Raw genomic sequence first — 121896 nt, 5'->3', positions numbered from 1 at the left:
AGCCATTGGCCATTATCTTTGAAAATTCGTGGTGATCGGGGGAGGTCCTGGATGATTGGAAAAAGGTGTATATATAGTGCCATTTTAAAAAAGGGAGGAAAGAGAACCCCGGGAACTAAAGCCTCACTTCAGTCCCCGGCAAAATCATGGAGCAGGACCTCAAGGAATCCATTTTGAAGCACTTGGAGGAGAGGAAGGTGATCAGGAACAGTCAACACGGATTCACCAAGGGCAAGTCATGCCTGACCAACCTGATTGCCTTCTATGATGAGATAATTGTCTCTGTGGATATGGGGATATATCTTGACTTTAGCAAAGCTTTCGATACGGTCTCCCACAGTATTCTTGCCCGCAAGTTAAAGAAGTATGGATTGGATGAATGGACTATAAGGTGGATAGAAAGCTGGCTAGATCGTTGGACTTAACGGGTAGTGATCAACAGCTCCATGTCTAGTGGCAGCCGGTATCAAGCAGACTGCCCCAGAGGTTGGTCCTGGGACTGGTTTTGTTCAACATCGTTATCAATTATCTGGATGATGGGATTAATTGCACCCTCAGCAAGTTCATGGATAACACTAAGCTGGGGGGAGAGGTAGATATGCTGGAGGGTAGGGATAGGGTCCAGAGTGATCTAGACAAATTGGAGGGTTGGGCCAAAAGAAATCTGATGAGGTTCAACAAGGACAAGTGCAGAGTCTTGCACTTAGGAAGGAAGAATCCCATGCACTGCTACAGGCTGGGGACCGACTGGCTAAGCAGCAGTTCTGCACAAAAAGGACCTGGGGATTAAGTGGAGGAGAAGCTGGATATGAGTCAGCAGTGTGCCCTTGTTGCCAAGAAGGCTAACAGCATATTGGGCTGTATTAGTAGGAGCGTTGCCAGCAGATCAAGGAAAGTGATTATTCCCCTCTATTCGGCACTGGTGAGGCCACACCTGGAGAACTGCGTCCAGTTTTGGTCCCCACACTACAGGAGGATGTGGACAAATTGGAGAGAGTCCAGCGGAGGCACATGACTAATGAGGAGAGGCTGAGGGAACTGGGGTTATTTAGTCTGCAGAAGAGAAGAGTGAGGGGGGATTTGAGAGCAGCTTTCAACTACCTGAAGGGGGGGGTTCCAAAGAGGGTGGAGCTCGGCTGTTCTCCATGATGGCAGATGACAGAACGAGGAGTAATGGTCTCAAGTTGCAGTGGGGGAGGTCTAGGTTGGATATTAGGAAACACTATTTCACTAGGAGGGTGGTGAAGCACTGGAATGGGTTACCTAGGGAGGTGGTGGAATCTCCATCCTTAGAGGTTTTTAAGGCCTGGCTTGACAAAGCCCTGGCTGGGATGATTTAGTTGGGGACTGATCCTGCATTGAGCAGGGGATTGGACTAGATGACCTCCTGAGGTCTCTTCCAACCCTAATATTCTATGATTTTATGATTCCAGGTTGGATGGGTCAGGTCCAGGGGGTGGTTTTCTGGCTGGATATGTTGGCTCCAGGGGGCGGGAAGGGGGTGGGTACCAGGTTTGATGGGTCAACTCTGGGGGGCAGGTACCGGGCTGGATGGGTCAGCTCGAGGGGGCGGGTACTAGTCTGGATGGATCGGCTCTGGGGGGCAGGAACGGGGTGCGTATTGGGTTGGATTGGTCGGCTCTGTGAGGGCAGGGAGTGGCGGGTACTAGGCTGGATGGAGCAGGGAGGGGGGCGGGTACCGGGTTCGATGGGTCGACTCTGGGGGGCAGGGAGAGGGCAAGTATTGGGCTGAATGGGTCGGCTCTGGGGGGCAGAAAGGGGTGGGTTCCAGGCTGGATGGGTTGGCTCTGTGGGGTGGGTGGTACCAGGCTGGATGGGTTAGATCAGTGGGGCAGGGAGGGGGCAGGTAGCGGTCAGATCTAGGGGGCCCGTCAGGCTGGTTCCCCAATAAAAGTCTCACGGCATCTTTCCATATGTTTTATTAAATATAAATTATTTCGGTGCTGCGCAATTGCAACAGGAGATTGACAGGTCGGTAGCGGGGTGGGGTTCACTCTGAGAACTCTCATCCCCCCTGGCGGGGACCCCAGTGCCTGGGCATGGCCGGGAAATGGGGTGTTTTTAATGGCGGGAAAAACCCAGGCCCCACCTGGATCGATTTGGCCCAGGCAGAGGCTGTCTATAACATCAACATCTCACCCCTGTGACCTGGCAATGGGGAATTAGAGCTGGTGCCCCTTGGAGGTGAGAGGTCCTGTGCCTCATTCCCTCCCCGCCAAGCCAGCCAGGCAGCTACCCTGGGACATGCCTGAGGTTGCATGCTCTGAGAGGGGGAAGCTGCCCTTAGCATCCCCATGGGCTCTTAGTTCCCAGCCCTACAGCTCTGTGGGGCCCTTACCAGCCCCACCCCAGCAGAGGGTGGGTGTGGGGTAATGTTCCCTCTAATTTTTGACAGGCTGTGTGCGCAAAAAATTTCTTCTGTGCAAATTTTTGTGCTTCTGGGCAAATTTTTGTGAGCGCGGTGTTTCGCTGTGTGCGTGGGGTTTCGGATCTGTGCATGCGTGCACATGCGCACAGCTTAGAGGGAACAGTGGTGTGGGGCAGAGGGCAGCAGACCCAGCTCCCGCATTGGTGGTGTGTGGGAGGGTGCTGCCAGCGGGTGGATTCACGCATACATCCACTTCCCCCCATGAGCCCCATTATCGGGCCCCACAGGAAAGCTGAGAGCTACCATTTTTACTGGGCCTGCAAAACCAGCAGGCAGGGCCTAGCACCAGCCGCCATCTTGGCCCGGTGGTCACCATCTTGCGTCCAGGCCTGGCTGATCCAGGGCCAGCGGCAGTGGGGGAAGCCACTCAGAAATCCAACATCCACTGGCTCCTCCCTCCACTAGTCTCTGTAGGAAGCTGATTGGGCCATCAGCCATTTTGAGCCTCTTTTAGTGGCCATTTTGTATCCATCTTGGCAGCCCCGGGCTAAGAAAACCGGCTGATTTCACCAAGTGAATGGGATCATCAGCCATTCTGAACCCACCTCAACATCCCAGGGATAAGCCTGACTTCCTCCCCAGCCAATGGGATTCATCGTCAGGCCCAGCCAAAGAAGTAAGCTGGGCCATCGGCCATCTTGAACCCAACTCAATGGCCATTTTGAACCCATTTTTGATAGCCGTTAGTGTATCCAACATCGTGACTTCTCCCCTATCCAGTGCGAATCCATCCTCAGGTCCAATGGAGGAAGTCAACAGGGCCATCAACTGTTTTGAACCCCCCTCGTCAGCCATTCTGAACCCATGCCCTGATTCCTAACCCCAGCCAATAGCCACTCATCCTTGCCGCTAGGAGCAAAAGTCAATTGGGGAGACAGCTATTTTGAACCCAGTTTGTTAGCCATCTTGAACCCCCTTCCCCTAGCCGATGGCCACTCATCTTCACCTCCAGCAGCACAAGTCAGCTGGCCTATTGGCCATTTTGAGACAGTTGGCTAAGCCGGACCAATCCCCTCCCACAACAGGGATGGCCCTAGGCGTCTGTCCCCCAATGGCTTGATGTGTGTTGGGGAGGAAGAGTCACACGTGTGTCTGCATGCGCTGCTGGGCAGGCCGCCCGTAGTCCGACTGTTGCGAGAGGGAGGTATAGGAGAAGCGGGAGCCGCCCGACACCTTGCTGGCCTGGTCTGACTGTTCATAGCCACTCTCTGCCTTCTCGTAGGTGCTGGGCTTGACGTAGCTGGTGAAGGCCCGGGTGTAGGGGGCTGTGAGGTAGCCCCCCCCGTACACCCCATCCTGCGGGTAGTGGGGCTCGTAGGCTGTGCGGGAGCCGGGTGCCCCCAGAGTATAGCGGTGGCTGTAGGGCTGCCCTGAGGGGGGGAACATGGTGGCGTGGGACCCGGTGTAGAGGGCGCGCGGGGCTGGGGCATACTCCGAGAAACTGCCAGACAGGTGGGGCTCCTCGTGAGCACGGACCTTGTAGTAACCGTTGGTAGGGTCCTGGGGGGGGGGGGGGGGGGGGGGGGAGTAGGAGAGAGACATCAGTGAGCCAGAGGGGGGAGGGGAGAGTGGGGGGCTGCCCCTCAGAGTGGGGGAACTGCCCCAACTCCGACCAACACAGTGACGCTGCCTGAGTCTGCAGCGAGCCTGTGCCCCTTGCTGTTGGGGAGAGAGGTGCTGCTGTGTGCATCCCAATGAGGTGTGAATTCCCAGCCCGCCTAGCCAGGGGGGACCCCCAGCCCCATGCTAGCAGGGCACTCTGTGTGGGGCAGGAGAGGGCCAGGGAAAGTGCAGGAGGGCCACTGTGCCTTTAAGAGAGGGGGAGGAGATACCATAGCATTGCCTCTTGGGGGAAAAGGGGCATGGCCTGGGTCAGGGGCAGGGCTGCCCACCTTAATGTCCTGGCTGTCCTCTTCCTCCTCCAGGATCTCGCTGTGCTCTGTGTGCGACGTGGCCGGGGACTCGCTGCTCGTGGCCTGTGGGGGTGGGGGGAGGAGGGGGAGGGGCTGAGTCTCGGGGTAGGGGTGTCCAGCCTTATCACTCCCACCCCCGCAGCCAGATCCCAGGGCTTCCTCCTGACACAAACCAACTGAATCTGGATGCATTGCCCAGCGTGGCATTGTGGGGCACCAGGCTGCAGGGAGCAGAGTGAAGGGCTCTGTAGGGGACGCTGTGCCATGCGGAGCAGGAGGTTCGTCAGGGGGCCATGCCACGGGGCAGGGGCACAGTAGAGGGCGCAGTACTGTGGGGACCATGGGGCTCCGTACGGGGCACCATGCTGTGGAGACCGGGGGTCTCAGTAGGGGCGCCGTGCTGCGGGGGCTCAGTAGCGGGCGCAGTGCCGTGATGAGGGGGCTCAGTACAGGACACCATGCCATGCTCACCATGGGCTCCTTGACGTCCTCCTCTGTATCGCTGGGCCGGCTGGGGCTACTGTCACTCGTGGTGATCTGCACCAGGACATCTGTCTTGGACAGCTTGGTGCCTCGTTTGGCTGCTGGACACAGACAGACCCAGGGGTGTGAACCTCTCCTGGGTCCCCAGCTCCCCTATGGGCCCCACCCACCACTGGCTCGAGGGGGGGAATTTGTGTGCCCCATTGGTGTGGTCCCCCATCCCACCTCTGGGGCAGGGCAGCCGGGGAACAGCTGTATATAACACCGCACAGGGATGACTCCCCTGGTGCTAAGATGCAGCCACCTCTGGGGCGGGGCAGCTGGGGAACACCCCCATGTAATGCTGCATGGGAACAGCTTGCCCAGCACTGAGATGCAGAAACTGCCACTGGAACTGAAGGAGTCACTCCATCGGTGGGTAGCAGTAGAGGGCTGTTATCCTGCACCAGCCACAGGAGGGAGAGGCTACACTTGGCCAGCGAGCTGTCCAGATCCAGTCACACACATATGTTAAAAGAGACATGCACCGGGGTTACCACATCAGTGCAGACGTGTCTGAGACACGTCATGGCTCCAGGTGCCCATGGGAATGACTCGTATGTTCATGTATTGGGGGCCTTGGCACATGTTAAAGGGGCTGCCCACGTATGTGAGGTTATGTTTGTGTGACCTTTACATGGGACACGTGTTTCATGCCTGTACAGATGTTCTCGGGAGCATCAAGCCTGTCCATGTCACCACAAGACTGCTAACACCAACTCGCGTGGGTGCTTGTATCTAAACCAGCATGTCCATGTGTGTCCTCATGTGTCCCTATGCACAGAAGCACAGGTCTGTGTGGTACCATGTCGAGGGGTGTGTGGATCCACGAATTAGCCCAGGCCTGTTAACATCTGTTAGAAGTGTGTCTGCATGTGAAGGAGGAAAGGCCCATGTCAGCCTTTTGGGTGATCACGTCTGTAAATGGGGGAGGGGCGGAGCTAGCCAGTAACCTCACCTTTCCCGGGGCACCAGCGCAGGCAGCAGACAGACACGCCAACGGCCAAGACCAGCAGCAGGGTGGCAGCGGCTGCGGCTGAGGCCCCGATTATCATGATGGGCAGGACCTCTGTGGGGGAAAGAGCAGGTGAGAGCAGGCCCCTGCTGCTAAAGCACAAGGACAGCTCACCCAGCACTGAGATGCAGCCACCTCTGGGGAGTGGGGTTAACAGGAGAAAAACTGCACATAACACCTCACAGGGATGACTCACCTAGCACTGAAATGCAGCCACCTCTGGGGCTGGGGAGCCAAGGAGCAGCAGCACATAATACCTCACGGGGACAGTTCATCCAGTGATGCAGCCACCTCTGGAGTGGGGCATCTGGGTAAATTGTAGCCGGTTTGGTCTGGGAGGGTGGAGCAATTGGGTCAGGGGTTGGAACGCATGGGACCCACCCTGTCAGCATGGGGCTAAGTGGTGCCAGTCTGTGCAGCTGTTGCAGGGTTGCGTGTGGGCAGGGCCGGCAGGGCTATGGGCCAGGGGGCGGGGCTTACCCTGCCGGTGCAGTGTGACGGCCGCCGAGCGGGCCCCAAAGCGGTTCCAGGCCGTGCAGTTGTAGGGCAAGGCAAAGTCCTCCGTGTGCGTGGGCTGGATAAGCAGGGCCGAGAGCACCCCCCGCTCCGTAAGCGCCGTGTCCACTGTGAAGCGCTCCTCTGAGCCGCTGTCCAGCACCCGCTCGCCCCACGCCCACACCTGCCGCGAGACCGAGACACAGGCCCTGTCAGCAGGGGGCAAGCTGGGGAGGGATCAGTGGGGGATGGGCGGGGGACCGCAGCACTCACAATGCGATTTGCGGCAGGTTGGGGAGTTCAGGGGGTCAGTCAGGGGGCAGATGGGGGGCAGTACTAATGATACGGTCGGGGCAGATTGGAGGGCCTGGGGCCATCAGCACTCAGAATGCATTTGGGGGCAGGTTGGGGAGCTGGGGGTGAGTTGGGGGGCAGGCAGAGGGCAGCACTGAATGCAGTCGAGGGCAGGTTGGTGGGCTGGGGGGGTCAGCACTCATGATGCAGTCGGGGGCAGGTTGGGGGTCTGGGGGGTCAGTGAGGGCAGGGGACAGTACTCACGATGCGATCAGGGGGGGGGCGTGCTCCTCACTAGACACTCCAACCGTGCCTTGTCCCCCAGCGCCGTCTGTGGCCCAGACTCAGTGGTGATGATGGGGGGCCCTGCAATGGGGAAAGGTAGAATTAGGGGGAGCAGCACCTACTCATACCCCTCCCCCAGCACAGAGACCCCCCCTCCCCAGACGCCTTCCCCACACCCTACGAGAAACCCCATGGGGATGGGCCACCTGAGGCTCCACCCATGGAATGCCCAACCCCCAAGGTAATGTTCCGCTCAGGCAATGCCCCACCCCCAGGCAATGCCCCCTAGGATGCCCCGCCCCCAGGGAATGCCCAGTTCCCAGGCAAATCCCCCTAGGATGCCCCGCCCCCAGGGAATGCCCTCCCCCCAAGCAATGCCCACCCCCAGGCAATACCCTCTAGGATGCCCCACCCCCAGGCAATGCCCCACCCCTGCCCTCACCGTTGACCGCCAGTGTCACCTCCTTGTCAGCCACGCCGATGCGTGGCACGATGGCCTTGCAAATGTACGTGCCAGCGTCCTCCTGTGTCACAGCCTTTAGGTGCAGGGTGTTGCCATTGCTCAGCACCTGCAGCCACATGGCAGGGGTTAGAGCCGGGGGCCAGGATGCCTGGGTTCCAGCCCTGGCTGTGGGAGGGGAGTGGGTTCTAGTGGTTAGAGCAGTGGAGCTCGGAGCCAGGACTTCTGGGTTCAATCCCTGGCTCTGGAAGTGGAGGAGGTCTGGTGGTTAGAGCAGTGGGGCTGGGAGCCAGGACTCCTGGGTTCGATTCCTGGCCCTGGGAGGGGAGTGGGTTCTAGCAGTTGGAGGCGGGAGCCAGGACTGCACCAGGCAGGTCACTCACCACGCTGGATCCCTTCTTGGTCCAGGCCAGGGTGAGGGGCGGGTTCCCGGCCCAGGTGCAGGTGAAGGAGGCGTCAGCCCCGACATCCACGGTGAGGGGCTTGGGCTGGGAGACCAGGCGGGGCCCAACTGCAGGGGGAGGATCCAGTCAGTGTAGGGGTGGGGCTCGGGGGAGCTGGGGCATCTTCCCAACACTGCCAGCCCCACCCCCTATGGCTCCCTGCCAATACTGTACCCCTCTCCCGTACATGCCCCCCTTCTATTGTCCTCCCACCGCCCAGTGCCCAGCCCCTGAAGCAACCACAGCCCGGCTCCCCGAGTGTGCCCTTCCCCCCATCCCCAGCCTGCTCCTCTCCTCTCCCCCACCCCCTGCACGGACAGCACCCAACACCCTTCCCCCCACACCCAACCCAAATCCTGTCCCCCAGCACCTATCCGCCACCTCCCCTGCAACCCCCCAGCGCCCATCCCCCCAAGTCACAGTCCCACCCCCCACTTGCAGTGCACATCCCCCCACTCCCACTCACAGCGCCCCTCCACCCCCTCACAGCGCCCCCCCCAACTCACAGTGCACATCCACCAGGGTGCTGACGTTGGTGCTGCCCACGGCGTTGGCCACCTCGCAGGACACGGGCTGGGTGAAGAAGGAGTGATCCACCCTGGCCTCATAGCTGTCCCCGTTGGCCTCGGCGATGGCCACGCCGCCCTTTGCCCACCTGCCCAACAGCCGGTGTGTGGTCGGGGGGAGACGCAGAATTAGGGGGAGCCATCAGCTGGGGGCAGTACCGCCTGTTCCCACCAGGGGGCCCAGATTCCCCTCTGCTCCCGGCAGGTAAGGCAGCAAGAGCCGGTGGGGGGGGCCTGCATGTCCCCACTGCAGCCACCAGAGGGCAGTGCAGCCCCACCCCTACCCCTGGCTGGGCCCCCGGGGCCGCCCAGGGCGCCCGGTCGCCGGGGTCCGCCAGCGGCTCTTACCGGTAGCCGGTCACCTCGGGGTTGGCAGTGGCGGTGCAGAGGAAGCTGACCTTGGCCCCCTCCGCGACGGTCTGCGGCTGGACGGAGAGGATCACCGTGGGGGGGTCTGGAGGGGGGAAGGGGAAGACAGTCAGAGACATGCAACCAGCTCTGGGGTGGGGCTCACCTGCCCCCCGCCAAGTCCCCTCCCTGCCCCTCACAGCACAGTGCACCCTGCTTGGCCCCCACCCCCGACAGCATGGTGCCCCCCACCAGACCCTCGCCTGCTCCCCACAGCACAGTGCCCCCGTTGAGCCCCCTGCCAGCCCCCCGCAGCACAGTACCCCACACTGAGCCCCTTGCCTGGCCCCCCACAACATGGTGTCCCTGCCAGCCCCCCCGCAGCACGGTGCCCCATGCCAAGACCTGGCCCTGCCCCCCCACAGCGCAACACCCCCTCCCCCCAGGTCAGGACTCACACAGCACGTCGAGGGTGATGGAGGTCTGCTTGCCGGCAGGCGCGGCCGCGTTGGTGACGTGGCAGGTGTAGGCACTGCCCATGTCTTGGGTGCTGGGTGTGAGGAGCAGGGTGCTGAGGGCTGTCGCCCGCTTCCCATCCTCCATCAGGGCCTGGGGGGGCAGAGGTCAGGCCTCAGCTTGGGGCCCACTAGGCCCATCTCCCAATGGGTCCAGGGGCTGGAGGGAGAATCACCCACCCCCCACTGGGCTGTCCTTTCATGCCATATCCCACCTCCCCTTTAATATCCTTCCCCCTGCCCCCCGGCTGCCCCTTTAATAGCCTGTGTCCCACCGCACACCTGGACTGCCCCTTTAATTCCTTGCACCCCACACACCTTAGCCCCTTTACTACCCTGCCCCCGCACCCCAAGCTGCCCCTTTAATAACTTGCCCCGCACACATACCCTGTGTCTTCCCTTTAATGCCCTGCCCCTTGGCCCCTCACCTTGGCATAGAGGGCAGAGCCTTGCAGCTGCCCATCGCGGTACCAGCTGATCTCAGGGGCAGGCTTGGCGCCAGACACTTGGCAGGTCAGATTGTAGGGCACGCTGGCCTGGACCCGGACGATAGGGCCGTTCTGGATCACGGGGTCATTGGGCGGTACTGGGGGGGCAGATGGGAGACAGGGGGTCAGTGATGGGGTGGGAGTCCCCAGGGCGGTGCCCCAGCTGTGGGGAGAGAGGGCTCCAGTATTGTGAGCTTCCCCAGGGCAGTGGCCCAGCTTGACAGGAGGGGACACTCACGGAGCACCGTGAGCTGGGCACGCTGGGAACGCAGTGCCGCCTGCGTAGCTTGGCACTCGTACATGGCGTCATCGCCCAGCTCAGTGGACTCGATCCTCAGGTTGTGCTGCCCGGCTGCCAGATCCCCGACGATGGAGTACCGGGCCCAGCCTGCGGGAGAGAGGGACAGACTGCAGGGATTGGCACAGCGCCCCCCGGGGGCCCCTTGTCTCCCCCCCTGCAGCACCATGTCCCCAGGAATCCCCAGTCCCCCTCACAGCACAGCACCCCGCAGGGGACCGGGTCCCCCACTGCAGCACAGCACCCCTCTAGGAACCCCCAGTCCCGCCTCACAACACAGCTCCCCCTGGGCACCCCCAGTCCCCTCTCCTGCAGCACGGCGCTCCCCAGGGAGCCCCAGTCCCTCCCCCCCCATCATGGCACCCAATGGGGGTCTCTTGGTCCCTCCCCCCCTGCAGAACAGTGCCCCCTGGGGACCACCAGTCTGCTCCCCTGCAGCACGGTGCTCTCTGGGGACCTCTAGTCTCCACCTCTGCAGCACGGCACCCTGTGGGGTCCCCTGGTCCCTCCCAGCACAACGCCCCCTGCTGACCCTCCCCCTGCAGCCATGTACGTACCAGGCAGGTCTCGCTCTCCACCCAGTGCCAGGCCATCCTTGGTCCACTGCACCATACCCTGGTAGCCCACAACCACGCAGGCCAGCGTCACCGATTGCCCCGCCACGATCACCTGGTCCATGGGCTGCTGAAAGAAATACGCCCCCCAGCCTGGTGGGAGGGGGAGGCATTAACCACCCAGGTCACCAGATGGGGGCCCAGGGATTATGGGGGGGCCTGGGAGCCAGGACTCCTGGGTTCAATCTCAGCTTGGGGAGAGGAGTGGAGGGGAGTTCATGAGGGAAGGCTCCCAACAGGAGCATAAGGTGGGGGCAGATTGGATGGGGAAGAGGGGCAACATGGGGAGCGCAGGCTGGGGGGGATGGGAGATCCTGTCAGCAGGGGAGGCGTGGGTAGCACAGTTTGGGGGGATGGGAGATCCTGTCAGTGGGTGGGGTGGGGGTGGGTAGCACAGTTTGGGGGGGTGGGGGATTCCGGCAGTGGGGGAGGGGGGCATGGGGACTGCAGGCTGGGGGGGATGGGAGATCCTGTCAGTGGCGGGGCGGGGACGTGGGGAATGGAGGCTGGGGGGGATGGAGGATCCAGGCAGCAGGGCAGGGAGCGTGGGGAATGGAGACGGGGGGGATAGGGGATCCTGGCAGCAGGTGACGGGGGGCACGGGAAGTGCATGATGGAGGTGGGTGGAGGATCCCAGCAGCAGGGGAGGGGGGCATGAGTAGCACAGTTGGGGGGGATGGGGGATCCTGTCAGGAGGGGAGGGGGGCATGGGGAACGGAGGCTGGGGGTGATGGGGGATCCCATCAGCAGGGGAGGGGGTCGTGTGGAGCGCAGGATGGGGGGATGGGGGATCCTGTCAGCAGGGGAGGGGGGCGTGGGGGATCCAAGCAGTGGGGGAGGAGGGAGCTGGGGGAGGGATAGCTCAGTGAATGGGGTGAGGCAGGGAGACAGAAGGGGCAGGCAGAGAGGGGTGCATGGAAGGGCAAGAGCTGTGGCTGCCGGCGGGGCAGGAAATGGGGTCTGGAACCTTTCCCCTGTAGTGGGTGCCAGCTGTGATCTGGACCCAGGGCGGGGGCCTGGCTGGCTGCAGGGGGGGCTGGTTCACCTGGACTGCCCCCCCCAGAGAAGTCCATAGGGGAGGGAGGGGGTTATGGGGTCTCTGCCAACCTCCCTGCCCTGGGCACCTTAAGCAGGGTTGTAAGGGCATTGTGGTACCGATCCCCACGGAGTTGGCCCAGCCTTTCTGTAGGGCTGGCAGGCTGGTTGGGGGGGACGTAGGTGCTAGGGCCCAAATGATGCTAGGGCTGGGAACAGGAGTCAGAGACCCCCGCAATGTACTCAGGGCTATCTGCCCCCCACAAGGTTGGAGGAGATTGGATGGTGAAGTGTCCCCCTCCCCTGGTCCCCCAGCTCCACCCCCCACAGACACACTCTCCCCCAAGGTCCCCCCAGCCCTTCCCTAGGGACTGTTCCCTAGCCCAACCCCACAGATACCCACTCCCCCAGCAACCCCGAACTGTCCACCCCATCCCACTATAGATACCAGGGTTGTCCTTAGGATTGATGGGGCCCTATGCAGTATTATTAAATTGGTGCCCCTGTGCCCGACTTGGGGCACAGCCACCACCCCCGCTCACGGACCCCCAGAAGAAACGCCTCCCCCAACAATTGCTGACACACACCGAGCTTCCTACACAGCTGTGGCAGCCTGGGCCCATCTCAGGGCAGTGGAGAGTCACAGTTCCCTGCCCTCATGCAGCATGCGCCGCGCTGGTGCATTCGGCTCTGTGAATATGGCCCCTGCCTAAGGAGACTGCAGCACGTGCTGGGTGTGCGGGAGCCAACCTGCTCTTAACTGCTGTCCAGGTGATGCCCCAAATTTTCAGGTGCCCTATGCAGCCGCATATGCCTAAGGACAGCCCTGATAGATACACTTTCCCCCCACCCAATTCTGCCCCCCAGTTGCCCTGCAGACTCTTTCCCACTGCCCCATTCCCCATAGGCCTTGCCCGAGACACCCCCACCAGCCTTCTGTGCCCCAGCTCCGGTACCCCTGGGACAGGAACTGCTCCATTTCTTCGGGAAAGGAGCCCAGAGGCTGAAGGGTGAAAGATCCTTTCTGCGCCGCTGAGATTCCTTGGCTCTGATCTCCTGGCTAAACCCTTCTTAATTCCAATCCAATAACACCGCCCTTTGTCCCGATTGTTTCCAAGTTTACCCAATAAACCAGGATCTGAATAAGGGGATAATCCTCTGAGGAGGGTCAGGAGGGGCTGGGGGTGGGATGGCAGAGCTGGAGGGAGCGAGAGAACAAAGCAGAGGGAGATGCACATATGCCAGGCTTTCTGTAGCACAGAGGATCCAGGAGTCCCAGCTCTGTGGCCCATTACACCCCACTGCCCGGGCCAGAACCCAGAAGTCCTGGCTCTCAGCCCCCGCTGCTCTAACCCACTAGACACCACTCCCTCCCGCAGAGCCAGGGATGGAACCCAGGTGTCCGGGCGCACAGCTGGTTTCCAGGAGCAGGCAGGGAAGAGCGATGGGTGGGAAGCAGGTCATGACCCTCCACAGAATTAGGAGGGGGGATGATGTCCTGGTTAATTTCCAGCCCCCCCTCTTAATTTCACCCCTTGACTGGTTTTGGCTTCACTGATACTGAATCCTCTCCGCCCCCCCCACTAATTAGATTGTGGCTCTGAAATTTCAGGGAGAGTTAATGGGATTTCTGGGGTGGGGGGGGAGATGCATGAGGGATTCCCCCCATGCACAGTGTCAGGTGACGGACACCAGCCAGGGAGCAGGGACAGATGGGCACTACATTCTCACCCACTCGCAATGCCCAGCGGGTTGGGGGGCTGGGCTGGTAGTGCGCTGGTCATCGGGGGACGACAGAGGGGGTTATGTACGCACACACACAGATGTCACACACACACACATGGAGACGCACACACACAGCTGTGACAGATACATGCACACACACAGGGCTCTGACACACACACAGAGCTGAGACAGACACACAGATGTGACACACAGAGCTGCACACACAGGGCTCTCTCCCTCTCTCTCTCACACACACACACACACACACAGGGCTCTGATACCCATACACACACTGCTCACTGACACACACCTAGCTTTGGCTTGATACACAAACACATCTCTCTCCTCTGTAGCCAGTGACACTGACCCCCTCCCCATCACACGCTGACTGAGACACGCTCCGTGACATTGCCAGATTTACAGATACACAAGGGATCACGCACACCCTGACCCAGATTCACCCCTCCTGACACCCCCACACAGGCTCACCCCTCCCCCCGCACGGCATGGACACAGCCACGCACAGACTCACACTGGTGCTGGGGTCACACACACACGCTCTAGGGATGACCCGGACTCACCCCCAGGCTCCCGAGAACATTCACACCCTGTGACGCAGACCCACGGCAACAGCCACAGCGCTTCAGGCTGATGCCCACAGCCTGGCACACCCGCCCACCTGCGCTCAGCTCACTGGGCTAGCCCCGTGCCCCCACTCCCGGCCTGTGAAGAGCAGATACATCATGGCATTTCATGGAGCCCCCCATGGGGGGGAAGACCCCTGCTACAGCACCCCGCTCTTCTACCAGAGCTGGGGAGAGAACCCAGGAGTCCTGGCTCCCAGCCCCCCCGCTCTAACCACCAGACCCCACTCCCCTCCCAGAGACAGGGATAGAACCCAGGAGTCCTCGCTAGAACCCACTCTTGACCCACAGCTGAAAATAGGGGGAATGATTCCCAGGAGTTAGAGCAAGAGGGGGGCTGGGAGTCAGGACACCTGGGTTCTGTCCTGGCTTGCGGACGGGAGGATGTCTAGTGCTTAGAGCCAGGGGGGAAGGGGAGGGCTGAGAGTCAGGATGCCTGGGTTCTCTCGCCATCCCTCCTTCCCCACTTGTCAGTTCTCCCACCCCCTGCACTCAGAGATACTCAGCTGCATTTCCACACTCAGCAGCAAATCCCATTGGAAGCTGCACAGAGGCCTCAGATTCCTGCCCCCTAACAGGCGTGAAATCTGGGCCCATTGTGTGCCTGGCTCTGGGGAGGCCGCGCAGTTCCAGCAAATAGCTCTGTGCAGAATGTGGGACCCTGCTGATCCCAGCCTGGCCGGGCCCCCTGCCCCCCAGTAACCCCCACCCTACACAGAAGGGGGGGACAGAATGGGGGAAAGGGCCAGCAGAAAGCGTTGAGCCTCCCAGGATGGAAATAGCCAGAGGCAGCGTGGGTGAGCGGTTAGAGCACGGGACAGCGAGTCAGGAATCACAGACGCCACCACGTGAGCTCAGGGGGCTGGGAGCCAGGACTCCTGGGTTCTCTCCCTGGCTCTGCCCCATACTGCTGCCCAGGTGATCTTGGACGAGTCCTGTTGCTTCTCCATGCCTCAGTTTCCCCCATCTACATAAAGGGGATAATGAGAGTGACAGGCAGAGGGCGCAGCCCCAGGAGGCTGTCCAATTCCCCACCCACCTGAGCCACCCATTAGCTCCAGGGCCAGTATCTTTTCTGTCGTGGGGCAGAGAGGGGTGGATGAGGTGTGCAAGGGCAGTGGAGGGCCAGGCAAACCAAGGCCAGGCTGTGGGGGCCCGTTGGGTCAATGCAGGGCCCACACAAAGCCAGTGTTGTTGTGCTGGGAGTGGCAGTGGGAGGGTGCGGGGCGGGGAGGAACGCAGGGGGCCCCACCCTGGGGCAGGCAGCTTATGAGAGCGGGAGCTGCCAGGACCCACAATAGACCCTTTTGTGCCAGGGCTCATTCAGCGCCCATCCCCCCTCCTCCATGCAGCCACCCCAATGCCTGCTGTCTTGGCAGCCCAGAGCAGGGCTGGCCACTCCCCCTCTTGCCAGCCTGGCCCTCTGGCCCCACAGCCTGCGCCCCCTCTCCACCGGCCTGCATCCCCCACCTCCGCCAGCCTGGCCCCCACCGCCTGTGACCCCCCCAGTCCCCCAGCCAGCACCCCTCCACCTATGCTGGCCTGGCCCCCCCATGGTCTGCACCTCCCCCACCTCCGCCAGCCTGACCCCTCAACCCCCCAGCCTGCGCCCCCCCTACATCTACTGGCCTGGCTCCCCATGGCCTGGACCCCTGCCCCACCTCTGCTGACCTGGCCCCCGCCTCCATCCTCACTGCCCAAAACACAGCCCAGCATTGCCACCACCACAGCACAGCACAGCCCACTGGCTAAAGGGGGGCAGCAGGAGAGAGAGAGAAAGTGGGGGGGGGGCAGAGGGCGGGATATAGGGATAGATAAATGGATGGGTGTTCGTGTGTATGCAGATGGATGGATAGACAAACAAACCCTGCACCTTCTCTCTCCACTGCCTCTCCCCCTTTCACTGGGGGGCGGGGGGGAGTCTTGCAGCTGCACAGGGCCACCCCACTGCCATGAGAAAACCCTGCCGGGCGCCCCATGGCAGCGGGTGGGGGGCACATGCCCCACCTGCCCCCCAGCCAGCCTGGCAATGAGCAGAACACCCCCGGCAGGTTTGCCAGCACCGGCTGGCACCAGCTCGGCCCCCAGAAATTAGGTCACTTCCAAACAGCCAACAGATGTTAATTTTGTGTGTGTGTCTGCAAAGCCGGCCCCTCCCCCATGCCCAGAGGAAAGGCAACCCCCCCAGACAGGGATTAGAACCCAGGAGTCCTGGCTCCCAGCCACCCCACCCCTCCCCTCCTAGAGCTGGGGAAAGAACCCAGGAGTCCTGGCTCCCAGCCCCACTGCTGTAACCTACTAGACCGACTTCTCCGGGGATTGAACCCAGGCATCCTGATCCTTACAGGAAGTATCACCAGAGAGTGGGTTAGTTACTGAGCCCGCCAGGCCAGACCATCAGAGCCCCTGGGTTTGACATCCTGGGCAGCAGGGAAGCAGGGAGCAGCAGGTACCAGGGTCCGTGGGTCTGATCTGGGGCAGGGGGAGATATGGGGCTGGACGGGCCATGGAGAGCTGCTACAGAACAGTTACAGTCCCCTCTCCTGACCCCTCCCACCAACCCATCTCAAGCAGCCCTGGAAACCCCCCCACAAGCACCCTCCCGATTTCCCCCACAAGCACCTAGGGCCCTATCCCTCCCCCGTCAGACCCTGATCCCCCCATCCCCATAACCGCCCCAATTTCCCCCACAAGCACCCGCACACCCATCCCTCCTCTGTCAGACCCCAACGCCCTCCAGCCCCATAACCCCCCTGATTTCCCCCACTAGAACCTGTGCCCCCATCCCTCCCCATCAGACCCTGATCCCCCCATCCCTGTAATCCCCTGATTTCCCCCACAAGCATCTGAGCCCCCATCCCTCCCCTGTCAGACCCTGATGCCCCCCAGCCCCATAACCCCCTGATTTCCCCACAAGCACCTGTGCCCCCATCCCTCCCTGTCAGACCCCAATACTCCCCAGCCCCATAATCCCCCAATATCCCCCACAAGCACCTGTGCCCCATCTCTCAGACCCCAATGCCCCCCGATTCCCATAACCCCCCCCGATTTCCCCCACAAGCACCTGGGCCCCCATCCCTCCCCTGTCAGACCCCAAACCCACTCCTCTAGGCCCCCACCCAGCCCCTCTGAGCAGAGTGGATGGAAAACGGTGCCCTAAGGCAAAGACACTCCCTACTCCATCCACCCCCCCGCACACACACACCCCGACACCCTGCTCCGAACCTCTCAGGATTCATTAGTGTTTCTGTAAAGGGAATTCATAGCTGGGGGGCCCAGCGGCCCGACCAGGCGTGTAAGTGTGAGCTCAGCTCAGCTCCCCTGACACCTCCAGAACCCCCCCCCCCCGCCACACAGACACACCTTGGGGGAGACTGGCACCCAGCTGTGCCTGGGCACCCCCGCACCTGCCCCAGGACAGGTCTGCTCCTTTCTCTGTCAGCGCAGGAGGAAAGGAACTGACAGACACATTGGGACAGGCGGGGGCGGGGGGAAATGGAGTTGAGATTTTGCTCTCCCCCGTCCCTCTCTGTATCCCTGCCAGAGCGTAGGATGACTCACAATGCTCTGGGCCTCCAGAAGGGGAAATTGAGGCAGATTTAGTAATGGAACCCAGGAGTCCTGGCTCCCAGCCCTTCCCCTCCAACCACTGGTCCCTACTGCCCTCCCAGAGCTAGGACAGAACCCAGAAATCACCTCCCCAGGAAGTCTGTAGGGGATGATGCCGGAAATTGCAGACTCGCAGGACTCATCTAGTTCTTTCCCTGGAGCGCCCCATGGGATGGAGGAGAGGCTGGGGGACAGTTCCCCACTGCCTGCTCCCCTTCTCCCCCCAATGGGGGCTATATCACAGCACCCCACTATGGGTGCTCATTGGGGCTCCTTCCCAGTAAGATCCTGAAGGGGCTTAATGCATTTACTTAGTGCACTCCCCCCCACACACACACACTCACATACCCAGACACATACGTATCCCTCCCAACACACAGCTTGGCACCATCATCCTGAATGGCAAAGGCCAGAGGAGTTTGTTCAAGGTCAGGATGCCAGTAGCAGAGGTGAGGAGAGAACCCAGGAGTCCTGGCTCCCATCCCCCCGACACCCCCCGCTATAACCCACTGCATCCCACTCCCCTCCCAGAGCCAGGGAAAGAACTCAGGAGTCCTGGCTCCCAGCCCCCCACTGTAGCCAGTGGTGTGTGTGCAGAGTCCTGGGAAGGGAGGCTAAGAAGACCCCTCCAAAACCAGCCATTGCTCAGCCCACTTCGGGGATAGTGGGGGATATGGCCCAGGAGGACTCAACTGATCCCCACCCCACAAGCCCAGGTCCCCACCCCCCAGCTCCTACCTATGTGAGCGAGGCAGCTCAGGGCCAGGATGCAGGGGAGCAGGGCTGACATCTCCATGCTGGGTTGGGGAGCCCCTTGGGGATCCAGCTCCAGGTTCCGGTCCGCTGCTGGCACTGGGACAGAGATCGATTAATCCACACTGCAGCTCTGCTCTGGATTCCTCTACACGCACGAGGGGAGGGTGGTGGTCAGGACTCCTGAGTTCTATCCCAACTCAGGGAGGTCTAGTGGTTAGAGTGTGCAGAGGTTGGGAGCCAGGACTCCTGGGTTCTATCTCGAGCTCTGGGAGGGGACGGGGGTCTAGTCGTTGGGGGAGCTGGGAGCCAGGACTCCTGGGTTCTATTCCCAGCTCTGGGAGGGGAGGGGATTGGGGTCCAGTGGTTAGAGCGGGGGCTGGGAGTCAGGACTCCTGGGTTCTATCCCTTGCTCTGGGAGGGGGGACTAGTAGTTGGGGGGGCTGGGAGCTAGGACTCCTGGGTTCTCTCTCGATCCCGAGGACCCACTCTGCACAGCCAGGCTGATGATGCTCTGGAGTCCTTCAGCTCTGGGGATAGCGACTCATTGAGGCCAGCAGCCGGCAGGCCCCGCCCAGGGTGGGCGCTGATTGGTGGAGCAGGCGCTCTCATTAATAAAAAAGATCACACACACACAGAGCCTGGGTCATCTGCAGCTGGGTGGCGGGGTGGGGTGAGCCCCTCATCCCAGACAGAGGGTGCTCCCCGCGGCATGAGAAGGGCATTAGGGGATATGGGGTGTGTGTGTGTAGGTAGGTAGGTAGGTAGGTAGGTAGGTGTGTTACACAACACAATGCACACATGCATGGATCAAGCCCCCTCACAAGAACAGTAAAGGGGAAAGTGGGCACACAACACGTGCACCTCCACAACCCCAGCAGGGGTGTGACCCTGTGTGTGTGCAGTGAGGGTTGTGTTTGTGCAACAGTGTTGCTGTGCATAGCGGGATGTGTGTGAGTTGCAGATTCATTATGTGTGCACATGCTGGGTGTCGTTTGTGTTTCTCTGCGCTGTGCCCATGTGTTGCAGTAGGTGTGTGCACTGTGTGCTGTTTTTGTGTGCAGTGTGAGCACAACTGGAGCTGGTTGCTCCCCCACCCCTGGCAGGGAGGCCTAAGATTAGGAACTGGGAATCCCCGGGGGACAGCCACTGCACAACAACCTGACGCAACCCCCGGCTTCCTGCCAGCTCCTCACCAGGCACAGCCTGCTTGGCTGGCTCCTCAGCCCCAGCCCCCAAATGCCCGGCCCAGCTGGCTCCCTCTCCCTGGCCTGCTCCCCCTCCTTGGTTGCACCCTCTTTCTCTGGTTGCCCCTTCTTTCTTGGTCTTTCCCAGCTGCCTACCCTCATGCCACCTCTCTCTGCCTGGTAGCACCCACTGACAGAGCACATCCCCCACTCTGTAACCCTGCCCCCTGGGAAGTCCTGCTCCTACAGGAGTGGAAATGCCATGGGGCTGGGAATTCCACCCCCATCTGTTCCCAATTATCTCTTGGGAGTTTGTGCAACAGGGGAAATGGGGGAAGCTGAGACCTCAGGGAGTTGACTCACCCCACACAGGGGGATAGAATCCAGACATCCTACGTTCCAGCCCCCCGCCTCTAACTACTAGACCCCAGAACTCCTGACTGCCCCCTCCCAGAGCCGGAGATAGGACGCAGGCGTCTTGGCTCCCAGCTCTAACCCACTAGCCCCCCACTCCACTCCCAGAGCTGGGGATAGAACCCAGGAGTTCGGGCTCCCAGACCCCCCTGCTCTCTGTGGTAGGCCATGCCGCAGGCACATGCCTTCCCTGCCAGTCCCTTGGGTGATGTGGGTGAATGGGAAGCAGATTGTGCTGGGGTGTGTGTGGAGGGGGGAAGATTTAAGGGGATTTCTGCTGGTTTGTGTCTTCTTTGCTAGATAGATTTAAGGCCCCACCTCTGTTTCGGCGTGTTTGTGCAGTGCGTATAGTTCTGTCTGTTCATGTGTTTCGGTGTGTGTGCAATGTGTGTAGCTCTGCATGTACCACGCCCTAGTGTGTGCGTTGGTGTTGCTATATCTCTGGGGTCAGTGAGCAGGACTGTGTCTGGCTCTGGGTGTGTCCAGAGGACTGTGGCGGAGTGCTCTGAGTGGGGGTGTAGCTTGATGTACCCAGTGAGCCGCCGTTGGAATCCGTCCCAAGAGGATTTGGAAAGAATATTCTGAAGATTTGGGGATTAAACAGAAAAAAAATTGGCATCTGTATGGAGTGGGGGAGGGGAAATCACTGGGGCTGGGGGCAGGGCCCAGCCACACCAGAGCTCCCAGGGCACTGGGAGGCAGGACTCCAACATACAATTCCCAGGTCCCTTGAGTCTAACCACTGCACCCCACTTCCCTCCCAGAGCTAGAGAGACAAGCTAGGCGTCCCAGCTCCCAGCTCTCCCTCTCCCCACTCCAGCCCTCCCCGAGCTGGGGATGGAACCCAGGAGTCCTGGCAACACAAACTCTTCCTAAGAGACCACCATAGGTCCCAATCCTTCACTGATGCCATCGGCTCACAGTGCAGGGATGGGGGGGAAAGACTGTCCCCCAAACACCTGCCCCCCATCCCCCCAAATCTGAATAGTGAGCGGCCCATCAATTGCCGCGGGCGTCAGGAAAAGCTGTCGGGCTTCCCAGGCCCAGCAGGGCCCGTCGCCCCGGTAACGGGGCCTTGTGGGAATGGAGCCTGCTGCAGTCCTATTGAGGGCAGGCGATGGAGGAGGGGGACAAAGTCCCCAAAGGAGGAGTGTGAAAAGGCCAAGGGACCCCCTCCCCCCAGCCCCAGCAACATGTGGCTGCGCTCCCACCCAGATCCACGCCCCGCAGCTGCCCGGCAGTCCTGCCAATCACCAGCCCCTGCCCAGAGCAGGGGGCTGGGAGCCAGGACTCCTGGGTTCTCTCCCTAGCTCTGGGAAAGGAGTGTGGTCCAGTGGGTTAGAGCAGAGGGGCTGGGAACCAGGACACATGGGTTCACTCTCTAGCTTTGGGAGGGAGATGGGATGCAGGTGTTAGAGTAAGAGGACTGGGGGCTAGGATGCCTGGGTTCTCTTTCTATTTCGGGACGGGCATGGGGTCTACTGGGTTAGAGCAGGGGAGACTGGGAGCCAGGACTCCTGGGTTCTCTGGGAGAGAAGTGGGGACCAGTAGGTTAGAGCAGCGGGGCTGGGAGCCAGGATTCCTGGGTTCTCACTCCAGGTCTGGGAGGGGAGCATGGTCTGGTGGGTTAGAACAGGAGGGCTGGGAGCAAGGACTCCTGGGTTCTATCTATGCCTTGATGTGTTTTGATTCTTAGGTGACGGTTCTTCCCAGCACTTGGGAGGCTTCCTGTTTGTTGTGAGGCCCTGTAATGAGTCAGTGAGTTCTCACACCCCAGTTTGATTCATGACAAGGGCCCAGCTGATACTAAGCTGGGCCCCTGAGCAGGAAGGTAAGGGCTGAATGGAATAAGGGGGGAAAGATCCTTCCCCACCCCAGAAGGTTTCCCTCGCCTTTGACCCTCCCTTGCCCAGCACTGAGATACTGCCACTTCTGGAGTGGGGCAGCTGGGGAACAACCGCACAGTGAGGGTTTGGGGCAGGAAGTGAAGGGCAATCCCATGCCTAAGCACAACCCCAGTGCGTGCGTGTGTGTGTGAGTAGTGGGGGGGGGGGGGGGCATCAGCCTGGAGATTGGGGTTAACAGGCCACAGCATCATATCTCTTGGGAACTTTTTTCCGAGCGCACGCCCGGGGGACCTGCGGGGTGAGATCATGGAAGAAAGTGGGGCAGAGCGCGGAGGGTAATTACCTCCAGTGGGAGGCCGGCTTCATGCCACGCATGGAGCCGAGGCTGTGGCCAGGGCACTGGGGTCCAGGGGGAGCACAACCTGTGGAAAATAAACAGCGCCTGGCGATGGGGCTAATTAAAGCACCTTCCGTGAGTCGTCTGGGGACAGCATGCCAGGGCTTCTCTGCACTGACTGTGGGTTGGATGGGAGACCCTTGGGGTGGCGGGGTGGGGGTGGTTAGTGGGTGGAGTGCAGGGAACAAGGGGGGCATTTGTATGCCTGGGGGGGGGGGGCTGGTGTCACAGCTTGTGGTTGATAGGAGATTGACCCCTAGCTGGAACCTGAGTGAACCCCTGTATACCCTGCCTCCCACTGCACCTCCACTATATCCTTCTTCCCCCTTCTACCCTCCACTGTGCCCCAATATAGACAGCCCCATTATATCCCCATGTACCCTGCCCCTCAATATACACAGCCCCATTATATCTCCATATACCTTGCCCCAAGTGTACCCCAATTCAATATACACAGCCCAATTATATCTCCCATGTACCTTGCTCCCACTCCCCCCCAATATACAGAGCCCCATATATCTCCATATAACCTGCCCCCACTGTGCTCCCCCCCACTGCAGCCCCAAGACTCCCTGCTCCCCCAGACTCACTGGGTACCCTGCCCCTCATCTCCTCCCTCCGCTCCCCCCCCGCCCCCGCACCTCGGCTTGACCTGCCTGTGGCGCCCTGTTGCCATTCAGGGGCTGACAGTCGGTGATGGACGGTGTGGCGGCCATCTGCTTCCCGTGTGGGGACGGGCTGGGAGTTGTCTGCCCTCGCCGTGGGCTGCGGAGGCCTCCAGCTGGGACTAGGCCTCGGCGGCCATCATGGGCCTCCTGTCCGCAACAGGGACTGAACCTGCCCTGATTGTGGGGAGTCCTAACGTTTGCCCCACAGCGGGGCAACATGGATGCTGATGTGATCCCCACAGCCTCCTTCAACTCACAGGGGAAACTTGGTATCAGAGAAGGGATCCCAGGAGTCCTGGCTGTCAGCCTCCCCTTGCTCTAACCACCAGACCCCACTTCCTTCCCACAGCCAGGGGGGCAGAACCCAGGGGTCCTGGCTCCGAGCTCCCATAGGCAGATTGATGAGGGGCACATCCTGGGTGTCAGGGGGAGGAGGCCAGGGTGCTGGGCTTTGCAGCAGGCTTCCCCTCTGTTCTCCATGCCAGGCCCTGTCCCCTAACCCACCATTCCTCCTTCAGGAGCTATCTCATGAGCTGCCCATTTCAGTTACGGTCCAATGTACCAGCCGCAGACAGTGGGCCGAGTGGGTTAGAGCAGGGAGGTCTGCGAATCAGGACTCCTGGGTTCTATCCCCAGCTCTGGGAGGGGACTGAGGTCTAGTGATTAGAATAGAGGAGCTGGGAGCCAGGACTCCTGAGGTCTGTTCTCAGCTGTAACCTTGTAGAACCCACTGCCTACGCTGTGCCTTAGTTTCCCCATCTGTGAATTTGTCACAGTCACCCAGAGCAGGATGGGGAATTTCAGCCTTGAGCAGAGGCTGGACAGCAGCTGTGAGCACGACACTGAGCTCCCTCTGCCATTAACCAAGCACCTATTGTGTTGGAGTGGGGGGAGGGCAGACTGTGATCAGCCCCAATCCCTTGGCACGTAGGCTGGGCTGCTGGGACTTTAACTTCTCACAAGCACTTCGCAGGGCTCCAGAGCCCTCAGGGCTGCCCATCCCCACCTGGATATCTGCGCCTGGGACGGGGAGCAGGGAACTGCCCCTCACCCAACTAGCTATAGATGTGCTCCCTGTGTGGGGACAGGCTGGGAGTTGTCTGTCCTCGCTGTGGGCCGCGGAGGCCTCCAGATGGGACTAGGCCTCGGCGGCCATCATGGGCCTCGTGTCCATAACGGGGACTGAACCTGCCCTGATTGTGGGGAGTCCTACCCGTTGCCTACACATCCCCAGGCAGATCTATCTATTTCCAGACACCCCCTCTATCTATCTATCTATCTATCTATCTATCCTGGCAGTTGGTTTACTGTATAACCAAGTGCCGGCCCCTCCTCCCCCTTTTGTCCCTGTGAGGCAAGGCGGGCGGGGGGGTGGGGCCGCTCTCACCATGACGACCTCTGGCCCCCTCCGTGGGGTCGGGGACCCCGATTGTACTGCCACGTTGTGCTTCATTAAATCTTGATCGGAGTTCATTAAAAGTGTGGTTTGGACATTCCTGCATAGTTTATTAATCCTGGCCCCCCGCCCCCACCCCTTCCCCCTCCGCTCCCAGCCCGCAGCACCATTATCCCCAGCAAGGGTCACAAAAGTACCATCTGTTTCTGCCGCGTTCATTCCTTCCTGACATGTTGGCAGTATGGGAGGGAGGGGATGGGGGGCTGCGTAGCTGGGCCTGCCTGCCTTCCTCTGGGCATTTTCCTGTGGCCTCCTTCCCTCGCTGGGGTGAAGACCCCGGGGACTGGCGAGCTATGGATCTAGCTAACACCAGACACCCCGTCTGTCTATCCCCAGACACCCCGCCCCCATCTATCTACCTATCTATCTATCCGCCCTGTCTGTTTGGGGTGCAGGCACGTCGGTCTCCATGGCCCACTCTAATAGGCTGCTTCTCTATAGAATGTGGCACCTGTTAAAGGCCGCAGCAAAATGTAGTTCACCCAAAATCTTCATAGACGGTGGAGACAGGAATGGCTTTCACTCCTCTCCCTGCCCTGGGGCCGGATTACAGCCAGTGCCCCCATAGAAGAAAGGGCCTGTGTACCATTCACCACCCCCTGAGTCAGCCAATGCCCCCACCCCAGGGCCAGAATACAGCCATCGCCCCTGGAGGAGGAAGGCCCCATCTCCCATTCCCCACCCACTTTGACGGGTAGGTCTTACAGTCGCGTGGGGCTGTGTGTGGTGGGAGACACAGAAACAGGCTCACCCCACAGGGGACCCCTTCATTCCCAACAGCGGCATCATTGTCCATGCTCAGCTCGCTGGGAAGTATTTAATTTGGATTTTCAGGAAGCTCTCTAATCCCTTCAAATGGATGGAAGATGAAGACCAATACCCCAGCCAGGGTCATGGTGCCCAGCAGGGCAGGCCTATTGCAGGGCTGGGGGGAAATACCCCAGGGGTGGCTTCATCACACCAGCAGGCCTCATTTGAGTGATGGGGCCAGGGCTAAGCTACAGGACGGGGTGGAGGGGGTGAAGAGGGGTAAGATGGGGTGGGAGGACCCCATTTTCCTCATGGGGGGATCTTTCAAAATTTTGGGATGACCTGTAATTTGTTTGGATTCCACCAACCACCCAGAGATCCCGGCATGGGGAGCTAAAGGTGGATGGTGGATTCCTTATGGCCCCTGCCCCACAACATCCCTCACCCTGGCGTCTGGGCACATGTCCAATTTCATGCCCACCGTCCAAGCGGCTGGTGTGTTTGGGGTTGGGGGGAGGGGCAGGTGGCCCCTCACTAATCCTGTAATCTTGTTAAGAGAAGCTGATTAATTGCCAACAATCCTTACAATTAATTAGAAAAGGGGACAGGGAGAGGAGAGGCTGGTGAGGGGCGAGGGTGGGTTGGCTGGCAGTGCCAGGTCACCAGACTGTCATTGTTCATGTGGGGCGGGGGCAGGTATTCGGGGGGGCTGTGGTGAGAGGTGGCACCAGCTGGAAACAAGGCGGGAGGGGCTGAGGGGGACGATCCTGCCCGTTGATCCGTATTTCCTAGCTGTGGATTTTCGCACAGTCGGTCGGTTTAAAGCACGCAGCCTTAAACCCCTCGCTCTGCTGGTGGATTAAGCCCTCAGCCCATTTGCACAGGGCATATGTCGTGCCATTATGTTTACTTGCGTGCGCGCAGGCACACACACACACACACACACCTCCCCAAACCTGTTGGCATTTTGCTGCCACCTGATGGCCAAGTAGGGCGATGCCGGGTGACTCCCACCTGCTGGGCCTGTCTCACAGCAAATTCTTTACATGCTTAAATAATTAATGGCTGGAGGGAGGCTGTGGCAAGGGGCCATGAAAGCCGGGCATCCCCCAGAGGTCCAGGCGGACGAATTCTTCACCCCTTCAGAACACCCTGGGAAAACGCTGGGCAGGCAAGGGAATGAAATTCCTGCCCACAGCCCCAGTAACTCCAGAGCTCTGTGGAAAAGAAGGAGAATGTCTGGGACGGGAAGGCAGAGTATCTGGCATAGCACTGGGCACGCAGCTGGGCCAGTCACAAGAATCCCCCCTCCGAACAGCTCCCTGAGAGGGAAAAGTTTAAGGGCTCTGCAATGCGCAGGCCAGGAGAGGCAGGGATAGCAGAACCTTGGTCCTGGCCTACCTTCCCAGGCCTTGGGGAGAGCAAGGCGGCCTGCACTGTCCTTCACATGCTCCTACATTGGCAGCTCGGCTGTCATATCATTGGTTCTGAGCCTGTAGTGGTCAGGAAGAGTTTTGCGCCACCCCCCCCCCCCCAAATGCACAACTGGCCAGATGGCTTCTGTTCTCTCCCCCGCTCCCCCCGACCGGCCTTCCTCTGCAGCCTCAGGGATCAGCCACAGCTGGGGACAGGACATTGGGCAGGGTTACCCACTACTAGGGAGCTCTTTCTGGCTGCCTGGCTGGTGGGTCTTGCGCACGTGCTCAGGGAAGGCTGATCATCAGACTCGGGATGGGGCAGGGATGACCCCCCAGGTCAGATTGGTAGGAACCTTGGGGTAGGGGTTTGGGGTTTTTTATACCTGTCTCCGCAGCATGGGGCGTGGCTCTCCCAGGCAGCTCTCACCTAGCCAATTCCCCACCGTGGCAGGGGGTTGGGCATCAGGGCACCTCAGTCCCTCCTGTTCTCTGCCTTGGCACTCAGCAGCTGAGTTTCCTGAGGCCTGAAATGCTCCAACCTAAGGTTACGGGGCTCATTATCCAGGGTTCTGTGGTGGCCCCAGCCTGGGCTCTCCTGGTGCTCTGACTAGACGGTCGGGCATTGAACTCCATGGCACTGTGAATCGCGGATACACGGGAGGTGGCGAGGCACGGAGGACGGGGGGAGGTGCCTGCACATACAGCCACCAAGCTCTGGCTTTCTGTCCCCACCCCCAAATCCCAGGACAACCCACCCCTGGCCAGAGCCTGCAGCTCCTGTCTATGTCAGGACCGGCAGTGGACATAAGGGGGGACACCCAGGGCCTGGTGCCACCCAAAGCATGGCGATGCCGTGGATGCTGACGACTGTAATGCTAGACTGGGCGCCAGGATCCCATCACCTGGGGAACGGGCCCTGCTCTGTGTGTGCGTGTGTGCGCGCGCGGGCAGGGGCATATGCCCCTGCTGAATGGAACTAGCCCTGCTCTGTGTGTCATACCCCTTGTACTGCTCCTGGCTCCAGGGGATTCTCCTGCAGCTGATCCCTGAGCAGTGGGGCGGGTGGGGACAAGTGCTGAGCTCTTGCCCTGAGGAGCTCTGGGCTCAGCCAGCCCCTCGCTGGCCTCTGCCTCATCCTGTAATAAACTGAGCTGCCCCCAGGAACTCCAGCCGCATCCCTGGGCTAAGTTCACAGGACAGCGGGGGCAGTGCTGGGAGATGTCCCAGCTGGTGCCAGCTGGCGGGAGGGACGGGGGGAGGGCAGGGGGCGTCACCCAGGGCTGGAAGCTTGTCCCTTCCCCTCACTCTGCAAGCAGCCGGAGGCTGGGCACACACGGGCTGGTGTAGCCCCACGGGGACTCTTCTGCCCAGAGCTGGGGACACTTGTGGGCCTGGGCACTGGGTAAGTGGGGGAATATGGGGTGGCGCAGGCCCATAGGTCTGATGGTGGGGTGGTGATACAGGATGGGATGGGCCCATGGGTCTGATCAGGCGGGGATGGGGGAGGATATATGGCTGGACGGGCCCATGGGTCTGATTGGGGGTGTATGTGGAGGATATGGGGTGGGATGGGCCCATAGATCTGATCATAGAGGAAATACGGGGCAGGACGGGCCTATTGGTCTGATGGGAGGGGAGGATACGGGCCATGGGTCTGATCAGGGGTGGGAGGGAGAACACGGGGCGGGATGGGCCCATGGAACTGGTCAGGGGTGGGCAGGGAAGCAGGTTACATCCCCAGCATCTCCCCCCTGGCAGCAGGACTGGCCTCCAGGCAGGGGAGATGGGGCAGAGCCAGAGGGATAAAGGACAGCGCCCCCTAGCGCCAGATGGGGATATGGGGCAAGGCCGGGGGGAGGCGATGAAGGTCAGAGCCCCTTGATGCCAGGTTGTGGAGATGAGGCACAGCCAGGGTGATAAAGGGCACAGCCCCATAGCACCAGACTGGGGACAGGGGCATGGCGAAGGGAATCAAGGGCAGAGCCCCCTAGCATCAGGCTCAGGAAATGTTGCATGGCCAAGGGGATGAATAGCAGTGCGCCCTGTCACCAGACGGAGGAGATAAAGGGCAGCATCCCCTAGTGCCAGGCTGCAGAGATGGGTCATGGCCAGAGGGGTGAAGGGCAGTGTGCCCTAGGGCCAGGCTGGGGAGATGGGGCATGGCCGGGGGGATGAAGGGCATTGCCCCTAGTGCCAGGCGGGGATATGGGGCACAGACAGAGGGGTGAAGGGTAGTACCTACTAGCATCAGGCTGCAGAGATGGGGTATGGCCAGGGGGGGATGAAGGGCAGCGCCCCCTAGTGTCCGGCGGGGATATGGGGCACAGCCAGGGGGATGACAGGCAGCACTACATTGTGCCAGGCTGGGGAGATGAGGCATGTTCAGGGGGATGAAGGGCACTTCCCCCTAACACAATGCTGGGGAGATGGGACACGGCCTGGGGGAAGAAGGGCAGCGCCCCATAGCACCAGGCTGAGGAGATGGCTCACTGCCAGGGCAATGAAGGGCATTGCCCCCTAGCACCAGGCAGGGATATGGGGCACACCCAGGTGGATGAAGGGCACCGCCCCCTCATGCCATGTGGGGATATGAGGCACAGCTAGGGGAATGAAGGGCAGTGCCCCCTAGCGCCAGGCTGGGGACAGGGGCATGGCTAGAGGGATGAAGGACAGTGCCCCCTAATGCCAGGCTGGGGACAGGGGCATGGGCAGGGGGAAGAAGGGCAGTGCCCCTTGCACCATGCTGGGGAGATGAGGTAGGTCCAGGGTGTCATGGAGTGTGTGGGAGTCAGGGCCCTGCACCCCCAACTTCCTGCGATTCACCATGACTCTCAGCCAGCCAGTAAAACAGAAGGTTTGTTAGACAACAGGATCACAGTCCAAAACAGAGCTTGTAGGTACAGAAAACAGGACCCCTGAGTCAGGTCCATCTTGGGGGGTAGGAAGCCCAGACCCCGGTGCTGGGCCTCCCTCTGTTTCCCCTGCCAGCTCCAAACTGAAACCCCTTCCAGCAGTCTCCCTGCAGCCATACCCCCCGGCTCCTCCTCCAGCCTTTGTTCAGTTTCCTGGGCAGAAGGTGTCACCTGGCCCCAGCTCCCTCCTGGGCTCAGGTTACGTATCATCCATCATGTGAGGTCACACCCTGATATCCCACCACCATCCAGCACCAAAGCAATGTTACCAGGTCAATACTCCCCACTCCCTACTCCGTCACACAGGGGGATGAAGGACAGCGCCCCGTAGTGTCAGGTGGGGGAAGTGGAGCATGGCCTGGGGGGGATGAAAGGCAGCGCCCCCTAGTGCCAGGTGGGGAGATGGGGCATGGCAATGGGGAGGAAGGGCAGGGTCCCCAACACCAGGCAGGGATATGGGGCACAACCACGGGAGTGAAGGGTACTGTCTCCTAGTGCCAGGAGGGGGAGATGGTGTAATGCCAGAGGGAAGAAGGACAGAGCCCCCTATCGATAGAGTGGGGAGTTGGGGCATGGCCAGGGGGATGAAGGGCAACCCCCCTAGGCCAGACTGCGGAGATGAGTCATCGCTGGGGTAAGAAGGACAGAGTTCATTAGTGCAAGGCTGGGGAGAATGGGCACAGCGATGGGGATGAAGAGCAAAGCCCTCTTGCGCCATGGGGGAGATGGGGCTTGGCCAGGGGATGAAGAGCATAGGCCCTTAGCACCAGGCTGGTGAGATTGGGGACAGCCAGGGTGAAGTGTAGCACCCCCTAGTGCCAGGCTGGGAAGATGGGACACAGTTGTATTTCAAAAAGAAAAGGAGTACTTGTGGCACCTTAGAGACTAACCAATTTATTTGAGCATAAGCTTTCGTGAGCTATTTCAGTATATCTCCAATTGTATTTCAGATTTGCAACCATCCACCGTGGTCCCAGTTTATCCTCTCTGCCTGTCCCAGCAGCATTGGTGGGAATGGTGTCCAAGGGACCTGTCACCATGTTCCTCTGTCTTCTCCTTGGTGCCTTCACAAGAGGTGAGAGTTCTCTGCAGACAATAATCTCCAAGTAGTGACAAGAGCCAGACATGGACCGACTTTCCCCTGCCACCCAGCCACCCGTTCCCCATTGTTCACAACTCTCCCAAACAAAATCCTGCCAGGCTGAAGTTTTCCATGATGGGTCTCGCTCCAGAGGGCACCATTTTTTGGAAGTTTTGTTCAAATCTGTCTGAGCTTTTCTGAGTTACAACCAGAGGATCCCAAGCCCCAAAAGTCATCAGTGTTAGGTTTTTTTGCCCAGCTGTCATGCCAAAACACTTGTACCAATTTCCTTCAAACTTGGCTTGTTTTGGAGCTCTCACTGGCATCTAAACAACAAGCCAAGCAGGATGAGAAATGTAATAAAGGGATTTAAAGTTATGGATATTTCCATCTCTATTTCCACCAATGATCCCATCAGAAATTTTGCATTTAAGTCAAATGAGAAAAGCTGGGCCAATTTCCTTCAATCTTGGCTCGCTTTGGAGTTCACAGGAACATCTAAACAACAGGCCAAGTTGGATGAAAATGGAACAAGGGATTTAAAGTGACATGGTGCTTCAGTATATTGTATCTTTCTGAGCTTGGGCGAGAAGGTGGGCCAGAGTAGGGGATTCTGGTGTGTGGTTTTCTGGAATAATTAATGAATACTCAATTTTGACATGAAATCTTTAAAAATTAGAGGTTAATTAAGTCCCCCCTGTGTTTCCTCTCCCAGGGGCCAGCCCCCAGCAGGCTTTCAGAGTGGAGCCAGATAACATCACAGTCCTGGAAGGGGCTGTGGCTGTCTTGCAGTGCGTGGTGGACAATCCCTCAGGCGTGGTCCAGTGGGTGAAGGATGGGTTGCTGCTAGGACCGGACACAAACATCCCCGGATTCCCCCGCTACAGTATGACGGGAGACCCCAGCAAAGGCGAGTGGGTTTCTCTGACCTCCAGACAGCCAGATGGGGCTGAGTTCCTCTATCCCTCCCACCCCCAGTTTAGCCATTGTGGCTGTGAACCAGCTCTGGGGACACCTATGTGTGTGAGAGCCCTGGCTGGCCCAGTTCTAGGAAGCTGGGTTCTATCCCCAGCTCTGGGAGGGGAGTGGGGTCTAGTGGCTAGAACGGGCCTGCGAGCCAGGAGCAGAGCTGGGTACAGAACCCAGGTGTCCGGGCCATATAGATTCACCATTCCCTCTGTGTCCTGCCCAGCAGGGGAGCACCGCCTGCGGATCGTGGGCAGCCGGCTGGCAGACGACGGGGGCTACGAGTGCCAGGCGGGGCGCTCCAAGGATAGCCCGGGCATTGTGTCGCGCACGGCACTGCTCAGTGTGCTGGGTGAGCTGCCAGGCTGGGGGTGGGAGGGTAACCTTGGCTCTGGGGAGCTGGGGGAGGGGTGACTCTTCAGAACCATTTCTCCTTTCCCCTCCCCCACAGTGCCCCCCAAGACACCCATCTTCAAGGAGTACGAGGTCAACAGCACCGTGACCTGGGTGGCCGGTGTGGAGTACAGGGTGACCTGCAGCTCCGGGGACGCCAAGCCGGCTGCAGAGATCTTCTTCAGCAAGGGTGAGTGCCCCCCGTGGGTCTGATCGGGGGGGCTGGGCTGGAGGGGCCCGTGGGTCTGATCTAGGGGGTGGGGGCTGGGCTATTATATGAGGCCAGCACTCACTGTATTGGACCATGTGAGAGGGTCTTTCTTTTTCCATATACACCCCTCTATCTAATCCAGCCCATCTCCCTGGTATCTGGGCACATGTCCCCCAGGGTGCATGGCCATGGGATGTCTCTCAGTGACCCCAGTCCACCCCCAGGTAGCTAAGCACTCTCCTTGGGACACATGGCTGTGGGGTTTCTCTCAGTGACCTGCAGCCCATCCCCCTGGTATCTGGGCATCTCTCCTCGGAGTGCGCGGCCATGGGGTGTCTCTCAGTCACCCCAACCCATCCCCCTGGTATCTGGGAATCTCTTCCCCAGGACACACGGCTGTGGGATGTCTCTCAATGACCCCAGCCCATCCACTGGTATCTGGGCATCTCTTCCCGGGGCGCGCGGCAATGGGGGTGCCCTCAGCGATGCTGTGATATATTGGCTGGGGTGGGAGTGCTGGGAACCCCCTGCCCTTCATGGTCCCTCCCGCCCCCAGGTGGCAGCCCCCTCTCCGATGTGTCACACCAGGTGCACTCTGGGTCCAGCGAGAAGCTCTCCAGCACCGAGGCCGTGCTCAGGTGAGAGGGTCTAGGGGACACTCCCCCGCTCCAGGTCCCTTTCCCCGTTGGAGCAGGGGGGCCCTGACTTAGCCCAGGGAGTAGCCAGCCAGGTGCCCCCAGTGCCCCTTTGAGACACCAGCGCAGTGCCCCCCTCCCTCCCCAGCCTCAGCTAGGAGATCTGCGTTCTCTACAGCTCTGCCAGCTCAGCCCTGGGCTTCCCCCTCCCTGCCAGCTCTGCTGGTGCCCCTTGATCCCGACCTGCAGCCCCCTGCCAGCCCAGCCCTGGGCTCCCCAACCCCCAGCTCTGCTGGTGCCGCTCACTCCCAATCTGCAGCCCCTTGTAGGCGCTAGTTGGTATAGCCCCGTTCCCCTTCTGTCTCCAGGGTCACCCCACAGAGCTTGGACAACAGGAAGCGTCTGGTCTGTGCAGCCACAAATGAGGCTGTCTCGGCCCCTGTGGTAGCTGGCTTCACCATGAACATCCTGTGTGAGTAATGCCCACCATGCCCTGGTCGTCCCTCCAATCTCTCTGGGGACACCAGTGAAAGGGTTAAAAAGATCCCCACAGTCATATTCTCCTCCATATACATCAACTCCACTTATCAGCTGACCCTCAATGGCTCCTCACCTAAAATATAAGCCTCACCCTCTTCTCTCCTGGGTGTCTTCTGTTCCATAGCCTGCACCCAGTTGTAGTGTTTGCCTCTGGCTCTTCCTATTTGCAGGCTTTCTGGTTTACCACAATTAACTCATCAAGGAGACTCATGTATATAAATCGACACCTCAACCATTAACCCTTAGGAAAATGAGAAGTCAAAGATCAGGAGGTGACATGTATATAAGTGAATCCTCAATGGCTCACCCTTAAAACAATGAGGTCCTGGAGACTCCTGTTGGCTCATGTACATAAGTCGATCCCTCAAAGTTTAACCCTTCGGACAATGAGGCTACAAAGACCTGTGTATATAAGTTGGCCCTTCAATGTTTAACTGTTAGAACAATGGGGATTGGAAGACAAGGAACCACCACTGAAGGAGAAGGGGAAGATGAGTTGGGTCTACAGTATTTCAGTTGGCCCCTCAGCCATAGCTCGTGGCACCCTGAGGAAGTGACTCACTGGTAATCCCTAGAGCAATGATTTTCTGAAGAGCTGAGGTTGGCCCATGGATGTACTTTGAGCCCTCAGAACAAGATGTGGGATCTCTTCACTCTATAAGCTGACCCTTTCCGTGATCAACTCTCAGGAGAATGAGGGGTCAGCTGTAGTGTATATAAATTGGCCCCTCACCTCTTAACCCCTACAGCCCCAGGGAGCTGAGGCCTGTGTCTCAGTCAACCACTCCTCAGTTACTCCTTAAAACAATGGAGAGTCAAAGCTGAGGATGTGACCATCACCCCACCACCATTAACTTCACTCCCTATATAAGTCGACCCCCTTAACCATCAAACTTTAGAAGACTGAGGTTCTGAAGGGGAAGAGTTGACCCTTATATAAGTTGACCCTTATATAAGTTGACCCTTCAATAAGTAATGCTGAGAGCACCAAGGAGCTGTATCTGAGTATATAAGTCGACCCCTCAACCGTTAACCCTATGAGTGCTGAAGAGATGAATTGGGTATAGAAGGCCAAACCGTAACCATTAACCCATACAGCACCAAGGAGCCAGAGATGCTAGGAGGGTCTGTCTCTAGCTGGCTCCGGGAACATGGGATACATTGGTGTGGGGATGGAGGGGGTGGGGAATTCTCCCTGCTCCAACCCCACTCTGGGGACACCCAGAGGCATAGGGCTCTGCCCCCCAGTTGGCGAAAGGGGTGGGGGACATTATTTGATGGGGGGGTGATTTCACGTCCCCTAGTCTCCCAGCATGAGAGTCATTAGTCAGCTCGTTAATTACCCTAATTACGCACCCAGTACTCTGGGCTGTTCCCCTCCCCAAGCACCCTGATGAGTGAGCAGCTGTAGGGGGCCCCAGGCCATGGAGGGGGCCCTGCAGTGGGGAGAGGACTGTGTGTGTTTCACACATCCTGCCCATCCCCTTGTCTGTCTGTCCAGGTCCACCCCCTTCTCTGTCTCCCCCCACCACCCTCCTTCTGTTCCGATGCCCCAAGTCAGCTCCCAACCCATACTGCCCCCCCCCCATACACAGCTACAAGATCTGACTGCCCCCAAAGGGGGGTGGGGGGCAGCATGTTTCAGCTCCAATTGACTGGGCCCATCTACGCCTGCCTCCCCAGCCCCCAAGATGGCCCCACTGACTCCCCACCCCAGTGGCAGGACATGACACTGTCATGCCACAAGGGGGTGCCCCTGAGCACAGGCTGTGCCTGGGTTCCCCCACCACCCGTCGTTGTCTCTCCCCCCTCCCAGTCCCACCTCAGCCACCCACCATTGAAGGGTACAAACGCCCCGAAATCAAAGCTGGAGAGACCCTGAAACTCACCTGCATCTCGCTGAGCGGGAACCCACTGGCCACGCTGCAATGGCTAAAGGTAACAAGGAGAACAGACAGCAGGGGCTGTGGGTTGGGAGTGAGGGGCACTGGCAGAGCTCGGGGGAGCCCAGGGCTAGGGTAGCAAGGGGCTGCAGGTCAGGAGTGAGGGGCACCTGGGGGAGCCCAGGGCTGGGCTAGCAGGGGCTGCAGGTCGGGAGTGAGGGGCATTGGTAGAGCTGGGGGTGGGGGGAGCCCAGGGCTGGGCTAGCAGAGGGCTGCGTGCCAGGAGTGAGGGGCACCGGCAGAGCTGGTGGGGGTAGGGCTTGGCTAGCTGGGGGCTGCGGGTCGGGAGTGAGGGGCACCAGCAGAGCCATGGGGGACGCTAGCCCATGTCCCCACAGAACGGGAAAGTGGTTTCCACCAGCTGGGAGACAGAGGATGCCAGGGACGCCTCCCGCAGCCTCCTGACCCTCAGCATCAAACCCGAGGACAACGGGGCTCAGCTGCGCTGCGAAGCCATGAACCAGGTGTCACCCCTGCCCCTGATGGCCAGTGTCACCCTGCGCGTGGTCTGTGAGTGCTGCACCCCCACCACCCAGTAACCCACCCAGCGCCTCCAGACTGACCCCAGCCTTAACCCCCCAGCCACCTGCTCCCCTTAGCACCCCCTGCTGGCCAGTGTCTCCCTGCGTGTGGTCTGTGAGTTCTCCGCCCCGCAGCACCCCCACCTCTCTGCTCCCCCCAGCGCCCCCTGCTGGCCAGTGACTCCCTGTGCGTGGTCTGTGACTGCCCCCTACAGCACCTCAGGCTGGGTCAGGCTGGAGTAGCCAGGAGCTGGGAGCTCCCGCCAACTGGTGCCCCTGTGCCTCCCCCCACAGTGCCCCCTCCTGGCAGTGGCTGGGGGGTCTGAGATCTCTTCCCCTCCCCAGTTCTCCCCACAGAGGTTTCCATCCTGGGCTCCAGCAGCACCCCGGAGAACAAGCAGATCTCGCTCTCCTGCTCCACCACCCCCAGCAACCCCCCGGTGCAGCTGCGCTGGTGGCTGGGCTGGCGGGAGCTCACCACCACCGAGGTCACCGTCACCGAGGTCAGTCCCCAGCCATGGACCCCCGGAGATGCCCCGCCTGCTGCCCCCACGGCCACCACAGGGGGAAACATTGAGCCAGGGGAAACTGGGAGGGGCCGGGAGCCAGGACTCCTGGGTTCTCTCTCTGAATCCTTTGTGAATTTCATTGATCTCCTCCCATTATGGGTACCTCAGTTTCCCTCTCTGCATAACACTAGTGAATATCCTATTCACTGTCCCCCTGAGCCAGCCAGGCCCCGCCCTGGGACAGATCAGGGCCGGCGCCCCCTGGAAACAACAGGCTCCGGGCCCTATTCCCTGGCCCCCTGAGCCAGCCAGCCCCCATCTTGGGACAGATCAGGGCTGGCGCCACCTGGAGAGAACAGGCCCCGGGCCCCATTCCCTGCCCCCCAGCCTGCCAGGCCCCAGGAGCAGGGGCTGGGTACCGGGTTCTCTCCCGCAGGCAGCACACGGCGGAACAGTGACCGTCTCCAATCTGACACACATGGCCCGGCGCGAGGAGAACGGGCTGCCCGTCACCTGCGAGGCCTTCAACGAGGTTGTGCTCTTCACCCGTAGTGCCAGCCTGCCCCTCAGCGTGCAGTGTGAGCCCCCACCCGGGGCAGGGGGGTGCCAATGGGTGGTGAGGCTGGGCAGGCTGCGGGGGCGGGGAGGAGGGCTGGAGGAGGGGGAGGGGGCAGGGAGGGATAAGGGGGCAGTGGGGGAGGGGGAAGAATGGGAATGGGGCTGGAGTGAGACCAGAGGAGGTTGGGGGCAGAGGAAGTGGACGACTGGGGGTGGGGAAACGCCCCCTGTTCTGCCCCACAGCCCCCTGTGGAGACTTGAGACCCCCCTCAAGCCCCCACCTCTGTGGAAGCCCCATCTCACCCCAGCCTGGGGCTCATGGCCAGACCTATGGGTGGAGAGGGGCCCTGGGGAAAGGGGGGGAGCTGCACTCCCTGTGGTGCTGTTGGAGGGGGGGCTGATACAGGTTGTCATGGCAACACAGGAGTTGATTGACATTAACTCTCCTTTTGTTCCCCATCCCCCTAGACCCACCCCAGAAGGTGTGGATCGAGGCCCCACCCCCTGACAGCCGATTCCGGGCCGGCACCAAGGTCAGGCTGACCTGCTTCGCCAGTGGGGGGAACCCGGCCCCCCGCCTCATCTGGATCAAGGTCATGGGGTCGGGAACTCAACAGGGGGCACCGGGCCATGAGGGCCTCAGCAGGGGGTGCTGTGTTGTGAGGAGTGGGGCAGAGAGCTCAGCGGGGGCGCTGTGCTGTGGGGAGTGGGGTGGGGAGCTCAGCAGGGGCACCATGCTGTGGGGAGCAGGGTAGGGGGCTCAGTGAGGAGACTGTGCTGCAGGCAGTGGGGCAGGGAGCTCAGCGGGGGTACCGTGCTGTGGGCAGTGGGGCAGGGGTCTCAGTGGGGGGCAGTGTCCCTTTGGAATGAGACCCACCCTAGCCCAGAGGTGACTGCATCTCTGTGATGGGTGAGCCCTACCCATGGGGCGTTATATGCGACTGTTTCCTAGCTGCCACGCCCCAGAGGTGGCTGCATCTCTGGGTTGCTCACTGGGCTTTGGGCTTTCTCCCGACAGGACACCAAGTCCCTCAAGGAGGGGACCCAGGTGGCCTCGGGCAAGATTGTCTCCAAAGAGCTGATCCTGACCACCAGCCCCAGCGACAACCTGGCCATCTACCGCTGCAATGTTTCCAACGGCGGCAAAAGTCCGGCACTCACGGCCCAGACCCGCCTCTTCGTCCAGTGTGCGTCCTCGGCCCTCAGCGGGGGGTGGGATGGAGGGAGGGGTGGTCTGTACACAAGGCGGAGCCAAGTAACCCCGCCCCTTAAGGGCACAGTGCCCCCATTGGGTGGTGGCAACAACGCACCAGTCTCAGTTCTGCCCCTTTGCTCCCCACCCCACACCCAGTCCCTCCCATAGACGTGAAGATCACAACCATGGCCAAGGAGGTGCGACGTGGCCAGACACTGACCCTGACCTGCATCACTGGCAGCAGCAACCCCTTCGCCACCCTGGCCTGGTTCAAGGACACAGAGAAGTAAGAGAGGGTGCCCTTCACTCCCGACCCACAGCGCCCTGCTGTCCCATCCCTGGGATCCCCCAACCCAGCTCTGCCGGTGCCCTTCACTCCCGACCCACAGCTCCCTGCTGTCCCATCCCTGGGTTCCCCCAACCCGGCTCTGCCAGTGCCCTTCACTCCCGACCCGCAGCTCCCTGCTGTCCCAGCCCTGGGCTCCCCCCACCCGGCTCTGCCGGTGTCCCTCACTCCCGACCCGCAGCTCCCTGCTGTCCCAGCCCTGGGCTCCCCCCACCCGCCTCTGCCGGTGTCCCTCACTCCCGACCCGCAGCTCCCTGCTGTCCCAGCCCTGGGCTCCCCCGACCCGGCTCTGCTGGTGCCCCTCACTCCTGACCCGCAGCTCCCTGCTGTCCCAGCCCTGGGCTCCCCCCACCCGCCTCTGCCGGTGCCCCTCACTCCTGACCCACAGTCCCCTGCTGTTCCATCTTGTGCTGCTCTTTCAGGCTGAAGGGTGTGGATCTGGGGCAGAAGCCGGCAGAGTTCGGGGGTCTCTCCACCTCAGGGAAGGTGACCCTGGTAGCGTCGTCCTCTGACAACGGGCAGCGGGTAACGTGCCAAGCTTACAGCTCCGTCCTGGCTGAGACTGTCAACACCTTCTACAAGCTCAACATCCTTTGTGAGAGCTTCCCCTGCCTGGGGATAGGGGGCGCCATGCTGCAGGAAGCAGGCGGGGGCTCAGCCGGGGGCACTGGGCTGCGGGAAGCAGGCGGGGGCTCATCCGGGGGCACCGTGCTGCAGGGGTTGGGGGCTCAGCTGGGGGCGCTGTGTTGCGGGGAGCAGCGCGGGGGCTCAGCAGGGGGCACTGTGCTGCAGGGGTTGGGGGCTCAGCAGGGGGCGCTGTGCTGCAGGGATTGGGAGGGGTCTCAGCAGGGGGTGCTGTGCTGCAGGAAGGGGGGTTCAGGAGCGGGTGCTGTGCTTCAGGGAGCAGGCGGGGGCTCAGCAGGGGGCACCATGCTGCAGGGGGTGGGGGCTCAGCAGGGGGCGCTGTGCTGCAGGGATTGGGAGGGGTCTCAGCCGGGGATGCTGTGCTGTGGGAAGGGGGGCTCAGCAGGGGGCGCTGTGCTGCAGGGGTTGGGGGCTCAGCAGAGGTTCTGTGGACTGCAGGGAGCAGTGGGGGGCTCAGCAGGGGGCACTGAGCAGGGCAGGGTCTCAGCTGCTGCTGCCCCCTCTGTGGGCCCCAGATCCACCTGAGTTCTCGTCGGAGCAGCCGTCCATGGTCCAGGGTGTGGAACACGGAGCTGTGGAGCTCCCCCTGCATGTCTCCGCCAACCCCCGCGAACTGAGCTGCAGCTGGAGCTTCCGTGGGAAGGTGCTGAAACCAGGTGTGTGTGGGGGGGAGGCGCTGAGACCAGGTGTGTGTCGGGGGGAGGCGCTGAGACCAGGTGTGTGGGGGGGAGGAACTGAAACCAGGTGTGTGGTGGGGGAAGGCTCTGAGACCAGGTGTGTGGGGGGGTGCTGAAACCAGGTGTGTGGGGGGGGGGAGAGGCGCTAAGACCGGCTGTGGGGGAGTCTCTGGGGGGGCGCTGTCCCTGCCCAAGATGGGCATAGGGTCCCCGTATGACTCCTCTCTCTGTCTCTCTCACAGAGGGGTCCCCCCGGCACCACCTGCAGGCAGGGGGCAGCCTGGCCATCTGGAATGTGAGCCGGGCTGACGTGGGTCAGTACTGGGCACGGTGCCAGAACGCTGAGGGGCAGAACGAGACCCACCTCCACCTGGACGTGCACTGTGAGTGCCACCCCCCCGTCCCGCTGCCCCCTGATCTCAGTGCCCCCCCCGCCTCTCACCCTTTCTCTGCCCCCCAGATGCCCCCTCCATTCGCAGCCTGGGAGACCCTGTCTACGTGGATCTGGGTGCCACGGCTGAGCTCGTATGCATAGCCGACGCCAACCCCACCCCTGCGGGCATGTTCCAGTGGACGTGGCTGGTAAGGGGGGGCGGCTCTGGCCGCTTCTTTCAGAGGGGCACAAGCCACCTGTGACCTTTGCCACCTGGCCTCCCCATCTGACTTTTGCCATCTCCTGTCTGACCTCTGACCCTTGACATCTCTTATGTGACCTTTGCCCCCTCTGATCTTTTGATTTAGCTTATGATCTTTGACTTTTGGCCCTCGTGTACACAGATCTGCCCTTTGCCCTCCAACTTGTGACCTTTGCACCTTCCCATCCCTGAACTGTGCCCTCTGACCCCTCTCTCCAAACTTTAAGGTTTGCTGTCGTCTGTCTGGCTGTTGACCTCCACAAGGTGGCTTTTGACCCATGCAATTATCTGGGCGACCTTTGCCCCGGTGGCAACCTTTATCTCCACTCTGACCTTTGCCCTCTCCTATTTGACCTCTGCACTGAACTCTGACCCTTGATGTGTCTTATGTGACCTTTGTCCCTCCCCGGCCTTTTTAATTTATTTTGTCACCTTTGACCCTCATCCTCATTTACCTGGTTCTACCCTTTACCCCCATGACCTTTGCACCTTCCCCTCCCTGACCCGTGGCCTTCGACCCCCTGCTGACCTTTCATTTTTCTCTAACCTTTAACATTTGCTCTTGCCCATCCAACTGCTGACCTCCCCAATGTGTCCTTTGAGCCATGCAAATGTCAGGGTGACCTTTGCCCCGCTCTGACCTTTGTCATCTCTGTGGTAACCTTTGCCCCTCTGACCTTTGCCCTACCTGGTGTGTCCCCCTGCCTTTGCCCACTGACCCTGCCCTTCCTGCAGGGGGCGGAGGAACGCAGCCTGGAGGAGCTGGAGCTGGAGCCAGAGGCCTCGGGGGCCGTGGGGCGGCTGCGGATCCAGGAAGCACGGCGGGCACAAGCTGGACTCTATGAGTGCCGCGTGGACAACGGGCTGCCCCCCCCAGCCCGGGGCAGCGCCCGCCTCATTGTGCGCTGTGGGTGCCCTATGCAGACTCCCCCCCACCCCAGGGACCCCCCCAGAAATCCCCACTCCCAGGGCCTCCCATTCACTGGCCTCCCCACCTCAGAGATCTCCCCTCTCTCTGCCCCTCCCCCACTCTGAGGATCCACCCCATGCACTGCTTCTCCATCCTGGGGACCCCCTCAGCCCCCCCACCTTGGAACCCCCTCTCCAGGGACCCACCTCCCGAGAACAACCCAGAACCCAGCACCCCTTGATGTGACTTTTGCCCGTCCCCTCTGATCTCTTCCCTCCCTCCCCCAAACCCCCTTCCTTGGGGAACCCCTTGAGGCCTGGGGGAGCCCCACAGAACATCTCCCTTCCCAGGGACTTCCTTGACCCTCCAAGGCCCTCCCAACTCTTTCCCCCACCCCACCCCACCCCGATTCCCAGACTGCCCTTCACTCTCTCTCTCCCTGCAGTCAAGCCAGAGATTGAGAAGGGCATGGGGCTGGGGAAGGTGGCCATGCCTGGGGACAGGAGCTCGCCCGCCGTCCTGCAGTGCCACGCCCAGGGGGTCCCCAGCGTGCAGTTCAGCTGGGCCAAGAACGGAGCAGCCTTGGACCCTGACAATCCCAGGTAGGTGGTGGCCCAGCACGTGTGAGGAGGGGCGGGGACATGAAACCCCTCAGATTCGTGCACCCCCGCCAGTATGGGCAGAGACTCCCTGGGGCCCTGGCCAAGCTGGGCGGGGTTGATTAGTCCCAGCACACAGGCATCAGGAAGGCCTGAGCCTGGCATAGAGAAGCAAAGTCAGAGACCCAGGCCAACCCTGCACGGCCCCCGCCTGGCTCTGTCCTTTTCCAGCTGTGCCTCATTGGCAGCACCAGGGCACAGCTGGGCATCGCTCCAAAAGCTGGCCCTTATCCTAGGCATCTCCTGCAGACCCCAGGACCCACTTAGGGTGACCAGACAGCAAGCATGAAAAATCAGGACCCTTTTTTTCGGGGGGGGATAGTTGCGTTTATAAGAAAAAGCCCCTAGTACTGGGACGTCTGGTCACCCAAGACCCATGCATGTCCTCTGCCAGCCGGAGCTCACTGGGGACCCTGTCAATTGGCTCCATTACAAAAACTCCCCCTCCTGAGCGGCTGGAATTTAGGCCTGCCTGCCAGTGGAGAGGGCTGGAAGGATCCGACTTTCATCCCTAAATGCTGATCACCACCGATTTCACCGCCCATGCCCCAGCCAAGGGCAAGATCTTTGCAGCAGTATGCCCAGGGATTTACGAATGATGCTGGCTGCGACCTTGGGAGAAGTTGCTTTTCAGCAAGTTGTTCGGCATATTTTGGCAGGTGACCTTGGCAATTTGTGTTTTCACAGTTAATCAAGCTTTCACTTTTGGAATCTTACTGGCTGCTGGCATTCAATCATGGTTCCTCCCCTCCCCCCTCATTTCCCACAACTGTGAAAACGTCAGCTGATAAAAATAGGAAAAAATGCTTTAAAATAAACATTGTGATTGTCTGGCAAAAGTACCAAAACTACAAATCTGCCTGGCCAGGAGAGAAAAAGATTCTTTGTTGAGAATTGTTGCTCCCAGCCAGGGCACCCTGATTTCACCACTGGGGTCTCTTGAAGATAATCGGCTTCTGGGGACCCGGGTTGGTTCCAGCCAGTCCTTTAACCCACCCCAGCCAACTTCTTGACAGACGTGCCCCATGGCTCTGACGCTGCCCCAGGAGCAGCATGTTAGCCTTTTTGCACCCCATGGAGAGCAACATGAAGCAGAGAGGGAAACTGAGGCAGGCAGTAGCTTCATAAAAATGTCACAGAAAATTCCTGCTTTGTCACAGTAATGGCTGGCGGGGGCAGACCCCCATTCTAATGTGCCCCTCGTTGCCTGGACACAGGGCACCCCAGTAATCCCCAAACACTGAGACCCAACCCTGGAGAGTGCCCCCCCACAACCCCTCCCCCTTAGAATACCAGTGGGGTCCCTGACCTACCCCCACCCCTTGAGTTTGCTGCTTCCATCCTGCTTCTAATCTGGTTCCTGGTTCTCATCCAGTCTCCATCCTGATCAAATCCTTGTTCTAGTCCAGTCCCGGTTCTGATTCAGTGCCTGGGTCGGGGCTGGTCCCTGGTTCTGATTCAGCGCCTGGTTCTGGGTCAGTCCCTGGTTCTGATTCAGTCCCTGGGTCTGGGCCAGTCCTGGTTCTGACCTGACCCCAGTTCCACCCCCCACCCTCCCAGGTACACGGAGCACACATGGCATGAGGGCGCCTGGCACAGCAGCACCCTGACCATCGCCAATGTCAGCGCTGCGCACGACTACGCCACCTTCACCTGCCTTGCCAGCAACGCACTGGGCACAGACAGACTGGACATCCAGCTCCTCAGCACCAGTACGGCCCGGGGGGCCTGCGGGTCAGGAGTGAGGGGCTGATGGGGGTTTGGGGGAGTCCAGGGCTGGGCTTGCAGAGGCTACAGGTTGGGAATGAGGGGCAGCGGCAGAACAGGGTGATCTCTCTCTCTCTCTTTCCCCCACCTCTGCAGGCTCCCCTGACCCCCCCACGGGGTTAAAGGTCGTGAGCATCACCCACAATTCAGCCACCCTGGAGTGGATCCCTGGGTTCGATGGGGGGCTGCCCCAGAGATTCCGCATCAGGTGGGGAGCAGTGATGTGGGGTGGAGGAGGCAGGGAGGGGATTGGAGGGGACTCTGGATGGGCAGTAGGAGGCTGAAGAGGGTGTTGTTGGCTGGGAACAGTGAGGCTCAGAGCTGGGGGGCTGGCGTGGGGGGGGGAGGAGGCTGGGGGGTGGGGACTGGGATTCAGAGTTGGGGGGCTGGCATGGGTAGGGGAGGAGGAGGAGGAGGCTGGGGGGTGGGGACAGTGAGGTTCAGAGCTGGGAGGCCGGTGTGGGTCGGGGGAGGAGGAGGATGGGGCTGGGGGGCAGGGATAGTGGTGCTCAGAGCTGGGGGGCTCGCGTGGGTGGAAGCCATTGGGTGGGGATGGATGAGGTGGGGCCCCCCCATGGTCTGGGGTCCCTCACCCTCTATGCCCACAGGTACCGCTGGCCGGGCGCCCCCAGTGCCCTGTACATGGACGTGTTCCCCGCCCAGACCCCCGCGTTCACCCTGACGGGGCTGAGCCCGGACACCCCCTACAGTATTGGCGTCAGCGCCCACAATGCCCTGGGGGAGAGCGCCCAGGGCCCCAGCGTCACCGTCACCACCGCAGGTAGGGGGCACTGTGCTGGGGGGTTGGGGGGCTCGGTGCCAGGCTAGAGGAATGGGGGTCTCAGGAGGGGGCAGCGTACGGTGGCAGGGGCTGTAGTGGGGACCCTGTGCTGGGATGGCGGGGGCCATGCTGCACAGAGGCAAGGGCTCAGTGGTGTGTGTGGGGGGTCTGTGGGGTTCACCCCTGATGGAGCTGATGTCGTTTCAGAGCTGCCCTTAGAGGAGCCGCCAGTTGTGGACCCTGAAGTGCCCCGAACAGGTGGGTACTGGAAGGGGGCGGAAAGCCCAGCCTCCTGGGTTCTGTCCCAGCTCTGGGAGGGGAGTGGGGTCTGGTGGTCAGAGCGGGGGACGGGCTGGCTCAGGGGGTGGTGAATGGGACCCCACGTGTTTCCCCTCTGGCAGATGCTGGCTCCTGGCCGGTCTCTAACACTCTCCTTTGCTTTCCCAGAAGCCCCGGTGTTGCCCCCGGCCCTCGTTGGGGGGCTGAGCGCCCTGGGAGCCCTGCTACTGCTCTCCAACGCCACGCTCCTTGCCTGCCTGTTCAGACGGCGCCAGGCCCAGGCAGGTAATCCCCCACAGACAGGGGCTCTGCCCTGAGGAAACTCACAGCACCAAACAGCCTGCCCCCAGTGAGGCCCTACCCCTGTCCCAGCCCAGGCTGATCCTTGCTGTTTTCTGGTTCTGACTGCAGGTGTCCGGGAGGAGGCCAAGAAGAGGTGAGTGTGGAGGGCAGGCAGTTCTGTGCATTCTGTCGCACTACGACACCCTAACACAGACACACGGCCCCCCCAGCTCCAACCACTAGACCCCACTCCCCTCCCAGAGCTGAGGAGAGAACCCAGGAGTCCTGGCTCCTGCCACCCCCCCCGCTCTAACCACTAGACCCCACTCCCTTCCCAGAGCTGGGGAGAGAACCCAGGAGTCCTGGCTCCCAGCCCCCACTTCCTGCTCTAACCACTGGACCCCACTCCCCTCTCAGAGCTGGGGAGAGAACCCAGGAGTCCTGGTCCCAGCGCCCACTACTCCAACCACTAGACCCCCCTCCCCTTCCAGAGCTTGGGAGAGAACCCAGGAGTCCTGGCTCCCACCCTTTGCCTTTCAGGAGGAAGCCCAGTGCTGGGAATGACTACAGCTTGGGGGAAGCAGTAAATCCAGCGGCATGGCAGACGCTCCTGGACAGTTACTCAGAGAGGAGTGCGTCCTCTGGGGTGAGAGGATGAGGGAGTGGGGGGCTCAGCAGCGGGCTGCAGGGAGCAGGGCGGGGGGCTCAGTAGGGGGCACTGTGCTGCGGGGGCAAGTCGAGGGACTCAGCAGGGGGTGGAGGGCTCAGTATGGGGTGCTGTGCTGGAGGGGGCTCAGCAGGGATGAGGTGCTGCAGGGACCAGGGTGGGGGCTCAGTAGGGGGCACTGTGCCATGGGAGCAGGGTGAGGGCTCAGCAGGGGGCTCACTAGGGGGCACTGTGCCACAGGGAGCCAGGTGGGGGCTCACTAGGGGCCGCTGTGCTGCGGGAAGCAGGGTGAGGGTTCAGCAGGGGGTACTGTGGGGCAGGGGGGCTCAGTTGACATGTGGGGGTTGTATCTGGCCTGGCAGGGAGGGAAAGAAACAGGGTTGGGGCATGTACACTGGCAAAAAGGGAGCAGGGTCAGGCCGTCACAGTGCGGGATGTGGGATCCAGGACTCCTGGGTTCTATTTTGAGGGGGCTATTTTTAAGTGTTCCCTTAGCTTGTGACAGGGTCTCTCTTTGGCTCCCCTGTAGGGCAGTTCCATGGGCACCTGGCCAGGGTACATGCCCGGCCGTGAGTATCGACCCCGGCTGCCCCCCCACCCCGAGAGAGCTGAGGGGGAGACGGACACCAGCACCACAGGTGGGTGTGAGGGGTAAGAGCTGGTGCCCCTAGAGGTGACAGGCTCCCTGCCCCATTCCCTGCCCCACAAATCAGCCCGTCCCCACCCTGGGGCCTGATGGGAGCTAGTGCCCCCTAGAGGGGACAGGCCCCCAGCCCCCTTCCTCACTCCCCTATGCTAGCTAGTCCCCACGCTGGGGCTGGATGGGAGCCAGCACCCCCTAGAGGGGAAAGGCTCCATAGTCCTTTGCTGTGACCCGGCACCACAGGTCCCGCTGCAGTTCCAGACTCTGGGTTCCCTGCACGCTGGCTCGGCCTCTTGGCCCCCCACGAATACGAGGACGTGATGGAGCCTGGGGTCTATGAGGAACTGGGGGCCCTGCACCTGCAAGCTCCTGCCCCACTCTGCCCAGGGGCGCTACCCTGCCAGGACTATACGGTGAGTGGCCATCTGCCCAGCTTCAACAGGACTCCTGGGTTCTGTCCCTGGCTCAGGGAGGGGAGTGGTGTGTAGTGGTCAGAGCAGAGAGGGGCTGGGAGTCAGGACTCCTGGGTTCTCTGCCTGGCTCAGTGCAGGGTTGGGGTGACAGACTTTCTCTCTTCCCAGGGTGCCTATCCATGGAGGGGTCAGTCCCTGGCTGGCTCTGAGGACCCGCTGAGGATCTACGACCAGGTGGCAGACATGCTCCCCCCCGGGGCAGATGAGGGGCTGCCCTTTGAGCTAAAGGGGGAGCTGGTGTGAGGGGGGCTAGGCCAGGGGCCTGGTGTCTGTCTGACCATAGAATAAATGCCTTGAACCCCACCCTGCCTGGACCTGACCGCTGTTGTGTGGGGAACCATGGGGAGCAATGTGAGGGGCTCAGTGGGGGGCATTATCTATCTGTCCTCTCAGCCCCACTTGGCACCTGCCCTTCTCAATGACTGCAAGCCAGGTAGAAGGATGTCAATAGCCATTTATTATTTGTCTGGCTCCCCCCCACCTAACACAAAGCAACAGGCACCTGCCCAGGTGCACCCCACCCCCAGGCTGGCTTGTGGGAGATGTAACCCCCCAGACCAAAGTTTGCTCCCTGCTCCCAAGGGTGGGGCTAGGATCTCTGCCCCCGTGGGGTTGTTGCTGGCTAGCTGGGGGCTACTAAGGGCACTGGGAACAGGAGTCACCATGGGGAGGGAAGCTGCTGGGTTAAGGGGAGCAGCTCTAATGTTTATCCCCAGAAAGGTGAAAAGGGGTCTTGGATAGGGGACACCCTCCCCCAACAGGTAGGGCTGGCCCCAGTGCCCCAGCATTATGCTGCCTAGAGCCAGAACAGCCCTGGCTGTCACTGGGAAGGAGGTGGGGGGAGGAAAAGGGGTTTAGCTAGGAGGGCCCATTGATTCCCCCTGGCTCTGGACAAGCAGTTGTCTTAGTTCCCTCGTGGCAACTGGCAGGAGTTCTAGTCACAGTCCCGGCCCACATGGTGCCAAGGGCTGTACAAACACAGAACAAAAATACAGTCCTGCCCCTCAAGGAGCTTACAGTCTGCCCTTCCCCACCTTGGATAGTCGGAGCTCAGGGGACTTGCACGGAAATGCAGCCACCTCTGGGGTGGGGCAGCCAGGGAACAGCTGCATATAAACAGTGTGCCCAGTGCTGAGATGCAGCCACTGCTAGGGCAGGGCTACTAGGCCCAGCTATAAGTTGAACCAGGGTATCTGGCCTACAGGTTTCCGGTAACACAGATGCTGTGCGGGAAGTTTGAACAGGCGAGAAGCACTAAACCTTATTTCTCAATGAAACGTCTCATGTTCCAACAAGGGAACAAACTTGGGACCCCCCTTTGTGGGAGGGGGTAATAATAGCAGCGCTGGACCCCAGCCCGCTGCCTCCCAAGGACAATGGCCCTCGGCCATACAGGGGCTATGAAACACAGGCAGCAGTTCTGCTTGCTGCCTGAAGGGGGCACCGCCGTGCCATCACCCTTATCACAGTCACTCAAGCCTGTCTGGGGATGCGGCACTGTGATAATGTGGAGGGTAGGGGCAGACACAGGGTGTGGGTCAAAGGCCAGTCGGACACCTGGGTACGCCCCACACCCTGCCTCACTCTCCCTCCCCCTCTATGTGAACCACTGTGGTTCATAAAAGTTCATTTCACAGAAATGATATGACTGAAGAGGGGGGGTAGTTCCCCCCTCCCTCCCTCGGTGGGGCCGGACACCTGGGTTCAATGCCCAACCAAGACATGATTTCATAGAAATCAGGGGGTCTCCCCCAGCCATCCCTGGGGCTGAAATTAAACACAGGACCCTCTGCTGCACCCCCCCCAGCAATATGGGGGGGGGGACACCACAAGAGGGGGTGTGGGGCTGCCCCCAGATAGAAATTTGGGCTGAGTCAATGCTCAGCAGAGGAAAGGTTAATGGGTCCAACCAACCTCCCTCCCCGTGGGGTTGGGTGGGAAGGAGGCTGCTGCAACCAGGACGCCTGGGTTCTACCCCCAGCTCTGGGTGAGGAGTGGGGTCTAGGGGTTTAGAGCTGGGGCTGCCCCTGGCCTTCCCCTCAGCTGCCACCCACTGCATCAGCACAAGCACATGCAGCCCACGCATCAGTCCAGTAGGGGGCAGTTACACACCCAGCCCCAAGAGGGGGAAGGCAAGGGGCTCGGCCCCCCCAAGTGTTGCAGCCCCATATGGCAGGCAGCAGTGGACCCAGGCATCTGGTTGGCCATACTGCGTGCTGCTGAGAGACCCAGTGGGGGTCCAAGCAACAAGGGAGCAGGGGACTTGGAGAACCCAGGCGTCCGGAGGGCCCTCATACAATAAGTTAGTTAAATACAGAAAATATTACAGACAATTTTCCAGAGAAATGCCAAATCCTCTCCCCCCACCCTGCTTCACGGAGCGGCACCAGACGAGTCCCCCACCGCCCACTTCCTTTGGCAGCCATGGGTCTAGGGGGGCTGGGTGGGACGGCGGGCAGCACCAGGGGGCGGGCGCCGGCTCTTCAACAAGAGGCGCAGCTGGCGGGGGAAGAAGAGGAGAGGTTGAGTTAGGGGGACCCTGGAAAACCCCCAACCACACACTGTGTCCCCCCTGCAGGCTGGGGTGCACCTGCTTCCGTTGGGGGCCCAGCCCCCAGGGCTGGGGGCAAAGTTTTGGGGTCACAGGGGCTGGGGAGGCTTCACTCCAGGTGTCCAGGGGGGGTGGGCGGTGTCAGAGGCACGGTGGGTTTCCTGGGGGTCTCACCTGGTCTCCCCCGGGCCCGGGGGGCAGCAGATGGGCTGGCTGTTCATTCTCCAGGTTGCGGGCGCTGGGGTCAGCCCCCCGGCTCAGCAGCAGCCGCACGAGGCTCTCCTGGCAGGGTGGGCCCGGCAGGGCTGCGGCCATGTGCAGGGCCGTGTTCCCGTGGGCCTGGGGGGGAGGGGAGGGACAGAGGGTCACACACAGCCCTGCCCCCCACCAGAACAGCACCCCCTCCCCAGCAGACCTGGCTGAGCCCACCCTACCCCTTGCAGCCCAGCTTCCCCTGCCTAAACACCCCTCATCATGTCCCACCCCATCCCCCTTCAGAATGGCCTCTCCCTCATCCAATCCCACCCCCAAGCAAGGAGACCCCGTGCCTTCCTCACCTTCATGTTGACGAATTGCCTTGGCCCAGGCAGCTGCAGGAAGAACTGAACCAGCGACAGGTTCCCATCCTGCACGGCCAGGTGCAGAACCGTCTTACTGCTCTTTATGTCCTGGGAGGGCAGGGATGGGAGGGTGGTGAGCGTAGGATGGGGGCGGAGGGGGACCAGATCCTGCTCTCCAAATCCCTGGGCAGCCTGCCCCCCCCCCCGACCCCCACTCAAGAGGGAAGACTGACACAGCCCTGGGAAGGCCAAGACAGCTGGTGCTATGCAGGGGGGCGGGGGGGTAGGAAGACAAGAAATTCCCGGCTCTGCCCCCATGATATCAGCAAGGTCAACTGCATGGTGGGGAGACAGGGGGGCAGAACGGAATGGGGACATCTTGGGTAGCTAGGAGGCAGATCTGCCCTCCTGGCAAATTCCCCACCCATCCTCCCCCGCCCTGCACCGAGCACAGGTCAAGGCTTACAGGCCCTGGGGGGCAGGCACAGAACCCCCCTTCCCCCCCCACCCCGGTCACCTACCTGGCTGGTGTAATCTGCCCCCATGTGCAGCAGGGCCTGGATGCAGGCCAGCATGTCCTGCAACCGCTCCGGGGTCGGGGTCCCGACACCCAGTGCCCGCAAGGCCTTGTTGTGGGAGATCACAGCACAGTGCAGAGGGGTCTGCCCTGGGGGCACCAAGAGGAGGGGTGAGAGCAGCCCCCCCCACAGCCAGCACTCCTCTTCCCACAGCACTCCCTGCTGGGGGAGATCAGCAAAACCTGCTGGGAGAGGCCAGCAGATACCCGCCCCCAGCACACTCCCTCTCTCCCCACGTCCCCCCAGCTGGATGTGTCCTACCTTCAAAGTTCCTGGCCTCCACGTTGACAGGGACCCCAGACGCCATCACGGCCTGGCGGAGAGAAACTGGGTTCAGTTAAATCAGGGGGGGGAGGGGGAGTAAATTGACACCGATTTCAGACATTGTATTTGGATAGAAGGAGTGGTGTCTAGTGGTTAAAGGGGTGAGGGGAAGGGGCTGGGAGCCAGGACTTCTGGGTTTGATCCCCAGCTCTGAGAAGTGAGGGCGGGAGGCCTGTGATCCCGTATACCCGGGTTCCCTCTCGGCTACACACTCACCATGAGGACGTTGGGGAACCCATAGGTGGCCGCTAAGTGCAGCAGCGTCTGGCCCTTGTGGTCAGCGGCATTGGCATCGGCTCCCAGCACCAGCAGGTCCCGCACGAGCTCGGCCTGGTTGGCCGTGGCAGCCACCAGCAGTGGGGTCTGGGGAGGCCGGGAGACCCCAGCGTTAGAAGGCAGAAAAGGGGCCCACGGCATGACCCTAGAGCAGAGGTGGGCAAACTACGGCCCGCGGGACCGTCCTGCCCGACTCCTGAGCTCCTGGCCCAGGAGGCTGGCCCCGGCCCCTCCCCTGTTGTTCCCCCTCCCCTGCAGCCAAGCCGCCGCACGGGCAGTGGGGCTGCGAGCTCCTGCCGCTCTGAGTGGCGCACACACCTGGCGGTGGGGGGATTGGATAGGGGGTTCCAGGGGGCAGTCAGGACAGGGAGCAGGTTAGGGGCAGGGGGTCCTGGGGAGCAGTCAGGGGACAGTTGGATGGGGCAGAGTTTCTGGGGCAGTCAGGGTTCAGGGAACAGGCGGGGTTGGGTAGGGCATGGGAGTCCAGGGGGGCCTGTCGGGGGGGGGGTCCCCAGGAGGGGGCAGTCAGGGGACAAGGAGCGGGGGCGGGGGGTTGTATGGGTCAGGGGTTCCGAGGGGGGACAGTCAGGGGGCGGGAAGTAGGCAAATAGGGGGTAGGGGCCAGGCTGTTTGGGAGGCACAGCCTTCCCTACCCGGCCCTCCATACACAGTTTCACACCCCATTGCGGCCCTCAGGCCAAAAAAAAAAAAAGTTTTCCCACCCCGACCTAGATCCCCAGTAATGGCCTTATCCTGACCACCCAGTGACCCTTGACCCCTACCTTGGCGTGATCCTTGAGCCCATTGGCACGGTTGGCCAACTCCTCTGCATGACCCTTACCATCCACCTGCAGCACTGCGACCTTTGACCCACAGTAGCTCCATTCTCCTGCCCTGAGCTGGGGGCCCAGCCCAGCCCCCCGCCCCCGGAACCCCCCTGGCTCACCTTGCCCTTGTGTTCCTTGATCTCCAGCTGCCCGCACTCCTTGAAGGCCTCGGCAGCTGCCTGGGCAAAGTGACGCAGCCCCCGGGCAGCCAGCAGGTGTAGGATCCTGCCGGGGGTGGGAGGGAGGGGGAAAGATGTCAGTGACCCCCCTTGCACCCCCTAAACCAGTGGTGAGCTGCCAAAAGCTGAAGAACCGGTTCCTTCAGTCACTCTGGGTCTTCGGCGGCGGGTCCTTCAGGGCCGCCAAAGACCCGGAGCGCCGCTGGGTGAGTAAAAATTAAAAAGGGATTCTCAGGGGAGTCTCCCCAGCCAAGAGCTCAGGCAGGCCGGACACGACAGTCCCACGGGCCGAAGTTTGCCCACCCCTTTAACAACGGGTTCTAAACCAACTTCAAAATTTAACAACCAGTTCCGAACCGGCTCCAGCTCACCACTGCCCCAAACCCCTGCAGATCCCCCACCCAGTGCCACCCACCCCTGCACCTCCACAGCTCTTCACACCTGCCCGTGCACCGCCCCACCCAGTCTCACACACTTCTGCACCCCTGCAGATCCCCCACCTGCCTCCTGCACCCCCCAGTGCCACCTGCTTTCTGTCCCTCCCTAAAGCCCAGGAGATCTCCCACCCCCTCTGTGCCACCCTCCCCGCTGCTTGCACTGCCCCTGCCCCATTCCCACCCAGGCTTCCACTAACATTACCCAACCCCCACCCCCCTCCAGACAGACCATCCCATCCCACCCCCCACTATATGCCCCCCCCAGTCCTATTTCCGCCCCCCGCCAGCTCTATCCATTATCCTCCCTGGACACAGCAGCTCAGCCCCCGCACACCCCATCTGAGGCGGGGGGCTGAGGAGTGCCATTCCCTCCACTCCCAGGAGTGGGGGGCTAGGGTGAGTTTTGGGGTCCTCCCAGATACTCACGTGTCCCCATCTTCATCCTGATGCAGCAGCCGCACCGGGTCCATGCTCCGGATCTCGGCTCGGGCCCTGGCCAGCTCCCCGGGATCCAGCACCCCAACCGGGTCCCCAAAGCTGCCCAGCTCTAGGGGGTCAGAATAGGGGGTGCTCCGGGTGGGCTGCATCCAGGGGGCAGAGGATGCCTGCGGAGTTGGGAACAGGCCCAGTGAGGGGGGTGGTACAGGGACCTGGTTAGGGGAGAGAGCGGGGGGGTTACAGCCCTCACTCCCGACCCACTGCGCCCTGCCAGCCCAGCCCCACAGCTCTGCTGGTGCCCCTCACTCCCAACCCACAGCCATCTGCTAGCGCAGCCCTACAGCTCTGCCGGTGCCCTCTCCTGACCCGCTGCCCCTTTTTAGCCCAGCCCCACAGCTCTGCCGGTGCCCCTGCCTCCCAACCCACTGCCCCTGCTAGCCCAGCCCCACAGATCTGCCACTGCCCCTCACTCCTGATCCGCAGCCCCCATCTCACCTCCAAGTCCCCCGTGGCTGCCATCATGGTGCTGTAGGGATCACCTGCTCCAAACACCCCGGTCCCCACAGAGGCGTAGGAGTCTGTTGCCTCGTACATGGGTCCTGGGGGCTGGTAACTGCTGGCCGCGGCCGAGCAGTGATAGTGGCAGTCGGGGAAGGCCGCATGGCATGAGGGGTCGACTTGCCAGGGTGGGTAGGGAGCCAGGGGGGGCCCAGGAGCAGATTCCCCCCCAGATCCCCTTCCCAGCCCCATGGGCTCCGGGCAATCATCTGGATGAGAGAGAGACATGGATGGTGGGTGCAAAGCATGCGGGGGGATGAGAGGGGGTCCCAGAGCTGGGGGGGGGGGAAGACATGTCCGGGGGGGGACAACTGAGAGACAGCATGGGTGTCCCAGGGGGAGAGGATGGCACTCCTGAGGGATCAGAGGATCTGGGGTTGTCATACCACAGGCAGGGAGTGGGGACCCCAGGGGAATCAAAGGGTATCTAGGGCTGGGGGAAAACTGCAATGGGGGGCGTCCATTTTTCACTCACCTGTCTGAGAAGAGTCAATGACATCTGTTGGGACCTACAGAGAGGAAAAAAAACAAACAAACCAGAAATTGCTGATGAGCCACAGGATGGCTCGTCTGGAGCTGAGATGCAGCCACCTCTGGGGTAGAACAGCCAGGTAACAACTGCACATAACACCGTGTGAGTGGCCAGGAAATAAAGGAGACGCCTGTACTGCAGCATGTGCCTTGGGGGGCAGAATGGAAATGACAGGAAGAGATTTGGCCCACACACCAGGAGTCACACCTGAGGTCCAGGGCTAGAGAAGTCTCAGCTGTGACCAAGACACCCAGGGAAATGGGGCGGGGGGAGGCAGGGCAGAGGGGCTCACCTGAGAGCTGGCTGCATAGCCCAGTGCTGTCTGCTGCCGTCTCTTCTGCTCCAGAAGCTTCTTCACTGTCTGGGGTGGGACTGCGCTTCTGTCTCCTCTACCGCCTGGCAAGGGGAAGGGAGACCAAGCACTCAGCCTAGGACTCCTGGGTTCCATCCCCTGGCTGTGACAGGGGAGTGCGGTCTAGTGGTTAGAGCTGGGGGGGTCAGGACTCCTGGGTTCTCTCTCTGGCTCTTGGAAGGGAGGGGGAGGGCTAGTTGGTTAGAGGCAGGGAGCCAGGACGCCTGGGTTCTCTCTCTGGCTCTGGGAAGGAAGGGGGGGGGGTCTAATTGGTTAGAGGCAGGGAGCCAGGACTCCTGGGTTGTCTCCTCAGCTTTGGGGTCTAGTGGTAGGTAGGACACTAATGGGATGTCTCAGGCGCTCTCCGACCGCCCCTCCCCGCACCCATGGAGCAATCGTTTCCACCCAGGCCGGTGCCTACACAGCGGATTTTTCCTTTCCAAGCCGCCCCAGGAGGAAAACGTGTCATGGACCGTCTGAGACACGGAGACACGAAGGCCCCTGCTGCTGGCTGCGGCTGCCGCCGCCCGCCCCGTGCCCCCGGCAGGGCTGCCCCTGCCACCCGGCGGCGTGTTCCTTCCATGCTGGAAAGCAACAGCTCACTCGCCCCCACACCGCCCGCCGGGGAAGTGACGTGACCCAGCGACAGGTGGGGGCGGGGCTGGGAGTCAGGGTGCCTGGGTTCTCTGCCCAGCTCTCACCCTGTACCTGGAGCTGGGGAGAGAACCCGGGAGTCCTGGCTCCCAGCCCCCTCCGGCTATTAGACCCCACTTCCCTCAGAACCCAGGCGTCCTGGCCCTCCCTCCTCCAACCACAAGACCTCTCCGCCAGAGCTGGGGCTGACACACCCAGGACTGGGGGGGAGGGGTAGTCAGTTTCTGGGGTGGTTTAGCCCAGGGTGGCGGCGGGGGCGGGGGGGGAAACGGAGTCCCCATTCCTGAGGGGGGGAGAGGGGGCAGCCCCCTGACAAGAGCCTAGTGCCCCCCCAGCCCTGTGAGCCACCCCACTCCCCATCTGCTACCCAAGAGCCTTCTCCACTGCTGCTCCCAACCCACTCCTGTGTGGGGGGTGGTCCCCATCTGACCAGTCAGAGGTCCCAGCCAGTGCTCCTCTTCTGGGTGGGGGGGCACCTCACCCCCTGCCTGCCCTTCCGCTCTGGAGCTGCCCCCTTTCCCTGCCCCCTCCCCACTTCTCATCCACTCCTTGGCCTCAGTCCTGCCCTCCTCCTTCTCCCAGAATACCCCACACCCCCACCCCAAAGCTCCCCCAGTCCTAGCTCGCCCCCCAACCCCAGTGGATTTCATTTCCGCCTCCCCCGCCCCCACATTCAAACCGAGACTGAATTTGAGACACTCGCACCCCGATGACACCGACCCACTGGGCAATGAGACAGTGTGTCCTGGAAACGGGTGTGGGACGGTAAAGCGCGGGGGGCGGGTGTCAGGACTCCTGGGTTCTATCCCTGGCTCTGGACCAGGGGGCGGGGGGGGAGGCTGAGAGTCAGGGCTCCTGCGACAGGATTCCTCTACCAAAAGCAGGGATAGCGCAGGGACCGTCCGTCCCTCTCTGCTCCGGGGAGACCCTCAGCGGGGGCTGGGAAGGGTTGAGGGTTCCCCAGACCCTCCGCTCCTCCTCGGGCTCGAGGCCTGTCATTGGCTGTCCGCCGGAGAGGCTGTTTCCTCCCCACCTTCAGGGTTCAGTGCCGGCAGGGGTTTCCCGGTGACGCAGAGCTACTGCTCGGGGATTCCGCTCCACGCACCATTGCCCTGCGACGGTCAGGCCCACAGGGGGGAGGGGACAGCCCAGACACCCCCCCCCCCCCAGCGTCACAGGAGATCCCTTTACCACTCCACCCATTAGACCCCACTCCCGTCCCAGAGCCAGGGAGAGAACCCAGGAGTCCTGGCTCCCAGCGCCCCTGCTTCTGACTCACTAGACCCCACTCCCCTCCCAGAGCTAGGGTAGAACGCAGGAGTCCTGGCTCCCAGCCTCTCCTGCTGTATCCACTAGACCCCACTCCCCTCCTGGGGGGGAGGGGGGGCGCAGAACCCAGGAAGTCCAGGCAGCCCTTAACCACCTACCCCCCTGTTGCCTATACCACTGCAGTGTGGGCACCAGCTGCCCTAACAACTGGTCATAGCCAGTCCTTATTACAGCACCAGTCTATAGAGACCATGCAGCCCTAGGAACTCCTCCCACCCCACGTATTATAGCCTTGTTTCAGCTCTGATGGTCTGCACTGAGACCAGTCTAATATAGTTTCCCCTCCCCCGCTCAATGCAGACTAGTCTATATGGCTGTAACTCAGGTGTCAGCTACCCTGTTCTGTATAGGGACTGCTCCAATATAGAAGGCCCCTACACCCGGTGTATTATAGCTATGTCCCAGGCCCACCGATACCGGTCCAATATAGAGCCCCTCCTACACAATATAGTCCAGTCTATGACAGCAGTGTCCCAGGCACCGCGAGACTGGTCCATTCATAGCCCCTATGCACAGTAATACCGGTCCAATACAGCCCCCCCGAGCAATACAGCCCACTCTACCATAGCTGCATCTCAGGCAGAGAGATACTGAGCCAATACTGCCCGGTCTAGAATAGCTGTATATCTCATGGGACAGCTAAGCAAGTCTGTATACCGACTGGTCCCATATAGACACCCCTCCTTAAAGTCACAGCACCCCGCTTTTATTCAGAGGCTGGTAACAGGAGCAAAGAAGAAACGATGTATCTCCCTAAAGCAGCCACGCCCCTCTCTTAAAGGGCCAGTGCCCCCCACTCACCTTTCTGAGAGCGCATGCCCCCCGGCCGCCGTTCCCCGCGAGCTCACTGCCCCACTGAGCCCAGCGGCTGCGCGTCCCGGCTTATAGGGGGCAAGCACCGCTCCGCCCCTTGAAGAGGAAACACCACCTGTTTTCCGAGGCTGGCCAGCGTGACATCTCCCCACCCCCTCAGCAGGGCGGGGCTAAAACTAAATAACAGTCTGGTTGTCCCCAGATCACTGGGAGCCCGGATTCCTGGGTTCCGGAGGGTGGCGCTAGTGGGTTAGAGCAGGGGGCTGGGAGTCAGGACTCCTGGGTTCTCTCCCCAGCTCTGGGAGGGGAGTGGGGTCTAGCGGTCAGAAGTGGGGCGGGGCTGGGAGCCAGGACTCCTGGGTTCTCTTCCTGGCTCTGGGGGGCTCCAGTGGTTACAGCAGGAGGGGCCCGGGAGCCAGGGCTCCTGGGTTCTGTGCCCAGCTCTGGGAGGGGAGTGGGGTCTAGCGGTTAGAAGTGGGGCGGGGCTGGGAGCCAGGAGTCCTGGGTTCTCTTCCCAGCTCTGGGAGGAGGGGTTCCCCGTGCATGACATCAGAGTTCCCAATGACCGCGTTTGCAGAAGTGACACCAGGCGGACGCACTGCTCAGGGGCCTCAGTATGTCAGGGCGGGGGCGGGAGCTTCCCCCCAGCCCTGGGGTGTTCCCCACGCCACGGGCCAGCGCCCAGGCACTGCTGCTTGGCGGCCTCTCCCCGGGGGCCCCTTTAAATACACGACACCCACTTGTAACCACAGGTTCCCTGTGAGGCAACCGCTTGTTCCCGCATGGGCAGCCAATCAGAGACCGGCTCCAGGTGTAACGCAGCTGGTTCCCACGGCAACTACTGAGTGGTAAGAGAAGAGCCAGAAAATTAAAGAGACAGAAAAAGTAACTTAAAGGGGAGGGGACAGGGAATGGGTCAGGGGGCCTCTCCCCTCTAGGGGGCGCTGGCTCCCATCCGGCCTCAGGGCAGGGGACTGTCTGGGGGGGCGCGGAATGGGGCATGGGCTTTTCCCCCCATGGGGGTGCCAGCTCTTCCCTGTAACTTGAGTGGTCTTGGCTTCTGAGGAGGGGAGTCTTTCATCCCTGTCCCTACATCCTGCATTTGCCCCATTGCTCTCTCCAGTCTGGAGAAGCAGAGGGCTGTCCCCAGTACCTGCTCTAACCACTTGACCCCACTCCCCTCCAAGAGCTGGGGTTAGAACCCAGGAGTAAAGACAGATAGTTAGAGACTCCTTATTGGAAAATTTCCCTCTCCATCGGTCTATGCTAATTAACAGGCTATTTCTATGGGACACTATCTAGCTATCCATCCCAAGGGCCCAGGTTTGCCGAGTAGCGCCACCCCGTGGTGTCGGGTGGAAATGCTCCTTGCAGCGGCAATGAAGCTGTTACCCGTAGGGTGAGGGGCGGGCGGGGGAATCAGTGGGGCAGGGTCCGTGAATGGGGCAGGGAGTGGGTCCTTAGGTACTGAGTCATCAATAGTGACTCAGCACATCGCTGGTGAATCTGCGACAGACAAATCACTGGGGTATTTCCCCCACCCCACGCCCCTCTCCCGGCCCGAGGCAGGGGCTCTGTGTCTGTCTGTCCACTGCTTCCAGCTCTGGGAGGGGAGTGGGAGCTAGTGGGAGCGAGCCAGGAGAGCGGGGAGCCAAGTTCTATCACCAGCCCTGGCAGGAGTGGGGTCTGGCGGGTCAGAGCAGGGGGAGGGGTTGGGAGCAGATCGCCTGGGTTCTATTAACAACTGTGCCACTGAAGACAGACTGATTGCGGTGCTGCGAGCTCACAGACCCAGAGCGACTGCGCCCTGCTCCGCGGGCTTTTATAGCAACGATAATTTTAGTCCCCGACACACAAGGGGAAGTGAAGAGTCATTAGTTGTAGGAGCATAAACACAGCACCTGCGTGACTCAGAGAAGGTCACCCAGCCTAGGGGAGGCGCCCACTCGATAGATGGCTAGATAGTGGGGGATGTGCGGGGAGAGATAGTGGGACGTGGATGCGTGTGGATAGATAGACGGTGGGGGTGGATGGGGATGGGGATGGATGGATAGGCGGTGGTGGGTGGGTGGGGACGGATAGATAGGCGGTGGGGTGGATGGAGATGGATAGATAGCTGTGCAGTAGAGGGGGACGGATAGATAGGCAGTGGATGGGGATGGGGATGGATAGATAGGCAGTGGATGGGGATGGATAGATAGGCAGTGGTGGGTGGATGGGGATGGATGGATAGGCAGTGGTGGGTGGATGGGGATGGATGGATAGATAGGCAGTGGATGCGGATGGATAGATAGGCAGTGGTGGGTGGATGGGGATGGATGGATAGATGTGCGGTAGATGGGGATGGATAGATAGGCAGTGAATGGGGATGGGGATGGATAGATAGGCAGTGGATGGGGATGGATAGATAGGCAGTGGATGGGGATGGGGACTGATAATGGGGGTGGATGGGGATGGACAATGGGGGGTGGATGGGGACGGATAGATATGCGGTGGGAGTGGATGGAGATGGATAGATAGGCAGTGGGGGTGGAGGGGATGGATAGATAGGTGGTAGGGGTGGATGGGGATGGATAACAAGGGATGGTGGGGGAGGATTGGATGGGGATGGATAACAAGGGATGGTGGCGGTGGAGGGTAGATGGGGATGGGTAAAGGGGGGGTGGATGGGGATGGATAGATAGTTGGTGAGGGTGGATGGGGATGGATAATGGGTGTGGATGGGGATGGATAATGGAGGGGGGATGGGGATGGATAGGTAAGCAGTGGGGGTGGATGGGGTTGTATAATGGGGTAAAAGCTAATGTGCTCAATGCTTTTTTTGCCTCTATCTTCACTAACAAGGACAGCTCCCAGACTACTGCACTGGGCATCGCAACATGGGGAGTAGATGGCCAGCCCTCTGTGGAGAAAGAGGTGGTTAGGGACTATTTAGAAAAGCTGGACGTGCACAAGTCCATGGGGCCGGACGAGTTGCATCCGAGAATGCTAAAGGAATTGGCGGATGTGATTGCAGAGCCATTGGCCATTATCTTTGAAAACTCGTGGCGAACGAGGGAAGTCCCGGATGACTGGAAAAAGGCTAATGTAGTGCCAATCTTTAAAAAAGGGAAGAAGGAGGATCCTGGGAACTACAGGCCAGTCAGCCTCACCTCAGTCCCCGGAAAAATCATGGAGCAGGTCCTCAAGGAATCAATCCTGAAGCACTTACACGAGAAGAAAGTGATCAGGAACAGTCAGCATGGATTCACCAAGGGAAGGTCATGCCTGACTAATCTAATCGCCTTCTATGATGAGATTACTGATTCTGTGGATGAAGGGAAAGCAGTGGATGTATTGTTTCTTGACTTTAGCAAAGCTTTTGACACGGTCTCCCACAGTATTCTTGTCAGCAAGTTAAAGAAGTATGGGCTGGATGAATGCACTATAAGGTGGGTAGAAAGCTGGCTAGACTGTCGGGCTCAACGGGTAGTGATCAATGACTCCATGTCTAGTTGGCAGCCGGTGTCAAGTGGAGTGCCCCAGGGGTCGGTCCTGGGGCCGGTTTTGTTCAATATCTTCATAAATGATCTGGAGGATGGTGTGGATTGCACTCTCAGCAAATTTGCGGATGATACGAAACTGGGAGGAGTGGTAGATACGCTGGAGGGCAGAGATAGGATACAGAGGGACCTAGACAATTTGGAGGATTGGGCCAAAAGAAACCTGATGAGGTTCAATAAGGATAAGTGCAGGGTCCTGCACTTAGGACGGAAGAACCCAATGCACAGCTACAGACTAGGGACCGAATAGCTAGGCAGCAGTTCTGCGGAAAAGGACCTAGGGGGTACAGTGGACGAGAAGCTGGATATGAGTCAGCAATGTGCCCTTGTTGCCAAGAAGGCCAATGGCATTTTGGGATGCATAAGTAGGGGCATAGCGAGCAGATCGAGGGACGTGATCGTTCCCCTCTATTCGACATTGGTGAGGCCTCATCTGGAGTACTGTGTTCAGTTTTGGGCCCCACACTACAAGAAGGATGTGGATAAATTGGAGAGAGTCCAGCGAAGGGCAACAAAAATGATTAGGGGTCTGAAACACATGACTTATGAGGAGAGGCTGAGGGAACTGGGATTGTTTAGTCTGCAGAAGAGAAGAATGAGGGGGGATTTGATAGCTGCTTTCAACTACCTGAGAGGTGGTTCCAGAGAGGATGGTTCTAGACTATTCTCAGTGGTAGAAGAGGACAGGACAAGGAGTAATGGTCTCAAGTTGCAGTGGGGGAGGTTTAGGTTGGATATTAGGAAAAACTTTTTCACTAGGAGGGTGGTGAAACACTGGAATGCGTTACCTAGGGAGGTGGTAGAATCTCCTTCCTTGGAAGTTTTTAAGGTCAGGCTTGACAAAGCCTTGGCTGGGATGATTTGATTGGGGATTGGTCCTGCTTTGAGTAGGGGGTTGGACTAGATGACCTCCTGAGGTCCCTTCCAACCCTGATATTCTATGATTCTATGATTGAGATGGGTAATGTGGGGTGGATGGGGTTAGACAGATGGGCAGTGGGGGTGGATGGGAATGGATAATGGGGGGGGGGGCGTGGATGGAGATGGATAATGAATCATGGAATCATAGAATATCAGGGTTGGAAGGGACCTCAGGAGGTCATCTAGTCCAACCCCCTGCTCAAAGCAGTGTGGATGGGAATGGATAGGCGATGGTGGGTGGATGGAGATGGGTAAAGGGGGGTGGATGGGGATGGATAATGAAGGGGTGGATGGAGATAGATAATGGAGTGTGGATGGGGATGGATAGATGGGTGGCGGGGGAGGATGGATAATGGTGGGTGGATGTGGATGGGTAAAGGGGGGTTGATGGGGATGGATAACGGTTGGAGGATGGGGATGAATAGATGGGCAGTGGGGGTGGATGGGGACAGATAATGGCGGGGTGGATGGAGATGGATAGATGGGCGGCAGGGGAGGATGGATAAAGGGGGGTGGATGGGGAAGGATAATGGCAGGGGGATGGATAGGCAGTGATGGGTGGATGGGGATGGATGGAGAGGTGGAGGGCATGGATGGGGATGGATAATGGAGGGTGGACGGGGATGGATAGGCGGTAGAGGGTAGATGGGGATGGATAGATAGTTGGTGAGGGTGGATGGGGATGGATAATGGGTGTGGATGGGGATGGATAATGGAGGGGGGATGGGGATGGATATGTAAGCAGTGGGGGTGTATGGGGTTGTATAATGGGGTAAAAGGTAAATATCCCTGAAAACACAGACATTCGTCCCAAAACCATTCCCCCCGACACCCTGATCTTTTCCGATCAGCCACCACATTGACAACCCAGCTGTCCTGGGAGAGCTCCCCTCCTCCAACACCCCCCCCCCCGCCCTCCCCCGCACGCACTCCCTGTCAAGATGGGGCTGAAACAGGGGCCTCGGCTGCTTGTTCTTTGAGAATTCCTCTAATGCTTTTGGTGAGAGTTGTGAGTGTGGAAACTTCAACATGGTGAGTCTTCACAGACACAGCGAGAGACAGACCCTGCCCCAGCTGAGATCAGAGCCCCATATTGCTGGGCACTGCCCAGACACATTGAGAGACAGTCCCTGCCCAGAGATAGAACCCAGGAGTCCCCACACCCCACTCTAATGAATTTGCTGTTCACACACTACAATTATAAACTAATCTGGTGTCTCTCCAAAACACTCCACAGTGTGTGAACCTGGTGACCCATTCCCTCACCACAGAAATGCAGCCGCCTCTGGGGTGAGGGGCAGCAGCTATTTCACAGCCTCACAGATACGCCCCACGGGGTGCGTTCAGTCAGCTGCTGCTGAGGTGGGATGCATCAGTCGGCTGCCAGCTCAGAAAAACACTCTCTGATACTTGTTTCCCATTGAAGCTGTTCTGATCTGCCTTGCAGACACGAAGAGCCTTTGGTGTTCCCTAAACAGGACATTTGTTGGCCCAGACTACGGAAAGCTGCTGGGAGGTGAGATCTAAGAGCAGCTCTCACCTACCCCCAGAGCTGGGAGAGCAGCTGGTTGTCTGGGCTGATCCCACCGCTGACACTCATCATGGAGGCAGTGGGGTCAAGGCCGATAAAAATAATCCCTTTCTGCAGCCTCCCACCCTGGGGAAAGGAGCCGAGAGAAACCTCCTGCTTCCCAAGGGTGAGAGTCTTGCTGTTTAGGAGACGATAAAGCCCAGTGGTTAGAAGCAGTGATGGGGGAGGGGGCGGGCTGGAAGGCAGGACTCAGAGATTTACAGGACCTAAGGCCAGAAGGGACCATTATGAGCATCCAGGCTGCGCCACCCCCCACCTCCAGCACAGATCTGGGGGTCGAGCTAGAGTACCCTCAACTCTGCCCCCTTGCATGTGTGCTGTCAACTCCAGGCCCTTCATAGATTACAAGCCCATGTCTGGTAGCTGAGCTAGAGCAGAACTTTTAGAAGGAGACGCCCAATCTCAATGGAAAGCCTCCAAGGGCTGGAGAATCTGCTCCATCCCTGGGGAAAATCTGCTTCTTATATCCAGTCTGGATTTGTCTGGCTTCATCCTCCAGCCATCAGATCTCGCTTTGCCTTTGTCAGCTGGGTTAAAGAGCCCTCTGTGCCCCCAAATCTCCTTCGGAGGGAGGAGGGTGGTGGAGAATATGGAGAGTTTTGTAATCATTTGATGACTTGGTTTCCCCACTCACTTGGCCCAGCTTCCCACTGGGTGCGAAGGGCTTAACTTCTCCCAGGGGGAGTGAGATGCAGCCAGATGTCAACTAGGCCTGATGGGGCTGGAATGAGAGGCCCAAGGACCAGACCACATTCTGCAAAGCAGCAGGCAGAACAGGTGAGGATGGCACCTTGAGTCTAGGTGTGAACTGGGCCTGGCAAAGATTTACATTCATGGCTGTTCAGGGTGGAGGAGGAGCCCATGAGGCTGCAGGAGAAGCAGAGCAGCCAGCATGTGGCAGGTGCTCGTAATTGCATAGTTCCTCCGGCTCCCCCTTCTCGAGCACATCGAACACCCACTGCTTCTCTTTGCTTGCGGGGCCCTTCACAGCTGGTCGCCCACCTAGCTAGTCCGCGCTCATTCACTGTCTCCTGATGCCACCCTGCCCAGGGGGCCAGCTTAGCACCCGCTTGTGACATTTCCAAACCAGCCTCTGCAGGTTTTGTCCCAGGAATCCTGACTCCCAGCTCCACTCCCCAGCTCTAACCACTAGACTTCACTCCCCTCCCAGGACCAGGGATAGAACCCAGGAGTCCAGACACCCACCCCACCACAAACTAACCACTAGACCCCAGTCCCCTCCTAGAGCTGGGATAGAATCCAGGAATCCTGTAACCACTAGACCCCACTCTGCTCTGAGAGCTGAGAATGGAACCCAGGAGTCCTGGTTCCCAGTCTGCCCAACCCCTACCCACCGCCTCTCACCACTGGCTTTTCTTGACATGTGAAGATCGGGCCTGGTGCCATTAAGAGCCAGGAAGTCTTTATCACCGTTCCTTTTCCTCCCCTGAGCCCCAGCCCCTGCCAGCCCAGCACATGGGCTCGTGGGTTACAAATACATGAGCAGGGATGTTTGTCTATCTGCCATAGCCCACTGCCTCCTGGTTACTGTCTGCACTGAGATCAGACAATGCAGCCCCAGGGCCAGGGTAATTGCTGTGCTCCTGAGATCTCACACTCCCAGGTGATTTGATGTATGTGTGTGGGGGGAGACAGTGGTTCTTAGAGTCTCAAAGCAGCTTAAACTGAAATGGAAGGTGTTGCTCCAGCTTAGCGCTGGGCTAGCCATCCCCTTGGGGCATTATGTGCAGCTGTTCCCCGGCAGCCCTGTGCCAGTGGCGGCTGCATCTCAGCACCCGGTGAATCATCCCTGCCTGGTGTTATGTGTGGCTCTTACCCAGCTACTCCACCCCAGAGGTGGCTGCATCTTAGCACCAGTGAGCTGTCCCCGCGCAGCGTCTGTGTGCACGTGGTAACTGGGTTATATGGTGTTTGGATGAAGTAGTAATTGAAATTTTAAATAGAGGATCTTGTAGGTTTATTTATTAGTTATTATTTGCACTGTAGTAGTGCTGAACCCAAGCCCAGGCAAGCACCCCAGTGTGCTAGGCGCTGTGCAAACACGGGAATATCGCTGCCCCTCTGGGGAGTGGGAGCAGAATCCAGGGCTTTGTAGGTCAGTCATCTGAAGGAGGAGAAACTAGCACCATGGAGGCTGGGTATATTCTCAGTGCAACTTGCTTGTTTGCTGTACGTGCACCAGTCCTGGACAGACATGGTTGTAAACAGCATCCAAGGAACTCCCTCTGTGGGGACTCTCAGCAGAAACCACCAAGGCTGGGTTCCCAGGGAGCAAATAACTCTTCACAGACTGAGGGATTGAGGCAGCAAGCACCCCGGAGAGAACTAAAGTGCAAAAATGAACGAAAAACAAATTTCTTCCAAAGCCTGAACAGTTGCTTGCACACTAAGGGCTAATTGTAACAGCACCACCTGGAGGCTGCTGGCAGAACAAAGACAAGGCCCAGCTCATGTGCCAGGGAGACTGAATTCCCCTGGGGTCTTTGCTGGACCATTCTGTACCCCATATTCATGCCCCCCCCGCTAATGCCCACCTCCCCTCTAGGGGGCAGAGGAGAGCTCAGTGCCCATGGCCTGTTCAGCCAGCAAGGGGCTGGTTAACGCCGTCTGGGGTGTCAATTTGGTGATTCAGACACATGTTTGCTAGGAACAGGTCTGAGATGCTCACAGCACCCAGCCGCTTACCAGGGAAAAGCCCCTGCCCCCTTCCCCGATCTAACCATTAGATCCCACAACGCTCCCCAAGCCAAGACTGGAACCCAGGAGTCCTGGCTCCCAGCCCCTGCTCTGCTCTAACCTGTAGACCCCACTCCCCTCCCAAAGCTGGATAAAGAACCCAGGAGGGCTGCTTTCACCACTAGCCTTGGTGCAGCAAGCTCCAGACCGCAGATAATCACTGGCCCCTTCCGCCTTCTCTATGAGATCCTGTTCTTAGAATCGTTGTGTCACATCAGATCTTCTGGGACACGAACTCAGCATCTCTGGCCCCAGTGGAGCAGAGAGAGAAGGCCCAGCTAGAGGAACTGTGTATCACAGCGGGTGAGCCAGCCCCATGGGACGCTGGGTGAGCCCATCATGACTAGGCTCAGGGGGCTGTACCCTGCTCAGCAGCAACTCTGGGAAGGACCCAGGTGTCCTGGTGGAGCCAACTATCCTGGGTGAAAAGAAAAGGAGTACTTGTGGCACCTTAGAGACTAACAAATTTATTTGAGCATAAGCTTTCGTGAGCTACAACTCACTTCATTGGCCAAGCGTGACCCTGGGCTGGAGACACAGGGAAATAGCAAGGGAATAGCTGGGATCCCCGCTGGACGTGACACTGGGGAGACTGCGTCCAGCTCTGGGGGGCCGCAAGGCAAACAGGGTGTCCTGAAATGGGGGAGGTGTCGGAGAAGAGCAATAGGGATGATCTGAGGGCTGGAAAACCTGCCCAAGAGCCAAGCACTGAAGGAGCTCGATCTAGTGAGTTTAAGCCAGAGAAGGCTCAGAGGGGACTAGATTCCGGTCTGTCAGCACCTCCCTGGTGCTGGGGGAGGTTTTGGGGAGCAGAGGGCTCACTAACCAAACAGACAGGGGAAGACTGAGAGCTGATGGCTGGGGGATGGAGCCAGAGAAATCGAGACTGGGAATAAGGGACAGATCTTCCCCAGGGAGGGGAACTGACCCTGGGAAGGACTGCTCCAGAGACATGACAGAGTCTCCAGCCCTCAGAGTCTTTCTATGGAGATCAGACATCCCTAAAAGCACTGCTGTAGCTCGACCATTATATCTGGACTGGAGGCCGGGATCCCTGGGGGTGGTCACTGGGCTGGGCAGACTGTGTGGGCATAAAGGTCCCTTCTGACATTAAGATGGGCAGATCAAGGAATGCAGCAATAAGCGGCTGGCCTGGGAGCTTCTCAGGTCTCCCTGGGGAGGCAGGAAGCTGCAATGCTGAATAAAGCTAAACACTGCAAGGTCATTATTACTATATCCCACGTGTCATGGTCACGTCTTATGGCCCAGCTGAGATCAGGGCCCTGTTGTGCCAGGCGCTGCCCAGACACAGAGAGAGACAGTCCCTGCCCCAGCTGATATCAGGGCCCCCTTGTGACAGACACTGCCCAGACACAGTGAGAGACAGTCCTTGCCCCAGCTGAGATTGGAGCCCTGTTGTGCCAGGAGCTGCCCAGACACACAGCCAGAAACAGTCCCTGCCACAAAACATTTGAAGTCTAAAGAGAAAAAAGTAAGTTTTTATCCTCCTTGTACAGGTGAGGAAACTGAGGCACGGAGCGGCGTGGCTTGCTCATGGTCACATGGGGCCCTGTGGCAGCATTGTGTAGCCCAAAGAACTGGCTTTAGCATTTATTTTATGTGGCAGCAGTGCAAGGAACCCACAGGCCTGTCTCCTGTGAGACGCTGGCATCAGCAGTTAGCATAAGGCTTGGGGCCTATGGACTTTGGCACAGAGAAATGGCCTAAAGGTGACCCCTACGTTTTGGGGACGTGGGAACAGAGCGTTTAAGGGGGAGCTTTGTTCACAACGACACCAGGAACATGAGCTAACACCAGCTTGCGGATATTTTAGCATGGGCCCATCGGCAGCTGTCTGACCACCAGAGAACCATGACCTACTTATAGGGGAAGGGCCCCGATCACTGGTAGGGGGAGGAGATACACATAAGGAAGAGGGGAGACACCCCTATGGAACAGGCATTAGGCAGGGTGGCATCAGTGTAACGTCAAGTACAAGTCGCATACCAGCCTGTGGGCAGGAGAGCGTCATGTAGCCCTTGGGAGGTGCCAGGGTGACAGCGAGGAAGGTGATGGTGAGGAGGAAGATACTGGCTGACAGTCCGGGTTGTTCTGCACGGGACAGTTCAGAGGGACCCGCTGCCGTCTCTCTATCTACCTCGCTGGGCTGGAGCCTTTGTGACTTTGTTAAATGTGCTAATAATTCCTCAAGTGCGAGTGTCACAGCTGTGCCCAAGGGGCTCCCAGCTGAACCCCAGTTTCCATAATCCTGGGCCTGACCTGGGGCACGAACCTGTCAAACCTGCGCGGGATCACTGGGAATTCTGAAGTAATCCAGAGAATGACTATGTGACTCCTATATCGGGCTCCAGCCGTGACTAGATCCGAGATCTCCTGCTTTAGCCCCAAGCTGTAGAACTGATAAATGAAATTGTTCATAAGTAAAGTTTATGAATGAAACAACATTAATTCATAAAACCGGTCACCCCAATAACTAGCTAATTGACAATTAAGATGCTTGTTAAGAGCTGGTTTCAGAGTAATAGCCCTGTTAGTCTGTATTCGCAAAAAGAAAAGGAGTACTGGTGGCACCTTAGAGACTAACCAATGTGTTTGAGCATGAGCTTTCATGAGCTACAGCTCACTTCATAGGATGCAAACTATATGTTGTATATATATATGTCGGATGTTAAGAGCTATAGCTGTTCAGCCATCTGCCCTTGTAAATTTCACTTTCAATCCAATTGCTGCTTAAGTCACTGAAACTTGCACTCAAATAAATTGGTTAGTCTCTAAGGTGCCACAAGTACTCCTTTTCTTTTTGCGAATACAGACTAACACGGCTGTTACTCTGAAACCTATTTCAACATTGTAACTTCTGCCCACTGTTTGCCATTCATTATACTTGTCCATATTGTAACTCAAACTCCATTTTAAAATGCTCGCTCCATTTTGTAAAAGCCTGCTGCAACCTTCATTTTGCAAAACCCCCTGATGTAGTCTTATTAGTGTAGTTTAGATGTGTGAATGAGGGATGTATGGATGATGGAATCAACTTCCAGCCCCAGCCTGTCCTGATGAAATAAAGTGTAAACACCCAACGGCTGAAGATGCAGACAACAGCCCTGACAAAGTAAGAGGAGTCCACCCTCAAAAGAAAAGAAGAAAGGTACAACTGAAGGAACATCAAAGCCAGGTCCCAGGCTGAAAGTCATGTCTGCAATTGACGGGTGATCAATCACACAGGACCCAGAGGCAGTGTGACGCAGCAAGACCTATAGACTCTGGATTCAAACTAAAGCCTACAAAAAGGATGGGTGAAAGGGAAGACTTTGGAGGGTAACATTCCGCTGCCAACATGGAAGGGCATCGGTGCATGCCCCACAGAGACCCAGCCCTTCCTTGTGCCGGGCTTTCCTGGCCAGTTAGCCGCCACAAGCTATGAACCCAAGCCACGAACTCAAGCTACATTCAGGACTGGTAACTATCTAGCAGCTGCAGAACATTTGTGTGTGTATGTGTATAAGTATTAGGTATTAGCTAGTGGTTATAGATCAAATTGTTACCATAAAAAACGTGGCATCTTTGCCTTGTCTCCTAAAACGATCCTGTGTAGTTTTGTCTGCATAACAAAGCCCGGCCTCGCTATGGAGCTCGTAGCCTTTCTGGGACACCCTTTGTGCTGAAAACATTTTCATAGGAACCTTTCCTGGGCCCAAATCCCGTTTCCCTTTCTTGAAGGCCCTACGTCAACGTTCACCCTGGAGGAGATGGAGGCCCTGCTGCTGCTGGCCCTCTCCATCCTGACCGGTGAGTGGTGCTGGTTGCACTTGGGCTGGGGCTGGGATGCAGTAACGGGGATGAACAGGGAGCTGGGACTGTGGGAGACTCTGCCATGGCGACAGCTCCACCTGCCAATCCTTGAAATCCAGCAGGGGGCATCTGGAACGTCTGTGTTTCAGTTGCAACCTCTAGGGGGCGCTGTGCTGCAGGGAGCGGGGTGGGGACTCTCCCCTGGCAGTCAGGGCTGGCCCCGATGCCCCAGGGCAGGACTAGGGGGCACTGTCCTGCAGGGAGTGGGGTGAGGGCTCTCCTCTGGCAGTCAGGGCTGGCCCCGATGCCCCAGGGCAGGACTAGGGGGCACTACGCTGCAGGCTGTAACAACAAACTCCTTCTCCCATCACCTTGTTAAACCAGTAACACCCAGGGAAACTGAGTCCCACCCCCTCTGCATGCAAACCATTGGAAAAACAAGGAAAAAACAAGAAAATCCCCCACTTCGTCACAAGGGGGCAGGGCTCTTCCCTGGCAGTCAGGGCTGGCCCGTGGCCCCAATGCCCCAGAGTAGCACAAGGGGGCTTTGTGCTGCGGATAGCAGAGTGATGCTTCTCCAGGTGCAGGCTGCCAGGACTGGGGGGTGACCCTGCCTGCGGACCCCCTGGCCGAACGGAGCGGCTCATGTGTGACAATCCCTTGCTCCTACACCTACCCCGAGGGGCAGCTCGTCAGGGCCGTGACCTGGAGCCAGAACAAGGAGAGAATTGTGGAGCTCACTGCAGCAGCGGGGCAGGGCTATGGCAAGGCCGAGCGCGTCCAGTTCCTGGGCGACCTGCAGCACAACTGCACCGTGCGCCTCAACCCGCTGGCGCTCGGAGACAGGGGCGCCTATTCCTTTGAGTTCCAGACCCAGAGCCAAAGCTGGAGAAGCCCCCGAGCCCTGTGCCTCACGGTGTCAGGTAATCCCCAGCTCCTCTTCCAGAAACATTTCCCCAGCAACCCAGCCCGGCCCCGTGCAGTGTTGTGTGCGGCTGCTCCCCAGCTGCCCTGCCCCAGAGGTTGCTGCACCCCAACACCCATCGAACCATCCCCAAGGACGGTTACTGTACACCGCTCTTAACATTTCACTCAAATCAGATGGCCACATTCTGCAGAGCTGTGAAGAAACAGTGGAATCTGGTGGTTAGAGGAAGCCTAAACTGGAGTCAGGACTCCTGGGTTCTCTCCCAGCTCTGGGAGGGGAGTGGGATCTAGTGGTCACAGCAGGGGGGGCTGGGAGCCAGAACTCCTGGGTTCACTCCCAGCTCTGGGAGGGGAGCCTGGTACAGGTCACACCCCAACCTGGGCTTGAGGAAGCTCTCAAAGAAGGGGTAGTGGGTGGTGATTGGAGGTGGCTGGGCCCATGGCCGTGCCCCCAGCAGTGACTGGCTCCTCCATCACCCACCCTGCACAGAACATCCCTGCAGGGTCAATTATGGCATCACCGGGACTGGGGGAGCCTCTTCTGGCCTGTATTGGTACGACAGAGCTGGCGCACGGATCCTGGAGGAAACTGCAGCTGGCCAACGCGAGAGCAGGCTGAGCATGCACATCATCTGGCAGCACCAGGGGGCAGCGCTGGAGTGCCGGGTGTGGGGCTACCAGAATAGGTGTCTCCCCAAAAGGTTCCAGCCCCCAGCCACAGGTGAGTTGCATATGGGGCCTTTCCCCTCTCGGGGGTGCCGGCTCCCATCAGGCCCCAGGGTAGGAACTGGCTGGCTGGGGGGCAGGGAATGGGGCACGGGGCCTTTCCCCTTGTAACAATGCTACCTCTGGTGGGACACAACTGAGAGTATCAATTCAGGACAAATTATTTAGAGCAGGGCAGTTGCAGCCCAAGGCTGGGGTTCCTTCACTACTAAGGCACACCAAAGCAGCCAAACAGAGAGGACTTCAGTTTTACCCCACTGGCTAAGCAGAAGTCATACAAGCAATTCCCTCAGCCACTCCAGTTTCCCAGTATCACCACTAGCACCACTCACTATGGGGATGAAAGGTTATGAAAACCAATTCCCTAGTAAAAGAGAAAAGGTTCCCAAAGGACTAAGCCCCAGATCCAGGTCAATATACAAGTTAGAGCTTACCCACAAATCACGCTGTTGCCAATCCTGTGGAATCTAAAATCTAAAGGTTTATTCATAAAAAGAAAGAAATATAGATGTGAGCTAAAATTGGTTAAATGGAATCAATTACATACAGTAATGGCAAAGCTCTTAATTTAGGCTTGTAGCAGTGATGGAATAAGCTGCAGGTTCAAATCAAGTCTTTGGAGAACATCCACAGCTGGGATGGGTCATTCAGTCCTTCGTTCAGAGCTTCAGTTTGTAGCAAAGTTCCTCCAGAAGTCCGAAGCAGGATTGAAGACAAAATGAAGTGGTTTCCAGGGCCTTTTATATTCTCTGCCATGTGGAAGGACTCCACTTTGTTCTTACTGTGGAAAATCACAGCAGCAAGATGGAGTTTAGAGTCACACGGACAAGTCACATATCCATCCATGATTCAGTTTGCAGGCGGCAGCCATTGCTCACATGCTACCTTGAACGTCCCAGGAAGACTCCTCATATGTGGATTGGAGTCTCCCAAGGTCCATTGTCAGTTAAGTGTTTCTTGATTGGGCACTTAGTCTGCAAATTCCTTTCTCAAGAAGCTGACCAAATGCTTCACTAATGCTTCTTAGAATCAAGCACATTGAGCTACAAGTACATAAGCCAATATTCATAATTTCAACGACAAAAATGATACACACATACAGACAACATAATCGTAACCAGCAAATTATATCCTTTTTGTAGACATCTCACTTGATCTCCTTTGTACAAGATTTGGTGCCCTATAGGACCTTGGTTGCAACAATGATCTATACGGTTACAGTTCATGTCAATAACATCACACCCCTTTAGCAGGCACGGGCTCTAATCCGATCCTAAGGCAGGGGTCTGGCTGGCACAGGGGGTGGAGAAAGGGACACAGGGCCTTTCCCCTCTAGCGGGTTCCAACTCCCATCTGGCCCCAGGGTGAGGGACTGGCTGGCTCAGGGGGGCAGGGAATGGGGTACGGGGCCTTCCCCTCAAGGGTGCTGCTTCTGACCCATCTCCAATGGCCTTTTAAGGTCCTGGTGGACGCAGATAGCCCGGGCCTGATCAAGGAGGGTGACTCGTTCACGCTGAGCTGTGTGGGGGACAGCAGGTCTGGACCAGTTCTACTTCTGGGTTCACAACTATGAGGACCTGCCCAGGGGCCCCTCTCTGCAGTTCGAGCAGGGGACAACCTTGTCTTACGGGGGCAATTACACCTGCACAGAGTGGGTCTCTGGCACCAGGCTCGGCTACCTGGCCATATCCCCCACCACCTATGTGGCCATCCTTGGTGAGTAGCAAGTGCCAGGGCAGGGCCACAGCTCTAAGGGTGGGGGTCAAGAAACACAGAAGGGAGGGGCCCTTCTGTCACTGACATTCCAACTGGGGGCAGGGCCACAGCCCTGGGGGCGGGACCAAGGAGCACAGATGGGAGGGGACCTTCTCTCCCCTACATTTCAATTGTGGGTGGGGCCACAGCCATGGGGGCAGAGCAGGAAAGCACATATTGGGGGGCCATTCCATCACTGACATTCCAGTTGGGGGCAGTGCCATAGCCAAGGAGGTGGAACCAGGTTCACAAATGGGAGAGGGCAGGGGCCCTCCTTACATCATCACTTGAATATGGGAGTGGGGCTAGAGCATTAGGGACAGAGCCATGGAGCCCCTCCGCCCCATGCCATGCTGTGCCTAAGCCCCCAGCTGCTGTTCCATGTGGGCGCCGTTAGCTAATATCTGGTTCTGCTTCCTCCGCAGGCCCCTCCCCCCATGGTGCATGTGGTGGCCACCTCAGGCCCTTATCACAGCACGGGGGAACCCCTGTCCCTGATGTGCTGGCTGGACACCAGCGCCTATGGTGGAGTGAGAGGTACAAAGATGGCGAGCAGCTGGGGTGGGCACAGCCGGAGCTGGCTTTCCTGCATGTCTAGGTGGCTGATGGGGAAGAGTACCAGTGTGAGGTGCACAACACCTAGGGAAATCCACCTCCCTGCCATTCATTATCACTGTTGTCTGTAAGTACTGGGCGCATTTGACTCCACATTATGCATTACATAGCCAGGGAATGGCTAGAGCCCCCCATGCACCATGGCTGAACCCTCACCCCATGCCATCCCAGCACCGTCCTTCTCCAAGGCCAACCACAATAAACAAGCTCCCAGCTCGTGCTCCAGCTGGGTCCACTTTGTTGACCAGGCTCCAGTATCCCTGTCCAGCGCACAGAGCCATCTAGCTGCTGAATGACATTGCAAATCAGCCTGTCATCAGGCCAAAAAACACCCATTCAAATAATGTAGATTTGTTTGAAATTTAATATTTTTTAATCATCGGGAAAAACATGTCTGGTTTGCCACCCTCAAAATTAGCTCTTCGCCAGACTTTTCATTAATTTTTTCATCCCAGCTTTTACCTACAATGTTTTTGAAGGGGCAACTCATGGGCGGCGGGTGAATGAGCCACTGGGGGAGGCTAGCCTCTTGCCCCTCCCTCTCTGAGGTCCCGCCCCTCCCCTTCTGCCCCCCACCTTCTTCTGCCCTTTCCCCCCAAGAGTCCAGAGCCCTGGTGTGTGTGTATGTGTGTGTGTGTCCTCTGCCCCCTGCTGGAGGAGCTGAGCCCTGCTCTGTGTGTGTGTGTGTGTGTGTGTGTGTGTGTCCCTGCCTGTCCCCCCGCAGCCACTGTCCCCCCGCCCTGAGTGCTCCCAGTCCCAGAGCACCCCCAACCCCAGCACCGGGCAGCATGGCGTGGCCCCAGCCTCAGCACCCCCAGCCCTGGCCCTCACAAGCACCGACCCCACCCTGCCTGCCCCAGCCTCTCAGCCACGAAAGAGTGTGAAGGGAACTGGGGGCGGAGCATGGGTGGGGCCACGCCTGACTGTGTGGGGAGGTACAGCCTTTCCCATCCTTTGACACCTGTTGCCCATGGGGCAATTGTTGAAAATTATAATCAATTAAAATTAAAGTTAAATAATCTTTTAAACAGAAAATGGTGTGTGGGGGAATGGTAAACAAAATTGTTTAGGTTTTTGGGAAACAGACAATTATGATGACTGAACAGAACCATATTTGATCAAAATGCAGATAAAACAATGGATGAAAATTTGGAGGAAATGTTTGCTCAAAGTCAGATTCCATTTTTGGCGAAAGGGTAGATTCAAAGTTTAGCAAAATTTCAAATGCCAAATTCCTAAAACTTTTTTTGGGAAAAAGGGGGAAACTTTTTTGGGGAGAAATGTGATCATTTACATTTTTTCTTCCATTGGCCTGTGCAGCTGCCAGCACAAGGGGGCTCTGGTGTCACTTGGGGCAGTCTGTGATCTCAGCAGGGACAGGGCCTGTCTCTGTCTCTGTGTCCGTGCAGTGCTCAGCACAACGGGGCCCTGATCTCAGCTGGGGCAGGGCCTGTCTCTCGCTGTGTGTCTGGGCAGCGCCCGGCACAACGGGGCTCTGATCTCAGCGGAGGCTTCTAGGTGCTATTGTAATAAGAGACGAATTAGAGGATTGGGCCAAAAGAAATCTGATAAGGTTCAACAAGGACAAGTGCAGTGTCCTGCACTTAAGACGGAAGAATCCCATGCACCGCTACAGACTAGGGACCGAATGGCTCAGCAGCAGTTCTGCAGAAAAGGACCTAGGGGTGACAGTGGACGATATGAGTCAACAGTGTGCCGTTGTTGCCAAGAAGGCTAACGGCATTTGGGGCTGTATAAGTAGGGGCATTGTCAGCATATCAAGCGACGTGATCGTTCCCCTCTATTTGACATTGGTGAGGCCTCATCTGGAGTACTGTGTCCAGTTTTGGGCCCCACACTACAAGAAGGATGTGGAAAAATTGGAAAGTGTCCAGCGGAGAGCAACAAAAATGATTAGGGGACTGGAACACATGACTTATGAGGAGAGGCTGAGGGAACTGGGATTGTTTAGTCTGCGGAAGAGAAGAATGAGGGGGGATTTGATAGCTGCTTTCAACTACCTGAAAGGGGGTTCCAAAGAGGATGGATCTAGACTGTTCTCAGTGGTAGCAGATGACAGAACAAGGAGTAATGGTCTCAAGTTGCAGTGGGGGAGGTTTAGGTTGGGTATTAGGAAAAACTTTTTCACTAGGAGGGTGGTGAAGCACTAGAATGCGTTACCTAGGGAGGTGGTGGAATCTCCTTCCCTAGAAGTTTTTAAAGTCAGGCTTGACAAAGCCCTGGCTGGGATGCTTTAGTTGGGGATTGGTCCTGCTTTGAGCAGGGGGTTGGACTAGATGACCTTCTGAGGTCCCTTCCAACCCTGATATTCTAAGACGAGATTGGAGGTTTTATGAACTTGGAAGAAACTCCAATATCCAATAAACACTTGGGAGGAACATTCTCCTGGTTAAAAACCCAGCTTCCTTCCTGCCCTCTCCACTGAGACTTGCCTTCATTGTCCCCCCAAGGACTATGCTGCCCCCTCAACCAGCTCCCACCTCCCCATCTCCCTTGGCCTGCCCCACTGCACCCTGCATGACATTGGAGCTAATGACCCTATTCTCCATCCCTCCCCCCCACAGACAGCATTGACTGGTACCAGCTGAGCCCTGGCCCCATGGCAGGCTTCGGAGCAGGGGTCCTGCTGCTCTTCCTCCTGAGCAACCTCAGGGTTTAATGTCTGGCCAGGAGAATCCACCAATGGAAAGAACCAGGGGGGAGTCTGCAGGGTAAGGGACCCCCCTGGGTGGGAACTGGGGGAAGGGCAGGAAAAGGGCGGGCTCTGGCTGCATTGTGGAAAACCTGGAGTGTGGGTGTGTGAAGGAAATCAACCCACTGCTGGGCGTGTCTGTGTATGTGTGTCCCTGCCACCCCCTGCTGGAGGGGCTGGGCACTGCACTGTGTGTGTGAGGGTTGGCAGAAGCAGCCCGCTTGGAGGGGAAGGGGTTGCCAGAGGGGGAAATGATCCATTTGGGGGGAAATGTTTAAAGAAGGAAAATAAACAGTGAAAGGGGATAACTGTCACTCCTTCCCCAGGGGGCAGCAGAGAGGACCCCAGTGCCCCATAGACAGACTCATTCTGAGGTCAGTGAGGGCGGGGCCTGTTAGCCCCTGGGTCCCCACTGCCTCCACATACTGGCTGGGGTTGAGTATCCAGCTGCAGCCTGTGGTCCCCCATCCCCCCTCAGGGTGAACCCCTGCCCCCAGCTGGATGGAATCAGCACTACCTGAGTATGCGCCATAGACCCTGTCCCGCTAATGGCTCAGGGGAGATTTTCCTTCACATCCGATAGCCAGGTCCTGCGCTGGCACAGGAGGCTGGGAGATCTCTGCCCAAATACAGCTGGGGATGTTCGTTGTTAGTGCACCAAGTAACTGCAGTTCACAACCCTGCAAGGAAGTAAAAGTGGGCATGGAACCCAGGAGTCTGGGCTCTCAGACCTCCCTCCTGTTCTAACCACTTAGATCCCACTCCCCTCCCAAAGCTGGGGAGAGAACCCAGGAGTCCTGGATTCCCCTCCCCCTCCCTGCCCCCATTACTGCAGGTACAGGCAGACATCACACACAGGTCTCCTGCTGGGGGAGTGTCCCCTTTTTCAAACAATCTGTCTCTCTTCCTGTGTCCCCGGCAGGAAATCCCATGTGCTGGGAGATTCCCTGCCCCTCAGATGACGCCAGAGACTATTATAACAGGCCCAAGGGCTATTGTAACTGAGCACGGCCAAGATCCTTGCCATCCGCGGTCCCCTCCGCACCGCCACAACCCGGATCTCTATAAGAGTTCACCACTCACGCCCTGGGCAGCATTTACCCTCCTCCATGAGCTGGGGAAACCCACAAGAACCCAGGTGTCCTGACTCCCAGCCCTCCTCCCACCCTGCAGCAGAGCCCTGGGGCAAGGTCCCACTTGGGCCACTGGAACTAGGCATTTCTGGGGCAGTTTAATTGTAGCTCCTATTTTACAGGATGCGTTGGCTTTCGGGAGGCAGGCTGGCCTAGCAGATTGAGAACAGGACTGGGAGGGAGGCGATCTGCGGTCTGCCTGCCCATGGGCAAACTACAGCCCTGCTCTCTGCCTTGGTTTCCCCGAAATGATCCTGCCCTCCTGTGTATAGAATCCTAGAATATTAGGGTTGGCAGGGACCTCAAGAGGTCATCTAGTCCAACCCCCTGCTCAAAGCAGGACCAATCCCCAACTAAATAGCTCTTGGAGATCTCTGGCCGGAAAGCACTAGACATGGACAAGGTGTCATTACCTACCAGGCTGCTGTTTCCCTCCAGGTCCAGCCCCTTTCTCAGCTTTAACACAGTTTTCGACAGGGAATTGCCTTTGTTTTGTTTATTGTTACTGGATAATAAAGTGGGTTTACAAACCCATCAGCTTGGGTGACTGCCGCGGGACAGGGAGGCTTTGCCGAGGGCAGGGGGCTCCGAGGCTCGAAAGCGAAAGGGAAAAATGATGCAGCAAGCAGCTTTCAAAAGTGGGTTTTTTAGCAGATTGTGCAACCGGGAGCCAATCGCTCTCCGGCGGGAAATTAAAAAACAACAACAGAAAAGCAGCAGAAGTCCCTCTCCCCGACATCCCCAGAGCAGTAAGGCGCTACTTAACGAAATAAATCAGCAATTACATACACCAAGAAGCTAATGTACGCTTGCTGGGGGCGGCTCGGGCTCCGGCTTCCAGTCTCCCTAGGGGGCGGAGTCTGGGGGGAGGGAGAGGAGGGGCAGGGTCACAGAGAGGGGCAGGGCCTTGTGGCGAGGGGGGGAGCACCCCACAATTTTCTGTCTAACCACCTTACCCACCCCCGCAGTGGGAAGAGGCGGGCACCACCCCTGGTCTCCCCCCATCGCAGCCAATCACAGAACACAATCCCACTCATTCATGTGCCAGGCTCTAGTTTCCAACCTCCCGACTCCTCCGTTCTTCGCAATGAGCCGTGCCACGCACCCAGGGGTGCGGACCGGGGGCCAGGATCCCTCACTTTGTACCTGCCGTAAGGGGGAAGCGATGGTGGGGGCAGAAAGGAGCAATGGGGGGAGGGATCTTGGGCGAAAGAAGTGGCGTGAGGGCGGGGTCTGAGGGGAGGACGCAGGCCGGGGGCGGGGCCTAGGGAAGGGGCGGTGCAGGCGCAGGGTCTCAAGGAGACGGGAAAGCCAAAGGCAGGAACTTGGGGGAAGGGGTGGGGCAAGGGCGGAGCCTCAGGGAAAGGGGCGGGGCGGGGACTCTGAGGAATGGCCCTGTGGGGGCGGGGTCTCGGGGAAGCAGCGACGCAGGGGCGGGGATTTGGGGGAAGGGGCGAAGCGAGGGCGGAGCCTCGGGGAAAAGGGCCCGTGGCGAGGGTGGGGGATTGGGGAAAATGGGCGGTGCAGGGGTGCGGCCTTGGGGGAAGGGGCGGTGCGGGGGCGGGGCCTAGAGGGATGGGGAGCGGTAAGGGTGGGGGCTAGGAGGAAGGGGAGCCGAGGGAGGGGGGTGGCCACATTCCGGCGCTGGTGGCCCCCCACTTTTAGGGACCGGAAATGCCATCGCCCCTGCACGCCCCGCACCCCCAGAAAGTCCCCTCCATGCACAGCCCGGCTCTCACTGCCGGGCTCCCCGAGCCGAGTGCAGAAGCTGCGGGAGCTCAGGGCAGGGACGAGGCGGTGGCTGGACCAGTGGCGGCTGGAGGCGCCCGCCGGGGCCGGGGCCGGGGCCGGGTCCGAGAGCGGGGCGGGTCCGAGAGGGGCTGCGGCGGAGCGCGGCACCCAGCGCCTGGGGCGGGGAGACGAGGGGGCAGCGCGGGGAGGGTCCCCTGTCGGGGGGCGGGGTTATGCAGATCAGCCGCGTCCGGCGGCAGCCAGGGGCCCCGGCGAGATGAGCCGAGGACGCGGGCGGAGAGAATTCTCTGTGTCTGAGCAGAAACCGGTGCGGGGAGTTCGCGCGCTGAGTGACCGCATCGGAGTCACTCCGGGGCAGTGATTGCCCCTGTCTTGTTAATGGGGTGTGGTGCATGGCTGTGAGCAGCTCCTGGTGATATAGAAAGGAGTGGAAGCGAGAGGGCAGTGTGGTGTGGGGTAGTGTGAAAGTATTGCGTCTTTGCTTTATATCTTAGAGTAAGTATAGTTCTTTTTGGCTAAGATCAAGTGTAAGTAGTCTCAGGAAACTAACTGAAATATTTTCCACGTGGATTGCATTTTCCTAATGAAAAATCTACCTATTTTTCAGTTACTGAGAGACAGTCTTCACTTTTTGTTATATTCTATTTTCCACAACCAAATCTCTGTATGACTTTTAATGAGTGATGTACTGGAGTATTTGGGTTCTAATATCTAAAAGGTATTGTTAACTCTATTCACCTAAATTTAGGTTATTGTTGATTATGTACTCTATGTATCATATGACTTTAAAAACAAACTTTGCATTTGTGGATCATGTAAGCACTACACCCAGATGTACAGACACTCTTTTCTCAACCTATGTATTATAATTTTTTTAACATTAGCTTTAATACAATTTTTAAATCTATTGTTATCAGTTTGATATCTGATATATTCTGTATCTGTGAACTTTATATTAAATGGATTTTTGGAACAGGAAGATAGAATCGGAGCTTGCTCCATCCATTCCCCGATCAACTTGGTATTGCAGTACTTCCGGGAATGGTGCACCCCCCGCCCAGGGAAAACATGGTGGTTCAAAAAAAAAAAAAAAAAAAAAACTTGTGTTGTGTTGGGGTTTTATTTCTAACATTAATCTGTGTTTTCTGTTGGTTTGTCTGTTTTGTTTTTCTAATGTGGGTTTCTGCAGTGACTGACTGGGTGGGTGACTGCTTTTCTTACTTCTACTCTAGTGTTGTTTCATAAAGCACTTAAGTGGCTGGTTCTTTATTCTCTTCCAAGACGGTTCTCACACATTTTGCATTGGTCTCTCAGTTGTGTCCCCGCAGGAACAAATTATTCCATTCCTTTCCTCCCCCGAAGCAAAGTTTCCCCCACTTGATTTCCAGAGGAAGAGGGATGGGGTGAGGCTGGGAGTCAGGACACCTGGGTCCTATCCCCAGCTCTGGGAGGGGAGGGGAGTCTAGAGGTTAGAGCAAGGGCAGGGCTAGGAACCAGGACTCCTGGGTTTGGGCTACTCACCACTCCCTGTTCCATGCCTCAGTTATCTGGAAGAGGGGCAAAGTCATAGCCTCGCCCGCCCCCCCACCCGCCGGGGCTTCAGAATTGGCTCTGCCAAGCATGGGATGGCCAGCTGGCGAAGATGTAGCCGTGGTGGTGCCTGTGGGGTAGTGGGACCATGCAGGGCCTATTCTTTGGCTGGGCCCTGCACAATCCCGCCTGCAGGGGGAGAGAAAGTGTGGGTCAGCACCAGGGGGGTTCTCTCCTCAGACTGGGGGGGGTCCTGTGGGTGAGGGGGCAGCATGCGGCTCGTGAAGCAGCTCCAGTTGGATGTGGGTGGGAACCTTGGGACAGAGCTGGAACCCCCCCCCCCCGCCCACTGCTGGGGGCCATGACCCCCTTCCCCAAATCCCCCTGCTGCTGCCCCTCTCCCCATTCCTCCTCCCAGTTAGTGGTGTGGACCCCTCCTCTCCTGATACTGCAGGACGCTGCCCGGATGCCTGGGTCCCTTCCAGGCTCTGCCTCGCCCCCTGTTTGGCATTGGGAGCAGTGCTCCAGTGTGTGGGACTGGGCAGGAGGCATGGGAGAGGGGGGGCTGTGGCTCTAGTCCCAAGATGCCAGGGTTCCCAGCACAGCTTGGGCTGCGTGAAGGGACGTCCCTTAGAGTCAGCAGGAAGGGAGTTTTCCCTTCCCGTGGGATTGGAGGGCTGGGGACTCGGTGCTGGATGAGGGGGACTGTGGGGAAACAGGCATGAAATGTGGGGGGCACAAATGACCCCCTCCAAATTGGGGTGCTTGAAGCAAGGAGGGGGAAATCTCCCCTGTGGGGGGTGGCTGAGGAGGTTGAAGTGGGGAACAAGTGCTGGAGGGAAAGAGGGTGGAAGAGTGGGAATGGGGGGGGAGGGGAGGCCCAGGATTCGGTGGTGGGGGCATTGGATGCCTCCGGGTAGGGAGGGCCCAGGCAGCGAACCGGGCCATCCAGGGGGATGGTTTAGGAGCTGGGGAGACAGTGGGGGGGGGGGGCAGTGTCAGTTAAGGATATCCCTGCCCCACACCACCTCCTCCATCTGCCTCACCATCCCTTCTCCTTCTACCTCATTGGCCCCACTCTGCCCTCTGCCCCACTCCTCCCCGTCCCTCCAGCCCCAATACACCCCACCTCCCCTTCCTTGACCCACTGTGCTTCCCTCAGCAGCTACCTCCCCCCGGCTCCCCTCGGCCTTCCACCCCCTTCTCCACCCGGCTTCCCACCTCCCCAGGCCACCCGGGGCGCCCTCCTCTTCCTCCACGGCGGACGCGGAGGCTTCGGTGCTTCCCCAGCGCCGAGCCAGCGGGGGGTGTTCGACGTCCCGCTCTAATTCCTGGGGCTGGGACGCGCCCAGGGCCGGCTCCAGCGTGTTTGCCGCCCCAAGCGGCAAACACAAACAAACACAACAACACCTCGCCGCCGAACGCGGAGGCGGGGTGATGGGGCGGCCGCCGAAGAGCGAAGAAGAGTCGCGTCCCCGCTGGGACAACGTGTGTGGGGGGCTGAGAGTCACTGAACCAACCTGCAATCCCTGTCAAGGGGAGCAGCCCCTGCGCAGGGCAGCCGTCGGGGAAGCCCAGCCCAGACTGGCGCCCGTCCCCGCTCTGCACCAGCTCTCGGGCTCCTCCGCCTTTGGCCAGAGGCTTTCTGGGCTGCAACAGCGCCACCGTGTGTCGGTTCGGGGGCCAGCACTAGGGCGGGACAAAGCCGGAAGGCCAGGCTGAGGGTTCGGCTCCCCCTAAACCGCGACGGCTGCGCCGCTGGGGCGCTCCAGTCTAGGGGAGAACGGAGGAGCTGAGGGAGAGGGAAGGAGCGTGGGAGTGAACCTGGAGGGTTGTTGGGTGTGGGTGGAAGAGTACGGACCAGTTTATTTTTTTGCGGGGGGGTTGTTAGGGAGTTGGGTCCCCTCCTCCCATTCAGCCTCTGGGTCTACCAATCTGACTCAAACCGTCCTCCTCTTCTGATCCTATAAACTATCCCTAGTCCCTGGGGAAACCAGACACAGAGACTGCTCGCTCCGTGACAACAGGGACATTTTCACAAGGGGAAAGGAAGGGAACAATTCTCTCCTGTGGGGACCCTCAAACCGCATCTTCCAGGACCCCTAGACTGTTCAAGCACCTCTTCCGTACTGTCCCACCCACACCCACCAGCCCCCCAGGCTCACTCCCGGGCTCCTTCCCTCTCCCTCAGCTCCACCTCCCTTCTCCCCCAGCCCTCCCACCTCTTGGTACCGTCTGTGCCATATCGATGTCCCAGGACTTGATCTTAACCACAAAGCAGAGAAGCGATACTTACGCCCCGTAACACCACGCTACCCCCTTGCTCCCATTGCTTTATATGTCACCAGGAGCTGCTCGCAGCCATGCACCACACCCATTAACAAGACTGATAACTTCCTGGCTAAGTGGCAATCACTGCCTCAAAGTGACTCACTGAAAGCACGAACTCCCCACACCGGAGCCCCGCTTCCCCTCTCTGCCCTGGCACGCTCTCGGACCCATCCCCTGGGGGCGCCTCCGCCGCCACTGATCCAGCCACCGCCCCGTCCCTGCCCTGAGCTCCCCCCAGCTTCTGTACTCTGCTCGGGGAACCCGGCAGTGAGAGCCGGGCTGTGTATTGAGGGGAGTTTTCTGGGGGTGGGGGACGTGCAGAGGCGACGGAATTTCCGGTCCCTAAAAGTGGGGGGCCACCAGCGCCGGAAGGTGGCCACCCCCCTCCCGCGGCACCCCTTCCTCCTAGCCCCCACCCTTGCCCTTCCCCTTCCCCCGAGGCCCCGCCCTCGCTCCGCCTATTCCCCCGAATCTTCGCCCCCGCATCGCCCCTTTCCCCATCCCGCTCTCACTCTTTCCCCTGAATCCCCACTCCCACGTTGGCCCCAGGCCCCGCCCCTTCCTCTAAGGCCCCGCCCCTTCTCCCGAGTTCCCCCCTTGCTCTTCACTTTCTCCCCCATCTCCTGCCGCCTCTCCCCCGAATCCCCACCCCCGCACCGCCCCTTGCCCCAAGGCTCTGCCCCGAGCCTCCCCTTTTCCCCAAACCCCGCCCTCACTCCGCCCCTTTTCCCCAATTCCCCGTCCGGCATTGTCCCACCCCTCTAGGGCCCGCCCCTGCCACGCCTTTTCCTCCAAGGCCCTGCCTTCACACCGCCCCTTCTCTCTAAGGCCCCGCCCTCACGCTTCCCCCTCTACCGAGCTCCCACCCTTGCACTGCCCCTTCTCCCAGTCCCGTCCCCGCATCGCCCCTTCTCCCCAAGTCCCCACTGCCACGCTGCCCATTCCCCCCAATTCCCTGCCCCCTCACTGCCCCTTCCCTCTAATCCCCACCCTCGCACCGCCCCGTCCCCCAAGGCCCCGCCCTCACACTTCCCCTTCTCCAGGAGCTCCCACCCTTGTGCTTCACATTCTCCCTGATTCCCCACCTTCACACCGCCCCTTCCCCCAGGGCTCTGCCCTTTTGCTTCTCCTTCTTCCTGAAACCCTGGCCCTGCACTGCCCCTTCCCCCAAGGCCCCGCCCCCAAACCAACCCTTCCCCAAGACTCCACCCCGCACTGCCCCTTTCCCCCAAACCCCCGCCCTCACTCCACCCCTTCCCCCAATCCCCACTCCTGCATTGCCCTCTCCTCTAGGCCCCACCCCTGCCCTGCCTCTTCCTCCAAGGCCCTGCCCTCGCACCACCCCTTCTCCCTGAGGCCCCGCCCTCACGCTTGCTCTTCTACCTGAGCTCCCACCCTTGCACCGCCCCTTCTCCCAGTCCTGTCCCCGCATCGCCCCTTCTCCCCGAGTTTCCACCCCCGCACCGCCACTTTCCCCAAGGCCCCGCCCCCCCTTTTCCCGAGTTCCCACTGCCATGCTGCCCATTCCCCCTGAGGCCCTGCCCCCGCACTGCTCCTTCCCTCTAATCCCCACCCCTGCACCGCCCCTTCCCCCGAGGCCCCACCCTCACACCGCCCATTCCTCCGACGCCCCACCCTCGCACCGCCCCTTCACCTGAGGACCCACCCCTGCACCACCCAGCAACCCAGGAGCAGGCCAGACCCGGGAGGTGGGATGGCAGAAACGTCCTTAAGAAAAATAACCTGGTCCCAGCCCCCTGCCCCACACTTCCCAGGTGCCCTCGGGCACATCACTCAGTCTCTCTGGGCCTCAGTTCTCCCGTCCAGGAAATGGGGATGGTGGTGCTTCCTGCCCTCACAGGAGCCTGGGAGGAGAACTACCCTGTGGGTTAGGAAGATGCTCAGATACTGGGGTAATGGGGGAGGGGTGCAGGGGGAGCATATTAGCTCCATCGTTTGGTATATGGTGTCTGTTTGGAAACAAAATATTTCCCTAAAGTCATTCCCAAACCTGTATTCAGCCATAACTTTGGGAAATATTTAACAGAGCAGTGCAGTTTTCCCCCTTGTAGCCAGCCCCTGACCTGTCACCAGCCCCCAGTTCTGCCCCCTTCCTGCCACTCACCTCCTGACTCTGGCTTGGTGCCCCTGGGCCCCTCGTAGCAGGGGGCTGTCCAGGATGGTGCAGGGGGGTCTCTCCTTGCAGCCATGAGGGTGTGTCTGGTGGGTGCTGTCACCTCTGCCAGAGACCCCCAAGAAACCCACTAGCTTCCTCTGCATGTGGGGAGGGGGTCCTACTTTCTGACTTGGGCTGTGGGGGGAGGGGAGTTTCCATGATGTCAGAACCCTGGGGTGGAGGGGCTCGAATCATGACTCTGAAGTGGCAGGGCAGCCTCCCTCCCGCCGCCCGACCCCGCTCACATTCGGCTAGGGGGCTGGGCTGGGATCTCTAGGGAGGGAGACACAGGAAAAAAACAGCTGCCACTATGGAACCCAGGAGTCTTGGCTCCCAGTCCCCTGCTCTAACCTCTAGACCCCACTCCGTGCCCAGAGCCAGGGAGAGAACCCAGGGGTCCTGGCTCCCAGTCCCTTGCTCTAACCTCTAGACCCCACTCTGCTCCCAAAGCCAGGGAGAGAACCCAGGAGTCCTGGCTCCCAGTCTCCTGCTCTAACCTCTAGACCCCACTCCGCGCCCAGAGCCAGGGAGAGAACCCAGGGGTCCTGGCGCCCAACCCCCACCCCGCTCTGACCACTAGACCCCACTCCCCTGCCTGGGTGGTGCAGGGGTAACTGTGTCTGTGTCCCAGCTCTGCTAAGGGCCTTAACTGCTTTTCCTAAAGTGCTTACTTCCGAATCCATCACATCTGCCCCCGCCCTGTGTGGGGGCACCAGCACTGTGCGGGGTTGTGATGGGAAATCATCCAAGCTGGCCCTAGGGAGATGTGTGTGTTCCTGCCGCCCTCTGCTGGTGGGTCTGAGCCCTGCGCTGTGTGTGTGTGTGTGTGTGTGTGTGTGTGTGTGTGTGTGTGTGTGTATGTGTGAGACACTGTGTTTGTATCCATGTCAGTGTGTTGCTGGGCTAACCAGTAGGAAATGGTTTTGCAGGACTTTGTATCCTGCAGGAGGTGACACACACACACACAAACACACCACAGCTACTTCACACACCTCCACAACTCCACACAGCCAGCCAGTCACACACCCTGATGCACAAAGGGACTCACACAATCCCAAGCACACCTACAGACACTCACACACAACACACCAGGGGCACACATTAGCCCCAAAGAGAGGGACAATCACACCCCCAGCCACACACATAATCACCTCCACACACACCGGAATATTCACAGTCATGCTCAGAGACACAACCACACACAGTTCGCTCCCACTGCTGCCAACACAAGGACCTCCTGCCCCACGCAGCATGTGTCGAGGCCTGTGGAACTCACTGCCGCTGGACAGCTACCAATAGGAATGGACTTTTCTAGGAGACCAAGAGACATAGGTGTGGTGGCAGAGGCGGATGGGCTCCCAAGGTCTGACCTGGGCTGAGACTGGGCTAGAGGGGCCCATGGGTCTGATCTAGAACAGTCTATCCAGCAGTGGGCAGTGTGACCCACACACAAACCCACCAGAAGCACCTTTCTTAGCGGGTCTCCCAGGCCACCCCGCCCTGCCCCTGGTTGAGTAACAAAGAGGCGGCATGGGACTCTGGGCCATGTCGCAACCTGGCCCCACCCCCTCGCTCCCACACGCTGGCAGGCTGGGTAACTGCCAAGGGATTGCATAAGAGTCAGAGCCAGGGAGAGAACCCAGGATTCCTAGCTCGCCCCTCCCCCGCCCCAATCTAACCACTAGACCTGACTCCCCTACCAGGGCTGGGGATAGAACCCAGGAATTCTGACCACCAGCCCCCCCCCCCAACCACTAGACCCCACTCCCCTTTTAGATTTTAGGCTCACTGCCTCTTCTATCCACCTACCCCACCCTCTCCATCTGTCCATCCCTTTGCTGCACGTTTTTGGAGTGTCACCCCTGCTCTGTACTCCTCCAGTGCAGCCCAAGGCCTTCCCTCCCCGCAACCACATATCCTCTCCCCCCTGGTGCTGGATCATCTGCTTGGCCCCCCACTCCCTCTCGGGGCGCGCTGTGCGGCGTGGCTGGGGATTGTGCAATGGCCGAGCACCAGGCAACGCGGAACGGAAACCACAGGCCCTGCCCCACCCCACCTGAGCTGCCTCCCAGATGCACTGGAGCCCAGCACCCCGCACCTGCACCCTCCTGAGCCACGGGGGCGAGCTGAAGCCCCCACCACACTCCGCAGAAGGGTGAAGGGCCAGGCCAGGCCAGCCCTTGTAGGATGGGGGAATCGCTATCGGGGTCAACGGTATGGGGGCTGTGATGCATGGAGAAGCAGTTGGCAGAAGGCAGCAGAGCGTGCACACACACAAACACACACACACAATTGCAAATATTCACAAACACATGCATGAATCCAGCCACAGGCATACATTATTACTAACATACACAAACACCTGCACAAATCCAGCCACACACCAACACAACTGCTAACAGATGCAAACACATGCACAAATCCAGCCACATGAACACACACACCTGCACAGCCACACACAGAACCCACCCCCCACAGCTACACAAATACCCGCCCACACACACAACCCCTGCAGAACCCAAGACATACACAAACGTGCACAAATCCGTACACACACACATCCCATCCCCGTCCTATACACACACCTTGGGTCACTACAACACTTAACACTTCAGTTGGATGGGGTGCCCAGTACCGTGTTATTCTCTGCCCCCCGGGGCCCGTAGGGGATGGATTGGGGGTGTGGCTGGGCCACCCTGTGCTGTGGCTATTCCCTGCCCCCCAGAGCTCATAGGGGGCAGATTGGGGACTGAGGGGGCACAATCGAATGCCAGCCAAGGGGGGGTTAGAGGTGGGGAGGGGGCTGTGGTTTCTGCACCACCCGGTTCCTGGCACAGGCTCCTTTGAGGTTTTGCATTTCTTGGTAGTTTTCACCCCATCACCATTAGCTGCCCAGCCCCCTCCTGCTGTGCGAGATGGTTAAGGAGGGGATGGGAAGAACCCAGGAGTCCTGGCTCCCAGCCCCAGCTGGGCTAACATACCCGACCCCACTCTAACCCCAGACTGGGAATGGAACCCAGGAGTCCTGGGGGCTACTGGTTAGAGCAGGAGGAGCCAGGACTCCTGGGTTCTATTCTCAGTGCTGCTGTGTGACACTAGGCCTCTTTTCCACAGTATGCATCCGATGAAGTGAGCTGTAGCTCACGAAAGCTCATGCTCAAATAAATTGGTTAGTCTCTAAGGTGCCACAAGTCCTCCTTTTCTTTTTACTGGGCCTCTTGTTTCTCCTACCACTTTTTGGGTATGGAGACTGTAAACTCTTTGGGGAAGGGCCTGCTTCTCGCTGTGTCTGGGCAGCGCCTCGCCTAACAGGGCCCTGATCTCAGCTGGGGCAGGGACTGTCTCTGTGTCTGTGCAGCCCCCATCACAACAGGAGCCTTGCTTCTGCCCCAGTCTCTTTAGGTGCTACTGTTATACAGATCAATAGTCCTGAATACTAAAAGGCATGGCACCGCCATTGCCTTGCAAGGGCTAAATGTGATTCTTATCCCTGTGGCCCCCCGTGCATCCTCCCCCCCCAGTTCCCTGATTCTCCGCCCTGAGCCCCTTGTGCCGCTGCCCTCATCAATGGCAGCGCAGAAAGCCACCCAGCCCTAGCGCCAAAAGAAGAAGAAGACGGGGAGGAAAAAAAGGTTTGCAAAAATCAGTCACACCAATAGGAAACCAGCCCCGGCGGAATTGCTCAGGGAAATTGTCTGATTTGCAGGGTGCTGCGGAGCTTTGCTGGGGCAGTTTCCCAGGGATCAGCCTAGAGCCTGCATATGCTATCAGCCAGGGTGGGGCAGCGGGAGCCCATGTCCCCCCAACCCCCAATCAGCTGAGGGTACTCCACGCCCCCGTCAGCTCTCGGGGGATGGGTAGAGTGCTGGCACCTTCCTTCCCCCTGCAAATCACCCAGGAGGCAGGAGGTGGACGGCTCTGGGGTGCTCCCAGCACCCAGGCTGAGGGAGCCAGAGGGACCAGCCCGAGACGGGCCCCCACCCCCCAGTGATAGGTGCTGTCTACCCCCACTTCCTAGCTGGGGGGCCCTTCCAGCAAAGCTTCCCCCCACCTTAATTTCCAACAGGAAGGGGGAGGGGGTGAGTCTGGGAGCCAGGACTCCTGGGTTTAGGCCACTCACATCTCCCTGTTCCATTCCTCAGTTTCTCCATGGAAGAGGGACAAGGACATAAATACCCCCCAACCCCCACCCCTCAACAAAGGCTTCAGAAGTGGTTCTGCCAAGGAGGGGATGGCCCCAGCCAGGGTGGCAAGCTCAGGGGTGGGATCCCTGCCTGCCCCAAGGGGGGCTGCACCGGGTAGGACAGGCGAGGAAGATGCAGCCACGGCTGTTGCTACCTCAACACAGGAATAAAATCCGGGACAGGGCTGTCTTTACTGGTCCCTGGGGCGGGGCACCAGGGCAGGTGGGATGGTCCAGGCAGAACCACAGGCCCAACCGGCCTGGAGCAGCCAGATAGAGCGGGTGCCCCCTAGCAGGGGGCCATTCCCCACCCACCTGAGCCAGCCAGTCCCTGCCCTGGGACCCAGTCAGAGGCAGAGCCCCCCAGAAGGGAAAGGCCCCGTGCCCCATTCCCTGCCCACCTGAGCCAGCCAGTCCCTGCCCTGGGACCCAGTCAGAGGCAGAGCCCCCCATTCCCTGCCCACCTGAGCCTGCCAGTGCCTGCCCTGGGGCAGATCGGAGCTGGCGTCCCTCAGAGGGGAAAGGCCCCATGTCCCAATCCCTGCCATAGACCTGAATGTGATTTTAGTCAGTTTATTCAAAACAATGGGAATTACAGAACGCCACAAAAACCATCCGGGATCCCCCCACACACCTGACATCTGCTCCCCCACCTCCGCTCAGCCCCACCAACCCTCCCACCGCCAGCATCTGGTCACCCCCCTTACACTGACCCCCCACCTTGCAGAAGAGGGGACAGCTGGACTGGGCTAGGCCCCCCAAAACTCCACCCCAGATAGGCATGTCCCACCCACACTCCTTCCCTAACATGGGTGTGGCTACCTACACCCCTTCGCGCACCCCTTTGGGGGTGGGGCTCCCCTAGCCCCTCCCAGGATGGAGCCATCAGGCCCAGCTGTGCTGCTGGAGGGTCTTGAGGGCCAGGGTCCAGCGCTCCAGCCACTGCTGCAAGGTGAGGCCCTGGCGGTGCTCCGCCGGCAGGGAGAACTGCCCCGGCTGCTCCCACCTGAACACAGGGACGGGGAGAGAGACGGGAGGGGGTGAGATGGCTCCTTCCGGCCCCGCCCCTCACAACTCCGCCCCAGCATAGACACCCCTGTTGGTGACACTGGGCACTACTCTAGGTAACTCAGGAGGGTGGAAGACCACGAGTGTCGATGAAGCCCTCTTGCTCCAGGCCCAGGCAAACTGAAGCCCTCCGCTCCTTGAACTTTCTGTGACCCTGCAAAACTATGAGGAAGCTAGCACACAAACAGACAGGTTTGCACACGGCTCGGTAGCCAGGGCCAGCTTCGGCCTGGGAAACGTATAGATAAGGCAGAAATGTTTAGCAAAAACTAGTAACAAATAGGACCAAATAAGGCAAGGCTCGGGCAATGCTACTGAGGAAAAACACAACTGGCTGCTTTAGCTGATTGGCTATGGTATTGTACGGGGCAACAGGTAATTGGTCGCATAAACTTGTGTAGTGAAGTAGGCAAAGGTATAAAATGTATACTGGAATCTGCATGCGGGGCTGCAGGATTTGAGACAGCTCAGTCTCCCTGCGCCCTATTTGAAGCTTCAGATAAATCTCTCTGCTTCTCCACCCCGTTGTGGTCATTGGCGCGACGCACACCGGGCAACGAACCCAGCTGTTGCTTGCCTCGGGCACTCTGTGCCAGCAACAGTTCTTGGAACCCCAGATGGGACTCGAGGCTGCTATTTAGCCTTGCCCGGACCCCTCCTGGCGGTCGACGGATTGCGGCGACGACCGACGCCCAGCGCGCACCGGTGAGTTCATCGGGAGGCCTTGGAGGAGATGCGATTTGCTCGACCCCGGAGGGCACAACGGTGCAATGTGCCCCTATAGTGGAGAAGCAACTGTGGGGAACTGGTCCCTTGGAAAAGGTAGGAACAGTCCAGTGGTCTGGACTTTCTCTGTTAAGACCTGGGGACGCCCAGAGTCGTCTGGGAATATGGGACAGGGACAGAGTACTACAGGCAGGGCACAGTGCACGCCCCTAGAATGCATTCTAGCAAACTGGAAAGTGTTTGGATCGGATCCAATGACAAAAGGCAAATTAAAAAGGTTCTGTACAGTAGACTGGCCTCAATATCAGCTAGAGGACCAGGAACAGTGGCCACCGGGAAGGTCAGTCAATTATAATACGATCCTCCAATTAGTTCTGTTTTGTCAGCGAACGGGTAAATGGAATGAACATCTGTATGCACAAGCATTTATGGCTTTAAGAGATAGAACAGAAATTCTACAGAGATGTAATTTGACTCCAACAGGACTGGTAGTAGCTAATGTTAGCCCCCAGAACCCCCCCAATGTTGTAATGGCAGATTCGGTGTCCCCTTCAGCCCCCACAGTGGGACTCTTATAAGGGTAGGATGCCTCGGGTTACAGAGATTGCCCCCTCAGTGGGACTCTATCCTTTGCTTACCGAGACTGTTGTGGCTTGCCCAGGGGTAGACGGACACCAGGCCACCACCATGCAAGTTTACACCCATGTGCCATTCAATCCAATAGACCTAGCAGCTTTTAAAACACAGGCTGGGGAATTCTCAACGAACCCAAGCCGGTTTATTTCAGTCTTCAAGGGGTGCCTCAGTAGTCACAAGCCGGATTGGGACAACTGTAATATCCTCCTGAGAACCTTGTTGTCTGAGGTGGAGCGGAATCAGGTTACAGCTAAGGCAAGGGAGGAGGCACGGCAGAAACACGAAAGGGATCCAAATAATGTCCTCACTGCTGAGGACGCGGTCCCCCTAGCAGAGCTCCAGCCCTGGGTCTGCCGGATCTCTCTAAGCCATTCCGATTGTATATACATGAACGAAATGCGGTGGCCCTGGGAGTGCTAACCCAGTTGTTGGGGACCTGGAAACGTCCTGTGGCTTATTTTTCCAAACAACTTGATCAGGTTGCAAAGGGTTGGCCGGCATATTTACGGGCGGTCGCGGCTACTGCCCTAGTACTCGAGGAAGCCGAGACGCTAACATTGGGTGGGGTTATGCAAATATATACTCCCCATATGGTCCGAACCCTGCTGGACACCACGGGTGGTCTCTGGCTCACCCAGGCTTGGTAGCTCGGTATCAGGCTAAGCTGTTAGAGAACCCCGAGGTCACCCTGCAGTCTTGCCCCACCCTTAACCCAGCCACCCTCTTGCCAGAAACAGAGGAACAGGAACACGACTGTTTAGAGATCATAGATGCCCAATACTCCAGCCGCCAGGACTTAAAGGATCAGCCGCTCCCAAATGCGGATTATGAGTGGTACACTGATGGTAGCAGCATTGTCATGAATGGGCAAAGGAGGGCGGGTTATGCTGTCGTGACCTTCCATGATACCGTAGAGGCTGAGGGGTTGCCCACCGGGACCTCTGCCCAGCTGGCTGAGCTGGTAGCCCTGACCCGTGCGCTCGAACTGTCAAAGAGAAAGCGGGTCAACATTTTTACCGATTCAAAATACGCTTTTGGAGTGCTACATGCCCATGCTGGCTTGTGGAAGCAAAGGGGAATGCTAACGGCCCAAGACTCCCCAGTCAAGTACGGGCCCCATATTCTCCGGCTCCTAGAAGCCGTTCAATTCCCCTCGGAAGTAGCGGTGGTACACTGTAGAGCCCATCAAAGGGAAAATCAAGACATGGCCGGGGCAATGCCAGGGCGGACAGAGAAGCCAAGCATGCCGCCACCTTGACTCCACTGGAAGCTGAGGATGCCCACATGCATACCCTCATCTCATCAGTGGGGGAGCTTCCGACCCCTCAGTACTCTGGGGAAGAGAGGAAACTAGCTGACAGACTTGGTCTTCAGGAATCATAGAATCATAGAATCATAGAATATCAGGGTTGGAAGGGACCTCAGGAGGTCATCTAGTCCAACTGCCTGCTCAAAGCAGGACCGATTCCCAATTAAATCATCCTAGCCAGGGCTTTGTCAATCCTGACCTTAAAAACTTCTAAGGAAGGAGATTCCATCACCTCCCTCGGTAACGCATTCCAGTGTTTCACCACCCTCCTAGTGAAAAAGTTTTTCCTAGTATCCAACCTAAATCTTCGCCACTGCAACTTGAGACCATTACTCCTTGTTCTGTCATCTGCTACCACTGACAACAGTCTAGATCCATCCTCTTTGGAACCCCCTTTCAGGTAGTTGAAAGCAGCTATCAAATCCCCCCTCATTCTTCTCTTCCGCAGACTAAACATCCCCAGTTCCCTCAGCCTCTCCTCAGAAGTCATGTGTTCCAGACCCCTAATCATTTTTGTTGCCCTCCGCTGGACTCTTTCCAATTTTTCCACATCCTTCTTGTAGTGTGGGGCCCAAAACTGGACACAGTACTCCAAATGAGGCCTCACCAATGTCAAATAGAGGGGAAGGATCACGTCCCTCGATCTGCTGGCAATGCCCCTACTTATACATCCCAAAATGCCATTGGCCTTCTTGGCAACAAGGGCACACTGTTGACTCATATCCAGCTTCTCGTCCACTGTAACCCCTAGGTCCTTTTCTGCAGAACTGCTGCCTAGCCATTTGGTCCCTAGAGGGGACAGTCAGGGATGTGAAGAGGAGCGGGGTGGGTGCTGGGAATGGGGTACAGTCAGGGGTGTGAAGGCGAGCGGGGTGGGTGCTGTGCATGAGGAATGGGGACAGTCAGGGATGTGGAGTGGGGTGGGTGCTGTGCATCAGGAATGTGTACGCCATGAGGAATGGCATGTGTAGGCCAGTTGCAGTTGTTTCCTACTGTTAGACGAGTAGGAGTTAGGCTTAGTGTGCCTATGGGTTGGGCTCCACCGTTAGGGTTCCTATGGGTAGGGCAACCTGCCCTAGGTTTAGGGTTCCTATCGGTAGGCGACTTGGAGTTCCGGTTAGAGTTTCTATTGTAGTAGTAGGATTTTATGTTGTTATATTATATAATTTAGAACAAAGGCTAAAGAATAATATTGCATGTATTAAATGTATTGGTGTATAATCAGAATCTGTGTCTGAGCTGATTTCAAGGCATTAACATGCCATTTCAGGTCACCACTTTGTTGTAGGTTTAGCATTTTAAAATAACTAAAAGAATGCACTCGTTGTGTTTCTTCTGCCTTGCAACTTGATGTTCCTATTCAAAATGTACGTGTAAATCAATTCTGTTATGTGTGTGAACGAGGAACGTGTGTTAAGAGTTAAGTGTGAAGGCCATCGCAGAAGCAGATGTTCTAGGGAGGAACCAAAGACAGAAGCAAGGGCGCCAGAAGATTACAACACGTCCCTATTGGCATTTCAGAAGAGGGCAGATTGACGACTCTAAAGTTGAGACAGGCACCTATCAATGGGGACAAAATAGCTGTGACCATAACCAGCATGGGGTAATTCCCTGAGAGACTTGACGAAAGAACAAGATAAAGGATGAGAAGGACAATTTAAGAAAACAAGCACTCGTCAAACAACAATTGATTATAGCATGATGGTGCACAACTTATTGGTCCCAATGAAGGAAAATCACTATATAAACAGGGTCCCTTGCATAGAAACTTTGAGTTCATCCTGCCAAGACTTCCCTGCAGCATCATGTCATGACTGACAGAACCCAGTTCCTCCCTACCCGTGATTAACCTAGCTGGCCACTAGTTTGGTCTGGACTCTGGACTGGTAACTACAACATTGACTTGTGTGCGTGTGTGTGTGTGTGTGAATGCATATGCTAATCGTTTTATCTACAATAAACGTGACATATTGCATTTTCCCCTGAAAAAGGTCTGGTGTGCTTCTTGGAGTTAAGAGTTAGGGCTTCCTGCCCTAGGGTTACGATTCCTATGGGTAGGCAATTTGGAGTTAGGGTTAGGTTTTCTAAGAGTATGCCACTTGGAGTTAGGATTAAGGTTCCTTTGGGTACGCTCTCCCCCTAGGGTTAGGGTTCCTATGGGTAGGGCTCCTCCTCCCAGTGTTAGAGTACCTTTGGATAGGTCACTTGGAGTTAGGGTTATGGCTTCTAAGGGTAGGCCATATTGAATCAGGGTTAGGTTTCCTGTGGGTAGGGCTCCCAGCCCTAGTGTAAGTGTTCTTATAGGTAGGTCACTTGGATTTAGGGTTAGGGTTCGTGTGGGTAGACCACTTCAAGATAGGATTAGGGTTCCTATGGGTATGCCACTTGTAGTTAGGGTTTGGGTTCCTATAGATAGGCCACTTGGAGTTAAGTTTATGGTTCCTATGGGTAGAATCATAGAATCATAGAATCATAGAATATCAGGGTTGGAAGGGACCCCAGAAGGTCATCTAGTCCAACCCCCTGCTCGAAGCAGGACCAATTCCCAGTTAAATCATCCCAGCCAGGTCTTTGTCAAGCCTGACCTTAAAAACCTCTAAGGAAGGAGATTCTACCACCTCCCTAGGTAACGCATTCCAGTGTTTCACCACCCTCTTAGTGAAAAAGTTTTTCCTAATATCCAATCTAAACCTCCCCCATTGCAACTTGAGACCATTACTCCTTGTTCTGTCATCTGCTACCATTGAGAACAGTCTAGAGCCATCCTCTTTGGAACCCCCTTTCAGGTAGTTGAAAGCAGCTATCAAATCCCCCCTCATTCTTCTCTTCTGCAGACTAAACAATCCCAGCTCCCTCAGCCTCTCCTCATAAGTCATGTGCTCTAGACCCCTAATCATTTTTGTTGCTCTTCGCTGGACTCTCTCCAATTTATCCACATCCTTCTTGTAGTGTGGGGCCCAAAACTGGACACAGTACTCCAGATGAGGCCTCACCAGTGTCGAATAGAGGGGAACGATCACGTCCCTCGATCTGCTCGCTATGCCCCTACTTATACATCCCAAAATGCCATTGGCCTTCTTGGCAACAAGGGCACACTGCTGACTCATATCCAGCTTCTCGTCCACTGTCACCCCTAGGTCCTTTTCCGCAGAACTGCTGCCTAGCCATTCGGTCCCTAGTCTGTAGCGGTGCATTGGATTCTTCCATCCTAAGTGTAGGACCCTGCACTTATCCTTATTGAACCTCATCAGATTTCTTTTGGCCCAAACCTCCAATTTGTCTAGCTCCTTCTGTATCCTATCCCTCCCCTCCAGCGTATCTACCACTCCTCCCAGTTTAGTATCATCCGCAAATTTGCTGAGCGTGCAATCCACACCATCCTCCAGATCATTTATGAAGATATTGAACAAAACCGGCCCCAGGACCGACCCCTGGGGCACTCCACTTGACACCGGCTGCCAACTAGACATGGAGCCATTGATCACTACCCGTTGAGCCCGACAATCTAGCCAGCTTTCTACCCACCTTATAGTGCATTCATCCAGCCCATACTTCCTTAACTTGCTGACAAGAATACTGTGGGAGACCGTGTCAAAAGCTTTGCTAAAGTCAAGAAACAATACATCCACTGCTTTCCCTTCATCCACAGAACCAGTAATCTCATCATAAAAGGCGATTAGATTAGTCAGGCATGACCTTCCCTTGGTGAATCCATGCTGACTGTTCCTGATCACTTTCCTCTCATGTAAGTGCTTCAGGATTGATTCTTTGAGGACCTGCTCCATGATTTTTCCAGGGACTGAGGTGAGGCTGACTGGCCTGTAGTTCCCAGGATCCTCCTTCTTCCCTTTTTTAAAGATTGGCACTACATTAGCCTTTTTCCAGTCATCTGGGACTTCCCCCGTTCGCCACGAGTTTTCAAAGATAATGGCCAAGGGCTCTGCAATCACAGCCACCAATTCCTTCAGCACTCTCGGATGCAACTCGTCCGGCCCCATGGACTTGTGCACGTCCAGCTTTTCTAAATAGTCTCTAACCACCTCTTTCTCCACAGAGTGCTGGCCATCTCTTCCCCATTTTGTGATGCCCAGCGCAGCAGTCTGGGAGCTGACCTTGTTAGTGAAAACAGAGGCAAAAAAAGCATTGAGTACATTAGCTTTTTCCACATCCTCTGTCACTAGGTTGCCTCCCTCATTCAGTAAGGGGCCCACACTTTCCTTGGCTTTCTTCTTGTTGCCAACATACCTGAAGAAACCCTTCTTGTTACTCTTGACATCTCTTGCTAGCTGCAGCTCCAGGTGCGATTTGGCCCTCCTGATTTCATTCCTACATGCCCGAGCAATATTTTTATACTCTTCCCTGGTCATATGTCCAACCTTCCACTTCTTGTAAGCTTCTTTTTTATGTTTAAGATCCACTAGGATTTCACCATTAAGCCAAGCTGGTCGCCTGCCATATTTACTATTCTTTCGACTCATCGGGATGGTTTGTCCCTGTAACCTCAACAGGGATTCCTTGAAATACAGCCAGCTCTCCTGGACTCCCTTCCCCTTCATGTTAGTCCCCCAGGGGATCCTGGCCATCTGTTCCCTGAGGGAGTCGAAGTCTGCTTTCCTGAAGTTCAGGGTCCGTATCCTGCTGCTTACCTTTCTTCCCTGCGTCAGGATCCTGAACTCAACCAACTCATGGTCACTGCCTCCCAGATTCCCATCCACTTTTGCTTCCCCCACTAATTCTACCCGGTTTGTGAGCAGCAGGTCAAGAAAAGCGCCCCCCCTAGTTGGCTCCCTAGCACTTGCGCCAGGAAATTGTCCCCTACGCTTTCCAAAAACTTCCTGGATTGTCTATGCACCGCTGTATTTCTCTCCCAGCAGATATCAGGAAAATTAAAGTCACCCATGAGAATCAGGGCATACGATCTAGTAGCTTCAGTGAGTTGCCGGAAGAAAGCCTCATCCACCTCATCCCCCTGGTCCGGTGGTCTATAGCAGACTCCCACCACTACATCACTCTTGTTGCACACACTTCTAAACTTAATCCAGAGACACTCAGGTTTTTCCACAGTTTCGTACCGGAGCTCTGAGCAGTCATACTGCTCCCTTACATACAGTGCTACTCCCCCACCTTTTCTGCCCTGCCTGTCCTTCCTGAACAGTTTATAACCATTCATGACTGTACTCCAGTCATGTGAGTTATCCCACCAAGTCTCTGTTATTCCAATCACGTCATAGTTCCTTGACATCACCAGGACCTCCAGTTCTCCCTGCTTGTTTCCAAGGCTTTGTGCATTTGTATATAAGCACTTGAGATAACCTGTTGATCGCCCCTCATTCCCAGTATGAGGCAGGAGCCCTCCCCTCACAGACATTCCTGCCTGTGCTTCCTCCCGGTATCCTGCTTTCCCACTTACCTCAGGGCTTTGGTCTCCTTCCCCCGGTGAACCTAGTTTAAAGCCCTCCTCACTAGGTTAGCCAGCCTGCTGGCAAAGATGCTCTTCCCTCTCTTCGTAAGATGGAGCCCGTCTCTGCCCAGCACTCCTCCTTCATGGAACACCATCCCATGGTCAAAGAATCCAAAGCCTTCTCTCCGACACCACCTGCGTAGCCATTCGTTGACTTCCACGATTCGACGGTCCCTACCCAGGCCTTTTCCTTCCACGGGAAGGATGGACGAGAACACCACTTGCGCCTCCAACTCCTTTATCCTTCTTCCCAGAGCCACGTAGTCCGCAGTGATCCGCTCAAGGTCATTCTTGGCAGTATCATTGGTGCCCACGTGGAGAAGCAGGAAGGGGTAGCGATCCGAGGGCTTGATGAGTCTCGGCAGTCTCTCCGTCACATCGTGAATCTTAGCCCCTGACAAGCAGCAGACTTCTCGGTTTTCCCGGTCAGGGCGGCAGATAGATGACTCAGTCCCCCGGAGGAGAGAGTCCCCGACCACCACCACCCGCCTTCTCCTCTTGGGAGTGGTGGTCGTGGAACTCCCAACCTCAGGACATCGCATCTCATGCCTTCCAACCAGCGGAGTCTCCTTCTGCTTTCTCCCCCCAGACATATCATCTGGTCCACTCTCCGCAATGGTACCTGTGGAGAGAACATGAAAGCGGTTAGTTACCTGTGTCAGGTAGGGCTCCCTGCCCTAGGATTAGGGTTCCTATGAGTAGGCCAGTTGTAGTTCCAGTTAGGGTTCCTATGGGTTGGACACTTGGAGTTAGAGGTAGAGTTTCTATGGTAGCACCCCACCTCCCCACCCCAGGGTTACAGTTCTTATGGGTAGGCCACTTGGAGTTAGGGTTATGGATCCCATGGGTAGGGCTCCCTACCCTAGGGTTAGGATTCCTATGGGTAGGGCCTCCCCAGTGTTAGGATTCCTATGGGTAGGCCACATGGAGCTAGGGTTACATTTCCTAAGGATTGGCCTTATTGAATTAGGGTTAGGTTTCCTGTAGGTAGGGCCCCCAGCCCTAGTGTAAGGGTTCTTATAGGTAGGCCAGTTGGAGCTAGGGCTAAGGTTCCGATTGGTAGGGCTCCGCGCACTAGCATTAGCGTTCCTAATGTCACCCTTTCAACTATTGTATGATTTTGAAGGAACGTTTCCAGACCATGTCTCAGATGATTACATGGTATTTGTATTTAAGTACCATCAGCTTGCATGTAAATGTAAGTTATCTTGTGGTTCTTCATTTCACCAATACAACCCCTTCTCCATTTGTTTACAAAGACACCAAATTTCAAGGAACTCAGTGAACAATAGTAGAAAGTTTACAGCAAAAATTTGACATGTAAGAAAGATTATGAGAATGATATTTCTAAAGCCCAAGAAAAACAATAAATACACTATGCTAGAAGAGTTCAAGATTGGGGAATGTGTTGTTACTGAATGCAAAAAGGAGAACAAGAAAGGGAGGGTGACAGCAATCTACTGCAACCATGGACCATACAGAGCTACCACTGGGTAAAAAAGTTAAAGTGGAAACCATCTCAGTGAAATTGGGATCTACGGACAATATCTTTAAAACCATCGAAAGAGCCGTTAATGTTAGGTGCTGAAAATGGATCTTCAGAGGAAAACACAGAAATGGAAACGGCAGTGGGTGACCTTGAAAAAACAGTCCCCACAGAAGAGACTGGAAAAATGGTTGGCGAGGGATCTCAGAAGCCTTATGAGATCCCAGTGATAAACGTGGTGGTCACACACAGGGAAGAAAAGGCTTGTGCAGCAGAAGAAGTTGAAAGCGGCGATACAAGCGATGTTGATGACACACTTACAGAGCACTTACGGTTTCACAAAGGTAACTGCTTACCACATTTATGGTTTTTTAAAACAATTTGTTAATATACTTCCATTGATGAAGTGTGGTAAAAATTTTAATGTAAAAATGGCAGCATACAAAATGGTAAAACAGAGAAAAAGAAAACTATAGTGCCATGCATGTAATTTGTTACATTTCTTTTCCAGTAACATGTCCAGACACATCGGTTACAGAGAGACTGGAGGCCAAAGTGAGAAAAATCAGTTTGCCTGACGTCATTTTATGGCCTGATGCCAAGAAGCTGGTTGGGTGATAAGGTAAATTTAAATAGCGGTAAACATGGATGGTGACTGGATTGAGTTGTCAGATATTTTTGAAATGTTCACTATTCCCTCATCACCTATTGTAGGTAATTGATGTGTATTTCTGTTGTGTGGTCAATCAGGAAAACAAGTGGAAAGGCCACCTATTGTGACGCTATATGGGAATATCAAATTAATTAATTAAACCATCATACGAATACATTTGAAAACATATTTAAGTCCAAATAGCATGGAAGTGTGGATATATGCCACTAATTGTAGCATTTTGCTATATTTACTGCTCCCAAATATGTTCTCAAAAGTCTTTTGAGATATATACCTGAGGTACAATCCTCGACGAAGGCAATGTTAGTTTTGATATAAAGTTCAATGGGGCCATCACTTCAGTATGTGTACTGGTTAATCAGTTTTTGAAGCAAGTAAGAAAGACCACACGTGGTCTTAAAAAGAAAAGGTTTGTAATCCATCTTACATAACTTATGTCTGTGTAACAGTAAGGAGCCCTTCCACGGATGTATTTATGAACTACATTATGTTCTGTGTGTGCCAGAAGGATTAATCCATTTAATCATTGTCAGACCACAGGTACAAGCCAAGTCTACTAGCATTATGTCTGGCCAAGCAAGAGAAAGGAAATCCGAGAAGATAAATGTTAGTCATGTTCATGCCTAACATGGGCAAAGCACATTTTCATAATGGCCGTTAAGCACAGTCATAAGTAACAGCAAATACTATGCTGGGGAATGAGTAATAGTAAGCATGAACTGAAACTGGGAAATACAATGTAATTTATATGGCATGATTTGCTTCATTGACAAATATAACTGCATTTTTTTCTTTTTTTCAATGAATACAGAGTGGAATTATGCAAAGTGATATTAATTGCTTCCTTACACCATACCAGGTCATTGGGTTATTGCAGTAAGATGTTTTCCATTGTTATACTTTGGGATTGTAACCACTAATGTAGTACTGCATAATATGCATATATACAGATATGAGGCTATCATATAATTTCCTGTATTGTGGGGTTTCAATAAGTTTAATAAATACAAATGAAAATGGAACTTCAGTCTAAGGCTTGAAATTCCAAGAACTGCAGTTTAAAAATTAAATGCTAGTTTGAAGAATTTGTTATTATGTTGGTAATGTATATTTAAAGAAGATACTCTGTAGTGCAGAATTTCTCAAACTGGGGTCCTTGTACCCCTGGAGGTCCACAAGGGCACTCCAGGGGGTCCACGAGTCATATCCGGGGCCGTCGGCCCCCCGATCGATGCCTTCTCCTCCATCACAGTGCATCCTGCAGGCTGCAGAACAGCTGTTCAGCGGCATGCCAGGGGCACTGGGAGGGAAGAGAAGGAGCAGGGATGGGGCATGCTTGGGAGAGGGGGCAGAAAGAGGCGGGGAAGAAGAGGGGCAGGGGTAGAGCAGGGGGCAGGAACAGATGGGGTGGGGGGGGCCTTGGGGGAAGGGGTGGAATGGGGCTGTAGCCTGGGGCTGAGTGGGGGTGCTTGGGGTCCGTGAAAATTTTTAAATCAAAATGGGGTCCTCATGTTGCTAAAGTTTGAGACCCGCTTCATAGTGTTTTAAGCCAGGAATTCACAATATGATTTTCTCTTGTGTATTAGTGAGATGTTACAAATGAGAATATCTGCATGCAGTGCTTTGAAAAATCGTTATACAATTGTTGAAATTATCATATAGTCAATAACATCTGGATGTGTATTTACACTTACAGATCACATTAATGGAAGCAAAAGCATTGTTTATAATTTACTCCTTGTGCGATGAAACGAGATATGAGAAAACTTCCTGAGGGACTGGAGGTGATTTTTAGATACCTATTTTCACAGTTTATATGTAGTGTTAGTGTGACGTTATTGACATAAACTGTGACCGTATAGATCATTGTTGTAACCGCTGTTATATATTTGCAGCAAATATAGTACAAAGGCTGTTGTGTGAGGTGTCTATGACCAGGTTATGATTTGCTGGTTATGATTATGCTGTCCGTATGTGTGTATCAGGTTTGTAGCTGAAGTTATGAATATTGGCTCTTGTACTATTGGCTATTGTACTTGTATCTCCGTGTGTTTGATTCTAAGTAGCCTCAGGGAAGCCTTTGGTCAGCTTCTTGAGAAAGGACGATTCTCAGTAAGTGCTCAATCAAGAAACACTTAACTGACAATGAACTTTGGGAGACACCGATCAACACCTGAGCTTTTCTGGGAACGTTCAAACTAACATGTAAACAAAGGCATTGTTACAGTTAGTGTGACACTATTTTCAATAAATATGATATAACAAGAGTGAGGAGAATATCTTTGTGACCAGGGTCCCAGTGGGACATCTGAGGTCACTCAATGAGGGTGAACAGCAAAGAATGGGGCAGATAATCCCCAAAGATGATGGATAGTCCAATACTTAGATTTACCAAAACAGCATAAAACAGTTTCTTTATTACCTCACTGGTTGTCCAGAAACCAACAACACCGTTCCCTTAAAGTAACCCAGCCTCAGGACTCCATCCAGGTACCCAAGTCAAATATGATGAAAATTTCTGAAAATCTTATTTCATCATATAAAATAAAGGTTCTACCAATCCCTAAGGCTCAGACACATTATCTCCCAGGTTAAAGAATGTTTCAGATCTCACCCAAATTCATGCATACAGCCAATTCTTATTAACTAAACTAAAATTTATTAAAAAAGAAAAGCGCGAGAGTATAAGTTAAAAGATCAATATACACACAGACATGAGTTCAGTTCTTGAGGTTCAGATTCATAGCAGAGATGGTGAGCTTTGTAGTTGCAAAGAGTTCTTTCAGAAATAATTTATAGGTAATAGTCCAATGTTTATATTTCAGGGCGATTCAGTTAGAACTGGGATCTCAGTCCTTGTGGCTTAGGCTTCCCCTGCATGAAACCTCTAGCAGATCTGAAATAAAAAGGATCAGGCCCCAAAGGGGGAGGGATAGCTCAGTGGTTTGAGCATTGGCCTGCTAACCCCAGGGTTGTGAGTTCAATCTTTGAGGGGGGCCATTTAGGGATCTGGGGCAAAAATTGGAGATTGGTCCTGCTTTGAGCAGGGGGTGGGACTAGATGACCTCCTGAGGTCCCTTCCAATCCTAACCTTCTATGATTCTAAGGAAAGCATCACACAGACAGAGACAGCCTTTGTTTCTCCCCCCCCCTCCAGCTTTGAAAGTATCTTGTCTCCTCATTGGTCATTTTGGTCAGGTGCCAGCGAGGTTATCCTAGCTTCTTAACCCTTTACAGGTGAAAGGGTTTTTCCTCTGGCCAGGAGGGATTTTAAAGGTGTTTACCCTTCCTTTCATTTTATGACAGACGCCAATCCACATCTGCGGAGCCTTCCTGGGAACGTGCAAGGTAGCATGTGAGCAATGGCTGCTGCCTGCAAACTGAGTCGTGCATGGACATGTGACTTGCCCATGTGACTCCAAACTCCATCTTGCTGCAGTGATTTTCCACAGTAAGAACAAATGGTCCTTCCATATGGCAGAGGATATAAAAGGCACTGGAAACCCCTCCATTTTGTCTTCAATCCTGCTTCTGACCTCTGGAGGAACTGTGCTTGAAACTGAAGCTCTGAACAGAGGACTGAATGACCCATCCAAGCTGGGATGTTTGTACTCCAGAGACTTGATTGGTATAAATCAGCAGTAATCCCATCAAGTCTGAAACAAGCCTGAACTAAGAAATTTGCAACTGTTGTATGTATGTGATTCCATTTAACCAATTTTAACTCTCATCTATATTTCTTTCTTTTTATGAATAAACCTTTAGATTTTAGATTCTAAAGGATTGGCAACAGTGTGATTTGTGGGTAAGATCTGACTGGTATATTGGACGGGGTCCAGGGCTTGGTCCTTTGGGATCGGGAGAACCTTTTTTCCTTTTACTGGGGTATTGGTTTTCATAACCATTCGTCCCCATAAAGAGTGGTGCATGTGGTGATACTGGGAAACTAAAGTGTCTGAGGGAATTGTTTGTATGACTTCTGGTTAGCCAGTGGGGTAAAACCGAAGTCCTCTCTGTTTGGCTGGTTTGGTGTGCAAAGGACCCCCAGCCTTGGGCTGTGACTGCCCTGCTCTAAGCAATTTGTCCTGAATTGATACTCTCAGTGTGTCCCGCCAAAGGCTGCTTTGTTACAGCATCCCCATCCCATCCACATCCACATCCATCCAAATATACAATCCTCTATCCATCCATCCAACCCCATACATATCCATCCATCCATCTCCATATACAATTGTGACAGGTTGGGTCACAGAAACCCCCTTGAGAACTGCCCTTTTTCCCTGGCAGCTTGGGACTTCAGAGCCCTGCCTGGTTGTGCCCGACACACTAGCCTGCCACAAACACAGACCCAGGTTGAACAACATCCCTCAAAAGCTGCAGGCTTAACTGAAAACAGCTTAAGAAGTGTTCCAGCACTCATATACCCAGCTCCCCGTGGGGTCCAAACCCCAAATAAATCCGTTTTATCCTGTATAAAGTTATACAGGGTAAAAAGTGATTTTATTGAATACAAAGAGTAGGATTTAAGTGGTTCCAAGTAATAACAGACAGAACAAATTGAATTACTGAGCAAAATAAAATAAAACACACAAGTCTAAGCCTAATACAGTAAGAAAACTGAATACAGATAAAATCTCACCCTCAGAGATGTTTCAATAAGCTTCTATCACACACTGGACACCTTCCTAGTCTGGGCCCAATCCTTTCCACTGGTACAGTCCTTGTTCCAGCTCAGGTGGTAGCTAGGGGATTTCTCATGACTGCAGCCCCCCTTTTTCTGTTCCACCCCCTTATATATCTGTTGCACAAGGCGGGAATACTTTGTCCCTCTCTGGGTTCCCACCCGTCCTTCTAAATGGAAAAGAACCAGGTTAAAGATGGCAGCCATGGATGGACACCCTTGGGGCCTGGATCTTGGGGGCATCATGCAGCACGGCCTGTAGGGGCGATCACAGGGCAGCATGGGATGAGGGGTCCCTCCAGTCCATGCAGTAGCCGCAGCAGAAGCAGAGGGGAGAGGGATAGCTCAGTGGTTTGAGCATTGGCCTGCTAAACCTAGGGTTGTGAGCTCAATCCTTGAGGGGGCCATTTAGGAATCTGGGGCAAAAATTGGGGCTTGATCCTGCTTTGAGCACGGGGTTGGACTAGATGACCTCCTGAGGTCCCTTCCAACCCTGATATTCTACGATTCTATGAGTACAGCCCCCGGCCCGCTGGGAGCAGGACAGGCAGGGGGTGCGCAGAATCCCAGGGTCCAGGCGCTGGATGAGGTGCTGGCAGCGCAGGCACTGGAGGGCAGAATGAGGACGTGTTAGCTACTGAGACCCCCCACCCCAGATCCCGGCCTGAGCCAGATCCGGCAGGGGGGGATCAGGTCCCCCTCCCTTCCCCCAGGACTCACCTGGTGGTAGCTGCCCCTGACCCCCTCCTGTGCCAGGATTTGGGCCTCCATCATGCCCTCGTCCTCCTCCAAGAAGAGCCTGAGTTTGCACAGCTCCTGCCAGAGCCAAGGGGTGTCCGGGCAGCAGGGGCAGTGGGATGAAGTGATGTCCTGGACGGGAATGGAGGGACCCAGATCAGCCAACAGTTCTCCCCTGCAGCCCCCGGCCACTCACATACCCCACCTCCATCCCTCCGCAACTGCCTTCCCCCTTGAACCCCCTGAACTCCCCTCCCCTTCTGCTGGCATCCCAACAACGTCCCCTCCCCATCACTCCCTCAACTGGCCCCAAAATCTGCTCTGAAGATCCAGCTCTCCCACTCCCCTCAACTCCTCCCTCCTGCACCCCCCATGCCCACCTACCCATGCCCCGGGGCGGGGGGTAACCTGGTCCAGCAGCACCCGCACCCATCCCCGCAGCCCAGCCGCGCTCACCCAGTGCCCACAGGACACCTGCCCTCACAGCGCCCTGGGGGACCCCCACCTGGAGGGAGAGAGGGGGAAGGGTGAGAGAGGGCCCAATCCTCCTGGGAGCTCAGCTGCTCCAGCCCTTCCCAAGGGATGACCCCAAAGAGCCCCATGGGGAGAGGGGTAAGGGGAGGGTCCTGGGTCTCACCTGGCCCGGAGGCTGAGGAAAGGCAACAATCTCCCCCAGCTGTCAGTAACTGCTGCCAGCAGCACAGTGTGAGAGCAGCAGTTTGTAACATTAGCCCAGCAGAGCTGGGGGTGGGGGGGCAGGGCTGGGCTAGCAGGGGCTGCGGGTCGGGAGTGAGGGGCACCGGCAGAGCTGGGGGTGGGGGGGCAGGGCTGGGCTAGCAGGGGCTGCGGGTCGGGAGTGAGGGGCACCGGCAGAGCTGGGGGTCGGGGGGCAGGGCTAGGCTAGCAGGGGCTGCGGGTCGGGAGTGAGGGGCACCGGCAGAGCTGGGGGTGGGGGGGCAGGGCTGGGCTAGCAGGGGCTGCGGGTCGGGAGTGAGGGGCACCGGCAGAGCTGGGGGTGGGGGGGCAGGGCTAGGCTAGCAGGGGCTGCGGGTCGGGAGTGAGGGGCACCGGCAGAGCTGGGGGTGGGGGGGCAGGGCTGGGCTAGCAGGGGCTGCGGGTCGGGAGTGAGGGGCAGCGGCAGAGCTCGGGGGCTGGGCATCGCAGGGAGGGAGAAAGCGAAAGGGAAAGGGAAAGTGTGTGTGGGGGGGAGGGAATTTCCCAGCCCAGGACAGATGTTCCCGGCAGCCTGCGATGGCGTCGGGGCAGTGGCGGGCGCTGGCCCAGCAGTTCCAGGTGATCTGCCCCCCCGGGGAGGCCCCAGGTAAGACCCCGGCCCCTCCCCTTACCCCTTGCCCAGTGGGGCCCTTTGGGGTCACCCCTGGGGAAGGGCGGGAGCAGCTGAACTCTCAGGGGGTCAGCCCCGTCTCACCCTTCCCCCTCTCTCTCTGCAGGTGCGGGGTCCCCCGGGGCGCTGCGAGGCCAGGTGTCCTGTGGGCACTGGGTGAGCGCGGCCGGGCTACGGGGATGGGTGCGGGCACTGCTGGACCAGGTAACCCCCCCGAGGGGGCCTGGGCAGGGGGGCACAGGGGACTCGATCTTCAGGGGAGATTTTGGGGGTGATTGAGGGAGTGATGGGGAGGCAGGTTGGGTGGGGGGTGCCGGGGAGGGGGATTGGATGAGGAGTGACAGGGGACGGGGTTCAGAGGGTTGGAGGGGGGAGAGTTCAGTTGGGGTGATGAGGAAGGGGAGGGGTTGGGGGTGCCAGGGGGATTGGATGAGGAGTAACAGGGGAAGGGGAAGGAGTTTAGGGGGGAGGGATCAGTTGGGGTGATGGGGAAGGGGAAGGGTTAGAGGGTACTAGGGGGTTGGATGTGGAGTGACAGGGAAAGAGGAGGGGATTTAGGAGGGAGGGGTCAGTTGGGGTGATGGGGAAGGGGAGGGTTTAGGGGGGAGGGGTCAGTTGGAATGATGGGAAAGGGGCGAGTTTAGGGAGGGGTCAGTTGGGGGTGATGGGGAAGGGGAGGGGTCAGGGGGTGCCAGGAGGATTGGATGCGGGGTGACAGGGGAAAGGGAGGGGTGTTCCATGGAGAGGGGTTAGTTGGGGAAGGGAAGGGGTTAGGGGGTGCCAGGAGGATTGGATGAGGAGTGACAGGGGAAGGGGAGGGGTTTAGGGGGAGGTATCAGTTGGGGTGATGGGGAAGGGGCGGGTTTAGGGGGTGCCAGGGGGATTGGATGCGGAGTGACAGGGGAAAGGGAGGGTGTTCCATGGGGAGGGGTTATCTGGGGAAGGGAAGGGGTTAGGGGGTGCCAGGAGGATTGGATGAGGAGTGACAGGGGAAGGGGAGGGGTTTAGGGGGAGGTATCAGTTGGGGTGATGGGGAAGGGGCGGGGTTAGGGGGTGCCAGGGGGATTGGATGCGGAGTGACAGGGGAAAGGGAGGGGTGTTCCATGGGGAGGGGTTAGTTGGGGAAGGGAAGGGGTTAGGGGGTGCCAGGAGGATTGGATGAGGAGTGACAGGGGAAGGGGAGGGGTTTAGGGGGAGGTATCAGTTGGGGTGATGGGGAAGGGGCGGGGTTAGGGGGTGCCAGGGGGATTGGATGCGGAGTGACAGGGGAAAGGGAGGGGTGTTCCATGGAGAGGGGTTAGTTGAGGAAGGGAAGGGGTTAGGGGGTGCCAGGAGGATTGGATGAGGAGTGACAGGGGAAGGGGAGGGGTTTAGGGGGAGGTATCAGTTGGGGTGATGGGGAAGGGGCGGGGTTAGGGGGTGCCAGGGGGATTGGATGCGGAGTGACAGGGGAAAGGGAGGGGTGTTCCATGGGGAGGGGTTAGCTGGGGAAGGGAAGGGGTTAGTGGGTGCCAGGAGGATTGGATGAGGAGTGACAGGGGAAGGGGAGGGGAGTTCAGGGGGTTCAAGGGGGAAGGCAGTTGGGGAGGGATGGGGGTGGGGTATGTGAGTGGCCGGGGGCTGCAGGTCAGGGGAGAGCTGGTGGCTGATCCAGGTCCCCTCATTCCCGTCCAGGGCGTCACCTCATTCCGCTGCCCCTGCTGCCCGGATACCTCTTGGCTCTGGCAGGAGCTGTGCAAACTTGGGCTTTTCTCAGATGAGGACCAGGCCATGCTGGAGGCCCAGATCCTGACACAGGATGGGGCCAGGGGCAGCTACCGCCAGGTGAGTCCTGGGGGAGGCAAGGGGGATCCCACTCACCCCACCCCCCAGATGGGGTGAGTCTCAATTAGCTAATGATGAATGCATGAATGAGTGTGGGGATGGATGGATAGATGTGTGTGTATATGGGGATGGATAGGTGTGTGTAGAGGGGTATGTATGGGGATGAATGGATGGATTGATGGGTGAGTATGTAGACAGATATATAGACAGAGGAGGTAGATGAAGATAGGTAGGTAGGTAGGTAGATAGATTCTATATTAAAACAAAACCTAAGGAAATTTCCAGACAATAACCTTGTGAAACTGGCTACAATTGTTAAGTCCCCATTTATGGGGTTGGGGGAGGCATCTCCAACAGGCTGGGCTGGGAACCCAAGAACTGGAGGACTGAGAGCTCAGAGCCCAGGGAAACAGAGCACAGGGGACAATCACACCTCAGTGGCTAACTCCCCCCATGACTTCCCCCAGTGCCCGCGCTGCCAGCACCTCGTCCAGCGTCTGGACCCCGGTACCTTGCGCACCCCCTGCCTGCCCTGCTCCCAGCGGGCCGGGGGGCTGTACTGCTTCTGTTGGGGCTGCCGCATGGACTGGAAGGACCCCTTGCCCCAGGGAAAATCCTGCTCCAATCCCCAGTGCCCCCTACAGGCCGTGCTGTATGACGCCCCGGAGATCCAGGCCCCGGGATCGTCTGTCCATGGCTGCCCCTCGCTGCGGGCCTGTCCCCAGTGCCACACCCTGGTGAGCCACACTGGGCTAGGCTGCCCCCTGGTGGTGTGCCCGGAGTGCTGCATGGAGTTCTGCTACCGCTGCCTGAGAGACCATCGCGGGGAGGACACTGACGAGACGGAGTGGGAGCATGACGAGGATGAAGGCCTGGATTACGATAATTACTGGGAGGCCAGCTGCAGTATCGCCGGGAGGCAGGAGCTGAAGGGGTCCCCCTAGCCCAAGGGAGACCCCTGGACTCAACCCTTGCCGTGACCCCTGAGAACTCCCCTCCTGCCTGCCAAGGCCAGATCCTGCCCCATCACGCTCAGCCCCTCTCCCAGGTTTGGGGACCCCCCAGGGGCCAGACCCCCCCTCCTCGCTCACAGGATGCCAGGGTCAGTGCACAGGCTCCTGGGCATCGAGGTGCAGAGAGGAGTAATACCTCTGCCAGAGACAGGGGTGCAGGGGCCTGTGATGACGTGGGGATTTTCCCTTGTAATGGTGTATGTGAGCCTTACTGTTGAGCCTATGTGAGTTTTACTGTTTTGCATGAATACTGTGTGTGCCTCAGTTTCCCTGTGTGCTGCACCAATGCCTCTGTCAAGGTTCCTCCCCCACTCTGAACTCTAGGGTACAGACGTGGGGACCTGCATGAAAAACCTCCTAAGCTTATCTTTATCAGCTTAGGTCAAAACTTCCCCAAGGTACAAAATATTCCACCCTTTGTCCTTGGATTGGCCGCTACCACCACCAAACAAATACTGGTTACTGGGGAAGAGCTGTTTGGACACGTCTTTCCCCCCAAAATACTTCCCAAAACCTTGCACCCCACTTTCTGGACAAGGTTTGGTAAAAAGCCTCACCAATTTGCCTAGGTGACTACAGACCCAGACCCTTGGATCCTAAGAACAATGAACAATGCTCCCAACACTTGCACCCCCCCTTTCCTGGGAAATGTTGGATAAAAAGCCTCACCAATTTGCATAGGTGACCACAGACCCAAACCCTTGGATCTGAGAACAATGAAAAAGCATTCAGTTTTCTTACAAGAAGACTTTTAATAAAAATAGAAGTAATTAGAAATAAGAAATCCCCCCTGTAAAATCAGGATGGTAGGTACCTTACAGGGTAATTAGATTCAAAACATAGAGAACCCCTCTAGGCAAAACCTTAAGTTACAAAAAAGATACACAGACAGAAATAGTTATTCTATTCAGCACAATTCTTTTCTCAGCCATTTAAAGAAATCATAATCTAACACGTACCTAGCTAGATTACTTACTAAAAGTTCTAAGACTCCATTCCTGGTCTATCCCCAGCAAAGACAGAATATAGACAGACACACAGACCCCTTTGTTTCTCTCCCGCCTCCCAGCTTTTGAAAGTATCTTGTCTCCTCATTGGTCATTTTGGTCAGGTGCCAGCGAGGTTACCTTTAGCTTCTTAACCCTTTACAGGTGAGAGGAGCTTTCCCCTGGCCAGGAGGGATTTCAAAGGGGTTTACCCTTCCCTTTATATTTATGACAACCTCAGTGGTGGGAACAGGGGTGTGTGACTTTGGCTGAGACCTCTGGGTCAGGTGAAACTGCTCCAACTGCCTGCACATACGCTTTGACCCATGCCCTTCTTAACCTGAGACCCAGGAGGGGGATGCAACCAGGTTACTGCCCAGGAAGCAAGACAAAGAGAAGGAGGAGGAGCAACGAGGGTGTCTGAGCTCGAGACGCTGGAAGCTGAGCAGTCTGCTTGGGGGACTGGAAGAGAGGGAGTCCAGGCCATCTGGTCCGGGACTCCCCAAGTTGGACTTGGCTGAAAGTCACTGATTTCTGTGCTAAAAAGTTCTGTTCTATGCTGTGTTCCTGTTCACTAATAAACCTTCTGTTTTTATGCTGGCTGAGAGTCGCTGCTGACTGCAGGAGTTGGGGTGCAGGGCTCTCTGGCTTCCCCAGGAGCCCCGACTGGGCGGACTTGCTGCGGGAAGTGCATGGGACGGTTTGGAAGGTGTTGCTGAATGCTCCGAGGTCAGACCCAGGAAGGTGGAAGCTGTGAAAGCTTCTTGCCCTGGAGACAGTGTAGGGCACAGAGAAGGCTCCCACAAAGTCCTGGCTGGCTTTATACAGAGCAGTTCCAGAGCATCGCCCGGTGACTCTGTGACAAGACCATTGCCCCATCTCCTGGGTATTGGGGTGTAGAGAGAACTGACACCTCTCCTAGCTATTGGGGTTCAGGGGCCATTGCCCCATCTCCTGGGTATTGGGGTGCAGAGAAGACTGACACCTCTCCCAGATACTGGAGTGCAGGGGACATTTCCTCCTCTATAGCATAGTGGAATGCAGTGGGCACTGCCGCTTCACCTGGCTGCTGGGAGACAGGACTAGCAGGGCCTGTCCCAAGTGCCACATCCTGGTGAGCTACACTGGGCTAGGCTGCCCCTGGTGGAGTGCCTGGAATGGCTAGCCCTCTCTCCTCTTCCCCCCCCCCCCCCGAAGCCGTGTGGAGCTGGCCTGAGTCCCTGTGTCCCCCGCACCATGTGGAGCTGGCCTGAGCCCCTGTGTCTTCTGCACCGTGTGGAGCTGGCCTGAGCCACCCGCCGTTTGGAGCTGGCCTGAGCCCCTCTCCCCACCTCCCCCCGCCATGTGGAACTGTCTCGAGCCCCTTTCCCACCACCATGTAGAGCTGGCCCAAGCCCCTCTCCCCCCACTGCCCTGAGGAGCTGGCCTGAGCCTCTCTCCCACCCCGCTGTGTGGAACTGACCTGAGCCACTTCTCTCCCCCCCACCCCCCGCCGTTTGGAGCTGTCCCGAGCCCCTTTCCCCCACTGCCATGTGGAGCTAATCCAAGCCCCTCTCCTCACCCCATGTGGAGCTGGCCAGAGCCCCTCTCCCCCCTGACATATGGAGCTGGCCCTCACCCCTCCGCCACGTGGAACTGGCCTGAGCCCCTCTCTCCCCTGCCATGTGGAGCTGGCCTGAGCCCCTCTCCACAAGTCACACACCCCCTCCCCGGTGTGGAGCTGTCCAAAACATTTCCCCCCACCCCCCGTGGATCTGGCCAGAGCCCCTCTCCCTCTGCTTTCAGAGTAGCAGCCGTGTTAGTCTGTATCTGCAAAAAGAAAAGGAGGACTTGTGGCACCTTAGACACTAATACATTTATTAGAGCATAAGCTTTCCTGAGCTACAGCTCACTTCATCGGATGCATTCAGTGGAAAATACAGTGGGGAGATTTTATATACAGAGAGAACATGGAAACAATGTGTGTTACCATACACACTGTAACGAGAGTGACCGGGTAAGGTGAGCCATGTGTAGCTGGTCTGAGTCCCTGTGTCCCCCGCTCCATGTGGAGCTGGCCTGAGCCCCTCTCCCCTCTGCCGTGTGGATGGCCTGAACCCCTCTCCCTGCCGTGTGGAGTTGTCCCAAGCTCCTCTCCCCCCCGCCGCTGTGTGGAACTGTCCCAAGCCCCTCTCTCCCCGTCGCCATGTGTAGTAGGCCAGAGACTCTTTTCCCCCCCCAGCATGTGGAGCTGTCCCGTGCCCCTCTCCCCCCCCCCCTCCTGGCATGTGGAGCTGTCCTGAGCCCCTCTCCCCCGCACCCCGGCATGTGGAGCTGTCCCAAGCCCCTCTCCTCCTCCTGCCATGTGGAGCTGGCCTGAGCCCCTCTCCTCCAATGCCATGCGGAGTTGCCCCAAGTCCCCATCCCCCCCTCCCCCCCCCCCGTGTGGAGCTGTCCCAAGCCCCTCTCCCCCAATGCCATGAGGAGTTGCCCCGAGCCCCTCTCCCCCGCCCCCCGTGTGGAGCTGTCCCAAGCCCCTCTCCCCCCGTAGGGTTGCCAGGTGTCCAGTTTTCGACCCAAACACCCGGTCGAAAAGGGACCCTGGCGGCTCCGGTCAGAGCCGCCGACCAGCTGTTAAAAGTCTGGTCGGTGGTGCTACTTAGCTAAGTCAGGCTAGTCCCGACCTGTCCTGGGGCACCGCGCTGCACCCTGGAAGCGGCCAGCAGGTCCGGCTCCTAGGCGGGGGCATGGGGCTCCAGGCACTACCTCTGGCCTGGGCACTGGCTCCAGGGTGCCTGCGGGAAAAAGCAGTATGTGCCATGGAGCCTCCTGCCCTCCGCCTCGGCCTAGGACCCAGACCTGCTGGCTGCTGACTGGGAGCTGCCTATGGGAAGCCTGGGCCCCAACCCTGAGCCCCAATCCCCTGCCCCAGCCCTGAGCCCCCCCAAACCCGGATGCCCCTCCTGCATCACAAACCCCTCATCCCTGGCCCCACCCCAGGGCCTGCACCCCCAGCCTAGAGCCTCTACCCCTCCTGCACCCCAACCCCCAGCCCTGAGCCCACCCAAACCCGGAGATCTCTCCTGCACCCCAGAGCCCACACTCCCAGCAAAGAACCCTCACCTTCCCTGCACCTCAACCCCCCTGCCCCAGCCCAGAGCCCCCTCCCACACCCTGAACCGCTCATCCCCGGCTCCACCCCAGAGCCCTCACCCCCTCCTGCACCCCAACCCCTGCTTCAACCTGCAGCCCCTTCCCACACTCCAAATCCCTTGGCCCCACCCCCCCAGCCTGGAGCCCCCTCCTGCACCCCAAATCCCTCATCCTCGGCCCCACCCCAGAGCCAGCACCCCCAGCTCAGAGCCCTCACCCTGGAGCTCCCTCCTGCACCTCAAACCCCTCATCCCCAGCCGAGCCCTCACCCCCTCCCACACCCCAACTCCTTGCCCCAGCCTGAAGTCCCATCCCGCACCCTGAACCCCTCATTTCTGGCCCCACCCCAGAGCCCACACCCCCATTTAGAGCCCTCACCTTCTCCCACACCCCAAACCCCAGCCCCATCCCAGTGAAAGTGAGTGAGGGTGGGGAAAAGCGAGGGAGGGGGATGTAGTGTGCAGGGGCGGGGCCTCGGGAAGGGGCGGGTCTAGAGTGCCAATAGAAAGCCATGTGTAGCTGTCACAAGCCCCTCTTCCCCCCCACCCCACCATTTGAGCTGTCACAAGCCCCTCTCCCCCTCCCCCATGTGGAGCTGGCCTCAGCCCCTCTCTGCCCCTCCTCCCCACATACAGAACTGGCCCAAGCCACTTGCCTGAGCCCCCTCCTCCTCTCCATGGGGCTGGCCTGAACCTTGTCACTCGCCCCCCCCCCCGCCCCCCAGCCCCACTGTTTACCCCATCTAAGCCCTTTTTTGGCCAAACTGGGAATTTGTTCCATTTGCTGTTGCAAACTGATGATCCAGGACTCTGCTGGGAGCCCTTATTTTTGGCAGCCCTCTGCTGCTCCCATGATAGTTTGTGGGAAGCCACCAAGGGCTGGGAACACCCCGAGCAGGTGGAACACCCCACATGCTACCACACCGCATAGGAACTGATGTCCCACAGCCTTCCAACCACCCCCTGCACTGGGCATGGGTAGAGACTGGTAGGAGTGGTAGGACCATAGCTGAAAGGGAGGGGAAGGGGACACCAGTGCAGGCTGCAATAGAGGGGCAGACAGTGCAGTAGCCCTCCAGGATGCCCTGGGAGTGAAAAAGCTAAGAAGCCTTTCCCAGGTGCTAGTCCAGAATAGAGCACCTGGAGGGAGAAATCTCAGGCAGCATGGGAGGAGATTACTGGCCAGGCTGTATATGCAAAGCTAAGGCCCACAGGTGCATTACTGCGTGAGAGGCACAGCAGCTGGGCTGAGGACAGAGAGCGGATCACCCCGTCAGACTGCCCTGCCCCATGCCCTTGAGCCAGCAACCTGGGATTCAGCTGCCTGGAATGCACCAGGCTGAGACTGGCTCATGACTCACGTGGGAGCAGATTTCCGGGTGCAGCTGACACTGAGCAAACACCAGGGTCTGACAGGAATGATCAGGCAGGTGACAGTGCCAGAACGAAGGCTGGAGACCCCTAGCATCCATAATCCTGCCTGCAGGTAGAAGATGGTGCTGATCAAAAATTTTCCATCGAAACTGGTTTTTAACGGGTGTGTGACAGGACAAAGTATTTCATGCAAGGTGCCTGCTTTGCACAGAAAATTGGGATTTCTCCTCAAAGGAAAAATGTTGAAGAGCTGGGGAAAAAATCAGCTTTGAGCTCAAAACAGAAACATTTCAGTTCTGAAATGCCACTGCAATGCCTCATGGGAGTTGAGTTCCTCACATTCCCATTCTTCTTGATGGGCCGGGATCCCCAGCTGGACTACATTTTGTATCATTCTCTTGGTCACACCACTGCCATGATGCATGGAGAGCATAGTGCATGTAGTCCAATCCTGGAGTTCGGCCTAGAGAGGCCAATGAGAGCTCGAGGCCACCCGAGTGACACTGGCTCCCACAAAGCTGCATGGCAGCATTTCAGAATCAAAATCTGCCAGGGGGTGATTTTTCAGGGCAAGCTCGAAATTTTCCACATGGGGATAAAAATGTCTGAGGAGCTCTAGAAAAGGATCTTATTGGAGGCAGGCACAGAGATACTTGGGAGGGGATGCGAGGGTCTGCCGGGCTGTGTGTGCAGCTACCTCAGCTATGGGGCGCTGCAAGGCATACACTGGGGAGGGGTGGGGATAGTCATCAGACGACGAGGTATATTCAGAGATGAGGCATGGACCCAGCCCCGTCCCATGGAGGGGGCACTCGCTCTGTGCCATGGAGGGAACAGTCCAGCCCCACGTGGGTGGCTCTTGCTTGGTGCCATGGGGGGAAAGCCCTGCGCATGTGGCGGGGGGGCGTGGGGGGGGAGAGGAACTGGCTAAGTGCCATTGGGGGAGCAACCCAGCCCCACGGGGGTGTGGCTCTGGTTAGGTCGGTGCCATGGGGGGAAGAGCCCAGCCCTCAGAGGGTGGATCTGGTTGGGTGCCATGGGGGGGAACAGCCCAGCTCACGTGGGTGGCTCTCGCTTGGTGCCATGGGAAGAACAGCCCAGCCCCACAGAGGGGGGGCCTCTGGCTCGCTGCCATGAGGGGAATAGACCAGCCCACGGAGGTGGCTCTGGCTTGCTGCCATGGGGGGGAACAGCCCAGCCCCATGTGGGTGGCTCTGGCTCGGTGCCATGGGGGGGAACAGACCAGCCCTCGAAGGTGGCTCTGGCTCGCTGCCATGAGGGAACAGCTCAGCCGACTGGGGCGGTTGGCTCTGTCTTGGTGTAATGAGGGGAACAGCCCAGCCCACATGGGTGGCTCTTGCTTGGTGCCATGGGAGAAACAGCCAAGCCCCACGGGGGATGGGGGGCTCTGACTCAGTGCCATGGGGGGAACAGCCCAGCCCACATGGCTGACTCTCGCTTGGTGCCATGGGGGGAACAGCCCAGCCCACGTGGCTGACTCTCACTTGGTGCCATGGGGGGAACAGCCCAGCCCCACGGGGCAGAGGGGCTCTCGCTCAAGGCCCTGGTGGGAACAGCCCAGCCGACGGGGGAGGGCATTCGCTCAGTGCAATGCGGTGAACAGCCCAGCCACACGGGAGTGACTCTTGCTCAGTGCCATGGGGGAATAGCCCAGCCCCATGGGGGTGGTTCTGGCTTGGTGCCCTGGGAGGGAACAGCCAAGCCCAGCCCACAGGGGTGGCTCTCGCTTGGTGCCATGGGAGGTGTGAGATTATACTTCATATTCTTTGTGAAAATATGCCTGTGGTAGGAATATGACATAACTAAGATATGCTTTATGCAAGATAACTCTTCTAAGGAATCATAGGAAAGGTTACGATTTACTGAATATAATTATCCTATTTGTTTGCATGTATCATTTCTATATCTGAAATTAGGAATATTGACTATGTCTCTGTATTTCAACTATGCTACTTTGGGTGACACCCACTGCTAACACTTCAGGTACAACAATGAAAAAGCCAGACAGGGTGGATGGCCCATCAACAAGGACAATGGATTGTAAAAGAGCTTAGTCTTCCTGTGAACCTGTGGGTCAGCCTGTGAAAAATGGCTACAGGGGCCCTACAGAGGCATGTGACCATGTCACCTGATACTGGAACCCATCTTGAATTCTGTACTTTTCCACGAGAAGTTGAGGAGGGAGGGTCAAATTAGAAAACAAAGGACTCCTGCCTTATGCAAATCCTATTTAAGGATGGGGAATGAGGTAATCCATGTAATCAATTCTCCCCTGCTACCACACCCAAGATGACATCTGGAAACAGCTAAGACTGACCTTGGGGAAAGAACTGGACCCAGGCTGGAAGGACATCTGACCTGTGAAGATGATTATTAGAACCACATTTAGGGTGAGAACTTACATGCAACCAGTTTCTTTAGTGTATTAAGCTTAGTTTGCATGCTCCGTTTTATTTTCGTAGTTATCTGCCTTGTTCTGTCTGCTACCTCCTTAACTACTTAAAATCATAGAATCATAGAATATCAGGGTTGGAAGGGATCTCAGGAGTTCATCTAGTCCAACCCCCTGCTCAAAGCAGGACCAATTCCCAACTAAATCATCCCAGCCAGGGCTTTGTCAAGCCTGACCTTAAAAATATCTAAGGAAGGAGATTCCACCACCTCCCTAGGTAACGCATTCCAGTGTTTCACCACCATCCTAGTGAAAAAGTTTTTCCTAATATCCAATCTAAACCTCCCCCACTGCAACTTGAGACCATTACTCCTTGTTCTGTCATCAGCTACCACTGAGAACAGTCTAGATCCATCCTCTTTGGAACCCCCTTTCAGGTAGTTGAAAGCAGCTTCAAATCCCCCCTAATTCTTCTCTTCCGCAGACTAAACAATCGCAGCCTCTCCTCATAAGTCATGTGTTCCAGTCCCCTAATCATTTTTGTTGCCCTCCGCTGGACGTTTTCCAATTTTTCCACATCCTTCTTTTACGGTGGGGCCCAGAATTGGACACAGTACTCCAGATGAGGCCTCACCAATGTTGAATAGAGGGGAACGATCACGTCCCTCGATCTGCTGGCAATGCCCCTACTTATACATCCCAAAATGCCATTGGCCTTCTTGGCAACAAGGGCACACTGTTGACTCATATTCAGCTTCTTGTCCACTGTAACCCCTAGGTCCTTTTCTGCAGAACTGCTGCCGAGCCATTCGGTCCCTAGTCTGTAGTGGTGCATGGGATTCTTCCATCCTAAGTGCAGGACTCTGCACTTGTCCTTGTTGAACCTCATCAGATTTCTTTTGGCCCAATCCTCCAATCTGTCTAGGTCCCTCTGTATCCTATCCCTACCCTCCAGCGTATCTACCTCTTCTCCCAGGTTAGTGTCATCTGCAAACTTGCTGAGGGTGCAATCCACACCATCCTCCAGATCATTTATGAAGATATTGAACAAAACCGGCCCCAGGACCGACCCTTGGGGCACTCCACTTGATACCGTCTGCCAACTAGACATGGAGCCATTGATCACTACCCGTTGAGCCCGACAATCTAGCCAACTTTCTATCCACCTTATAGTCTATTCATCCAGTCCATACTTCTTTAAATTGCTGGCAAGAATATTGTGGGAGACCGTGTCAAAAGCTTTGCTAAAGTCAAGAAACAACACGTCCACCGCTTTCCCCTCATCCACAGAGCCAGTTATCTTGTCACAGAAGGCAATTAGATTAGTCAGGCATGACTTGCCCTTGGTGAATCCATGCTGACTGTTCCTGATCACTTTCCTCTCCTCTAAGTGCTTCAGAATTGATTCCTTGAGGACCTGCTCCATGATTTTTCCAAGGACTGAGGTGAGGCTGACTGGCCTGTAGTTCCCAGGATCCTCCTTCTTCCCTTTTTTAAAGATGGGCACTACATTAGCCTTTTTCCAGTCGTCCGGGACTTCCCCGGATCGCCATGAGTTTTCAAAGATAATGGCCAATGGCTCTACAATCACATCCGCCAACTCCTTTAGCACTCTCGGATGCAGCGCGTCCGGCCCCATGGACTTGTGCTCATCCAGCTTTTCTAAATAGTCTCGAACCACTTCTTTTTCCACAGAGGGCTGCTCACCTCCTCCCCATGCTGTGCTGCCCAGTGCAGTAGTCTGGGAGCTGACCTTCTTCGTGAAGACAGAGGCAAAAAAAGCATTGAGTACATTAGCTTTTTCCACATCCTCTGTCACTAGGTTGCCTCCCTCATTCAGTAAGGGGCCCACACTTTCCTTGACTTTCTTCTTGTTGCTAACATACCTGAAGAAACCCTTCTTTCAGAGTAACAGCCGTGTTAGTCTGTATTCGTAAAAAGAAAAGGAGTACTTGTGGCACCTTAGAGACTAACCAGTTTATTTGAGCATGAGCTTTCGTGAGCTACAGCTCACTTCATCGGATGCATAGCATATCGTGGAAACTGCAGAAGACATTATATACACACAGAGACCATGAAACAAAACTTCCTCCCACCCCACTCTCCTGCTGGTAACAGTTACCAGCAGGAGAGTGGGGTGGGAGGAAGTTTTGTTTCATGGTCTCTGTGTGTATATAATGTCTTCTGCAGTTTCCACGATATGCTGTGCATCCGATGAAGTGAGCTGTAGCTCACGAAAGCTCATGCTCAAATAAACTGGTTAGTCTCTAAGGTGCCACAAGTACTCCTTTTCTTTTTACGAAACCCTTCTTGTTACTCTTAACATCTCTTGCTAGCTGCACCTCCAGGTGTGATTTGGCCTTCCTGATTTCACTCCTGCATCCCTGAGCAATATTTTTATACTCTTCCCAGGTCATTTGTCCAATCTTCCACTTCTTGTAAGCTTCTTTTTTGTGTTCAAGATCAGCAAGGATTTCACAGTTAAGCCAAGCTGGTCGCCTGCCATATTTACTATTCTTTCTACACATCGGGATGGTTTGTCCCTGTTTTTTAAGGATTCTTTAAAATACAGCCAGCTGTCCTGGACTTCTTTCACCCTCATGTTATTCTCCCAGGGGATCCTGCCCATCAGTTCCCTGAGGGAGTCAAAGTCTGCTTTTCTGAAGTCCAGGGTCTGTATTCTGCTGCTCTCCTTTCTTCCCTGTGTCAGGATCCTGAACTCAACCATCTCATGGTCACTGCCTCCCAGGTTCCCATCCACTTTAGCTTCCCCTACTAATACACCTGTTATAGTCAATAAATTTATTTCTGGTTTACAGTATAACCCAGTTTATGTGATTTCTAACTGGGGGCAGGGGGAAGTTGTGTATACCCTCTTCCACATTGAGGGAAGAGGTGAATTTCATATAATTTTGGGTTTGTACTCCAAGGGCAGGGGTGTGGACATCTGGGTGCTGTGGCAAGCCCCTTAAGCTGAGTTTTCTCAGAGCCGATCTCTGTCCCTCTGTAGCTGGGTATGGCCCTGCCTGTGTGCTTGGCTGGAAAAGGCAGGGGAGTCTAGCCCACCAAGACCAGCTAAAAGGGGGCCCATACTGGCAGAATAGTCTGACTCACTGGCATCCAAGCACACAAGGTGACACCCCCAGGGGTCCAACCTATCACAGGGGGAACAGCTCAGCCCCAAGTGGGTGGCTCTTCCTTGGTGCCATGGAGGAAACAGCCCAGCCCACGTTGGGCGGTGTCCCTGGCTCAGTGCCATGGGGAAACAGCTCAGCCGATGTGGGTGGCTCTCGCTTTGTGCCATGGGGGGAACAACCCAGCCA

The 121896-nt window shown here is 57.5% G+C and overlaps 4 protein-coding genes, 2 long non-coding RNA genes and 1 other non-coding gene across 13 annotated transcripts; 3 read left to right on the top strand and 4 right to left on the bottom strand.

Annotated features, from left to right (window-relative positions):
* Positions 1-1342: 1342 nt before the first annotated feature.
* On the bottom strand, positions 1343-19049 carry KIRREL2 (kirre like nephrin family adhesion molecule 2). Its single transcript, XM_043534929.1, is given in 17 exon segments — positions 1343-3949; positions 4342-4425; positions 4834-4943; positions 5843-5953; positions 6380-6578; positions 6953-6970; positions 6972-7054; positions 7416-7542; positions 7817-7944; positions 8383-8531; positions 8791-8896; positions 9249-9399; positions 9734-9891; positions 10032-10181; positions 10649-10798; positions 18457-18570; positions 18961-19049. Coding segments are annotated over 17 exon segments (2259 nt in total). The 5' UTR covers positions 18962-19049; the 3' UTR covers positions 1343-3529.
* Positions 19050-27920: 8871 nt separating this feature from the next.
* NPHS1 (NPHS1 adhesion molecule, nephrin) lies at positions 27921-47155 on the top strand. Of its 4 annotated transcripts, none has more exons than XM_043534925.1 (30): positions 27921-28010; positions 30471-30595; positions 31317-31511; positions 31797-31919; positions 32019-32150; positions 32728-32809; positions 33175-33278; positions 35163-35284; positions 35628-35799; positions 36156-36313; positions 36756-36897; positions 37346-37470; positions 37896-38064; positions 38229-38358; positions 38841-39013; positions 39579-39719; positions 39983-40123; positions 40201-40322; positions 41111-41282; positions 41731-41887; positions 43505-43656; positions 43808-43919; positions 44320-44492; positions 44700-44750; positions 44940-45052; positions 45183-45207; positions 45545-45699; positions 46250-46358; positions 46607-46776; positions 46945-47155. In XM_043534925.1, the coding sequence occupies exons 2-30, from the start codon at positions 30535-30537 to the stop codon at positions 47077-47079; spliced, it is 3816 nt and encodes a 1271-aa protein (XP_043390860.1). In that variant the 5' UTR covers positions 27921-28010; positions 30471-30534; the 3' UTR covers positions 47080-47155. The 4 variants fall into 4 exon arrangements, 2 of the variants coding, with proteins under 2 accessions (XP_043390860.1, XP_037739227.1); XM_037883299.2 differs by having other exon boundaries at positions 44940-45056; positions 45594-45699; XR_006287283.1 differs by lacking the exons at positions 46607-46776; positions 46945-47155 and having other exon boundaries at positions 45594-45699.
* Positions 47156-47270: 115 nt separating this feature from the next.
* On the bottom strand, positions 47271-57511 carry NFKBID (NFKB inhibitor delta). 3 transcript variants are annotated; one of them, XM_037883298.2, is made up of 12 exons: positions 57233-57511; positions 54389-54492; positions 54040-54073; positions 53502-53773; positions 52995-53218; positions 52072-52177; positions 51066-51212; positions 50787-50838; positions 50469-50614; positions 49945-50055; positions 49562-49726; positions 47271-49335 (listed from the first exon to the last, which is right to left on the bottom strand). In XM_037883298.2, the coding sequence occupies exons 1-12, from the start codon at positions 57246-57248 to the stop codon at positions 49267-49269; spliced, it is 1446 nt and encodes a 481-aa protein (XP_037739226.1). In that variant the 5' UTR covers positions 57249-57511; the 3' UTR covers positions 47271-49266. The 3 variants fall into 3 exon arrangements, with proteins under 3 accessions (XP_037739226.1, XP_043390862.1, XP_043390861.1); XM_043534927.1 differs by having other exon boundaries at positions 52995-53173; positions 57233-57399; XM_043534926.1 differs by lacking the exon at positions 57233-57511 and having other exon boundaries at positions 54389-54559.
* A 14698-nt stretch (positions 57512-72209) lies between these two features.
* Positions 72210-78913, bottom strand: LOC114020917. The gene is made up of 3 exons (XR_003565638.3): positions 78155-78913; positions 77122-77284; positions 72210-72564 (listed from the first exon to the last, which is right to left on the bottom strand). It is a non-coding gene; the product is annotated as an uncharacterized LOC114020917 (long non-coding RNA).
* Positions 78914-80354: 1441 nt separating this feature from the next.
* On the top strand, positions 80355-80544 carry LOC114020921. The gene has a single exon (XR_003565640.2). It is a non-coding gene; the product is annotated as a U2 spliceosomal RNA (small nuclear RNA).
* A 25265-nt stretch (positions 80545-105809) lies between these two features.
* LOC114020916 lies at positions 105810-107289 on the bottom strand. Its single transcript, XR_003565637.2, has 3 exons — positions 107125-107289; positions 106470-106619; positions 105810-106356 (listed from the first exon to the last, which is right to left on the bottom strand). It is a non-coding gene; the product is annotated as an uncharacterized LOC114020916 (long non-coding RNA).
* A 365-nt stretch (positions 107290-107654) lies between these two features.
* On the top strand, positions 107655-111017 carry LOC114020920 (probable E3 ubiquitin-protein ligase RNF217). Of its 2 annotated transcripts, none has more exons than XM_037882789.2 (4): positions 107655-107808; positions 107939-108036; positions 109507-109656; positions 110124-111017. In XM_037882789.2, exons 1-4 carry the CDS (start codon positions 107739-107741, stop codon positions 110598-110600), a joined length of 795 nt encoding a protein of 264 aa, XP_037738717.1. In that variant the 5' UTR covers positions 107655-107738; the 3' UTR covers positions 110601-111017. The 2 variants fall into 2 exon arrangements, with proteins under 2 accessions (XP_037738717.1, XP_037738718.1); XM_037882790.2 differs by having other exon boundaries at positions 107939-107988; positions 110124-110990.
* The last annotated feature ends 10879 nt before the right edge of the window (positions 111018-121896 follow it).

This window comes from Chelonia mydas, chromosome 24 (genome assembly GCF_015237465.2).
Source record: "Chelonia mydas isolate rCheMyd1 chromosome 24, rCheMyd1.pri.v2, whole genome shotgun sequence".
NCBI classification, from domain to species: Eukaryota; Metazoa; Chordata; order Testudines; family Cheloniidae; genus Chelonia; species Chelonia mydas.
Note: the sequence above shows the minus strand (reverse complement) of the source record. Positions and strands in the feature narration are given on the sequence as shown.

Coding starts and splice junctions, on each gene's coding strand:
- NPHS1 (XM_043534925.1), top strand. CDS start 30,535: ATGGTGTCCAAGGGACCTGTCACCATGTTCCTCTGTCTTCTCCTTGGT. Junction 33,279..35,162: donor CTTCACCATGAACATCCTGT/GTGAGTAATGCC, acceptor CCCCCCTCCCAG/TCCCACCTCAGCCACCCACC. Junction 45,208..45,544: donor CGGGAGGAGGCCAAGAAGAG/GTGAGTGTGGAG, acceptor CTCCCCTTCCAG/AGCTTGGGAGAGAACCCAGG.
- NFKBID (XM_043534926.1), bottom strand. CDS start 54,544: ATGGAACCCAGGAGTCCTAGGCTGAGTGCTTGGTCTCCCTTCCCCTTG. Junction 53,219..53,501: donor CAGCCACGGGGGACTTGGAG/GTGAGATGGGGG, acceptor TCCCCTAACCAG/GTCCCTGTACCACCCCCCTC. Junction 50,615..50,786: donor GGAGGCCAGGAACTTTGAAG/GTAGGACACATC, acceptor TGGTGCCCCCAG/GGCAGACCCCTCTGCACTGT.
- LOC114020920 (XM_037882789.2), top strand. CDS start 107,739: ATGGCGTCGGGGCAGTGGCGGGCGCTGGCCCAGCAGTTCCAGGTGATC. Junction 107,809..107,938: donor CCCCCCCGGGGAGGCCCCAG/GTAAGACCCCGG, acceptor CTCTCTCTGCAG/GTGCGGGGTCCCCCGGGGCG. Junction 108,037..109,506: donor TGCGGGCACTGCTGGACCAG/GTAACCCCCCCG, acceptor ATTCCCGTCCAG/GGCGTCACCTCATTCCGCTG.